Source organism: Emys orbicularis, chromosome 3 (assembly GCF_028017835.1).
Source record: "Emys orbicularis isolate rEmyOrb1 chromosome 3, rEmyOrb1.hap1, whole genome shotgun sequence".
Taxonomy (NCBI): Eukaryota; Metazoa; Chordata; order Testudines; family Emydidae; genus Emys; species Emys orbicularis.
In genome coordinates this window covers 116730066-116868039 of record NC_088685.1, presented here as the reverse complement: position 1 = coordinate 116868039, position 137974 = coordinate 116730066, and the positions used below count along the sequence as shown (strand labels likewise).

Here is a 137974-nt window from a genome sequence, read left to right as displayed (position 1 = left end):
GGCTCCTATTCCCCCCACACCCTGTCCCGATTTTTTGCACTTGCTGTCTGGTGACCCTATTTTAAGTTGACATTGTTCCTTTATCTTAAAGTTTCAGAAAACAGTTTAGTGCCTGTTTCAATGGAACAACAAGCTTAGACTAGGCAACGTCACATTTACCTCTATGTAATATAATATTAATAGCCTATGTTCACCAAAGGTCATATTTGTAATTTGTGTTGTAAACTAAATGTTGCTACCTGCTATAAATAAATGTATAATGTAAGCAAACAACCTCCAAGGCTCAGGTGCATTCAGACAGAAATATTTTGTGTTTGCCTGCCCACCTCTGCATCATGATGTCTGGCTGTCGTGTTAACCCACCACTATCTAGTCAATGGGCCACAGTTTGATAAAGATCAGGATGACACTTTATAGTATTGCATTACTGTAGTTTCAATTGCTAAGGGTCTGTCTTAAGGGGCTAGATATTAAATTAGCCAGTCCCCTCATCTTATTTACAATTTGAAAGGGAGAGGGAAACCAGTTCTGTGTATGGGAGCTTTTACAACGTGAATACACACACACACACACACACGCCTGTCAAAATTCATTATTTTTCTCATTCCATTTCTAAAAATCCTGAGTGTTTATTTTCCTCACTCCCCCCCATCATATCTCTGAATTGTTTCTGTTAAACACACATACATATTTTATGGCTGTATGAAAATCAGTACAATATCTATAAAGTACGACTAACACATACACAGAGTTAATGCCAGAGTAAATACTGGAAAATTTAGTAGGAACGTGCACACAAGTGGGGCCTCATGCAGTCTCTTCTATAGATTTCATTACTGAAACTCAGGGAACAAGTATGCATTAAGCACAGTATTCCTGTTTCCTGACCAGTGCCTGGTCTTAATATCTGAAACATTTCTTTTATTTATATTCATTAGCACCACTCCATCCAAAATTGAGAGTGATTTTACAACATGAAAATTTACAATAGTCCAAGTGCAACGAGCAAGTGTAATAGTAAGATTAATGCTTACCCACCATCAATAATAAAATAACTTTGCCTAATTATAAACTATACCTATACCCTATAACTTGCCCTTACCCCAAATACTCATTTAAAAAAAAAAAGTCACTACAACAACCTAACTAAGGATAAAGATTATGATTAAACCCTCCCTGGTTTAGATAATCATTTAAACAAGGGGTTCTCTCACCTTGTTACTTAATGTGTCCGCTCACATATTAACAAACAGATGGTTTCTTGTGAATACTGCTTCCCTTCCCATTCATGATCACAAACATAGTATCTCTGTGTGAACTACATTAATTGCTTACATGGAAAAGTAATACAAGGAAAATATTGAATGTAGCTTATTATTACTGTCTTCAGTGCAATAAGTATTTTGTCTTTTGAAAACAGCTAGTCACTGTCAACTTTTACTCTTAGTTTCATGTTCCCTTCTATTTCTCTCAGTTAGAAACAAGGACAGTTTGCATGTGAGTTCTCCACAGACCACACTTATATTCACTTTAATTATTTGAACATACTCCAGTCTTCTTTATACCTTCTCCAGCCCTAAAAGCATTCTGTCTCACCAAGGGGTGCTGGAACAATTTGTGTAGTAGGGGTGCTGAGAGCCATTGAACCAAACTAAATCCTGTATATGATGGAAACCACTTCAAGCCAGGCGGTGTGGCGGCACCCCCAGTACCCCTAGTTCCAGCACCTATGGTCTCACTCTTCAGAACAACCAAGAGGCCGAGAACAGATCCCAGAGTCTGCTGATCCACTTTAGTTTAGATGGTACACACCCTCGGACTTGTCCATCAGATGCCTTGCAGTATAGTGAATGACACTGATATGAAAGCTATGGGGCACAAGAGACCTGTATGCAGAAATCGGCTTTAGGCCTAGCAGAGATGTGCCAGGCTTTTCATATTTTAATGAAATTTTAATGGGGTGTTCTGTTTTCCCATAAACAAGCAGGATAATTAAGAGGAACTTGCTCAGCAGGAATATTTTAGAGGGAACCAAGTGTCGTCTAGGGATCTTAGGTGAGGTTTGGCACTGGTACCCAACACTTCCTTTAGAGTATAGCAGCAGGATTTCAGCGGAGATAACAATGTGACCATTGAACATGGGATGTAATGAAAAAACAGGATTTTAGGGGACAAACGGGGACTTAAGATAGGCAGGGAGAGCAATGGAAAGTCATTTATTACCTGTAGAACAGGTCTTTGACACTAGACCCTTTCAGTGTTTCCACAGGCTATTAACACTTTTACATTCACGCCTCACTGTTCTCACAGGGTGCTCTATAACAGTCATTCCTTCTATTCTAGATTGCTGTAATTTTGTCTCCATAAAGTGGTTTGATACTATGAGCATACCTTTTATGAATGTAACAGTAACTTTTAGGCAAGAAAATGGTGAATCATTAATTCTTTCTTGTGCGGGCAGAACTCAGGCTGTAAAGCCAAGGTGGCCTAAATGTACAGAGAGAAGGGCATGATAGCACAAGCCATCCACAAACCGTGTGCTGCTGGAGAGCCTAAAGCCAGCTGGTGCAGCTGAGACAGCATTCAGGCTTGGGCTGACTGGGAGATGCCCTGAATCAGTGTTTCTGTGGAGCCCTAGCTGGAATTTAATGCTGCCTTCCCCTGACAGTAACTATGTGGATGAACCATCATGGTAGCTTTGCCTCCCCTACCCTCTTGAGGACTCCAGAGGAGGGTCAGCACAGTGATCCTGCGCAGCTAATGTAGACTCCTGAAGCCAGCAGGAGTAATTTGAGCCCTTTGTCTGAACATATAAATGCTTTGTATCCTTCTTTCTTCCAAGAACAGGTATTGTGAGTGACTCTAAAACGTCACTATGTAAATCTAGGAACAGAGAGAGGAGGATACTTACCTGTAACTGGAGGTTCTTCAAGATGTGTGGTCCCTATCTGTATGCCACTGTGGGTTACGCATGAGCACCGTGCGCCCGAAGTCGAAGAATTTGAAAGTAGTGTCTGTTGTTCATGGGCTCTGGGTCATCTCGTGCTTCTGAGGTGATAAAGGGTGGGGTGGACCGACTGCCTCTTCAGTTGGTTCTCCGCCATGAATCAGAAAATATCTGAAGCAGAGGGGAAGAAGGGCAAGTAGTGGAATAAAGATAGGGACCACACATCTTGAAGAACCTCCAGTTACAGGTAATTAACCTCCTCTTCTTCTTCAAGAGATGGTCTCTATTGTATTCCACTGTGGGTGATTGACAAGCAGTACCTACGTAGGTGGAGGGTGCGAGGATGAGAATGGTAGGGTCGAGAAGAGAACTGCTGTTCCAAAGGAGGCATCAGTAGCTGAGTCTTGTACCAGGGTGTAATGTCTTGCAAACAGGTGGACAGAAAAGTGGCCACTTTACAGATGTCTGGAAGGGGTATGTCCTGAAGAGACAATACAGTTGTGGCTTGGGCTCTCCTGGAGTGAGCTCATACCCCTGGAGTGGGAGGAGGAGAGGTTTGAGAGCAGACAGAGTAGAATGCAACCAGATATCTGTTTAGAACTTCTCTGGGTGGAGATGGTGTGTCCTCTGACTCTGCTATAGCGACAAACAGCCTCAGGGACTTTCTGAATGGTTTTGTTCTCTGCAGGTAAAAGGCCAAGGCTCATCAAATGTCTAGGGAGCGAAACCTATGTTTTTCAGTAGCTGCGTGCGGTTTCAGGAAGAATACAGGTAAGAATGGATTGATACAGGTGAAATTCCGAAATCACATTAGGGATAAATTTGGGGTGTAGGTGTAAAGAAACTGTATCTTTGTGAAATAGCGTATGGAGGGTCTGCCATCATTGCACCAAGTTCACCAACTCTCCTTGCCAAGGAGATGGCTGCAAGAAAGATGACCTTCATGAAGAAGAGGAACATGGAGCAAGTCCCTAAGGGTCCAAAGAGGGGTGGGCATGTCAGAACCGAAAGAATGAGATTTAAGTCCTATTGGAGTGTTATCTTTCAAGGAGGTGGGAAAGTTCTTATCAGGCCTTTCCACAATTGCGTGGTTAGTGGGTGTGCAAAAATAGAGTAGCCCTCCATAGAGGGATGGAATGCACTGATAGCCACCAAATGGACTGACAGGGAACTGAGGGATAGACCCAATGTTTTCAAAGGGTGGAGGGGGGGAGAGATGCTGAAGCCACCGTTTCAGCTGGTGATAATGATGATGACTGTGTGGTAGTACTCCTACTCCTCTTCTATCGGATCCAAAGGTAAATTTGATCGTTCTCTTGGAGGGATCACAGGTGGTGACTTCCTAGCAGATCAAATAGATTCCAAAGGGGGGTACTTGTGCCAAGGTCCAGAGTATGGCCAGTAGGTGGGGTCTAAAGGTGGTGGCAGTGGTCCCCATGGCATGGGGTACCAGTCACGCTGAGCCAGGTGAGGTGGTGGTTGGTCCCAGGGTCGTGTGGGTCTCTTGGGGAATGGGGAATGGTGGTACAGGAGGAGTGGTTCCAAATCTCCTGAGGAGGAAAGAGTTAACTCAGGTTCCAATGGCAGTATCGTCAGTGCTGATGGAGAGATGGAGATTGTGTGTGTGTGGGGTGGGGGGCGGTGATAAACTCCATCCCACCAGCAGATCTCTCGGAGGCAATATAAACTCTGGAAATGGGGAGTTCTAATGGAGCGGAGGGATTCTGAATTCGGGAGAGCAAAAATGCCCTGTGGTGCAGTCATGGATCTGGAGCTCCCTAGTATAAGAGGGTCTCTTTCTGCCCAGGCCATCGATGCCAGCAATGATGATGGTATCCTGTGGTAGTCGGTCTTCCATTAATGGACTTAGCCTCCATGAATTTATCTAGTTCTCTTTTAAACCCTGTTATAGTCCTAGCCTTCGCAACCTCCTCAGGCAAAGAGTTCCACAGGTTGACTGTGTGCTGTGTGAAGAACTTCCTTTTATTTGTTTTAAACCTGCTGTCCATTAATTTCATTTGGTGGGCCCTAGTTCTTATATTATGGGAACAAGTAAATAACTTTTCCTTATTCACTTTCTCCACACCACTCATGATTTTTATACCTCTATCATATCCCCCCTTAGTCTCTTTTCCAAGCTGAAAAGTCCTAGCCTCTTTAATTTCTCCTCATATGGGACCTGTTCCAAACTCCTAATCATTTTAGTTGCCCTTCTCTGAACCTTTTCTAATGCCAGTATATCTTTTTTGAGATGAGGAGACCACATCTGTATGCAGTATTCAAGATGTGGGCGTACCATGGATTTATATAAGGGCAATAAGATATTCAGATTATTCTCTATCCTTTTTGAATGATTCCTAACATCCTGTTTGCTTTTTTGACTGCCACTGCACACTGCGTGGACGTCTTCAGAGAATTATCCACGATGACTCTAAGATCTCTTTCCTGAGTAGTTGTAGCTAAATTAGTCCCATCATATTATATGTATAGTTGGTTGGTTTTTGTTTTTTTCAATGTGCATTACTTTACATTTATCCACATTAAATTTCATTTGCCATTTTGTTGCCCAATCACTTAGTTTTGTGAGATCTTTTTGAAGTTCTTCACTGTCTGCTTTGGTCTTAACTATCTTGAGCAGTTTAGTATCGTCTGCAAACTTTGCCACCTCACTGTTTACCCCTTTCTCCAGATCATTTATGAATAAGTTGAACAGGATTGGTCAGGGCTGTCCTTAGACATATGCAGCTGCGAAGGGCACCATGAAATTTGGGGCACCAAATTGCCCCACATTTCATGGTGCCCTAGGCAGCTGCGTGCTGCATACACGGCAGCACCAGCCCCGGTGACCAGCCCTATCCCTCGGCCGGCCCCCCCCGCAAGGGGGTGTGGGGCCCCCGACAACTCCCTCTGCCCTGCCTCTTACCCTTCCCCCCTGCTCTGCCCCCGGTCCCCCCCCTTTCCACCTCTTCCCCCAGCAACCCCGCACTCGCAGGCAGCAGCGGAAAGCGGAGCAACCCGGACCCAGTCCCTCTGTTCCGCCAGCTCCCAGCCGCGGCGCTCTGCTTCCCGCCACCGGTGAGTGTCGGGAAAGGATCGCATTCACCGATGGCGGGAAGCAGCCCCAGCCCACTCTGCTTCCCTTGCCCCGGCCCCAGCCATGTTGCTCAGGTTGGGGAAAGGACCACCCCCGGCTCTCACTGGCGGCAGGAAGCGGAGCGCCGCGGCTGGGAGCTGGCGGAGTGGAGTGGGCTGGGGCCGGGCTGCTCCGCTTCCTGCTGCTGCCGGTGAGTGGAGGGGAATCCCTTCCCCCAAGACCCCTTCCCCAAGCGACACGGCTGGGGCCGGGGTGAGGGAAGCGGAGCAGGCTGCTCCTGGCCCCCCGCTAATCCCCCGGGCCACTCAAAAGTGCCCCCCCCACAGCTCCTGCCTCCCAAAGCTTGGGGAGCGGGGCTGGGGCCCCACACAGCAGGGGCCTGCGTAGGGCACCCAAATGGCTAGGGACGGCCCTGGGATTGGTCCTAGGACTGACCCTTGGGAAACACCACTAGTTACCCCTCTCCATTCTGAAAATTTACCATTTATTCCTACCCTTTGTTCCCTATCTTTTAACCAGTTCTCAATCCATGAAAGGATCTTTCCTCTTACCCCATGACAACTTAATTTATGTAAGAGCCTTTGGTGAGGGACCTTGTCAAAGGCTTTCTGGAAATCTAAGTACACCATGTACACTGGATCCCCTTGTCCACATGTTTGTTGACCCCTTCAATGAACTCTAATAAATTAGTAAGACAGGATTTCCCTTTACAGAAGCCATGTTGACTTTTGCCCAACAATTTATGTTCTTCTATGTGTCTGACAATTTTATTCTTTACTATTGTTTCAACTAATTTGCCTGGTACTGACGTTAGACTTACCGGTCTGTAATTGCCTCTAGAGAGCCCTTTTTAAATATTGGCGTTACATTAGCTATCTTCCATTGGGTACAGAAGCTGATTTAAAGGACAGGTTACAAACCATAGTTAGTAGTTCCGCAATTTCACATTTGAGTTTTTTCAGAATTCTTGTGTGAATGCCATCTGGTCCTGGTGACTTGTTACTGTTAAGTTTATCAATTAATTCCAAAACCTCCTCTAATGACACTTCAATCTGTGACAATTCCTCAGATTTGTCAGCTACAAAGGACGGCTCAGGTTTGGGAATCTCCCTAACTTCCTCAGCCGTGAAGACTGAGGCAAAGAATTCATTTAGTTTCTCCGTAATGTCTTTATCGTCTTTACGTGCTCCTTTTGTATCTCGATCGTCCAGGGGCCCCACTGGTTGTTTAGCAGGCTTCCTGCTTCTGATGTACTTAAAAAACATTTTATTATTACCTTTTGAGTTTTTGGCTAGCTGTTCTTCAAATTCCTTTTTGGCTTTTCTCATTACATTTTTACACTTAATTTGGCAGTGTTTATGCTCTTTTCTATTTACCTCACTAGGATTTGACTTCCACTTTTTAAAAGATGCCTGTTTATCTCTCTTTGCTTCTTTTACATGGTTGTTAAGCCATGGTGGCTTTTTTTTAGTTCTTTTACTGTGTTTTTTAATTTGGGGTACACATTTAAGTTGGGCCTCTATTATGATGTCTTTGAAAAGTGTCCATGCAGCTTGCAGGGATTTCACTCTAGTCACGACATTTTAATTTCTGTTTAACTAACCTCCTCATTTTTGCATAGTTCCCCTTTCTGAAATTAAATGCCACAGTGTTGAGCTGCTGAGATGTTCTTCCCACCACAGGAATGTTAAAGGAATCAAAAGTCCCTGGTGTGGAGCCAGTGGAACCCTAAGTTTCTGTACCTTCTTGTTTTGCTTATGGGATTTAGGACATACAATGTCCTCATGGGCCGAGCCAGTGGGTTTGCTGTTAGGCATGTTCGATATCTTCAGAATGGATTTAGAGGAAGTCTTAATTCCATGCTTATGGAAGTGCTTTCTAATCTCCTGATGAGGGCCCACCCTGGGGGCAGTAGCGTAGCTAGTGGGGTGCAGGGGAAGCAGCACGCTTCCCCTCAGCACGTTTTCAAAAAGCGGCGCGCCTGCCAGCCGGCACTGACCCCCTACAAGCAAGGGGGGGCAGCACGGCCGGAGGAGCCATGGGGAGGGGACGGCACGACCGGAGGAGCGAGGGGAGGTGCAGCAGGGTGGCCCGCAGCGCGGCCGGCAGCCAATGGGGGGGCGGCCAGAGAAGGCAGAGCAGGGGGGGGGGGGGCGCAGCATGGTGGTCTGCACAGCGCGGCCAGAGGCGCGAGCTGGGGGCGCGGCAGCTGGGGGAGCAAGGGGGGGGTGCAGCAGGGCGGCCTGCAGCCAATGGGCCGGGGCAGCGGGCGCGGACGGAGGAGGCAGTGCGAGGGGGCGGACGCAGCAAGGTGGCCCACAGCGCGGCCGGCAGCCGTGGCAGGAGGAGCAAGGGGGGGGGGCGCAGCATGGCGGCCGGCAGCCAATGGGGGGGGGGCGCGGCACAGCCGGAGGAGCCAGCCAAGGGGCGGGGCGCCTTTTTTATGTTTGCTCCCCCTGCCTTTAGATCCTGGGTACTCCACTGCCTGGGGCTGGATCTTCCAGCACTGGAGTTGGACTTTGCAGCAGGAGGCACACACCTTGCTGATTTATGCCGATGTACGGGGAGGTTGCCCAGCCTGGGTCCGATTGGGGGCTCATGGCCATCTGTATGAGGTATTTACATAGGTGACGTGTCTGTCCTTCTCAGGTACATCTAGGGAAGGACTGACAAATACTGCACCAAGCCTCAACATGAGCCTCTCCCAGGCAGTAGAGATAGCGTTGCTGGTCATCACTGACTGAGAAGGATCGCAGGGAGGAGGCGCAGAATTTGAAGATCAGAGCTCTGGGCATAGTCTGCTACCTGAATGGGGTACAGGGGTGCGGTGTGGGGGGACTTCCGTAGCCTAATATAATTCTAAAACTATCAACACTTCTAAATCTGTACGTTATTAAAGCTTCTAAAACTATGAACTATTTACAGCTAAAATATTGTTCTTCAGAAGAGCCAAGAACACTTAAGGTTCCAACCCAGACCATGCAGTGATGAGTAGTAACTGAAGAGGCCATTCGTCCGCCCCGCCCTTTATCAATTTATTCCATTACCATTTCCGCTGTGGTGATGGTTGAATGTTTTCAAACATGTTGCCATTTCCTGTTTTTACAATGCCATTTTTCAAATCTCCTTCCATTTTTATTTTATTACTGGTAGCCTTTATGCTGTATTCTAGCTGGTGACATTTGACATTTGTAAAAAAGGAAACATTTGGTGTAATTTTTATAGGATCATCATTATTTTAGGATGTTACTTATATTTATACTGGTATTTATTGTATCCCATTCTCCTTTCTACTTCACTATTTTACTAGTTGGGGGAGGTCAGGTCAAATCAACTGTTTCCTCTACACCAGTGGTTTTCAAACTGTGGGTCGTGACCCAGTACTGGGTCGCGGAATGTAAGGCACTGGGTTGTGATGGTGGCGGCTCTGGTCAGCACCGCCGATCAGGCCGTTAAAAATCCCGCTGGCAGCGCTGCCTGGCTAAGGCAGGCTAGTCCCTACCAGTTCTGACACCGCATTGTGCCCTGGAAGTGGCCAGCAGCAGGTCTGGCTCCTAGGCGGGGGGTGGGGAGGTGGGGGCACAGAGCTCCGCGTGCTGCCCCCACCCCGAGCACCAGCTCCGCACTCCCATTAGCCGGGAACCGGCCAATGGGAGCTGGGGGAAGGGGGTGTCAGCGGGCAAGAGCTGCCTCCGCCTAGGAGCCGGACCTGCTGCTGGCTGCTTCCGGGGCGCAGGGCGGTCCACAGTGCCAGGACAAGCAGGAAGCCTGCCTTAGCGCTCCTGCTGCGCCACTGACCAGGAGCTGCCCAAGGTAAGCTCTGCCCCAATCCCCTGCCCCAGCCCTGAGCACCCACCAACCCAGAGCCCATTCCTGAACCCCAAACCCCTCTTCCCCATCCCCAGCCCAGAGCCCTGACCCCCTCCCACACCCCAACCCTCTGCCCCAGCACAGAGCCCCCTCCCACACCCTGAACCCCTCATTCCTGGCCCTACCCTGCAGCCCTCAGCCCCACACCCCAACCCTCTGCCCCAGCCCTGAGCCCCTCCCACACCCCAAACCCCTCATCCCTAGTTCCGTTGGGTTACGGACATCAAAAATTTTCTTCAACCACTGCTCTTCACAACATTTACCTGAGTTCTCCAATTGCTGGGATGAGCAAACCTTAACAAATCAGATGGGCCAAGGAGAAGATGTTCAGATCACAATTAGGTTTAAAACAGGGTTTGGGTTCTAGTCTAAAGCCAGACCAGTGTAATAAAGTGTCAGCAGTAGAGATAGAGTCCTGGACCTCTGGATCTAAAACCATGAGACACTACTGCCTGAGGCCTTGCCTACACTGGCAGTGGCATGCAGCATGTGTGTAGCTACACCCACTGTAGTGAAAAGCCGGCTGCATCCATATTTCTGTGGAAGGCTCCAGAACAGGTGAAGCAGTGGGGAAAGACTCTGGTAGGGGGGAGCTGCTGGAGTCTTTCCCTGTGGCAGAGAAAGACTCCAGCAGCTTCCTATGTCAAGGAAAAGCTCCAGCAGTGAGGAGCTACTGGAGCCTCTCCTTGCTGCTTTCCCCTGCCAGAACCTCTCTCTACAGTGGGGAGGCAGTAGGAAACTACACTGTTAAAAATAGTGGCATAAACATGAGAGGCATTGCTTGGGCATGTAGAGAGACGTGTACAGTATATATCCTAAGATTCTGGCATGTCATTACTCTACTTGCCTAAGCAGTGTCTCACCATCTACAATGCTATTTATATCCATGGTAGAGGTATGTGCTGTGTATGTACTCTACACGCTGCTGTAAGTATAGATATACTCTGAGTTAAAGGACCCATCTCTCTTTGCCAAAGCTGTAGCAAGTTCATCAACCTCTGTGTGACAGAACACGACATGAAGTACATTTTGTTTTTTGATTCAATTGGTAAAGTCTGATGAACTGTTCTTGCAAGTATTTGGCTGGATTTAAAGTAGAAAATTGGCCCTTTCTGGTTTTGCATCCAAACTGGAATTAGAACTGAGAGGCAGATTTTAGATCCAGGGATTCAAATTCACCCATACTCCCAATATCTGAAGGTGTTATATTCAAGGTTCTAGTTCTGGCCAGTCTCCACAGCATTTTGGGATGGAGGTAATATACTGGCAGAGAAGTCAGTGGTATACATATACTGAAGGATGGAGTCCTGTTACAAGATAGGACAATACTATAAACAGTTCATTTAAACACTGCTGTTTTGCAGACAGCTTGATTTTTGCAAACAAATTTAGCATTTATTGCTTTTTTTTTTCTAAGCAGTACATACTTACATGCTTTTCTTAGTTTTGGCATGCTTTAAAGCACAACAAAATGGTGAAAAGCTTGTCTTAAGAAGTTTCCTACATGTACATATATTTTTACATATTCTTTACAAAACAAGTAATTAAAAAGTGCGATATAAGTTCCATCTCTTATCCACAGAACAAGATATTACATATATATATATGCAGAAATTAAGAACTATACAGTTAAACTTGGAATAAGTAACTTCATTTTTCAACTCTTTGTCTGGTAGCATAGTGCAGGAACTACCAACAAATATAGAGGCTTAAACAATACAGAAACATGAGAGTTTTACCTGCAATATTACAGGATTAAAATAAATTCTCTTTCAAACAAATTTGCTTTAAAAAAGATGGGTTTATTGCCAAAGGGAGGAGGAAACCATCTATGGGACAGCAACAACAGAAAGAGACAAATGCTACAAAACCATCAATTTTTACCACCTGTATTACAGAATTGTTGCTATGTTTATTCCATTCACATTTTTGTTGCTCTGAGGCTGCAGATAATTCACATTCTGACACTCTCACATCAGCTTTGTTCTGTTCAGAAAATGAACTTTTTAACCTTTGCTGTGAGACAACTTGTTCTTCTTAATTCCTCGCCCCTTCTTCTCCCCCCCCCCCATCAAAGAAAGCTCGCACCAAGCTAATTGAGTCTGGTGGAGTGAAGTCTAATACAGTCTGAGAAAATATGCAGAAAAATGTTTTTCTGCAGATATGTACAGTATCTCCAACTCCATGCATTTATCAAATAAGTATTGAATTAAATCAATATGGATTTTTCTTGACATTATTTCCATGTCTTTGTAACATGTTTTTTGGGTGGAAATCACCATAAGAACAATTATACTGCACTTAATCCTAATGGATCGACATTTTGCAGTTGATATTGACTTTCCTTATTCCTGTTACTGGGCATCTTATTTTATTTATTTGTAAACTGTAACAGGAGCTGCCAACACAACTCAAACTTCCTACCAGTAGAGCCTAGGAAATATTTTTCTATCTTTTCAGATCTCATTTATTCATGGAAGAGCTGAAAGCTGTTAATCTTGTTTTACCAACAAAAATGTTTCCAGTGCTTAGCCTTTAGTCAATTTCAGCTGCCTATCTGCCAATAGCAAACTAAAATAATTTAAAGTACCCAAAATTAAAAATCATATGAAATTGATCCCTGGAAACAGTTACACATTGTTATAACTCCCCTCCGTTTTGTTCCATTGACTACATGAGATTTCATTAACTTCTGAAGTTTAAACAGAATTCCTAGTAGTTTAGACAAATCTAGATATGCTATAGTTAACACACAAATGTTAATTTCTATTCATATTTACATTACTTTACAAGCTATATTAAATAAATATCGGCATTACTAAATTTCAGTATCTTAAATATGTACAACATTATTCCTCAACTGTGTTTCACTAAATGCAGGTTCCAAAACCTGTTTGAACATCCACCATAACAAAAATGACTGTGTATAACAAAAGTGGAACTTGTGGTACAATGATCAAATAAACCTCCAAAGTACACATTCCTTAGCAATGCAAAGACTTGTGTAGTAGACAGTTCAACATAATCAACAAGCAACTCCTGAAATCTGCATCTCAGCAAAACAGAAGTCATTGAATATACCCTGGCAACTTCAGATGCATCTCAGAATAACCTATACAGTAATAGTTGACAATTCTAAAATAATTAGGTGGACTACTGTGCTTTGTAATTGAGGGAAGTAATGCATTATTAGTGGAAACAGAACATTAATAAGACCATGCTTAGTACAATACATTTAACTTTGTATCACTTCATCATCTACTTCTGAAAAATTTAAAGCACCACAAAAACAGATTTACAAGATATATCCATGGCTGTAGAGTACACACATTTAGGCTTTCTTTTAAGTACAATGTTTTCAAGTAATGGAATCCAAAGCTGTGCAACAAAGAAAATAAAGGGAGCTAAACAGAAGCCAGTATAATATGTATCATTTGCAAAAGAATGGAATGTATTCTGAATTGAAAAGAAAGCTGTGTTGTTTTTGAACCATTGTTTCTAAACACAATGAGCCAGATTCACCTCTTGCTCGTTCAGGAAGTGCGCCAGCAAGGATCACACTTCTTATATAGGAGATTCACCCCATCAGGAAGGGCAGCTTGAAGTTCAGTCAGAGGCATTAAAGGAGCACCCTACTAGCCAGACCTGCAGCAAGGATGTGTTAATTAACACATCCCCCAGTCGCCCTGGTCAAGCCCCTTTACTCTGCCAGCATCACCTATTTTGGGGCTGAGCAAATGTCCTGCAGGCCCCAGCACATGGGAGTTAGGGTTGCCACCTGGCTGGTTTTTAACAAGCCTTGCCAGTGAAATGATTTAATGGGCTGCTCCCCTACCCCGAGGATAAGGGGGGAGGAAATACTCAGCAGAGACTTCCCATAGGCCTCTCCCTTTAAGACCTGAGCCTGCCTTGGAGGACTTAGCTCCCTTCCCCTTCTTCCTGGCATGCTCTGGGTCAACCAGACTCTCTAGCCTCCATCTAAATAGGAGAAAGGGGACAAGTGGGTTTGTTATTGTGGGGCCACCTTCCCCACCTGCATATGGATTTGACCAGGGCCCAGAGCCACCTTCCTTCCCAGCCAGACAGGATGGGGGCAGGCCACGGGTGGGGTGCAGGGAGGGTACCTGAAAGGTGAAGGGGTGGGGGATCAGGCTGGTGGGGGCAGTGGCCAGTTTTTCTGCATCTCAGAGGTGGCAACTCTAGAGGTTGTAGATGTCTTGCACACTACCACACCTCCATAGCAGCCTTGTCATTGCTGGGGGCTCTGAGCTAATGTCTACACTAACTTTTCCCTGCATAGGCCCCGAAGAGAATCTGATAAAGTAAAGTAGTTTGTGCTTTCCCATCAGGAGCACCTCAAAATTGTGGGCAGATTTTTAAATGTTTGTACTTCCACTTGTATTTTTTTCCTCTCTGGGAAGCTCAATTTGATTCCTAATGGCTAAAGTCAGGCTGGTCTCCTTTTCCAGCTAGTGAGGATTAATACTTTTAAAAGTGCCATCTCCAGGGTTTTCAGGTACGCCAACTGAACAGGAATGGTTCATTAGCATTTTTAGTCGCTTTAAAAATAAAAGCATTGCATGATTTATGTGACCAGAAAGAGGGAAATGGGATAAATCTGCCAAGAACAGAAGAGAGGAGATTAAGAGAGGAAAAAACCTATTTTGTGTGAAGGGAGAAGTGATTGTTCTCTGAAATTGTACAAGATGACATTCATTATCTGTCCTGCTGGCATGGAAGAAAAGCTAGGAATGAATAATGAGATTTGGGAAAATCACACAACACACCATTTTGGAATTAGATCAAACATTGAGAATTATGTTTATAAGAGGTAAAGATGCCATCCTCATCCCCTATTTAATCCCAGATATTCCATTTTGGTCTGTATGACAAATGAACATCACTGTATAGGTCATTTTATTTCTAAAGGTAGTGAAAACCTGGACCAACAAAAGGTATCAGAGAATATTTTTAAGTCAGGTCTCTCTTACTGACTTAAAAGAGAGAGAAAGTGAGAGAGAGAAAGAGATCTTTCTACATATTCTTCCCTGACAGAGAAACTGATACTTTAGTGAAAAGTTTGAAAAACTTTCTCTTTAGGAAAATAATTGCCAATGCATCATGCCCTCTCAATTTTTCTTCCAACTCCTTTTATTTATATGTATGTAACAGGAACTTTGGTCTTACATGACTTATTCTCCTGTTTGTTCACAGATGGCTGCTAACCAAAAAGTAATGTTGTCAAAAATTGAGGATTATGACTTTAATGAGAGTTGAATTAGGCCCTCAAAGTCAATGTCAACTCAACCTTAAGGTATTTCTTGCCTTAAGATGATATGAGCTAACGACTTTTGACATAAACACATTTGCTATTATATTTTGCTTCCTTTAACTTTTCTGATATTCAAGACAGAAATGTTACTACTCATATAAAGAAAAATACACTATTTCAGAGGGTCTTTAAAAAAAGTCTTCTTAGCAGCCATACACTATTGGTAATAATGAAAGTGTATGAAAATGATACCTCATTTCTAATGTAGATAGCACGACCCTTTTTATCTTTTATATTAAATTAGGTTGACAATGGACATTTTGAGAACTACAGTATGTTCAGAACTAAGAGAGGATCAGATTGCAAGAAGCCCCATCATGAGCATTTGGTATTGAATGACAAGACCTATAAATGTAGCCAAAGGAACCCGCCATCTTACAAATACTAGAAAAGCCAAGAGCTTTCACCTACAAATTACATTTATCTGCTACTGATGGTCTTGTTCTTAATAGAAAGGTGTCCATGTTATAAACACCACAATCACAATAGGCACTTGCAGTCTCCACAAGCCCAAACATTGAATTGGCCTAGAAACTGAATTACCCTCTCATTTCCTAAAGCTAATAAGCTCCAGAACAGGACTGAGGCACTATGCCAGGCTGGTACATGGGAAGATGCCGTTGCCTGTGCTTTAGCTGTTATGGAGCTATAGTAAGGATAATGTCTTTAGACACCAGGATTATCAATCTGGCACCATTCACAAGCAAATTTATTTAAAATGTAATAATTCTATTTTCTATAGTAGTCGTATATATTGTGTTTTATGCATTGGTCCCACAGACCTGGAGCCTGATTTTCAAAAGATCATGTGCAAAAATGTATGTGCAACTGCACACCGAGTTTGTTGGTGCAATTCCCCCAAGTGTGCTCAGAAATCTGGTATTTGCATGGTCAGATGGCTAGATGCTCAACTGAGCACTCACATGTGCAATTACAGTAATTGTACATGCATTTTTGGACTCAGCACTGGCTACCTTCCAACAGTCTGAATACTAAGATTTCCACATGGAGAGACAAGAGAAAGAAGGGAGATGTAAAATATATGTAAAGTTAAATGAGACAGATAAGGAGAAATCAGTCTGCATTATAAAGATACAAGTAGATCTTAATCCCAGACAGTGCACACCTGGCCACTTTAACTTTCTGTACTGTAAAAAAGGTACATTGCACATCTACATTTCCTAATATTACTGTGATACAGTGCTCGATGTCTACACATTATTAAAATACAGGATGCCAGTATTGGTTGTACTAATGTATACTTTGACATGTTAAGGCAGTACAATTAGAAATTATTGAAAGTGTCAAGCAAAACTACTTGAGCTAAGACACTGAAACTTCTCCCTTAAAGACTGGACAATATTCTGCTGATTAGGAGATGGAACACTCCACAGGTAGTCATTCAATTTATCTGAATCATTGTATGCAGTCAGGTATGGGGTAAGGGCAAGTTTGCTATTCACTGGTTTTGCGGGAGTACAAGACATACTTTTGCTACAGAGAGTCTCAGAAGAAGCAGAGTCTACATTGTTTATCTTTGGGTCTGATTTCTTTGTTTGGTTCTGGGAAGTCTCTAAGTCAGACCCCTCATCTTCAGACTTTATTTCAACATAGTCATCATCATCCTCTTCTCCTTCTGCAGTATCTTTGAAATTAGAAAAATAGTTCTGCGTAGCTATTTGTGCATTTAGTGGCGAGTTCTTGTTCACTCTCAGAACTTTTTGAGAGTCTTGAAGAATCATCTCTGAACAGTTTTCAGGGAACTGCTTCATCACATCACATACTGTGAATCCTGAAGCAGCATTTGGCACAGACTCCTGGCTGTCAGATCTAAAGTTTCTATTTGAGTACAGCTGTTTCTTGTCCATTTCATTTAGGTAAGTTATTGATTCCTCAGACCGGTTGACCACAATTGAGGAAGAGGACTGTGACCTGCTGTAGGCTTGTGATTTTGTATGATTTGCTTTCTTTCCTAGTGAGTTATAAATGTGATCTTGGTGTAAATTCTCTTTGTTAGGTTGACTAATAATAGCACTCCACCTTTGTGCTGGGACATGCAGATGTGTAGAAATCTGAAGGGAAGGCACTGAGCAAGCTGATGGCAATTGTTTTGGATTGCTTTTTATACCGCTCTCTACAGAGGAGCTCTTTGACTTCAGATCGTGGACTTCGGGCCAGGGAGAGAAATCAGCTAGTTCTCCATTACTGTATGTAGAATGCAAAAGCCAGTCCTCTGCCCTTAAGCGTTCACTAGCTAACTGAGAATGAGAAGGAGATATTGACACGGGGGATGAATACCTTAAGGTTGATGGTTTCTGAGGAGTGGCCCATGTATCCTTTTGCATTTTGGGTGAAGTCTCTCTAAAAACAATCTGGTCATAAAGCTGGGAATATTCAGCAATTCTGGCACCTGGAGAAGAGAAATATTTAACTAGTCAAAATTAACAACAGTGTAAAACACAAGTTATATGAAAATTAAAGTTTCAGACAAACTAACTCTTTTAAATCTTTGTCTTTGACCATTGTAAACATCAACATTTTTCAGCCTTACAGTCCACAAAACAATGCAATTCTAGACTCCAACATTTCAGATCAGTGACATGTACACAGTCATTCATTATACTAAAACATGAAACTGACAAGCGTGAAATGTTTTGTGACAAAACAGTGAACAACCATGCACCATACATTCTGGGAATAAGATACCAGCATCAATATGATCTGTAGTTATGAAAAGATAAATTATGTAACTGTTAAAAGCATTGCTACTGCTAAATATCAAGCCGTTTGGTTCTCTTTTTTAGTTCACCATTTCAAAGTTGCTGGAGAATTTATTTCTTCTTAAAAGAAAACGATTTCACATATATATTTCCTTCGATCTACTGATTTTGATAGTTCAGACATTCTCAGTCTTAAAACCACGCAGTGTGGCAGGGATACCTCCCCTTTCATTTGCAGTCATATGGATCACCTTTCATCCCAGCCCTCTGGCTGCAAGTCCATACATGGAAAGTAACATTAGGAAAGTGATCTATTTTTAGCTGTATTTCAACGTGACTGAGCAGCTGGGGAAAGGAGAGGAAGAGCCAGTACCATGTGTCTAGTCAGCCCTCCGCAGACCACCAGCAAGTGCTCCATGGACCACAGTTTGAGAACTTCTAATAAATAGATTAAATGACTATAACACTAAGGCATACTGGCAGCATCCCCATTTGGGGGTGGAACACTCCCAGTTTTTTGCCCTGTCTTACGTGGCTGGTTGGGAAGAATATTTCACTACAATGCTCACCTTTGGTCACTAAAGTCTCCTCCTCCTATTGTTTCTGGGCAACAAGAGGCTGAGTCTTCTCCTACAATTGTTCATTGCTCCTGTGCTGGCTTTCATAGGCATGGAGGCAGCCTGCAACCCCTCCAACAAAGAGAGCACAGGTGCCAGGTGTGGAGGGGGACGGGGGGGGAGGAGACTCCTGCATTTGTGGAAGAGGGAAGAAGAGGAGGAAATGGAATCCATCAAAGGTGGCAGAGAGAGAAAGAGATGGGAGATGCCCCCAGGGAAGGGCTGGAAATAAAGGAGAGGGGACCATGCTTCAGAAAGATGCCAGAGGGTGCAGGCCTACAGGCTGCCTTCAATTCACACCAGCCAGGGTAACAGACTTTGGGGCTCCCCCCAGAAGTTACCAAGGGAAGGGATAGCTATGGGGCACAGGGTCATGCAGTGTGCCGGGAAACTCAGAGATTTAATTAAACATCTGCATCTTGGGATGTTTATCCCAACTCCGAACTTTGGGGCTCTCCCACTTGCTAGGTTTGCTGTTCTCACATGTTTTTCAACAGTATATCGTTCTGATGAAACATCACCACTGACTGATACCATGTCACACAATGCAACATAATGGGGCACAGAACATACTATTGTATCTGGTGGATATTTTTTGCTGGTAAAAAATCTGATCTTTAGGAGCATCCTGAAAACTGCATCAGATATGATAAATAAGATATTTCTATTTTTTTAAATTCTATAGATACAATGAGATGCACAAACTCTGGTGACTGGGAGTTTGCTGAATCCAAGTCCCCAACTTATTTTAAAATCGTCCATGGAAAAAATTCTCACAGGAAGCTTCTGTTGTTCCACCCTGCTCTGTGCAGTGCAGGTGCTCTAGAAAGGGGTAAAGACCGAGACTTTTTCCTTCCATGACCCTAAACCCATGCTTGCAAGCAACAAACAGGAAGTTTCGATAAAGGAGCTGGACCTGGCTTCTGTGATGGATGGTATTCTATGGCTCAAGGGGGCACAGAGAAGGAGTGACTAGGCCCCCTTCTCAGCTGAAACCTGCAGACCACCCTAAGCAAGAAAACAACTGCTTTTTTTATAAAAGGCCAAAGAGTGCCCAGGATCACACTTCTATTCCCAGGCTATCCTGAACCGACCTGTTCTGTGAAAGCAAGATGGCTGACATTGCTCCATTCTTTCCTCTTCTCTTCTATCAACGAATGGCAAGATTTTGCTCTTAATATAGAATTGCATTTATATCCTTTTTGCACTAACGTTACATAAATAACTCAATTTAATCTCAGTGGTAACACATTAAAGGTAATACTGTCATCATCATCCAACTGGTGGATCAAGAGGTGACCAGGGTTATAGCATTTTAAATCAATACATACATTTCACCAAAAAGTTATTAAAGAAATCTATTGGGGGAGGAGGGGGCGGGGAGAGAGGTTGAGAAGGACAATATTTTTAACATACCAATGGCAGGACCACCTTGTTTCTTCTCCTCCAAAATGGCCGCAAGATCTTTGTGCCTCAGTTTCTGTTGCTGGCTGGATGGCTGTTCCTGCTCTGGACTTTTTACCTTCAAAAGCTGATTGGCCTTCTTAATTTTTTGACTGTATTGCCTTGCCATCATAAAGACTCTGTTTTTTGTTTTATCCACAATATCCATTTCATTGTCAGTGCTCTCTGTATGTGCATTGGATAGAATACTATTGGCAGATTCATAAGGGCTGTCTATAAAAGGCAACTCACTGGAGAAGGAAGATCTGTTAAGACTCAGAAATGAATTATCTTTAGATGATGTTGCTTCATCAAATCTGAGGCTGGCCTCACTTAATCTGGCTACCCTGTGTTTCAAAGTTTTAGGGAAAACAGGCGTTTCTGGCAATGAGAGTGTGGAAAGTGAATATTCCACATCTTTACTCAGTTCAGGAGTACTTCCAACATGGAGTCTTTCCTGCATATCATCTTTACAAACAGGAAAGGCTGCCAGGACGTGGTCTCTTGTCTTTTCTTCATTCTTCTTGATGTAATTCTCCAGGTCATTCCAGATCTCATCTACTTCTTCAGATAGTTTATCGGCTGCAGACTTGTGGGAGAGTGAATCAGAGTTGGAGGAACTATCTACTAAGCTCAAATAGTCATTATCTAAAGGAACATGATGATATGGACTTTCATCTTCACTGAACTGGAGACTCTCTTCAGAAACAAACTGCCTTAGATTATCACAACATGCAAAGTCTGTTTCCAGGCCCAAAAAACTCCTCCTTTTAGAGCATTTAAGACGGTTGCATTTGAAATTCAATAGTGGGGGTTCTGGAAGCACTATGGTGTCATAGATGTTCTCCTCAACAATCCTGAGCTCATGTGAACTTAAAGTTGGTGCCTCTCTTCTGAGTAGGATTTTATCTTTACTAGCAAGAATGGAGGTCCTATTTTGATTTGCCTGCCTTTTTTCAGAGGCTGCTTCCACCAACCTGCTTTTGTTTTGGCTTTTGTAGAGAGAGTCTCTAGCAGATCTTTGGGGACCATGACCAGACTCTTCCCTTCTAGTCAGACCCATCAGTTTTAAATCTTCATAACTTATGTTATCATAGACATGCTCTATATCATCAATGGTCAACTCTTCTGAAGATTCTGGGTAAGGATTGATATTGCCCACATCAGTTGTAGAACTACTTTTCACTTCCCTTCGGGAACTGTGCTGGACAAAGTCATTGCCTCTATGTCTTGCATTATTTGGGCAAGAGTTACTTTCACCAGCACTACTGGCCCGTCTAACAATTCTATGATGACTGGAGCCGGAGATCTCATTTTGATTAATTAATCCCACATGCCAACTGCATGGACGACCTGAAGCGCCCCTCTCTTCACACACAATTGAACTTGAATTGGATGTAGATACCGATGGTACAAACATCTGATAATCATCTTCATCGTCTTCATTCTCCTGAGGTGTCCGTCTACTGGGAAACAAGGCTTGTCTGATCTGATGGTCAGTCCAGATGTTTCTCACAGTGGTAGTTCCCCCCAGGATATCCATGATTAGTGAGTTGTTCTGCGGTGTGCTAAACTGTCTAGATGGCTGCCTAGCAGAACAGGAAAAGGAAAGGTCTGTATTCACCTGGGTAGATTCTTCATCTGAAGGATCTTTGGAGCTCTGTGGAGATTTGAAATACACAGTTTTGTTAGTCTCTCTCTCTGCAGTAATGCAGGAATGTCCTTGATACGGAGGACTATAACCTTGATCCTAATGCTGTGCAGTGTGGAGCCTGGCAGAGGAATGTAGAACGATCTGGCTCCATTGTTTCAGACCCCTTATCACCCTTTGCAAACCGAGGTGGATGTGTAAAACTTTGCCACCACCCCCAATCCTTTCCATTATCTAGCAGTTGAATATAAAAGTACGACTCATCCCCCCTACATATAGGAGGACTACAGTGGGGTGGCAATAAGCAGGTAAGACTGATCCCGTTAGTCATCTTTTCCCCTAAGCAATATGTATTGGGGTCCCCTAAATTCACATCACAGGGCATAGCCTTGAATATATAATATAATAAATATAATATAAGTTAATCACAGTTCACTACAGAAGGCAAACTTTTTTTCCTTGAATACTTTCATCATTTTATGACTCTTCACTGGATTCTTTCCAAAATATCAATGACTTCATTTTTAAGAGGTGGCCAAAACTTTGCAAAGTATTCCAAGGATGTTCTAAAGCTGCATGGGCTTGATCCTGCATGTTACTTAATACCCTGAGAGATGCTGCACACCCTAAGCTCCCACTGACTTTATGCTTGAAGAATATACTTTAGTGCTTTGCTGAATCAGGCCTTTCATGGGAGTTTGATGCTCATTACCTTGCAGGATTGAGTCCTTTAAAAGAAAGTACAGTATTATCTACCAGGTGTTCAGCCTCCCAATATTACATCAAGCTATTTTGTAATAGCATCAGATTAGTGGGTGTATCTAGTAATCAGATAGAAGATTCTGCACTAAAATGTATAGTATTTATTTTTAGACAATATGATTAAAATTTAAATTAAATAACGTAAAACTATAGTGCATACAAAGTAGCACTTTGGAGTGATAGTTTTAATGTAAAGGAACACTAATAAAATTAAGTAAATGTTCATTTGCTTTTAAGATCACATATTGTGAAATACTTGCAGACACAGATGTCTAATTGCAGTTTGTTGGATTCATTTTTTTACAGATTTTACTTCTTACTCTTTTAATGTTTATTTAAGCTTTAGGGAAAGCATTTCTGAGCATAAGACATTACTTAGATATCATGGCAATTTTATTTTTATCTACATATGTCCATTAAGAAAGATACATATAGATGCCTATGACATAGCTATGATATACAGAGATGTAACAAAATAAGAGAATCAGGCCTGACACATTTCGTTTTAAATACCTGCATTTCACATTTGTTGAGATTAACACTTCTTCGTTTTTCAACATTTTCAGCAGCTTGGCTATTAAGTCTTTTTCTACCTCCTTTTGGTTTTTGCTGTGAATTTTGTTGTGTGCCCTGTGATTAAAAAAAAAAATAATGGATATATTATGATCTACAGTTCTTCGAACCGCAGAGTATTTAGTCACAGCCAAATCCGGGAAATGCCGAAGTTCAACATGAAGCAACTAAATCAGAATTTGCAGTGGAAGAGACATTTTCTTGTGCTATCCCTTTTGTGTTGCTAGATATCAGAGACCACATTCATTGCAGGATGTTACTTGCCTCCAGAATTCACAATAAAATTCTCAGAGCAATGCAGTTTACCATGGCATAGCATGCAGCAGGCTCAGGGAGGAGTTTTCAGAGTGGATTCTGTCACGTCCTTACCAGAGCACCCCTTGCAGCACAACCACCACTCAGCATTAGTTTCCTAGCTGCTCTTCCCTGCTCCACCCAGCCCCCAACACCTTTCTGGGTTGTAGAACTTAGCCCTCTAGCTAGGTCGCTTATAGATCTATCCCTGCTGGGCACTCAAAGTCCAAAACAAATACGAAATAAACTCTTCCCTTTCTTCCAGAAGTTCCACCCTAGCCCCTGGCCCTAGCCAGCCTTCTCTCTGAGGCCTGGTCTACACTAGGAGGGGGGATCGATCTAAGTTACGCAACTTCAGCTACGTGAATAATGTAGCTGAAGTCGATGTACTTAGACCTACTCACCACGGTGTCTTCACTGCGGTGAGTCAACTGCTGCCGCTCCTCCGTTGATTCTACCTGCGCCTCTCGTGGCGGTGGAGTACAGGAGTCAACGGGAGAGCGCTTGGGGATCGATTTATCGCAATCCCCGCTGGATCAATCGCTGCCCGCCGATCTGGTGGGTAGTGTAGACATACCCTGACAGTGAGAGCCTTATGTCTGCTCTCTCTCTCTCTCTGCCTGCTCCCTCCAAGCCTCTCCCTGGAAACCTGCCTCCAAGCTCCAGGTGGCTCAGTTTGGGCTAACTGGGCCTTCAGCAGCCCATTAACCCCTTCCTTCCATGCACGGGGGCTTGTGTGCCCCATTGCAAACTGCTTTATGTAATGATGAGTAGCTCAATTTAAAACCGTGAGTGCCTAGACGTATCTCCAAATCACATATCTGGCCACTCAAATTGGTATTTAGGACTATTGGATAGGTATTTATGTTCCCTAGCATAGATTAGAGCAACCAAGTGTGGGATTTGGACACCTTGTTAATATGTCCGTATTTAAAAACTGGGGCCTACAGTCATTCAGAACAGCTGCACATGCATGACGATATCCCGTAGAGTGGAAAGGGTACCATCTGTACAATGAACGTAATGGTAGCCAATCACCTTCTTTAACAGTATAAGTTAAGCTCATACAGTGACAAGTACCAGAGCAATAAGAAGATAGCTCTGTGCAATGAGTAAAAATAGCAACATTTACATCAAAGGCAATCCGGAGGAGTAGAAAAGACTGAGTAAAAACAAATGCTTTCTGTAGGTGTAAGTGCCCTGATCCTCTGCACAGGGGTGAATTTCACCCCCAGAGTGTAGTCCAGAAAGAACTTAGTTCCTTCCTCTCTTGGATTGCAACAAAGGATTGATGATGTCTAGATGCAAATGCTTATTTTGGATGTTGCTGTCATTATGGTTACAGTGTTCCAAAATTGAAACTCCTAAAACTCTACCACCAAAGCTCAATGAATATTTGGGATACATCCCATGGCTTAAGGAACAATACTCAGAAGCAGCAGCAATTATAAGCAATATATCTACACCTTTAAATGGGCATTAGTACAACATTTACTCTGCCACATGATAGTTTTGTGAATAAATTTAAGCCCCTCTCCCTCCACCCCTCCACAGAAAGCAAAGAGATTACCTGTTCACACTCTTCTTCATCATCAGCATCTATCTGTTCTGTAGCACCTGGGTGGAGATTTTCATCTTGATCACTGCTGTAGGCTGGTTCAATGGACCCTTGAAATTCATTCACAAGCCCACTGAGATTCAATGAACCTTTTTTCCTAGAACTGAGCAGGGCTTCACTTGATCCCAGTTTGGCAGCCTGAGAAAGCAGGGCTCCTTCAATACTGCTCCGCTTAAAAAAAAAATTAAAACTAATTTAAGTATCCCCTTTATGTTGTATATTTTAACATGCCATGATCAACATTTATTTATGCTGCAAGATAAAAATCACAAACAAAGCCCCAAAATACAACATAAGTTTTTGCTGCATTCATCTGTACCTAAGTGAAACATCAAAGAAAAGAACTTGAATTGATCACTAAACTTTCCACAAGTGATATATAGGGATCATATGATATACCCTATAAAAGGACTGTGGGAAAATGGCATAATGGCATTTGATGCTACTGTGTCACAGTGATGCCAGATAAAATGTGCTCCATTTGCATGTAAAAACATTCTTTCCCCTAAGTGTCAGCCCTGCTAACTCAGCCTAAGAACTGAAACTCAAGATGAGTCTTTCCTGCTTCAATTAGAATGTCATTAACAATTCTTTATTGCAAATGGACTCTTTTCTGGCTTGTTGAGCTTACTCCTCCATATTGACTCTGCATGGCTAACAGGAGTAATGTGTATTACAAGCTTATTTTTGCCAGAAATGTAACATGTGACTCGAAATGCATACAAGTAGCAGAACTGCCACAAAAAAAAAAAAATGCTATCTTTGCATAGCACTTTAGTTAGGGTGATCAGACAGCAAATGTGAAAAATCAGGACAGGAGGTGGGGGGTAATAGGAGCCTATACAAGAAAAAGACCCCAAAATCGGGACATCTGGTCACCCTAACTTTAGTTATCCTAACTGCATTTTTAAAAGTATTTTTACATTATAGATTTATTGCACTGTATCATAAAATCTAGGCATGCAGACATGTATCAATCAAGTTCTATTTATTAGGTATTGCTGAAATAAAATGTGTACTTCTTTATAATGTTATAGGAGAGTCTCCGAAATGTATTGTTCTTGTATCCTATTTAAAACCAATAAAACACAATACATTCTGAAAGTTTTATAGTTATTAAGTATTCTGGATTCAAACAACCCGATGTACTATTTGAATCTACTGAGATATGGAATACAAAAAGGACTTACCTTGTGCATCTCTGGACTTATTTCTGAAAATATATACAAAAATATGTACAGCATGATAAATCATAGAAGGGTCAGTTTGTGCCACTTTATTAATGTTACATTAATATTTCAAGTCTGAATCCTGTTGTCTAAGATTTAGAATTAATTTGCTTAGTGCTAAAGCCTTACTTTCCCCACAAATAAAATTAAATAAATAATAATTACAGTTAAAAATATTAATTTTATTGTTGCCCCTTATTGACCGGAATGGCAGTCAAAGTTTGGGGCCCTGGGGATGTTCCAGCTGGAAACAGAAACTGATGGAGTCTGGTACGTTCTTTGATGCTATGTACATTCCTTGCAAATAAAGAAAGTCCTGATTCTCCAAATGCAGGAGGAACCAAGAGTAGCTAGATCCCCAAGCATCTTCAGCCAACAACAAACCCAAAGCTCTCTAGCTTTCCCCCTCACAGTCATACACCATGCTCAGAGGCTACTGTTGGCCTTCTTGCTTTTTGCTGCGGCCTCTCCCTCTGTTCTGTGTATTCTCATTTTCTGTGTGTTCTGCCTCCAACCCACCCACCTCTAACACAAATCAACACTCAACAAAATTCCTCTGCCCACTCAGTCCAGAAACTCCTGGGCAGGTTCACAAACCATTATGTCTTAGGGGGTGGGGTGGGGGTGGGGCTTGTGATTAATGTATCCTGACAGTGATGTTTATTGAAGGGCGTATTCACACCCTGTCTCCAAGAGGTTGTGTTATCAGTCTCTCTCAGCATAATATTATGATGGATCCCAATTAAGTTCCTGATCCTGCAAATATATGAATAACTGTATGTATATGGGACTATTTACTTGCTTCAGTGTTTGCAGGATCAGGCATTGCAATTTTCTCAAGGCTAAGGTTGCATACTATGGGCAAGATAGTCAGCTGATATAAATCAGTGCAACTTCATTACCTTTAACTACATCAGTTTACAAAAGCTGAGGGTCCAGCTCTACATGTGCTGCAAACTAAGCACAATGGGAAGAGTCATGAAGAAGATGATAGCACATCTTTGAATTCCATTATGTTGGTTTACCTAATTTATGGTATGTACTGCTTAGCGTGTTGATTTTTTACTGTTAATAGCATATACTATTAGATACAATATAACTTACCGCTTGGCTTCATAACTTTATGGACTCTAGATGAAGGTTCTGAAAAGGATAAACATAGTTAACTACAGTGTTCCAAAGAAAGTTACTGGTATCTTAGCCAACATTTTAAAAAACAGATGCCAAAATTTAAGCTCCTGAGTCCCTACATAGGGACCTTGGATTAGATAATGGGACTTGTGCTCCTAAATCACATAGGTGATTTTGAAAATCCTGTCCCTTAGTAACTAGCTTGGTTTGCATAAGTACTGAGCACACAACTGAAGTCAATGTATGTGTTTGAAATCAGTGGGAGTTGCTTAGCATTTCTGAAAAATCAAGCTACTTGTTTAGGTGCCTAAATTGGTACTTAGGAGCCTAATTTGAGGCCTCCACTTTTGAAAATAGGTCTAAATTGCTGGAGATTTACTGCTCTATTAGAAACAGGTTCCAAGGTATTAATTATTCACCTTTAAAAAAAAAAAAAGCATGTCAGTGCTGCATAAAGTACTTGGCTTTCTTATATATGCATAAATAAATAAATACACACCCACAAACATCCATTGTTTTAAAGTATGCAGTTTGGATTTTATGTTAACGTAATAAAATCAAATGGCACATATACCACAAGACTATCGAAACAACCTGTCAAAAGATGCCTATATTTTTTCTCTACCCAATCCATGAGTGATTTACTATGGCTTTAAAATCTCACTTTGCCATGACACTCAGCAATATGCATCCTAGATGTGGAAATATGCAGCTTCATTTGAAGCCCCCTGTCACCTCACGAAAAAAACTTAGCTGTAAGTAATGTCTCTCTCTCTCTCTCTCTCTCATACACACACACACACACACACACACACAACCCTCAAGAGGGCGGTCTATCACTTTCAAATATACTAGGCACTGAAAAGGCTCAAGTTAAATTTTTTTTTTTTTTTTTTTTAATTTTAGTTTAGTTTAGTTTTCGGCAGGGGCGGCTCCAGGCACCAGCGCACCAAGCGCGTGCCTGGGGCAGCAAGCCGTGGGGGGCGGCCTGCCGGTCGCCGTGAGGGTGGCAGTTGGCAGCCTTCGGCGGCATGCCTGCGGGAGGTCTGCCGGTCCCGCAGCTTTGGCAGCAATTCGGCAGCGGGTACGCCGAAGGCGCGGGACCGGCAGACCTCCCGCAGGCATGCCGCCGAATCTGCGTTACCAGCGGACCTCCCATAGGCGCGCCGCCGAAAGCCGCCTGACTGCCGTGCTTGGGGCGGCAAAATACATAGAGCCGTCCCTGGTTTTCGGCACATTGCTACTTTTCTACTCAGTAGATAGAAATAATATTGTGTCTTTCTATAATACCTTCTAAGAATCTCAAGTTACCTCTCAAACATTAATTAACTTTTACAATATCTGTGTGAAATGAGCAGTATTAAACCCCACTGTATGAACTGTATGAGATTAAGTGACAAGCTTAAGGTTACTATGGTACAGTCAGGAATGGAACCCAGGTCTTGTGTCTTATAAACCACAGAACTTTCTCCTCATCATTCTCCCAAAACATCTTAAACTAGACTAGCAGCTTGTGAGGAAAGACAAAACAAAAAACAAAAACACACACACTTTATTATGTATTTGAGTGTACGTGTATGTGTTTTGAGTTTATGTGTATGTGTTTTGAGTCTGAAAGAGAAAAATTGATAAGTAGAATAAATTGAAAATTTTCCAATGGGCCGTTTTTCTGTCAGAAAATGCCATTTGTACCGTTCAGTGGGAATGTCCAATTACTACAGAAACAAGGCAGGTTTTGCCATGGAAACCTGCCAGCTTGCCTGCTTAGCTCCACAGGAGCCTGGGTTCCCAACTCCTCATCAGCCAGCCAGCCTCCTGTTTCCTCCTCAGTAGCATGCCCCCGCTGTTGTTAGCCCAGGAGTAGCGCTGCTGGACAGGGACCTGGAACAGGTAGCAGCAGCACCGGTATTTTTCCATCATGGAATATTCCCTTTTGCCAGAAATTCTGAGATTTGAGGTTTTGTTCTGATTCAGAATGAAACAAAATCTCCAAAACTCAGAATTTCCGATGGGATGGATGGTGTTTTCTGGCCAGCTCTACTGATCATTTTATTTAAATTGGGAGAATTTTAGATTAGGAGTTATGTACTGATTGCAAACAAACATGACAATCTGTAGGAGGCAATACATTTCAGTTTTAAATCAGCAATCAGTGGAGGGTGTTTTCTTTTCACATAATGCCTCTTACAGTAACTCAATCTTTGCCCCTTCCACGCTATGTATAATTTGAAAAAATTTCAATACATTTTCCTTTAGCTTTCTTTGACAGTACACATTTTAATCACCTGACTTCCTTCTCACCCTCCGTGGGGTAAGACCTTCTTTAGAATTATATGATGCTTTCATTTCTCCCTCCGGAGTATAGTGGAATCCTGGATGATCTATAAAATAATCAGAGGCATCAATAAACATTACGTATTATTTGATGTGTCACATCAGCACTTCTGGGAAGCGTTTACCTTCCTTTTGTGTCTTATATTGTGGAACGTACTTTGTCAGAGCTGGACAACTAATAACTGATAATGGTAATTGTTGTAGTGTTGTCAATTAGCTACTGAAAAAACATTAAATATTTAATACCACTTTACCAATGGATTGCTAACACAGCAATATTGTTGCACAATTACTGTGTCTAACTTAATCTGGATGTGTGTACTACAGTCACAGTCAGTGCCCTCCTGTCCCATTTCCCACCAAAAAAATAGGAGTCTGCTCTGCTCCAAGGCTTATTGGGCATTTAGCTATATTGTGTTTAAATCTATAATTGGAGTGAATTTTGCTAACTTACCAGAGATTTCTAATAACATAGGGGACAGGGAGAGCTGATCTGAACATATCATTAGTAAAAGCAGAAAGTGAGAGAGAGAAAAAAGACAGGGTAAGGTGGGGGTTGGGCTCATCTTAGAATGTTAGGTAATGTTAGCCTTAGATATTGCTAACTCTGGCGTGGGACGGACACACGCATGCACACACACCCCTCAAAAATATTCATGGGAGAGAACTCTGGAGGAAAGGGAAACTCTGCCAGGGTCCCATTATGGGGTTTTCTTGGGGTGGTTCTTTGGGTGCTATTGCCTCCTATGGAATATCCTGCAATTCTACCCTCATATCCTCCTAGATTGCAAGAGGGCAAGCCCATCCATGAGGAAGCCTTTTGCCTCCCTGGTGGCTCTGTCTGGACTCCAGACTTCTATATTACCAGAGAATCCCTAGTTGGCAGCTCCCCCATGATGCCTGCTTTCGTAGGTTTGCCAGCATGCAGAAGAGACAGAGAAGTGTTAAAGCCTCTGTGACATTGTGCAGTCTATATGGTTTTATAAAAACATGATAATAAGTGAATATAATGTAACTGGGATAGTTTTAGAAAAATATGGTAATAAGTGAATATAACGTAACTGGGATATGCTTCATGCAAAAGGTCTCTTGTAAGGTATTATTAACAAAGCTTATAATCTACGGATTTGTATAATTGTACCACTCTTGTATCTAAAACTAGAAATATAAAATATAACTCTGAGCGCCTATTGTAATTATGTAAAGTGTGGGCCATTAATGATGGTTTGGAATCTTGATGACTCCCATTAACCAGGACCATTATCCGCAGATGGCTGTGTTTACCTGTAAGTCTTCCTGTATATGTGTGTGCTGGCAAGTGGGCAATGAAGTCTTGCAGTGACATGTGATCATGTCACCTGAACTGGAATCCATCTTTAACCTGGTGCTTTTCCAGTGAGGGGGGGTGGAAACCCAGAGGGACAAAGGGTTCCCACCTTATGCAAAAGATATATAAAGGGGTGGAACAGAACAAAGGGGGAAGAGGAGCCATCAAGAAGAATCCCCTAGCTATCACCTGAGCTGGAACAAGAGCTGTACCAGGGGAAAGAATTGTGCCCAGGCCTGGAAGGTGTCCAGTCTGAGAAAAACTTACTGAAGCATCTCTGAGGGTGAGATTATCTGTATTTACTTTGATTAGACATAGTTTTGCGCATTTTATTTTATTTTGCTTGGTGACTTACTTTGTTCTGTCTGTTACTGCTTGGAACCACTTAAATCCTATTATCTGTATTTAATAAAATCACTTTTTATTTAGTAATTTACTCAGAGTATGTATTAATACCTGGGGGAGCAAACAACTGTGCATCTCTCTCTATCAGTGTTATAGAGGGCGAACAATTTATGAGTTTGCCCTGCATAAGCTTTACGCAGGGTAAAATGGATTTATTTGGGCTTAGACCCCATTGGGAGTTGGGCATCTGAGTGCTATAGACAAGCACACTTCTGCGAGCTGTTTTCAGGTAAACCTGCAGCTTTGGGACAAGTAATTCAGACCCTGGGTCTGTGTTGGAGCAGACGGGAGTGTCTGGCTCAGCAAGACAGGGTGCTGGAGTCCTGAGCTGGCAGGGAAAACAGAAGCAGGGGTAGTCTTTGCACATCGGGTGGCAGCTCCCAAGGGGGTTTCTGTGATCCAACCCATCACAGCCTCAAACTGCATTTAACTTATTCTCAGCTTTTCAATGGGTCCTGGCCAGGAGGAGATAATATTGCAGAGGCAGCTGACCAACCACACCCTGTCTCTGTTCAGAATAAGAAAGAGCCAGATGGAGCGGTCTATCAGTGGTGTGATCTAACCTTCCCGTTTACTATCAGCCACATCCTGTTTGTTGCTGAGTGGCCTCAACTCCCACTGATCTGCACAGGATCAAGCCTTATTTTAAAGAACATACGCACAGGTTTCTTGTATTTTAGATGAAATCTAGAGAATATGTAGCTAAAGATGAATGGTTGAAAAAATTATATAGTGAAAGAGAAAAACTTACGTATGGCATCCATTTCTAGAATTGCCTGCTTGGCCTGAAAGATATAAATTGTGCAAAACCAGGTCACATAATACAAATATACTAAATATTTGTCACATGACACATACAGGAGCTCAAAAATTAAAATGTATTTCTACCCAATAAACATTATAAGCAATTTTTCTTTGGTCACTTTATATACAGTGTAGATCAGGGGTTCTCAAACTGGGGGTCGTGATCCCTCAGGGAGTCGCAAGTATTACGTGTGTGTGTGGGGGGGGGGGGGGTTGCGAGCTGTCAGCTTTCACTCCCAAACCCCACTTTGCCTCCAGAATTTATAATAGTGTTAAATATAAAAAAAGGTGTTTTTAATTTATAAGGGGGGGTGTGTGTGTCACACTCAGAGGCTTGCTGTGTGAAAGGGATCACCAATGCAAAAGTTTGAGAACCACTGGTATAGATGGTTCCACACACTATGCATTATACTGGACTGGCATTTTACTCTTCCAAGTTTAGTAAAATAAATTTTCCAGGTAGCAAGTAACAACTGCTGCTGTTCACTGTACAGATTCTACCACAATTCCCCTTGCCACCCACCATTCCAGCAGTGCCAAGGGAGCAGTGAATGGCTACATTGTATTAGCTGGGTATCTTTCTAGTATGAGGAAATACCGGCAGGTGTGAAGCTGGCATACCTGACTATACCAGCCCCTCTAGTGGGTATGTTGAGAACATGTAGCACTTTGGCTAGATTTGGCTTGGCAGACAGACCCTTATGGGACTGTTGTCAGCTGGTGGAATTTGGAGCAGCCCAGAAGCTGCTCCAACCTCTGCTGGGACCAGCACAAAACTGGCATCAGGATCAGGGAGTTGTAACTAGTTCTCTAACAGCTCTTCCTACTATCTACCACATCTGCTGTGTTCAAAATCTTAAACATAATTTGGGGATTCTAAATATATGTCCATTTGAATGTGAATACTTTCTGGAATCTTGAGAGTTATCATAACCAAAAAAAAAAAAAAAAATCCAAAAAAGTTAAATTGGAAAACTACTCGTTTGTTAAGAGGAGAAAATTTATTGTGTGCCATGAAAAACAAGTATCAACACTGCTCCCTCTAAGAAATTTCTAACCCGATTTATTTTTTAAATGTATTATTGGACGTCATCTGCCCTCGAGACAAAAAGTGCCACCAAAAATTAATATTTTATTACTGTTTAAATAGCAAAGTCAATATCCCAAGACTTTTTTTGTGTTTATATTTCTAAAGAAAAAAATATGAGCTATCATTGGGCATATGATAACAAGCCAAAAAAATAAAATAAAAAACTTAGTGTTTGAATGTCTAAGGATGCAGTTCAGTTAGCTTCCACTAGGTGTCATGAATTGACTACCACTAATATGTGAAAAGATGCCGGGGGGAGGGGCGGGGGAATCAACACGTGAGTAGACAACACTAGATGTTTATTTTATTTGACTTTTTTTGTTAGCATAAGTGTAAATTATTTCTCAGGGTTGCAAAGGGATAACTAAGATTACTCTTTGTGATTGTATTTGGGCAGGAGACTTGGGTAGAAAATGTTTTTAAAAATCTATTAAGGACTAAAGAGAGGTTAAGATTAATAAGTAGCTTGGTATAAATGTATCTTATAGTGTGTGTCCAGTTTTCTATTATAATGTTCATTATATTACAAATATGGGGCCATATCCTTCCATTAGTTTTTATGCAAAACTGCCATTAAAAAAAGCCCATAGCTTTTTTCTAAGGCCTAGTGATCAGTTGGGTGTAGGCAATTCCAGAAATACATTGCTTTAGCTATACCAAGTAACTGCACCAGTGCAAACCCCCAGAGCAGAAGTACTACACTGGCATAAAAAGTGACTTGCGTCAGTCCAGCTTACCCCAGTTTTAAAACAAGCTAAATTATACTGATGCAAGTCACTTTTTACACTGGTGCAATGTATCTACACTACAGGTTTGCTCTGGTGCAGCTACCCTGGTATAACTATAGGTGCAAAAGGACAAATCCCAGGGTAGACAAAGAGTATGACAAACTGATGAGATTCTAGGATTGTGTGCCAACTCCAGTAGATGTTTTTGCTGGAGCTTTTCCCTTTCAGCTTTATGAATCGTTTGAAGATGTAAAAAATCAACATATTACCTGAATTTCATTTCATTCACAGAGGACTTTCGATATAAAAAGCTGCTTCCAAATTGTCATGTGACTGTCTGCTAATATAAGTGCCTTAAATAATACAAATATTTAGATTAGAGCGTTAGTTTATTTACCTTAGCAGGAATTTTAGCAGGGTGATTTTCTAGAATTAATCTCTTCAAGTGAAGAATCCAAAGGCGTTTATCTTGCTGTGATTTAGCCTGTTGTAAAATCATGAGATAGTCAAATAACTCATTACTGTACCCACTCAGGGATTGGAAATATAGATACAGGGGTGTACACGGAGTACTTAAGGGCAGAATCTGGCCCCCCATTACCACAAATATTAGGGGAGATGGGCTTTAAATACAGAAAATTGGGTGAATGTTTTATTTGGCATCATGTATAACAACATGTAAGGTTATGTTCAGAATAGGGAGGTTTCTGTCATACCTGCACGGTGTGCTGCATCTTGGGGTTTTTGTAGTGGAAGACACTAAAGCTAAGTGGTTCCTTTGGTATTACCTCAACAAGCATGAGATTGCCACACTGTACAGAGAGAAGAGATAGTGAATCATGGAGGGGAGTATAAAGAAAGCTGGAAATTGGTTCAATCAGCGCATTACAATGTGCTCCATGACATACCAATATATGAGCTTTGTATGTAAACATTTCTTCTCTCTTCTTTGTAATAAGCAGCAATTTGTCAAAGAGGAACAAAGTGCGCTCATTTTTGGCTCGTTGAATGCGGAATGTTCCTTCTAAAACCAGCTCCCCATAGCTAGTGAGATCTGGCCCTTTCCAGTTAGTGAGTAAACTTTGTATCTCCTGAAACAGAGAAAACAATGCACATTCTGAATAGTATTTTATTAAATGAGTTTTAAATTCAAAATATGATCTACTGAGGACATTAGGACATGTTCTATTTCAACTAGAGCTGGGTGAAATTTTGACAAAACTTTCTGTGAAAAATGAAAATGTGCTGACACCAAAACAATTAGCAAATTCATTTTGATTTTGCCGAATTATTTTGGTAGAAAACCTAAAAAAAAAAAAAAAAAACCTGAAAATTTTGAAATTTTTATTTTCAAAATGCAACAGAGGGTCCTGTGGCACCTTTAAGACTAACAGAAGTATTGGGAGCATAAGCTTTCGTGGGTAAGAACCTCACTTCTTCAGATGCAAGTAATGGAAATCTCCAGAGGCAGGTATAAATCAGTGTGGAGATAACGAGGTTAGTTCAATCAGGGAGGGTGAGGTGCTCTGCTAGCAGTAGAGGTGTGAACACCAAGGGAGGAGAAACTGCTTCTGTAGTTGGATAGCCATTCACAGTCTTTGTTTAATCCTGATCTGATGGTGTCAAATTTGCAAATGAACTGGAGCTCAGCAGTTTCTCTTTGGAGTCTGGTCCTGAAGTTTTTTTGCTGTAAGATGGCTACCTTAACATCTGCTATTGTGTGGCCAGGGAGGTTAAAGTGTTCTCCTACAGGTTTTTGTATATTGCCATTCCTGATATCTGACTGTGTCCATTTATCCTCTTGCGTAGTGACTGTCCAGTTTGGCCAATGTACATAGCAGAGGGGCATTGCTGGCACATGATGGCATATATAACATTGGTGGACGTGCAGGTGAATGAGCCGGTGATGTTGTAGCTGATCTGGTTAGGTCCTGTGATAGTGCTGCTGGTGTAGATATGTGGGCAGAGTTGGCATCGAGGTTTGTTGCATGGGTTGGTTCCTGAGTTAGAGTTGTTATGGTGCGGTGCGTGGTTGCTGGTGAGAATATGCTTAAGGTTGGCAGGTTGTCTGTGGGCGAGGACAGGCCTGCCTCCCAAGGTCTGTGAAAGTGAGGGGTCATTGTCCAGGATGGGTTGTAGATCACTGATGATGCGTTGGAGAGGTTTAAGCTGAGGGCTGTAGGTGATGGCCAGTGGAGTTCTGTTGGTTTCTTTTTTGGGCCTGTCTTGTAGCAGGAGGCTTCTGGGTACACGTCTGGCTCTGTTGATTTGTTCCTTTATTTCCTTGTGTGGGTATCGTAGTTTTGAGAATGCTTGGTGAAGATCTTGTAGGTGTTGGTCTCTGTCTGAGGGGTTGGAGCAGATGCGGTTGTACCTCAGTGCTTGGCTGTAAACGATGGATCGTGTGGTGTGTCCGGGGTGGAAGCTGGAGGCATGAAGGTAGGCATAGCGGTCGGTGGGTTTTCGGTATAGGGTGGTGTTAACGTGGCCATTGCTTATTTGTACTGTGGTGTCCAGGAAGTGGACCTCCCGTGTAGATTGGTCCAGGCTGAGGTTGATGGTGGGGTGGAAGCTGTTGAAATCATGGTGGAATTCTTCCAGGGTCTCCTTCCCATGGGTCCAGATGATGAAGATGTCATCAATGTAGCGTAGGTAGAGAAGGGGCGTGAGTGGACGAGAGCTGAGGAAGCGTTGTTCCAGGTCAGCCATAAAGATGTTGGCATATTGTGGGGCCATGCGGGTGCCCATAGCGGTGCCACTGGTCTGGAGGTATATATTGTCACCAAATTTGAAATAATTGTGCGTGAGGATAAAGTCGCAGAGCTCGGCAATAAGTTGTGCTGTGTCATCATCAGGGATACTGTTCCTGACAGCTTGTATTCCATCTGTGTGTGGGATGTTTGTGTAGAGAGCCTCTACATCCATGGTGGCTAGGATGGTGTTTTCTGGGAGGTCACCAATGCATTGTAGTTTTCTCAGGAAATCTGTGGTGTCACGGAGATAGCAGGGAGTGCTGGTGGCGTAGGGTCTGAGTAGGGAGTCCACATATCCAGACAGTCCTTCAGTGAGAGTGCCAATGCCCGAGATGATGGGGCGTCCAGGATTTCCAGGTTTGTGGATCTTGGGTAGTAGATAGAATAACCCCGGTCGGGGCTCTAAGGGTATGTTGATTTGTTCCTGTGTTAGTGTAGGGAGTGTCCTGAGTAGATGGTGCAGTTTCTTAGTGTATTCCTCAGTGGGATCTGAGGAAAGTGGCCTGTAGAATTTGGTATTGGAGAGTTGTCTGGCGGCCTCCTTCTGGTAGTCAGACCTGTTCATGATGACAACAGCACCTCCTTTATCAGCCTCTTTGATGATAATGTCAGGGTGGTTTCTGAGGCTGTGGATGGCATTGCGTTCTGCACGACTAGGTTATGAGGCAAGCAATGTTGTTTTTCCACAATTTCTGCCTGTGCACGTCGGCGGAAGCATTCTATGTATAGGTCCAGACTGTCATTTCGACCCTCAGGAGGAGTCCATGTGGAGTTCTTCTTCCTGTGTTGTTGGTGGGAGGGTATCTGTGTATCAGTGCGCTGTTCAGTGTTATCTTGAAAGTATTCTCTGAGTCGGAGGCGGCGAAAGTAGGCTTCCAGATCACCGCAGAACTGTATCATGTTCGTGGGGGTGCTGGGGCAAAAAGAGAGTCCCCGAGATAGGACAGACTCCTCTGCTGGGTTGAGTGTGTAGCTGGATAAATTGACGATATTGCTGGGTGAGTTAGGGGTACCCCTGTTGTGGCCCCATGTGCCAGGTAGGATTATATTTTCAAAATGAATTCTTTAATTTTAATTTAAAAAATCAATCAAAACATTTTTAAATTGTCAAAATTGAAATGAAATGGTTCAGTTTTAACAAAACAATGCATTTTGTTCAATCCAAAAATTTATTTTTATTTATTTTATTTTTCTGTTCACTGAAAATTCATTTTCAGGTCAATCCAAAACAATTTTTGCCCCAGTTTTTCAGAATTACCAGCAAATTGAAAAATCTGTTATTAGCTCAGCTCCATTGACAACCAACGTTCAACAACGTAAAATTCCCATGTGAGGGCTGTTTAAGGGCCTATGTGAAAAGAGTTTGGGGTCTTTATGGTGGATGACAGGTGTCCACATTACAAAAACTACCATCACAATTAGCTGAATGAGCAGTCTTGTTGCCATTCACAGCCGAGATGACAAGGACTGAAAAGCACGGAGACTGAATGTTGGCAATGTTGCTACCTCGCAGCACCATTACCTGTCCTGTGAAGAACTATAAAACTTCAGTTGCTAGGACTGTTAATCTAGCACTTCTCACCAGCACTAAAAAAACCTCTTTTTTAGTTGCCCTATTTTGGTCCAATTTTTCTCAACATTCTTTCTCCACGTGATTCTTGTTACTGGTGATTGGCCTAGCAGGGGTTAGATGTAGGCAACCTGGAGAATAAAAAAAATAATTTACAAATATGGACTCCAACTTGCGCTGCTCCCCCACCCAGTCTGAAATAGTCCAAATTTGGTGACCTTCTGGGAAGGCTGCAAAAGACATCTGTTTGACTGGGCTTGGGGAGAAAGCTGAGGGCATGCTTCCTAGATGATGGAAGGGGAAACGGCTGGCTGAGTTTCTATTGAATTGATCATTTAATGTGGCTGAGATATATTTGTATTGCTAATGGTATGTTCGGGTGACAGCTGAGTTATTATTTAAATCAAAATAAATAATACATAAAAATAAACATAGGTAGTTAGCACAGTGATAGCCTGAAGAAAATGCAGCTCTACGCTATCGCGCTCTCCTTTCTTTGTTTCTTCTAGTTGCTTGTTCTCCAACTCCATTGGCATAACTTCTATAAGCATCACATCTTACATGTCTGGTGCTAGTAACCCATGGTTAGACCATTTAAGGACATTTTCAAAAAATTTCCAACCAAAGCTAGCACTGCTTTAACTCTGGTGGTGATAGCAATGTTGGGGGAAAACGTCCTTATTACAGATATGACCCTACAGAATTACATTTCTGAGATCGCACACAGCTATGCGCTTCTTTCAAATAGCACAGTGATTGCTGTACATCTGACAATACATTAAAGCAACATTTCTGGAATATACACAAGACTGTGATTAAAAAACACAATGAATGGAAAAGTTCCAATTGTATCACTTCTCTCTATAACTTGTACATCCGTTAAGGTGTACCCCAGAGATCAATTTCTCCACTTTGGAAGAGAATTCATGCAGAAATGCAGCCACAGTAGCTGCAGAATTACAGACACTTCATTATATGATAGTACATAGAAGAGACATCACTACCCCTGTAGAACACAGAAATTACTGTTCAAATGACAAACGGAGCCGAAAAATTTCCCCCACCCCACATATTTGCCAGCTCAGACTGTAAATTACGAAACTAAGTTTTCCAAAGCATGTAACCAACTTTACTGCCAAGTATTCCAGATATCAATATCCATATTGATGTCAGTGACTTAGGTAAGGTTACATGGGCTCAGGGAGGACATTTTAAATTTATATTCCCCAATTAACAGACAAATATGGGATTTTGTGAGCACCATCTCTGCTCAGTAATACAAGAAACAAAGAATAACTTCTAGATCACTTGAAGGGGAGATGGCTGCTTCCCCATACTCTTATCCCCATATCCCTGCTGGTTTCCCTAACACAATAGAAAGTGTATGCAACCCTTTGTGAGAAGGTCTGGAGTCAGTGCAACTTTGAAAGGGAATGATGATTCTTCATACAAAGTCTGCACAAGAAAATCTACTACAGACTACAGCAGGGATCGGCAACCTTTCAGAAGTGGTGTGCCGAGTCTTCATTTATTCACTCTGATTTAAGGCTTCGCGTGCCAGTAATACATTTTAATGTTTTTAGAAGGTCTTTTTCTATAAGTCTATAATATATAACTAAACTATTGTTTTATGTAAAGTAAATAAGGTTTTTAAAACATTTAAGAAGCTTCATTTAAAATGAAATTAAAATGCAGAGCCCCCCGGCCCGGTGGCCAGGACCCGGGCAGTGTGAGTGCCACTGAAAATCAGCTCATGTGCCGCCTTCGGCATGCGTGCCATAGGTTGCCTACCCCTGGACTACAGTGACTACCTAGAGTTGCTCCCTTTTCAAAAAATGCTTCATTGCAGAGCAGCTGGATTTTTTTTTTATAAGGCCTATTGCTGTCTCTGACCACTTCTCTGTATATTTTACACAGCAACTCATAGGCAGATACAGCCACACTTCAATAGCTAAGAGGAAGAGACAAAATAAGCAGTAAGATGAGAAATGTCTCAAACAAAACAAAATTAAACAGGACAAAAGTCTGAAATAGGGACCCACAGGAGTTCTCAACAAAATATGCCCTGTGGTTAAATAGTAGTGGTATACAATGGAAGTGTCAGGAAGACAGAAAAAAGTTATCTGTAATTCTGAAAACAAATATTTAACAGGATGCTGCTTGTAAGATAGTTCATTCGGAGGTTCTTCTGTGGCACCTATGACCAAAATTTCTGAGTTCAAACAGACACACTCACAGTATTCAACTAGACTCTAGGATATAGCAAATACAGGCACAAATTAAAACAGAGCAATAGAAAATGCTGATGGCATATGTATTAACAGCAAAAGCAAGTCACTGACACAAGAGAAAAAGTTGCCAGTAGCCCATGAAATATCTTTGTGAACTCACCTGCAGCCTGATAGCATGTTCATGTTTCCTCTTCATGTCATTAATATGCCATGCCACTCTCTGCATTGTATCTATGGCATCCAGCACTACATCATAACCCTCAGTGTCCTTGTCAAGGTGGTTTTCTATTTCCTAATGAAGAAACCAATAAGGAGCCAGTTATTTTCAGCTTAACTTTTCAAATTAGATGCAAGGTTTATGGTCTTGGCATCAAAATCCCTGAAACCAGTATTGCTTCCTCTGATATTAGGGTGTTATTGTCACCAATTTGGGCTAGGCACAATTGGCAAGGCAAACCCTTACAGCCTGTAGTGCCACTACTGATGCAAATGCACACACTAGCAGAATGAGACTTGAGCCACCAACACAGTATGTGTTAATATATACATGTGTATACACACATGGGTGACCATCCACCCCTAATTGGGCAGGACAGTCCCAAAATGTACATTTCAAGTCCCGGTCCTGGGCTGAATGACTCCGGAACAGTATTTGTCCTGGATTCCCTGTAGCACTGCCCAAGATGGGGGGGGGGGGGGGGGGGGGAGGGGGGAGAAGAGAGAGCACCAGTAGCGTTAACACCTTTGAAATGCAAAAAAAAAAAAAAAAATGCTCCCCACCCAGCCACCAAGCAAGCTCACCGGCAACTGGCAACTCCAATCCCCAACCATAAGGCAACTCTGCAGCTGCCCCCCCCCCCCAACAGCCACCTCTAGTATCTAGAGAGCTAACACATATAGATAAGATTGATAACATTGTGATGTGCTTGCATGGGGGCGAGCAGACAGCTGCTGTTATTTTCAGCAGTTCTGATCTGTTATTACTTAAACTATGGAAGTGGGAACTCTGCAGCATCTTTTTAGGTAGATATAGAAACATTTAACATTAGATATCCCAGAGTAATGTGCTAATAACGCAAATCTTTAGACCCACGTAAAAAAAACCTGGCAGATTAAATTATTTTTCTGGCAACTGGCAAATTCATAAAAAAAAAAATCAGCCAGGGTGGTCAAATACTGGGCCAGGTGGTAACCCTAGGTGCCAGCCTCTTCCCGGTTGGGGGAGGGGAGGGGGGAAGAGAAGGGAGCAAGGGAGCTGCGGTGGGCTTAGCTTCCCCCCTCACCATGGGCCCTGCCCCCTACTCCTCCTCTTTCTTCCAAGGCCCCACCCCTGGCCAGGCCAGAAGTCAGAACCAGGCAGTAGTAAGATCTGCCCAGGAAGCCCCAGACCCTCCCCCTGCTCCAGGGAGGGAGAAGGACACGGGACGGGGGCTGCTCCTGGGCACCCCAGACCTCCACTCAGGGCAGGTGGATGGTCTGGGGCTCCCCTAAGCGGCTCTTACGACAGCCTGGCTCTCAGGGCCGGCTCCAGTGTTTTTGCTGCCCCAAGTGGCCCAAATAAATAAATTAATTAAATAAATAAAAAAGCCGCGATCGGTGGCACTTCGGCAGCAGCTCTACCGCCACCACTTCATTCTTCGGCAGCAATTCAGCAATTGAGGGACTTGCCGCTGAATTGCCGCCGAAGAGCCGGACATGCTGCCCCTTTCCATTGGCCGCCCCAAGCACCTGCTTGCTGCGCTGGTGCCTGGAGCCGGCCCTGCTGGCTCTGTCTCCATCTCCTGGCCTAGGCAGAGGCAGAAGCAGCGACAGAGGCAGGGGCCTCAGGCGGGCATAAGCACTGACTTTTGCTACCGCCAGTGGGTGCTCAAACTCCCTCTGCCCCTGGCCCCACCCCGACTCCACCCCTTCCATGAGGCCCCGCCCGTGCCCCGCCCCATTCCAACCCCTTCCCCAAAGTCCCCGCCCCAACTACGCCCCCTCCCTGCCCCTATTCCGACTCCTTCCCCAAATCCCCACCCCGGCCCCACCTCCTCCCCTGAGCGCACCACATTCCCGTTCTCCCCCCACCCCCAGCCCAGCTGTTTGGCAGTGGCAGGAAGTGCTGGGAGGTAGGCGGAGGAGGGAAGGAGAAGAGCTTGGCTGCTGGTGGGTGCAGAGCATTAATTTTTCCCCATGGGTGCTCCAGCCCCGGAGCACCCACGGAGTCGGTGCCTATGCCTCAGGGTGAAGAGGAAGAGCCAGAGGCGACGTCACAAGGAGGGGCAGGCAGTGATGAGCTGCCAAAAAATTAACAACCGGTTCCCTCCTCCTCACCCCAGGAGGGGGTCGTGCCCCCCCCCAGGACTCCTGCCCCATTCAACCCCCCACGTTCCTTGATGCCCCCCCCCAGGACCCCTGCCCCATCCACCTCCGTTCCCTGTCCCCTGACTGCCCCCTGCCGCCCCATCCAACCCCTGCTCCTTCCTGACTGCCCCCCCCGGGACCCTTGCCCCCATTCAATCCCCCTGTTCCCTGCCCTCTGACCGCCCCAACCCCTATCCACACCCCCGAACTCCCCTGCCCTCTTCCAACACCCCCTCCCTGCCCCCTTACCGCGCTGGAGGCTGGGCTGGGGGCGCTGGGCCGGGCCCGGGCTGAAGCTGCTCGGCCAGAGCCGGGGCACTCGGCCGGAGCCGGGCCAAAGTCTCTTGGCCGGAGCCGGGGCACTGGGCCGGAGCCAGGGCGCTGGGCCGGAGCAGGACTGGGCTGGGCCGCGCCACGCCTCCCTGGAGCCCTCCTCGCGCCCCCCACCCCGCCCCAGCTTACCTTGCGAAGCCGCCGCTTGTTTCTGAACCCTCCCAGGCTTCCCGCGCAAACATCTGATTCGCGGGAAGCGGGAGGAGAAGGGGGGGCACAGCGTTCAGGGGAGGAGCCGAGAAAGCAGAGGTGAGCTGGGGCCGGGACTGGGAGCTGGAGCTTTACCAGTTGTTAAATTTAAAAGCCCTTTTAGAACCAGTTGTTCCGCACGGGACAACCGGTTCTAAAAGGGCTTCTAAATTTAACAACCGGTTCCTGCAAACCGGTGCGAACCAGCTCCAGCTCACCACTGGGGGCGGGACTCCTGCACATGTCCCATTTTTGCATTTTGAAAAGGTGGTCCCCTTATTACCCACCCCCACACTGCCCCTTTTTAGGCCAATGCTCATTTGATTTCTGGAAACAAATGGGTGTATGTACCCTGCCTAAAAAATTTGATCACATTCAGCATTAGGCTGAGGTGGGACAGAAGGGATTCACCAGACACTTCAAAATCTTTCTGTCTTTACTTTTAATTACAATGTGATCTTGTAACAGAAAACATATGTGGAAAATGTTAACAAAGCAGGAATTCCTGAGAATGTTCTGAATTCAGTCCAGTGGATACAGAAATGGTTCCTGCTTCCCCAATCATTACTCCTCACAAAAATCGTACAAATAAATGTGTTTGTAAGTATTTATCTTCCCTTCTTACCGCCCCCAGCATTTGGACATGGAGAAAAAACTGTTTTTCATCTGAAAGAAATGTTTGCATGAAATTGCTTACTCCTGACAGCAAGATACTCCCAAGCAAGATTGAAATTACAGACCGGAAAAAAATCTAATTATTTGGATGCATTAACCTATTCAGTGTGTCTAAAACAATTACCATATGCTCCCCACTCAAAATGTATTTATATATTGTCACGAGATTAGAGACAGAAAATGCTTCCACATGTAAAAAACTGATCGACAAAAGAATACACATCTTTATAAAATCTAGAACTGTCCTAACCTCCCAGTGTAGTAATACTGCAGGGAGGTGGAGGCACAGCAGTGCTAGATAGATATGTTTTTGTGTGGGCACTTACATGCAAAAGCAGGTGGTACTTTAAGATTCGTTGGACAGGTTTTAAGAGATATGATCCCAAGGGGAGAGAGTGTTGTAAAGCTTCTTGCCGTTCTCTGAAGAACTTGGCCAGTGTCTTGTTCCTCATGCATTCTGTTAGCACAGCCACTGATCTGAAAACATATAATAAATCTCCTTAAAGATATGCTGTTTCTGTATCTGTGTACCTACAGCAAGGAATTGTTTTTCCTTCCTTCCCCCTACTGGGAATACCGAATTCCTGCCAATCATGAAATTCCTGTATTAGTTTTGAGCCCAATCCTACTTTCCTTTCATATGCAGAATTCTTTGGGGAATTTATATTGCAGAATAAGGTCCTGATTTTATTAGTAGTAGAGGCTAATGGGAATTTATAAAATAATAATAATCCCTTACATAAGTACTTTTCACTTTTTGCATCATCATGAATTGAAAGAAAAAAACAAGCAAGTAAATAACCACCTTTGTGTATATGAATAAATATTTTTGCTTGTATTTTAAGTGTATTCTTTACCTTCTAAAAAGGGACAACGCAGGAAGAAACAGCAAAAAGGGGAACAAAATATTCCTACCTTGGATAATTGGTGCAGTACTGTGTATATATGTGAAAATCTTCACTCTATGTGTAGGGAGGAAAGATTATTAAATAATGAGATTTTATCAAAACTACCTACAAACAGTAGGATCAATGCACATTTTTCATTTGACAATGTAAATTCAACTGTATTGTTGCCACTTATTACACTAATATTATCCCCTCCCTACAAAGTGTTTAAGGTTGTTCCTTGGCTACTCCTTTTGCCCAAATCCTAATTGGATGCCTACTTTCACATCACTCCACATCCTTGGGACAACCTCCTATGAAACATCTGCCAATCTTCCTTTCCCGGTCTTCCAAAAAATTCTAAATTCAACTATTGTACAAGCCTTTCAGTGAAAAGAAACAAACCACACTCTTTTCTCTGGTTACTATTCTTTATTTACTAACTGGCATGTTAAGGGTCCTATCCTGTGAACTGCTGAATTCCTTCTGTAGGCATGTGGACTGTCCTCAACTCCCACTCAAGGCATCCAGCACCTTCCAGGGTCAGATTCAAACTCTTTGGGAATAGGGAACCTTATTGGTTTGCATATTTACATGTCAACAGCCCCACAAACATAACAGTTCTATATAAATAATCTATACAGTATTGTTATAGCTATGTCGGTACCAGGATAATAGAGAGGCAAAATGCGTGAAGTAGTATCTTTTATTGGACCAATATCTGTTGGTGAGAGAGACAAGCTTTCAAGCTTACATAGCGATCTTCTTCAGTCACCTGTTCTGTTCACTCCTTCTACAGCATCTGGCACCAGCCACTGTGAGAAGACAGGATGCTGGACTAGATGGACCATTGGTCTGACCCAGAATGGTCATTCTTATGTTCCTAAGCAATTAACTTTTGAATTTCCTAACTAATGAATCTTTCATCTTGACCGTAACATCTTTGACACTACCTTAAAACTATTTTGCTTTATATTTTTAAAATAAAGAAAAGACAGAAAGGAACAACGTGCATGCATGTATGCACCTGTAGAGTTAAGGACATTTCTACTGGGCATGTTGAGTATGCAGTTTTCAGACTGTCATAAGTAATTTCACATTTGAGCAGAGACTAAGCATGTATGAAAACAGGAAGTTACCATTGAAGCTGTTTTGTAATTAACTTTAGTAGGGTTACCTGGCACTCATTGAAAAATGCAATTTCATAATAGCTTTTTGTATCAATTGGGTTCTAGGCACCAGAACCTGGTTTCCCTTGCATTCCTGCTTGCTCCACAACTTCCCCCCTACTCATCATCATTTTATTTTGCATGGGACCTTAAAAACAACATTCTTTTTTGCATTTTGATGTGATGTCTGACTGTCACCCTAGTCTATCCCATGTTATTGGTGTGCAATTTATGCAGTGTTTTGGTATCCTGAGGATGAAAAAAAAAAAGTGTTGGGTAACTATAAAATATTTTTGAAGCAATCACTTTCTCCATCCTTGTTTACTAGTCCAGGGGTAAGTCCTGTAATAACAAGACACCCAGATTCCACTACAGATATCTTCATAAGTTGCCTGTCTTCCCAGCTACACTTCTTTCAGTTACTTCTCTCTTCCCCGCTCACCTTTTCCAGTCTCTTCACTGTAAGCTAGCTTGTGCCACCTTTACTCCCACTGAATAGTATGTTACTTCACAAGTAGCCCCAATGAATCCATTGGAGCTATTTGCAAATTTAGGTACTACTCAACATGATACAAGGGTGGTGCAATTTGGCCCTATATGTGGAGTCAATTTTGGGGACAGCTCAGTAATTATTTCAGCTTTTATCAGTTGATTTTAATGTCTTTTTAAAAAAATCCTTCTAATTCCAGTCCAAATTTCTCAAGGGGAATATAGTTCTCACAGGACTCATTTGTTCACTAATGTGCTATGATCTGATATTTCCTTCTAAATACTTCCACATCTCCGTTATTGATCATTTTGGTTTGGTCTTGACATAGATAAAGTTCAATAATTTATTTTAGTCTTTCATGCTTGGACTAATTTTGCTGTTACTGCTAGTTTTCATGGTGGTTTACATACACCCTGTATCCACACCCAGAGACAATGAGCTTGTGTCATAACCTATTAACGTACATGCCTGGAACTAACAGCTAAGGGTAAAAACCATCTCAGCTAAAAACTAGGAATTAACCCAACCTCAGCCTGTAGCAGACATTACACTGTATAATTTTCTTAAGCAACCATTATCAATCTAGCTATCACTCTCATTAAGTCAGGAGTGCTATAAAGACAATAAATATGATGAAATTCAGTATCTAAGTAAGACAACTAACTATAGTACAAAAAATATCAAATGCAAGTAGGAAAAGGCAAAATATAACAAGAAATCCTACAATATTACGAGTAAAGTACAGTATATTCCCCTGGCCACTTAATCATAACATACAATTTATAAACATCACCACATGACTTAGGTACAGCACATAACATTTTCTGGGACCAGTAATTCATAATGCTTTTCTTCTGTTCAACGGAGAAGAAGGGCTTTAAAACTAGGACATGAGGGGAGAAGGTTGAGAGAGATTTGTGGAAGCTTCATGCCTCCCTTCAATAAACAGGAGCAGGAAAATCAGCTAAATGAAAATATAGTAAGGGATAATGGAACACCACAAGCTAAAAAAACTGGGTGAAATCTGAGGGAAACAACTGAAATACTTGTGTACGAATGCAAGGAGTCTGGGCAATAAAATGGAGGAACTGGAACTACTGGTGCAGGAGGTCAAACCAGCTATCATAGAGATTACAGAAACATGGTAGAATAGCACACTCATGCCTAGAACACAGATATTGAAGAGTATGTGCTGTTTACTAGACATGGAAATAAAGGTAAAGATGGTGGGGTAGTTTTATACATCAGTGAAGCAATACATTGTAAAGAAATATGAAGTGATAAAATGGACAAAACAGAATCTGTTTGGGTCAAAAACACTTTGGGGAAGGATTGTAAAAGAGGTCCTTTGGGATAGTGTTAGGGGTCTGCTATAGACCCCCTGTGTCAGACTGATATGGGTAGTGATCTCTCTAATATTATTAGAGAGATAAATACTTTTGGGATTTGTGTAATATGAGAGACTAACTTCCCAGATATAGATTAGAGAATAAATACCACTAATGTTGGTAGGGCCCAGTTGTTCTGTGATAGATGACCGTTTTCTTTATCAAATCATCACTGAATCAACAAGAGGTGGATGCAATTTTAGACTAGTAAGTAGTGAGAACTTTATGGAAGAGTTGGTTGTAAGAAATAACCTTGGATCGAGTGATCATGAGTTGATTCAGTTTAAATTAAATGGAAGGATAATCAAAACCAGTGTTATGCCTCTGTGAAAAAGGCAAATGCAATCCTAGGATGTATTAGATGAGGCATTTCCAATAGAGACAGAGGAAGTGTTAATGCGATTGTAAAAATAATTGGTAGGACCTCATGTGGAAAACTGTGTACAGTTCTGGTTACCCATGTTCAAGAAAGATTAATTTAAACTGGAACAGGTGCAGAGAAGGGCTACTAGGATGATCAGGGGAATGGAGGGCCTGTCTTATGGAAGGAGGCTGGAAGAGCTTGGCTTGTTTAGTTTAGCACAAAAAAAAAAACTGAGAGGGGTATGATTGCTTTCTATAAATACATTAGGAGGGTAAATAACAGGGAGTTTGAAGAGCTATTTAAGCTAAAGGATACTGTTGGCACAAGAAGAAATGGATACAAACTGACCATGAACAAATTCATGCTGGAAATTAGAAGGTTTCTTACCACTAGAGGGGTGAGGTTCTGGAACAGCCTCCCATTAGGAGTTGCAGGGGCAAACAACTTAATTACTTTTAAGAGAGAGCTGGACAACTTTATGAATGCAATTGAGTGACGGTGTTGCCTGTGATGGTGGGGGGCAGATCTCAACAGCCCTCAGGCTCACTTCTGGTTTATAAACTCCCTAAAGCTCATGCTGCAGGGTTTCAGCCAGCCACCAGCAGGGCTCAGGAAGGGATTCCATCCTCTCTCCCCACCCAGTGTATTCTAGGAGGATTTTTTTTTAATCTCCTTCCTTTGAAGCATCAGATATGGCCATGACTGGAAATGGGACACTGGGCGGGGTGGGCCAGGGCTCTGAGGGGGAATTCTCTCTCTCAGCTTAGTTGGCTGGTGCTTGCTCATATGCTCACTGTCTAACTGATCGCCCTGTGTGGGGTTGAGAAGGAATTTTCCCCCAGGTCAGATTGGCAGTGACCGTGGAGTTTTTTTGCCTTCCTCTCAAGTGTGTGGGTCCGGCTCACTTGCCAGGATTATCTGGGTAAATCTGATTTAACCATTTCCCTTCCCTTGTAGTAGCCTGGAGCAACAGTGCATCTCAACCTCTCCTATTCTCTGCCTGTGGCACATACTAGCTTAGTCTCTTGGGGGTCTTATTTAGTTTGATCTCATTTCAGTTGTTGGGTTTATTGTGCAGGTGCTGGGTGGCCTGTGATATACAGGAGGTCAGACTCTTCTGACCTTAAACTATGTCTGACTTCATTTGACTGTCCTGCTTTTCAAACTTCATGAAAAAGGATATGTTGTAAACTTTTAAAGGACAACATTTGTTGTTAAATAAAAAACAATATCTCTATCTAGCTTAGAGTTTTACACTGCTGCCCATCACTGTAATATCTGAGGATCTTCCTTGTAAAATCAGTAGCAACAGAGAAGTCTTTTTCATGGAGTCTCTGGCACATCTCCCTTTTCAGGGTAAAATTCTGCTTTGGGCAGATAGGGTTGTCTGTTTTTTAAATAATAATAAATTTTAGTCTAGCTATAAGGAAGGAAAAACCTATACATTTAAAATAAAAATAAATTTTAAATAAATTAATGACAAAATAAAAATGATCTGCTTATCTAGTGAGATAGCACAGAAAATACTTACACATACAACATTTTAAAGTCTTTTTTAAAATAGTGGCATGGACACTGTTGCCCTCTGAATTGGGCCAGATGTATACTTTATACTCAAGGTATCTTTGGATTCACAAATGCATTTTATCACAACTAGGGCAGTATCGTAACTTCATTAGATTTTAATAAGTTAGGTAAGCAGATAGGCCTGTATAGTCAACCATGAACATTTTATCTCCAGTATGGTATAATTTAGACTCATTCAAAGCTATAAATCTATTAGTCAACATCATATACTTTCCTAAATTAGTTGCAGAATTCCTTTTGATGTTAGCAAGAGCTAAGCATATGGATGAAGATCAGCCTATGGGCATAAATCTGCAATTTATGGTATGCAACAATCCTGAATTCTTAGAAATATTAACATCTTGTACTGTTAAAAGCAAATCAACCATACTATGTAAACTTTCCTAGATTTTACTTATCTAGCTTAAGACATGAATGTTCCGTTCAACAAGACTCATGGCACATGTACAAAATGTAGTGAAAAATAAAATCTACCTCGTTTCAGAGTAAAGAAAGAGAACATGACCTACAAATAATCAAATAAAATTCCCCTATATCATGACCTGGTACTCATCCTCCCTCCTGCCCCCTCCACCCCCCCACAAGAAGTCCCAGAGAGATCAGACGGCTTTGCACTGCACTTCTAAAGCCAAAATAATCAAACTCCCTGGACCAGCTAGGGATGAAAGTCGCAGAGTTGAATGTTCCTCCACTGAGACTGCTTGGTTACCTGTCTCTCTACATTTCCAGTATAGACCTATTAGCTCAAATGCCTCAGTTGATATCATCTGCTTTATAACAGATTCTAGGGAGAGGGTTGTGCTACCAGGGTATGTCTTCATTACACAGTTAGTCCGGGTTAGCCTAGCTCAGGTGGAGCATTCCCACTGCAAAGTGCTACTCATACCAGACCCATATAATTGGGATGGATTTCTAGTGCGATATCCCATGGTTCTTAGCAGTGTATTAAACTGGGCTGCTCTAGTCATTTGCCAGGTGCTCAGTCTCTCTAACCTAGCAGGGAGCTGCTGTCCATGCCAGTGACACGAGAACAATACTTTATGTAAATAACTTCCAAGGGAAGTTACTCATTACTAATACAGACTGTTCTGAAGGTGAAAGCAAACAGAATTTGGCAGCAAGAACTTTTAATGAGAATCTCACTAAGGAATTCAGTCTGCAAACCACAAAGTGATTCATAGGGCACCTGAGTGACTTTCCTGCCTCTCTGTTTCTTTTCTGCCCACTAAACAAAAAATGTCATTTGGGATACATTTCCCCAAATGATGGATCTTACTGATAGACAAGGTGAGTGAGGTGATATCTTTTATTAGACTAACTTCTGTTGTGAGAGACAAGCTTTTCAGCTTCCATAGAGCTCCTCTTCAGATCTTACTGGTGTCACTCCACAGCTTTACCAGAAGGCGATGCCAGGTTTTGGACAAGTGGCAGCATGGCAGGGTGATTTCTTGGACAGTATCTATTTGCAAATGTTGCGAAAGTGCAGCAAAAATGGGGTTAAAACATAATACAAATGAAGGGAGCAGCTAGACAAGAAAATACAGCCCATATAGAACTGTGGGATAGGACTAGAGGACTAACTGCACCCAGATTTGATTAGCCTGTGTTCTCGCTGCAAAACAGGTAGGTTGCCAGCCTGGGCTGAAGTGAAACCCAAGTTAAATCATGTACCCTGAGCCATGACTGTTAGCTTGGGCTTAAAGCACCCTCAAGGTCGGGTTAGATGTTCTTCTGTGTGGATGGAAGGGAGGCTGGGGAGGCACTTGGGCTACAGCCCAGGCTAACTTTGCAGTGAAGACATAACCACCTCCCACCTCCCACAACCCAGAGCCCAAACCAGAGAGACTAAAGTTAACACTTTGACTTGCACACAGAAATAGCTAGGAAGCCAGCAAAGTGGTGAAATAATATGTTTCTGTAAATATTTTAAACTCGAGGAATCCCACTATTGGGGAACCTACAGACTGGCTAACTAACTGGACTATATCCCTTAGAGAGTTCTGAAACCCAATTGTATCTTTGTGTGGAAGCTAAGATGAACCCTGGCCTATGCAACAGCAAGAGAAGGTCTGACCAAGCCAAAGTTGTTATATTGACCTCTGCAATCACCAAACTAGATTTCAAGTGTGGTCATCTCTGCTTGGAGTTTGAAATCACCTTGTATGGGCCCATGAAGTTGCCATGAAGTGTGTGTGTTCCCTCACCAACCCAAAAGAGCTCCTTACATGGACTATGAAGCCTCCTTAAGCAACAAGCCTTGGCTACCTCAGTGCCACCTGTAAGAAAAACCTCAGTCAATTCAGCAAGGATTTCAGATGCAACAGGACAACCTGTACACCTCAACTATACCTTGCTTATGCTTAGCTCAATCCAAGAGTAACATGCAAAGTGAATACTGTCAAATCTTATTTGGAACAGGATGTCTCCTACACCTAACATCAGGCAAAAACAACCTCTCCAATCCTCTCTCAACTTTTGCTGCACTGTGGTTTTATATATACATAAAAGGCACTTAAAAAGAAAATAAAGGAAAAAGGTAAAAGATGTGTCAGAGTGCAAGCATTTGTGGTGCTGATATGCTGAAGTCAACTGCCTACTTCTCCTCTTTTGTTAATGATCTTGGAAATTAAAAGCAAGTCTCCCTATCCCCATTAAGTTGCTGGTTGTGTTTCAGAAGCGTATATTCTAAATTTCTGGGTGCTGAGTGAGAAGTGCAGAGTGCCAGAATTAAACACTCCCTTACAACTCCTCACTTAAATGTAAATGTGTGGAATACTGAAGTCAGTCTTCTAATTAACATTGGCATTCTTACAATGAAAATGAGAGAGTGGGAGCTGGCAAGAAAATATATAAACACACTTTTATGTGAATAATTAAGCCATAGTTAAGCTTGCAATGGAAGCCTTTTATCAGCCTCTGATTACCGTTACTAGCAAAAGCCAAAATGTTTCAGAAAACTAATGTACTGAAGCTAACATACTTCTTCTAGATATACAAGCAGAAACCACAGTTGGTGTAATCTGGCATTACGCCACTAGCTTCAGTGGAACTACACCAGTTCATACCAGCTGAGGATCTGCCCACAGTGTAGTAAAATATTGTTAGTCTCCATCCTTCAGGATTTTTTAAATTCTATTTATGACCTATGAACAAATGACCCATTGGCAAACTGTGAGGTAATTAAAAATATATAGAAAATTATCTTTTGTCCCTTGCCAAACCATTGACAGCCTCTAGCAATAAAATACAAGGTGGTATGAACAGGTTTTTATTTAAATAATATTGTAAGTTATTATTAAATATTTATGTAGTATCATAGCTTTGCATGGTTCTTTTGTCAATTAGTGACTTTTACATTATCAGCTGGTTTACTACCCAAGGTGTGTTGAGGCCAACAAACCTAAGCTGCTGTTTTAGTCTGTATTTACTATGGGCAGTCTGTATTTTGTTTACTAAGATAAAGATTCAAATCCACAATCACTAGTCTTTGCTGAAAATGTGCTAACAAGTTCACAATTCTCAGAGAAGTTGTATCAAATCATGGATTTGCACTTATTTTTAAAGGCTGAATGTTTTCTAGGTGAAATTCAAATGATCAAGTACAATGTGACTGTGAGCTTATTTTCCTTTGTATATATGATTATGCAATGAAAGCAAAATTGTTATGTGGCAAATTTTATTTAGCACAGGGTCATATGATGACTTCAAGTTCAAAGGAACTGAGTATGGTCAAATTTGGACCAAAATTATATTTTGCAAAATGAAGCTTATTAAACGCAGACACACATCAGCCCTAACACCATACATAGTTTCCTGAATATAATATTATCAGTCCAATAAGCACAGGATTTTTACAACAAATCTCCTGCATCCTATGCCCTCAAATGCTGTAGCATTACATAGTGTTTGAGAGCCTGAAAGTGAAATTGACTTACTATAACCAAAACTCAGCTAAACTGAATAATAGTCTACTTTCGGTTTCAAAGCTTAATGAAATGCAAAAAGTAAACAAAATATGAAAACAGTGGGAAGTAATTTTTTTAAAAATGTAGGGAGCCAGATCCAGAGCTGGTGTAAATCAGCATAGCTCCATCGAAGACAATGAAACTTTGCCAATTTATACCACCTAAGGATCCAACCCATGATGTTTAATGTGATAAATGTCCCTTTCCATGTTTATTTCAGATCAAGGTTCTTGTTTTGTAGCACATTTGGATCAATAGATCACCAGAGTCCCATATGACCCTATTCAGCATATGCAATTCTTTAATGCGGCAATTTTATCTCCATGATCCTAGGCTTGTAAGATACTAGAGACCCAGAACTGACATAACCAGAGATTACCATACTGAATTCTACCCCAACAAAAACAGAATGGTGGGGTAATTTGGTTTAGAATCATAGAATTATAGGACTGGAAGGGACCTCGATAGGTCTTCTAGTCCAGTCCTCTGCACTCAAGACAGGACCAAGCATTATCTGGACCATCCCTGACAGGTGTCTGTCCAACCTACTCTCACAAATCTCAAATGACGGAGATTCCACAACCTTCCTAGGCAATTTATTCTAGTGCTTAGCTATCCTGACAGTTAGGAAGTTTTTCCTAATGTCCAACCTAAACCGCCCTTGCTGCAATTTAAACCCGTTGCCTCTTATCCTATCCTCAGAGGTTAACGAAAACATTTTTTCCTCCCTCCTCCTTGTAACAACTTATTATGTACTTGAAAACTCATTCTTTTTTCTCCAAACTAAACAAACCCAATTTTTTCAATCTTCCCTCATAGGTCATGTTTTCTAGGCCTTTAATCATTTTTGTTGCTCTTCTCTGGACTTTCTTCAATTTGTCCACATCTTTCCTGAAATGTGGTGCCCAGAACTTGACACAATATTCCAGTTGAGGCCTAATCAGCATGAAGTAGAGCCGAAGAATTACTTCTTGTGTCTTGCTTACAATACTCCTGCTAATACATCCCAGAATGATGTTTGCATTTTTTGGCAACAGTGTTACACTTTTGACTCTCATTAACTTGTGATCCACTATGACGCCCAGATCCCTTTCTGTAGTACTCCTTCCTAGGCAGTCATTTCCCATTTTGTGTGTGTGCAACTGAGCGTTCCTTCAAAGAGGAGTACTTTGCATTTGTCCTTTAATTCTGTTTTTGTTTAGTTCTGTTTTTGCTTTTAATTGTCTGCAATTGTCTGGATGAAGTTAGGACTTCCTGGGATTTTGCTTGCTAAGACTTCACACTCCAAAAGCTTCCGAGGCTGCTTACCCATCTGACCATTACCCAGTGTCTGGCCAATTATACAATCACCCACAGCATTTAAAAAAAGGAAACCCAATGGACAGAAAAGTGATTCTTCTCCTCTGTTTTGTTCTGAAAGGATTATCTTGTTGAAATCACCACCAGAAATCAAGTTTAGGTATTCAGAAGTTAATAGTTTCATCTTAATCTTGCATACAGTGGCAAGATGTTCTTCTGAAGATTCTTGAAGTAAGATTTTATCACTTACCTTTGAAACAAAACATTCTGCAATAGCCACAGGGTCATTTTCACAGTTTTCCAAATCTTGCAAAAGTTCACTAATAAAACAAATAAATAAAAAGGAAGAAAAATTTAACATATTTACAATATTTTTATACACACACACACACACACACACGTATATATGTATGTTTCTTCTTTGTCTCCTCTCAAATCATAACAGCCATTGCTTTTTAAGCATTAATTATAACCACACCAACATTCATACCTACACATTTCTTGTTTCCTTCTGCAAAAACACAACTGTAATTTGCGTTTCTTCTGTGCTATTTGTGTTATCCCCCTTCATTAGGCAAACTTAGTCATACACAATCGTATGAAAATACTGGATTTGTATGCACACCCAATGGATATCTGCTCACATGTCTGCCAATTCCACATGCATAAAATAATCACACACAAATGTATGTCTAGAATTACATGCACCTGATTCAGGGAGTTTCATTTTTGACACTATATTAAATGGTCAAAGAGCAGCACTTATACTACTACCCAAATGAATTCAGATTTCTCTCTCTCAGGATTTTGTACTAGACCCCATCACCATTGCACTGGAGTGTCTTTCACTTTAAATATACTGGCAAAGCAAAGTTGTTAGTGGACTTCATGGGATCCTCTCGTCTTGCCCCTTACCTAATTATGGGAACTCTGGTTGCGATAAGTTTGTTTTTGGAAATGGGCTCTTGGAAATGACATTCCAGCATATATTATTTATAGGGTTACCATACTGCAGTCCTGGAAAAAGAGGACACTCCAAGGGGCCCCGGCCCTGCCCCAACTCCGCCCCTTCCCCAAAGTCCCCGCCCCAACTCCGCCCCCTCCCCTGAACGCTCCGCTCCCCGTGAATCAAATGTTCGCGGGAAGCCTGAAACAGGCAGGCAGCAGGTAAGCTGGGGTGGCGGCGGCGGGGGAGCGCGAGGAGGCGCGGCCCAGTCCAGTCCCACCCCCGGCTGAGCGGCTCCCTCCAGCGGCTGGCCAAGAGGCTCTGGCTCCGGGCCGTTCCTCACTACCTCAGCTGCAGCTCCTGAAGCCCTGGATCGCAGGCTCTCCTCCCATATGCTTCCTATAGTCCAAGCTTTGCCTGCAGAGAAGCTGACTATGGGGGTTGCGGGGGGAGCTATGGTGCCGAGCACCCCCCTCGCTGGGCCCCCCAGGCGGGGGGTGAGGTGACACCCCCACGTGCCCCAGGCCGGGCCGACCCCGGGTCCGTGTCCCTTTAAGAGCGGGGCCGGGCTGAGCCGAGCTGGCGTGGGGTGGCTCCGGTCCCCGTTGCAGGCTGTTGCCGGAGCCTCGGCTGAGAGCCCCGCTCGTCTCCTGCACCAGCTCCGGGCGGGGCTTTGCTGAGGCTCCCCCAGGGCCGGGCTACCCCATGGTAGGGGCGGGTTGCTTGAGGCAGGGCAGGACCCGGTAGCGCCAAGGGCTGAACAGGCCCGGCAGGGCGGTGCGGGGGCTGCTGGAGGGGGAAGCTGGGGAAGGGGTGGCAGGGCCTCAACCCCCTGGGGCTGCCTGCCCCGCGGAGGAGGCAGAGGGGCGCAAGCCGCAACAGGACCCCAAACCCCCAGGGGAGGGGATCTAGGGCTAGCCCGGGGAGGCAGGAGCAGCCCCAGGGGTGCTGGGCGCGTGCAGGGTAGAGCCCCGGGAGAGCCCCAGCCCCGCGGCGGGCAGTGCTGCAGAGGAGCCCGCGCCCCGCGGCGGGCGAGGGGAGCCCCAGGCAGGGGGAGCCAGGCCGCCCGCACCCACCTCTTGCGGCCGCTCCATGCTGCTCCCAGTACCACTTTCCGCCAGCGCAGCTGCCCTGTCAGCCGCTTTTGGGTCTTTAAATAGCCGTCCGGGGGGAAATCCTGGACATTTTTAGCTTTTTACAAATTCCCCCCGGACGGCTATTTAAAGACCCAAAAGCCGGCCATGTCCAGGGAAACCCGGACGTATGGTAACCCTATTATTTATAAATCGCAAGTCACAACACGATCATGGGATACTGATCTTCTAAGAAGAGATGAACAAATTCTGTGACTAGAGTCCCTTCCAACAAACTTGAAATATGCTGGCTGTAGTGATTCTATTCTACTCACACCAAAGGAGTTGGTCAGCAGTTACATTTGAATATCAATAGTGATGTTCATGTACAGTGAAATTTAAAATGCAGTGAAGCAAATGTCCTATAGCAGGGGTCGGCAACCTTTCAGAAGTGGTGTGCCGAGTCTTCATTTATTCACTCTAATTTAAGATTTCGCATGCCAGTAATACATTTTAATGTTTTTAGAAGGTCTCTTTCTATAAGTCTTTAATATATAACTAAACTATTGTTGTATGTAAAGTAAATAAGGTTTTTAAAATGTTTAAGAAGCTTCATTTAAAATTAAATTAAAATGCAGAGCCTCCTCGACCGGTGGCCAGGACCCGGGCAGTGTGAGTGCCACTGAAAATCAGCTCGCGTGCCGCCTTCGGCACGCGTGCCATAGGTTGCCTACCCCTGTCCTATAGTGTAACAATTGCCTCCTGACTTCCATATGTTCTAGTAGGCTAGAAATACCTAGCCTGATAGGAGATTAGGAGAAGTTATCTCAGCTACTCTGAGAATCACAGATGAGAAGCAGGAATGTATTACATATACAGAAAGAATAGTAATAACTTCAGAGTAAAAAAACAAACCCTTATCTACCTTTAAATTACTAGAAGAAAGCAGCTTTTTCTTTGAAAGAAAGATATAAAGATATAAACTGGACCACTGGATGTCTGGAAGAAAATGCAGAAGAAAATAAAACCCCTAGAAGTAATACTTCTGACACTCTAAGTATGAATTCTTTTATAGCGTGAGCAAGGCACTGAGAGAGTATGGTCACTGTTGCACAAGATTCCATTCTTGAGGGCTGAGTCAAGAAATGGTTTGATCATTCTGATTTTGTAGTGTAAAACATAGAAAATGAAGGCGAGAAAATTCAAGCAGAGGAAGAAAACCTCTGAGCTCTCTACAGTCTTCAACTTTGTTGAGCTGCAACGATAGTCACACTTAAGACAAAATTAGGAACAATAATCCTAATTTCCTGTCAAACAAATTACTTATAGGACCTAACTGCCCTTAAGGAGATCCTTCCTTAGGTGATATTTTTGTCCCAGATGAGAGCTGGCTTCTTGCGTGCTGAGAATTCTAAGTTTTCTTCTTCCAGTGGACATCAATTCCCACTTGATAACAAGAAAAGTAGTAACAGAACTAGGAGTCCTGACTTGTATTTTGCCCCTCAAAATTCCAAAAAGATCAGCGTGTCCAGTAGTTGGACCATGAGTCCAAAAAAAAAAAAAAAAAAAAAAGAGTTGGGTTTTCTTCCCAGCTTCGTCACCAACTCACTATGTAATTTTGGGCAAGTAATTTAACCTATATGCCTCAGTTTTCCCATATGCAATATGGGGATAATGCTACCACTTGCTGATACTACATATCTGTAAAGCACTGTGAAATCACAAATTAAAGGTGCAGTAGTAATGCCAAGTTATTATTTTAATGACTGATTCCTTTTTTGCAAATGAGTTTTGGAAATAATGCCAACTGTCCTGAACAGCCCCAAGAAATTCCTGTTGTCCAACAGCAGAAGCTCTCTTGAGCTATTAGAATATGTAAACACTCATGAGTTGTTACATATTGTTAGCTGACCTGAGGAAGAGCTCTGTGTAGCTCAAGAGCTTTTCCTTCCACCAACAGAAGTTGGTCCAGTAAAAGATATTACCTCACCCACCTTGTTTCTAACACTCATCTTATCAGTTCTACTGATATTGGCCTTCTCTAATGCTATATTATTTCTCTCAGAGGTGCCAGTGTCATTACCTATAAGATTCTCTACATTGCTTCAGTTGGTTCTAGGAAATGAACGTCTAGAACATCAGCATTGGTAAGAAGGGCCTGCTTGTGGGGGAGTAGTATAAAATAGAGGAGTACTGCCCAGGGGTTCTAATCTGAATAACTGAATCCCCTGTAATAATCCCCTCGCCTCCCTTGTTGCCAATCAGCAACTCAAGTTTCCATGTGGCAGTAGAGAGAGATGCCATCTTGCAAACTGCACCTGAAAGGGAACTAGAGGGTTTGCAAACTATAAAAAGGGATACTACCCAAGTCCTACCTATCACAGTTACAGCTAGGCACTTGACTTGCTAAGGTGGCCTGGGGGAGTCCAATGGCATGAGAAAGCAGCAGCTCTCTTAGCCTTGTTTGGCATGTATGTTACAGTTTTCACAAACAGAAAAAAACAGTCCTCAGTATTTGTGACACTCTTATGCTCACTGGCCACAGTCATAATGAGTGTACAGAATGAGTACTTTGAAGCAGCTAATATTGTTCTACCTAAATTACTGAAAGGAATCAAAATGGTGTGTGCTGAGAGTTATAATCCAGTTTGGTTGACAAACCGGGAAGTACAGCAAGTGTTGCAATGGGCTGGATGGGCAATGATAACAAACAAGTACACCTCTACCCCGATATAACGCGACCCGATATAACCCGAATTCAGATATAACGCAGTAAAGCAGTGCTCCGGGGGGAGGGGCTGCGCACTCCAGTGAATCAAAGCAAGTTCGATATAACGCGGTTTCACCTATAACGCGGTAAGATCTTTTGGCTCCCGAGGACAGCGTTATATCGGGGTAGAGGTGTACTAAAATGCAGTGATTGAGAGGGAGAGAGAAACAGAATTCACAGATACGTTTTCAATACAATATTTTCCTTTTAGCTGGTCAGCTTTTTCACCATAACCCCTTGAGGGTTCATTGATTCATTGGACTGAGTATTGGTTTCAAGGCAAAATACCATGAGTGGCCTAGCTTAGCGGAAGATTTTCAAAGACACAAAGTGTAGTTAGACACCCAACTCCTATTGGAAAGTCAGTGGGATTAAACTCCCATTTGTGTCTTTGAAAATACCTTGCATGCTGCATCTCTTTTGATTGTACATGAAGTTAGGCATGCTTTCGTTATGTTCATCATCTGTAATCAACATACTGCTTTAACAAAGAAAAAAAGAAGCAGCTGAGGACAAGGCTTTTTTCCCCTTTCTGACCTGAGATGGAGCGGAACTGGGAGGGGAATGATGAGTGTATGTGGGGGAGCATTTTTAGTCTCCAGCCCAGTGCAGAAAGTGCAGGCAAGTAATTAGTACTTTAATAGTGATTTTTCATTTTTCATGTGTTTTGACAGGTTTATGCTGAAAACTTCAGGCTACCGGTAAAAAGGAAAAATCAAGGGAGAAATACAACACCAACATAACCACATGTAGCCCAATAAAGTTCCTGCGGCCAAAATTACTTAGCAGACACATACTTCTCTTATGTTTCTTCTATTTTAAGATAGTTATTTTTTCCCCTAAGTGTAGCACCTAGAGTTATTTCTAAAAAATGCTTCTCTTGATAACAAACCAAATGATGTCAGCATGAAGATTACAGAGCAGGAATCATCTAACATGAGATATTTATAGACCGTGCTCCTGCCCCAGTATCTGTGTAATTGAATAGGAGGGTAATGGCAGGTCCAGGCCAGCAGAGTGATAGATACAGGATAATGCAGGAGCCAGGTCAGCAGCTTTCCCTTAATTCCAGCACAGATTCGGCACATGCTGGCCCCCTTCCACCGTGCTTAGGAAAGGTTAGCTGCAGTACTCAAGAACACTTCAATGCAGAACTTCATTTCAAGTTGTAGGTACAGTACCTGATTGGGGTGGGGAGTTTGTCTGAGATTATCTTTTACACTGAAAAGCATTTGTAAGGACTCCTCTGGGAAGGTGGGTCAGAGAAGCAAGGCAGCAGAAGCTGGTTAGGAGAGGATTTTTCTTCCCTATGTATGGAGTGAAACAACATAAGCCACATCGGAGAAAGAGAGTGGGGGTCTTCCTCCAAGATATGAAGCAAGACAGAAGGAACATATTCAGGTGCTCTCCCCTGAGAAATGGCAAGGGGAGCTTTCAAAGTAGAGGAGGCCATGACGCAAGCTCTGGAACTAGCAGTCTAAAACTTAACAGTGGTTCATCTACAAGAAGCAACTTGAACTAGATCACAGTCTACCAGGTCTAAGTAAAGGCCACAAAATCCCAGTATTACAAACCCTTATAAAATCACCATAGATAAATCCTACCATGTGTGTACAATAACCACCTTTTAAAATTAAGTGACCGATCTTTATTTCTCTGAATACCCATAGGCATCAAAACCCACATTCCAGATGAACGGCCAAAGACAAGTTTGGAAAAACAAACTCACTTTGAAGCTATAAAACCACACACACGCACATATTTGAAACTGCTAACTCATAACTGCCAAATGCAACTTTTTTCAAATATAAAAATAAATAAAGCAAGCAAGCAGACTCTAGAGTGCATTTAAGACCCGGATGCTACATGCCAAGTTTCAGACAGGAGTAAATTTTTAAGAGAGAAGTAAATCCCTGAATCTATATTGGGATCTATAATGAAAATGGTCAATCTTCAAAACTACAATTTCCACATGGAACTTTAAATTGGGGGCCTTGGAAGTCATTAAAGATAAAATTCTTCCAAAGTTCTAGTAAAACTAAGTGTAAAGCACATGATGGTTCTCTAAAGTTGTAGCACAACTATATCTCCTCAAAAGTGATTTGAAAAGTTTTTTTTAAACTTCTTAAGCTCTTTGTTTGCAATACTGCTATTCCCCTGCAACAGTCGACATACTGCTAAATAGCACATATACTAAACAGTATTGCCAGAAAAACTGCATCTACACTAGGGGCTATTGCCAGTACAGTTCTGTTGGTCACAAATCACACCTCATCCCATCCCTGACTTATGTAGCTATGCCAGCAGAAGTTTGTAAAGTAAACCTTGCCCCACACAGAGTAGGTGGTGATGACTGACTTCCTCACCAACTTGAGAATTCAAGCACTTTACCCAGTTTCAGGCTGAGACTGGGACATGGACGGAGGCAAGCTGTCTGGAGGTCACGCCAAATAAGTCAAATGTGATGTTGGTAGATTGCAGAAAGGAACCTGAACATAGTGTGAGGATTATATGGGTCCCTTAAATTGACAGTATTTGTCTGCTGTTTCTTACTCAAATTGGGAAGTTGGGGTTCTTGCTGTTGGAGGATTAGGTGACAGCAATGGCCAAGATTATTTTTCCCTATGTCTATCCAAGAAGTTATCATCTCAATACCATGATTTTATGACTCCATCATCTTATGTTTAGGCTACTTCCATATGCTTTCCATAAAGTTACACCTTAAATCCATTCAGAAGCTGAAGATGGTGCAAGATGCAGCAGCCCACTTAATGTGCAGGGTACCATCCTGTGAGCACATTGCACCAGTTTTCCATGATCTGCAGTAGCTGCTTTGGGTTTCTGGGAGGAGTTCTAGGCATTGGTTTTGTCCAATAAAGCCCCAATGGACCTTCCTGAGAATCCACCTCTCTTTCCATCTGATACTGCTCCAGTTATAATCAGCAGAAGCATTTTAGTCTGGCAATCCATAGGGATGCGGTCTATTGACAAGGATATTCTCTGTGATGAACCCTCAACTTCAGAATTCACTCCCCCATTTTGGTTTGAGAGAGTCTGAATCTGATGACCTGCAGGGCATAAGGAAAAACCAACTATTTTGGGCTTTCTGGAGAAATAAGCAATGGGCAAGGGAGTTGAGGGAGTGGAGGACACCAATATGATCAATAAAGTTTGCTTGCTTGTTTGTTTTTGTTTTGGGGGGCGGACTGTTTTTGGCGGTTGACCTTGAGTATGTAGGCGAAATTATGCTGGTAGATTCAATAGTGTTTTCAAATGTTCGTGAATAATACCTGGAGCATGGGATAGAGGTTTTTTAAACTTTTTATTATATAAACCAAAATTAGCTTGAGGTGGGGGACTTTGCAGATAGTTCTAAGCAATAAAGGAAGAACTAATTCTTAAACATTGATATTTTAAAATATAATTTATTTTTATGCATTGTTTTGCAATTTGAAATAAACTTTAGTACTTTGCAAAATGCTATCTTTATAGCACCAAATTTTGTTCCTTTGTGGGAAGAAACTGCATATGGGACAGGAAATTCAGAAGCAAGTTTCAGTTTGCAGCATTTCCTTCTAAATGTTCAGTCAGAACTGGCAGGGTTGTGGTTCTGTGCCTGCAGATGTTGCAAGACCTGCACAATCTGACAACGCCTGTCGAGACTAGAGAAGATTTCCTCCCCTCCAAAGGCAGAACGGAAAATACACCAAAAAATGAAGGGAAATAATTACTTATACAATCAGCAGCTAAAATTATCAGGATGGGCATAGATGACCTAACAAGAAACAAATCTTGTTGAGTATCAAAGAAATATCAATTTCTTATTTTATATTCATTGGCTGTACAAATCCAGGGAAAAGTATTTGTTTGGTTCCCCCCCCTCCCCCCAATACAGTCTCCTCCCTTGTTTTCACTTTGTCAAATATTAACTTACCTGTTGAAATGGTAGATATCTTGTATGTTTCCAAACAGGGCTGATTGTTCTTCTGTCCCCAGTGAGAGCTTGGATTGGTCAGTGATACAATCAAGGTAGTCCTGTGAAATAAATGAGAAGGAGGCCTTAAACACTCCGGTTCTTTTCTAGATCAGTAAATGGAGCTATCTTTAATTGTGCAAGAGATGAGTCCCTTCCTATCAGTTTCACATTATTATTACAGTAACCCCTCAGTAGCTCTTCCGTGAACAGTCATTCTATTATGAAAGATAACAATACTTATCTGTTCACTCAAACCAAGAAAATTACTAAAGACTGAATGCTACACTATATTGCTTACATTGGACAGTGTATATTTTTTATAGCGACAGACATACACATTTCACCCATGATAGTTGAATTGTCTCCGTTAATTACTCAATAAAGTCAATGATGTTCTTCCACATTCATTTTCTTTTTAAATCAGTGGTTTTTAGGATTTTTTAAAGTGAGTTATATTGGTAAGACACCTGGATTTAATAGTGATTCCATGATTAGAGGCTAGGAAAATGAAACCGTTTCAAAGCTATAAAGAGGATTTGTTTTTAATCCTAAAAGGAAGAAAATGCACTCACCACCAGTTTGTACAGGATAGAACTCCTATATTTTTATCCATAAGCACACAACTGATTCATGTGGACTGCTAAACTGAATGTTACATTGACATATACTCTAGCAAAGATTTATTTTCATGTCTAGAAATATGGTTTATTTAATGGCATATAAAATAGATAACTTAAAACAGTCAGGACAGTATTATTCTTGCAGGGTAATAGCTGCCAAACTCTTCCTCTGGTTCTGATAAGGGCTCTAGTCCCCAATGTGTCACCTTTCATTATTGTGCAGCTATAGTATTAAGGCTCCTCGGATAAGGGCAACCAAATCCACAGAGCTGTTTAGCAGAGCATAAGTCATAAAGCCAGGAACCCAGCGTGTCACTACAACATTTATAAAGAAACGCTGCAGGAGGAAGGAAAACAATAAAGGAAAAGTGAAAACAGCTGAAAATATGAAATGAAAATAAATAAAGGTCCCCTTACCCTGGGGCTAGACAATGTGGTGTGGCACCCTACCAAAAGCAACACAACATTCCACAGCACTAAAAGGAAGGAACCCTGTGAGATGTCTGCTAGACCATGAAAATCTTTACAGTATAATGACATTCCAAAGACAAAGGGGGGGGGGGGGAGAAAGACAACACACATACAGGACCAGATTCATCCTCAGTGTAAATCCAGTCAAGACAAATGATTTACATCAGGTATGAATTTGACCTTTGGCATTTAGATGCACTCACAAGGAGGGTTTTGAAATACAGAACCTGAGTCTCCATTCACTGATGCCTGTTTCCCACTAGTGGAACTGCACTGGCTTCTGCACAATCACAGGTGTAAGAAAAATCAATCATTCCTGCTCCTTTTTGTTATACCATTCAGTCATCTGCATTCCCTCCTTCACTTACCTCACACATTCTAACCCCAACATTCTTCCTAATTAAATGGATCATTCACCAGCACTATCTAAAAATAGCATCTGGTTTCTAATTGGTACAGTTGGAAAATGATACTACTCAAAGACAGCTTCATATGTGGCAGGCAGCAAGTAAGCAGCATAGCCTTTATTCTTCAAAAAGCCATAGTGTCACCTCTGCAAGGCACAGCCCTACCCCACCACCACATCTAGCAGCCTGTGACCTCGTAGTCCAAGTCTGTTCTTGAAGTATGTTTGCATAATAAGTCCTCGGAACAAAGTCCCTGGGGCTTTCTAAACCCTATAACTGACCTTCTGTTTTTTACTCAGGAGCTGCCTAAGAGTAGGCAATTTAAGAAGTTTGGTGGGGCAGCTTAGATTGCTGCATACAGCACTGTAGGTCAAAGAGCCAGAAGCAAATGCAAAATAGAGCTGGGATGGACTCTTCCAGCTGTAATTTTAACTTGTGGTTCTTTTCAACAAAATGTAAAGAATGAATGAATGTAATAAATTAACCTTCCCTGCACTACCAGTAAACCCAACCATATAAAAATGAATAATATGGAAATCTCAGGCATAATTCCCATCCTTTAAAAATGTTTAATGTTATTTTTAGCACCGCAGATTGCAACAGAATCCTGGTGTTACATGACAGAACATGTTTAAGAAAACACACACACACACACACACACACGTTTTTACTGAATAAAGGAAAAGTTTCTTCTGCACATTAGTGCTATCTTACCTGGTGGTCCATTTTCCCCAAAGAGGAATATTCCACAAATACTTTTACTTTTTAAATTTTCTTGTAGCCAGTGTACAGATAATGACCTCAGTTTTGTGACTTTTTTCACATCTCATCTAGTTATACTCCACATACTTCTCACAGACCCACACACTCTTGTGTCCATCACCAATTCTTAGTAAGGAATAAAAAAAACAGGGCTTTGCAAAAAAGAAAAAAAAGAAACTGCTCTACATGAGTTGGTTGGTGATTTGGCTGCTGTCCATTGTTTGACTAGCCTATGTTTTGATACAGTGAAACTACAGATTCAGAAACTGCTTTTCTCTTTTGAGAAATTTTCCTTATAGCTACATTTCATCCTCTCCCTTCCCCCAAATTACTTTAAAGAGAAGTTAGGTACTGATTGTTCTATTTTTGCTTTTTGCAGATTAATGTGAACACAGTGCCCCCATTAAAGAAGATGACAGAGTTAATGAAGGGTATACTCCTCACTTTCAGGGAACTACTGAGACCCTTGGGACTGCTTTTCATAATCCTAATGTCTTTTGCTGGTACTGCACTCACAGGCACAAGTTCTGCAACTATGAAAGTGATGTTCAACAAAGCAGAAGAGGAAAGCGGAGAGAGAAATCCTGTCCAAAAAGTGTCTCCCTCAGATCATCCAGATTTTTTTAAACTAGGGGGATGAAATTTATTTTTCCCAATTAAAAAAAATACACTTATTTTCTTTTTTCCATTTGGCTGAAAGAAACTTGAGAGAAGAAAGGAAAGAAAATTCTCAAACTTTTTTTTTTTTTTTTTAAGCCAGACACGCATATGTTATAGGTCAGAACAGGACATCTGGGGAAAGCTTGCTGGCTTTATTAACAGCAACATTTATATTTCAGTAGTACCCAGGGGCCAGCCAAGTCAGTGCTGTACAAACATATAGCAGTAGGTAGTCCCTGCCCGAAAGAGCTGTCAGTCTAAACAGGACAAGTTATAACAGGTGGATGAAGCAAATAGGCAGGCCAGGGTGAGGGTGGGGGATAAGGGTAAAAGGGCAACAAAAATAGGATGTATGTAATTCTTAGCCAATCAGGAGCAGTTGTCACAACTCAACCCCTGCCTAGCCCTTTTTCTGGCAGCTTTCTTTATGCCTAATGGAAGAGATGAATTTTGAGCAATCTTCACAAAGTGGCTTTGACAAAGGCCGGGCACAAAGTACAGAACAGCACTTGCATTAGTAGATGGAGTGCACCTTAAGCAAATATTATCTCCCTAGTTTATATCAGCTTTATAATATCATACGTGCTATCTTTAAGGCTTTATGAACTCATTCAGAAAATAGACGTGGTATTAGGATGCAAACCTTCAGTGCGTCAATGATGCAAGCAGATCAAAGCTTTACAGACATGATTTCTTCCCTAATTTTAATGACCTCTTTAGAATATGATACTTTAACCCCAAGTCAGTTACTGAAATCTACTGCAGCATACTGCGTATCAACAGCTGTAATCATCTGAAGTCATAATGAAAGGCTTGAAGCTCTCTGATAACAGGCCAAGCTGCCGACATAATGATACGGTGCAGAAACCAACAAAATTTATTGGGACTGAGCACAAGGCTTAATAATTGTATTTGTTTCTTGTCAGCACTCATGGCCCCCCCACTGCCTGCACTGAGCGATTTGTTTGTAACCTTTGCCTTTATTGCTGTTTTATTGCCTCCCAGAAGGTACAGCAAAACATATACTTCACTTTATGAAAAAAAGAAGCCTCCTCAAATTGATTTATGGAGCAAGGATTGCTTTAATGACATCACACAATTTTCTAGTCCTATTTCTTCAAACCTTCCCACAACTAGAAGAGTCATGCCAGATTCCCTCTAAGGATTGCTCTGCGTTCCTTGCTGGGTTTGACATTTCCTCCATTCATCTTTCATCACCCTTCAAATCTATTGAGAAGAAAATCTCCTAAAAGCTCTTATCTCACACTTCCGTCTCCTCCTCCATAATCATGTGAGAATGACCTGCAGGGCTATGAAAAGGAGATGGAAACTAACTTCAGGTTATCCAGTAAATGATCTGCAATTAGGAAATGGAATAAACTGTCAATTTGTAAGAAAAGAGCTTTGTGCAGATTCACTTGTTGAGTAAACCAAGTTTTTGAAGTCCAAACCTCAGGGAACTAAGCGCCAATTAACTGGTGGCACTTTTACCAAACTAATCACCTATGCATTTCTTGCATGTGGAGCTATTCCATTTAAAAAGTTAGCCTTAGAATAGACTGCTCAGATTGCAGACTTAAAATATGGGAATACCTATTGCATAGAGTAGTGGTTTTCAATCAGTGGTCTGTGGACACGTTGGAGTCTGCAGACTATGTCTAAGATTTCCAAAAGGGGTCCACACCACCATTTGAAATTTTTTAGTGTTCCGCAAATGAAAAACAGTTGAAAACCACTAGCATAGAGGGTAGGAACTAGATTACCAAAACACACTGCATAGAAAAGATATGGTTTCATGCCTTTGTTTTGTAAGATATATTCAATTTTTATTCAGCTCTGCAAGAAATTTCATGAAAGTTAGGCCTGGTCTACACTAGGCGTTTATGTCGAATTTAGCGCCGTTACATCGAATTAACCCTGCACCCGTCCACACCACGAGGCTATTTAGTTCGACATAGAGGTCTCTTAAATTCGACTTCTGTACTCCTCCCCAACGAGGGGAGTAGCGCTAAATTCGACATGGCCATATCGAATTAGGCTTGGTGTGGATGGAAATCGACGGTAATAGCTCCGGGAGCTATCCCACAGTGCACCACTCTGTTGACGCTCTGGACAGCAGTCCGAGCTTGGATGCTCTGACCAGCCACAAAGGAAAAGCCCCGGGAAAATTTGAATTCCTTTTCCTGTCTGGGCAGTTTGAATCTCATTTCCTGTTTGGACATCGTGGCGAGCTCAGCAGCACTGGCAACGATGCAGAGCTCTCCAGCAGAGATGGCCGTGCAATCCCAGAATAGAAAGAGGGCCCCAGCATGGACTGATCGGGAAGTCTTGGATCTGATCTCTGTGTGGGGCGATGAGTCCGTGCTTTCCGAGCTGCGCTCCAAAAGACGGAACGCAAAGATCTATGAGAAGATCTCTAAAGCCATGGCAGAGAGAGGATACAGCCGGGATGCAACGCAGTGCCGCGTGAAAATCAAGGAGCTGAGACAAGGCTACCAGAAGACCAAAGAGGCAAACGGACGATCCGGATCCCAGCCCCACACATCCCGTTTCTACGAGGCACTGCATTCCATCCTAGGTGCGGCCGCCACCACTACCCCACCACTGACCGTGGACTCTGAGGATGGGATATTGTCCACGGCCGCTTCCTCGGACATGTTAGCGGACGGGGAAGATGAGGAAGGAGATGAGGAGGACGAGGCAGTCGACAGCGCTTACCAAGCTGATTTCCCCGACAGCCAGGAGCTCTTCATCACCCTTACAGAGATCCCCTACCAACCCTCCCCAGCATTTAACCCGGACACAGATTCAGGGGAAGGATCAAGCAGTAAGTGTTTTAAACATCTAAACATTTATTTTTAACAAAACTGGAATATTAAGAATAAGAACAATGTGTTCTTCATGATTTCTTTACCCTGGGCGCTTAAGTATTCAGTTCCAACTATTTAAAAAAAATCTAACAGTGTCCGGTTGTGCATGATTCTGCTGCCCAAGCTGCTCCACTCTTTAGTCCCTGCCACTGCAGCTATATTAAAATGCGGTCTATATGACCGGGGATAGAGCTGAAATCCTCCACGGACATCTCGAGGAAGCTCTCCTGGAGGTAATGGGAAAGCCTGTTCATCAGGTTCCTGGGGAGAGCGGCCTTATTGGGTCCTCCGAAGTAGGAGACGTTCCCGCGCCAGGAGATCCTCAAGTACTCCAGGATCATTGCCTTGTACAGCATGGCGGCATAGGGCCCTGGTCTTTGCAGGCTTTCCCGAAGCATCCTTTCCTTATCGCTGTCCGAGATCCTCATTATTGTTATGTCGCTCATGATGACCTGCTTTGAATTAGGTAGGGGACTGTTAGTATTGGGACTGCTTGCAAGTTCCTTTACAGAACTGTAACCGCTGGTTTACAGCCAGGCGGTGGAGGCGGGAGAGGGGCAGCATACAGGGATCTTTCCCTGGGACATCCGCGAGGGGGTGGGACAGGGCCAGAGTTCATGCTTGGCCGATTGCTGGCAGCAGAGACTGGCATTACTTTCAATGTGAATGGAGGCCAGTGGTACTACTAAAGTTTTAAGCAGCCACAAGTCTACGGCTTACCATGTCTGCCTGCTACAGAAATTCCGGTGTCTTGCCCCGCTTCCCAGATCGGCAGTGCAAGACCCCAGGCACTGAAGGCGAGGTCCGAAAATTCAACCTTGTCCTGAGTGCGCATGTGATAGGTGCGGTGCATGGTCTTGTTCACAGAGAAAGACTATGTTCTTTGTTCACAACTACATGTATGTTTCGGAGGAATTCACTACCTTTTTCTCATTCCCACAGCCACATCTGCGACTGTCTCCCAACCCAGCCTGGCATCACACTCCCAGAGGCTAGCGCACATTAGGCGGAGGAAGAAGAAGACGCGAAAGGACATGTTCTCAGAACTAATGGGCTGCTCCCGAGCCCAGGCAGCACAGCAGAACCATTGGAGGCAGAATTTGTCCCAAATGCACCGGACACACATGGAACGTGAGGAGAGGTGGCGGCAGGAAGACCAGCAGGCGACTCAAACGCTGCTTGGACTTCTGAGGGAGCAAACGAACACGCTCTGGCGCCTTGTTGATGTTCTGCAGGAACGGAGGCAGGAGGACAGAGCCCCGCTGCAGTCTATCAGTAACCGCACTCCCCCGCCACCAAGTCCCATACCCCCCTCGCCCAAAGTCCAATGAAGGAGGGGCGGCAGAGTCCGTGAAAACTCTCACTCGACCCCTGCAGACTGCTCAAGCACCAGAAGGCTGTCATTCCCCAAAATTTGAAAAGTCCTTTCCTGCCCGCCTCACCCAAGCCCCCGTCCAAGTTTCACCCCCCAGTTTCATGTGTGGTTGTTAATAAAAAATACGTTTCTGTTCATTACTGTTTCAATCATGTTCTTTTGTGGGAGAGTCTGTCTGAAGGGGGGGGAAGGGTAATTGGACAGGACAGTCACCTTTAGCAGGGTACAGAGGCGGGGGCAGGTCCAGCAGCAGGGCACATACACAGTGCAGTGACTAGTTACCCTGGTCAGTCTGGGAGGTGGTTTTCATGTTCTGTGCGTGGGGGGGGGGGGGGGGTTGCTCTGTGACTTTGTGGCGGGGGAGGGCAGTTACAGATCTTATGCAGTGGTCCTTGTCCTGGATCACAGAGCCACGCAGCAGGGGATCTGTAACCCTCCTCCCCCTGCCATAAAGTCACATAGCCCCCACATACACGCAGTCCCGCTCAGGAGGGCTGGCAGGCTCCGTTGAAACAACCAGTCCGCCACTGCGAATCCTGTCATTCCTGGAGTTTAGAAGGATCATTTGCATCAGTACACTACACCCGCTCCCCACCACAGTCTGCGTCCCAGGTTTCAAACATTCCCGCGAAAACAGTAATAAAGACAACGGTGTTCATTAACAAAATAAAACTGGTTTTATTTTTTTGGAAGGGGGTGGAGGGGGTCTGTAACTGGAGAGGATAGTCAACATTAACTGGGTAAAGAAACGGGGGCAGGTTCAGCTTCTCTGTACAGAACCTTAAAAGTCACTGGTTACCCTGCTCACTGTGGAACCTAGCTTTCAAAGCCTCCCGGATGCACAGCGCGTCCCGCTGGGCTCTTCTAATCGCCCGGCTGTCTGGCTGGGCGTAATCAGATGCCAGGCTATTTGCCTCAACCTCCCACCCCGCCATAAAGGTCTCCCCCTTGCTCTCACACAGATTGTGGAGCACACAGCAAGCTGCTATAACAATGGGGATATTGGTTTCGCTGAGATCACAGCGAGTCAGTAAGCTTCTCCATCTCCCCTTGAGACGGCCAAAAGCACACTCCACCACCATTCTGCACTTGCTCAGACGGTAGTTGAACAGTTCTTTTTCAGTGTCCAGGGCGCCAGTATAGGGCTTCATGAGCCAGGGCATTAGCGGGTAGGCTGGGTCCCCAAGGATCACTGTAGGCATCTCCACATCCCCAAGACTTATTTTGTGGTCCGGGAAGTAAATACCTTCCTGCAGCCGTCTAAACAGACCAGAGTTCCTGAACACGCGAGCGTCATGAACCTTGCCGGGCCATCCGACGTTGATGTTTGTAAAACGTCCCCGATGGTCCACCAGTGCTTGCAGCACCATTGAAAAGTAGCCCTTTCTGTTAATGTACTGGCTGGCCTGGTGCTCCGGTCCCAGGATAAGGATGTGAGTTCCATCTATAGCCCCACCGCAGTTTGGGAATCCCATCGCGGCGAAGCCATCTATGATGACCTCCACGTTTCCCAGGGTCACTACCTTTGAGAGCAGTACCTTAACGATTGCGTTGGCTACTTGCATCACAACAACCCCCACAGTAGATTTGCCCACGCCAAAGTGGTTCGCGACAGACCGGTAGCTGTCTGGCGTTGCAAGCTTCCAGAGGGCTATGGCCACTCACTTCTGGACAGTCAGGGCTGCTCGCATCCGGGTGTCCTTGCGCTTCAGGGCAGGGGACAGCAACTCACGAAGTTCAAGGAAAGTCCCCTTCCGCATGCGAAAGTTTCGCAGCCACTGGGATTCGTCCCAGACCTGCAGCACTATGCGGTCCCACCAGTCCATGCTTGTTTCCCGTGCCCAGAATCGCCGTTCCACAACATCCACATGACCCATTGCCACCGTGATGTCCTCGGCGCTGGGTCCCGTGCTTTCTGACAGGTCTGTGCTACTCTCAGACTTCAGGTCTCACCGCGGTGCCGTAGCCTCCTTGCCTGATTTATCTGCATCTGCCTCTGGGAAAGGTGGATGATAAGCTGCGAGGCGTTGACAACGGCCACAACTGCAGCGATGGTCGCAGCGGGCTCCATGCTCGCAGTGCTGTGGCGTTCGCGCTGTCACTGACCAGAAAATTGCGCGAACTGATTTCCCACCGGCGCTTTCAGGGAGGGAGGGAGGGCGGTAGTGACGGACGGATGACGACAATTACCCAAAAGCAACCTCGACCCTTTTTTTTTTACCCAGAAGGCATTGGCGGCTCGACCCAGAATTCCAATGGGCAGCGGGGACTGCGGGAACTGTGGGATAGCTGCCCACAGTGCACCGCTTCCAATGTCGATGCTTTCCCCGTTAGTGTGGACTCACAAAGTCGAATTACTGTCCTTAGTGTGGACACACACGTTCGACTTTGCAATATCGATTCTACATTTTCGATTTAAGAGAAATCTAACTACCCTCGTAGGGTAGACATACCCTTAGAGACGCTCCCAGTTATTCATTTACAGGATGGGACTGAACATCTTTAAAGAAGAAGATACAAAAGACACAGGTCAATGGGTAAAACTGCTTCAAACAAACTAACAATGTAGACATTCTCCTTTGTAAAAAGGCAAGCACATAAAACATACATGACAAGTGTTGATCAATGTCAATATTAAAATGATTCTTACCCACAAAATAAAACCAGATATCAAATTCACAGTCATCCTCTTCAGACAAAGGCCTGAGGTGGGGAAAAAGCAGATTGACCAGACATTTTGCCTTCAATGTCTTAGTGTCTCATTCAACAATTGAGGGCCCTTCACTGCAAACACTCTCCTCTCCAGCCCCCAACATGCTCATATCTAGGGATTTAGCAAGAATGCCTCAGCTGACTTCAAGTGTTGTAGCAGCAAGTAGGAAGATAGGTGGTAGTGAGCAGCCAAGACTTAAACCATATGTGTCAATATCTTTAATTGCAGCTAAAAGCAAGTTTCAGAGTAGCAGCCGTGTTAGTCTGTATCCGCAAAAAGAACAGGAGTACTTGTGGCACCTTAGAGACTAACAAATTTATTAGAGCATAAGCTTTCGTGGGCTACAACCCACTTCTTCGGATGCATAGAGAGTGAAACATATATTGAGGAGATATATATACACACATACAGAGAGCATGAACAGGTGGGAGTTGTCTTACCAACTCTGAGAGGCCAATTAAGTAAGAGAAAAAAAAAACTTTTGAAGTGATAATCAAGATAGCTCAGTACAGACAGTTTGATAAGAAGCAAGTGTGAGAATACTTACAAGGGGAGATAGATTCAATGTTTGTAATGGCTCAGCCATTCCCAGTCCTTATTTAATCCTGAGTTAATTGTGTCTAGTTTGCGTATCAATTCCAGCTCGGCAGTCTCTCGTTGGAGTCTGTTTTTGAAGTTTTTCTGTTTTAAGATAGCCACCCGCAGGTCTGTCATAGAATGGCCAGACAGGTTAAAGTGTTCTCCCACTGGTTTTTGAGTATTATGATTCCTGATGTCAGATTTGTGTCCATTAATTCTTTTGCATAGAGACTGTCCGGTTTGGCCAGCAATGCCCCTCTGCCATGTAAATTGGCCAAACCAGACAGTCTCTATGCAAAAGAATTAATGGACACAAATCTGACATCAGGAATCATAATACTCAAAAACCAGTGGGAGAACACTTTAACCTGTCTGGCCATTCTATGACAGACCTGCGGGTGGCTATCTTAAAACAGAAAAACTTCAAAAACAGACTCCAACGAGAGACTGCCGAGCTGGAATTGATACGCAAACTAGACACAATCAACTCAGGATTAAATAAGGACTGGGAATGGCTGAGCCATTACAAACATTGAATCTATCTCCCCTTGTAAGTATTCTCACACTTGCTTCTTATCAAACGGTCTGTACTGAGCTACCTTGATTATCACTTCAAAAGTTTTTTTTTTCTCTTACTTAATTGGCCTCTCAGAGTTGGTAAGATAACTCCCACCTGTTCATGCTCTCTGTATGTGTGTATATATATCTCCTCAATATATGTTTCACTCTCTATGCATCCGAAGAAGTGGGTTGTAGCCCACGAAAGCTTATGCTCTAATAAATGTGTTAGTCTCTAAGGTGCCACAAGTACTCCTGTTCTTTTAGCTAAAAGCAAGTGGAAAGCCAGTGCAGCCTTTGGAGAATTGTCATAACATGCTTCCTGTGACTAATACTGCCAAGCAAGTGGGCAACTGCCATCTGCACCAGCTGCTTATTTTGTGTATATATTTTATCTACAGATTTATCTGGCACCCAATGCCACAGCTTCTGGATACCATACAAAGATTAAAAACAATATTGACAAATATGTTGGTCACATCAAGCAGGCAGAATAAGACAGCTGAATGCTGGATTCATATGAAAGCAGCTCCTTACAATTAATATAAAGTACAGTGAAAATGCAGTTGTAAGTAATTCACAGGTTTGCTCCTTGTTACTATATCCTATTTGCTTGACTAGAGGGATCAGTCTAAGGGTTAATTTTATAAATTGTTTAAATCAATCCACTCCTTTAAAAAAACCAAAACTATTTAGTTAGGACTTCTCATAAACAAAGGGAATTCTCTCTGTAATATACTCACTTACACTGGCAGAAGACAGGTCACTATTTTAAAACAGCTCTCGCTTACTCTGTAGTTGCTAATGAATACACCTGCTACATAAGAACAGTCATACTAAGTCAGATCAATGGTCCATCTAGTCCAGGATCCTGTCTTCCAAAAGTGGCCAGTGCATGTGCTTCAGAGGGAACAAACAGAACAGGTAATCATCAAATGATCCATCCCCTGTCGCCCATTCCCAGCATTTGACAAATAGAGGCTGGGATACTTCAGAGCATGGTTTTGCATCCCTGCCCATCCTGACTAATAGCCATTGATGGACTTATTCTCCATGAACTTATCTAGTTCTTTTTTGAACCCTATTATAGTCTTGGCCTTCACAACATCCTCTGGCAAATAGTTCCACAGGTTCACTGTGCGTTGTGTAAAGAAATACTTCCTTTTGTTTGTTTTAAACTCACTGCCTATTAATTTCATTTGGTGACCCCTAGTTCTTGTGTCACGAGGAGGAGTAAATAAAACTTCTTTATTTACTTGCTCCACACTAGTTATGATTTTATAGACCTCTATCACATCCCCCCTTAGACGTCTGTTTTCCAAGCTGAAAAGTCCCAGTCTTATTAGTCTCTCCTCATATGGAAGCTGTTCCATATCCCTAATAATTTTTGTTGCCCTTATCTGTACCTTTTCCAATTCCAATATATCTTTTTAGATATATCCAGATCTGCACGCAGTATTCAAGATGTGGGAGTACCATGGCAATATGATATTTTCTGTCTTATTATGTATCCCTTTCCTAAGGATTCCCAACATTGATAGCTTTTTTGACTGCTGCTGCACATTGAGTGGATGTTTTCAGAGAACTATCCACAATGATTCCAAGATTTCTTTCTTGAGTGGTAACAGCTAATTTAAAACTCATCATTCTGTATGTATAGTTGGGATTATGTTTTCCAATCTGCATTACTTTGCATTTATCAACATTGAATTTCATCTGCCATTTTGTTGCCCCATCACCCAGTTTTGAGAGATCCCTTTGTAACTCTTTACAGTCTGCTTTGGACTTAACTATCTTGAATAGTTTTGCATCATATGCACATTTTGCTACGTCACTATTCACCCGTTTTTCCAGATCATTTATGAATATGTTGAATAGGACTGGGCCCAGTACAGAACCCTGGGGTACACCACTATTGACCTCTCTCCATTCTGAAAACTGACCATTTATTCCTACCCTTTGTTTCCTATCTTTTAACCATCTTTACTGATTCATGAGAGGACCTTCCCTCTTATCCCATGACAAATTACAGTAACTCTTCACTTAACGTTGTAGTTATGTTCCTGAAAAATGCTACTTTAAGTGAAACAATGTTAAGTGAATCCAATTTCCTCATAAGAATTAATGTCAAGGGGGAGAGGGGGGGCTAGGTTCCAGGGAAATTTTTTTTGCCAGACAAAAGAAAAAAAAAAAAAATATATATATATACACACACACACACACACACACTATGAGTTTTAAACAAACAATTTAATACTGTACACAGCAATGATGATTGTGAAGCTTGGTTGAGGTAGTGAAGTCAGAGGGTGGAAGAGGGTGGGATATTTCCCAGGAAATGCCTTACTGCTAAATGATGAACTGGCTAAGCCCTCAAGGGTTAACACATTGTTGTTAATGTAGCCTCACACTCTACAAGGCAGCATGAATGGAGGAAGGGGAGACAGCATGGCAGAGAGAGACAGACACACACCGTGTGTGAGAGAGAGAGAGAGAGAGAGATGCATTGCCCCTTTAAGTACACTGACCCCACTCTAAGTACACTGCCTTTTTAAGTAGATCAGCAAGTTGAGACAGCAGCTGCTGCCAGCAAGCTCTCTCCATCCTGAGCCCTGTCGTGTTCCCCCACTACTCTGTGGAGATGGGGGGGGGCAGGAGCAGGGCAGAGGGGAACACCCTGACATTAGCACCCTTCTACCCCCTCTCTCCCCCCCGAACAGCAAGCAGGAGGCTCCCGGGAGCAGCTCCAAGGCAGAGGGCAGGAGCAGCACATGGCAGTGGGGGGAGGGACAGCTGAACTGCTTGGCAATTTATAGCCTGCTGGGCGGCTACACAGGGAACTTTGGGGAGCGGGGAGCTGATGGGGGGCTGCCGGGCCATCCTGGTTCCAAGCCCCCACCAGCTAGCTCCAATGGGCTGCTCTTCCTGCAAGCAGTGGACAAAGCAGGCGGCTGCCAACCGACGTTATAAGGGAGCATTGCGCAACTTTAAACAAGCATGTTCCCTAATTGATCAGCAACGAAACAACGTTAACCGGGATGACTTTAAGTGAGGAGTTACTGTATTTTGCTTAAGAGCCTTTGGTGAGGGACCTTGTCAAAAGCTTTCTGAAAATCTAAGTACACTATATCCACTAGATCACTCTTGTCCACATGCTTGTTGAACCCCCTCAAAGAATTCTAGTAGATCAGTAAGGCATGATTTCCCTTTACAAAAACCATGTTAACTTTTCCCCAACAAATCATGTTCATCTATGTGTCTGATAATTGTGTTCTTTACTATAGTTTCAACCAGTTTGCCAGGTACTGAAATCAGGCTTATTGACCTGTAATTGCTGAGATTTTTTTAAAATTGGCGTCACATTAGCTATCCTCCAGTCATTCAGTACAGAAGCGGATTTAAATGATAGGTTACAGACTACAGTTAGTAGTTCTGCAATTTTACATTTGTGTTCCTTCAAAACTATTGGGTGAATATCATCTGGTCCTGGTGACTTACTAGTGTTTAATTTATAAATTTGTTCCAAAACCTCCTGTACTGACACCTCAATCTGGGACAGTTCCTCAGATTTGTCACCTAAAAAGAATGGCTCAGGTTTGGGAAACTCCTGCACATCCTCGGCTGTGAAGACCGCTGCAAAGAATTCATTCAGTTTCTCCGCAATAGCCTTACCTTCCTTGAGTGCTCCTTTAATATCTTGATCATCCAGGGACCCCACTGGTTGTTTAGCAGGCTTTCTGCTTCTGATGTACTTAATATAAAATTTTTGCTGTTACTTTTTGAGTCCTTTGCTAACTGTCCTTCAAATTCTTTTTTGGCCTTCCTAATTATATTTTTACACTTCACTTGCCAGAGTTTATGCTCCTTTCTATTTTCCTCAATAAGGTTTAAACTTCCACTTTTTAAAGGATGCCCTTTTGCCTCTAACTGCTTCTTATACTTTGTTGTTTAGCCACAGTGGCACTTTTCTGGTCTTCTATGTTTATTTGGGATATCCATTTAAATTGCTGGAAAATTTCCTATGACCATACTTAGCAGATTATTCTTATTGCTTCCACCCTTTAATATTCACCCCTTCCCCAGCGCAAGCATTCACTAGTGACAGCAAAACTACAAATACCATTACAGCCTCACCTTGACTGAGATGATCATTCCTATCACTCCTCCAGTGGCGCACACGCTTGCTCAAGTTATTTTAAATCTCACAGCTTTCTGCCACTGCAATTTTAAATCTTCACCAGACACGCTGACCTGTCCTCACAGGGAAGGCTGCAATCCATAAATGTCAAGATAATTAGCTACCTTAACCAGCCACATCTAAAACTCATCTGTGTTAGCTGCAGCAACTGTACTTCAATATATTATTTGAATTGGCTCTTTCAGTAAAATATTCATAGAGAATTTTTTTAAATGCTCTGCAGAGAAAGGACATCTTTCATCCACATGAAAATGTTACTGTTAGACAGATGGTGAAGGGATGCTATCTAATGGAAAATATTTCTAGCTCCACACAATATCTATGCTGTCCATGTGCATACAATACCCATGACTAAGGCGGCAAGTCAATTTGAAATTAGTCAGAAATTGACTTGAAATGTTGGTTCATTGTATGGCTTTAAGTAGATTAAAAAATTAATTGCAATGAATCACAAGATTAAAAAATTAATCGCGATTAATCAAAAAGATAAAGACGAAGCATGAAGGGGCATATGAATGCAATGCTGGCTACAACAAAGCCATGCAAATGCCTGTTCTCACTTTCAAGTGACATTGTAAATAAGAAGCAGGCAGCATTATCTCCCATAAATGTAAACAAACTCGTTTGTCTGAGCAATTGGCTGAACAAAAAATAGGACTAAGTGGACATGTATGCTCTAAAGCAGGGGTGGGCAAACTTTTTGGCCTGAGGGCCACATCTGGGTATGTAAATTGTATGACGGGCCATGAATGCTCATGAAATTGGGGGTAGGGCTGCGGAAGAGGTCTCCAGGTTCCAGGGATGAGGAATTTGGGGTGCAGGAGGGTGCTCTGGGCTGGGACCAATGGGTTCAGAGGGTGGAAGGGGGATCAGGGATGGGGCATGCTGCTGGGGCACGGGGGGGAGGGCGGGTTCTGCTGGGGGTGCAGGCTCTGGGGTACAAGAGGGGCTCTGGGCTGGGATTGAGGGGTTCAGAGGGCAGGAGGGGGATTGGGGCTGGGGCAGGGGATTGGGGTGCAGAGGACTCAGGGGTGCAGGCTCCAGGCGGCGCTTACCACAAGCAGCTCCCAGAAGCAGCTCCCTCGCTCCAGCTCTGAGGCGTGGCCAGGCAGCTCTGCGCGCTGCCCCATCCGCAGGTGCCACCCCTGCACATCACATTGGCTGGGAACCGCGGATGGGGCAGCGCGCAGAGCTGCGGGGACAGCGCCTGCGGATGGGGCAGCGTGCAGAGCCACCTGGCCATGCCTCTGCGTACTACATAGGAGCTGGAGGGGGGTCATGCCAGCTGCTTCCTGGGATCCGCATGGCGCAGGGCAAGCGCCCTACCCCGCTCCCCGGCTGGAGCGCCGGAGCGGGCCAAACCCCCGGCGGGAACTGAGGGCCAGATTAAATGGTCCGAACGTGGCCCGCGGGATGTAGTTTGCTCACCCCTGCTCTAAAGATTTACATTGTTTTGTTTTTGAGTGCAGTTATATACAAAAAATAATTCTACATTTGTAACCTGCACTTTGTAACTCTTTATCTTTCATGATAAAGAGATTGCACTACAGTATTTGTATGAGGTGAATTGAAAAATACTATTTCTTTTCTTTTTTACAGTGCAAATATTTGCTTTCAAAAATAATAATATGAAGTGAGCACTGTACACTTTGTATTCTGTGCTGTAATTAAAATCAATATATTTGAAAAGATTAAAAATAATCCAAAAATATTTATAATAAATTTAAATTGGTATTCTATTATTTTTTTATTTGAGTTAATTAGTTTTAATTTTTAGTTATAATTAGTTATAATTAGTTTTAATTAATTAGTTTTTAGTTAATCCCGTGAGTTAACTGCGATTAATTGACAGCCCTACTTTTAAGACCAGCAATTCAATAGACAAGAACATCAAAGTTAATTTCATATATTCTTTATGGACCAAATTTTTCACATCAATAGTTATCCCAAAGGAGATATTTCATCCTAACCCTTTGTCTCAATAAAGAAGCAGTAAAAAGGACTAATGTAATGCAATTTTTTTCACATAGAATATATGAAATTAAGCTGAAAATTTTTGTTCTACTGAAGGGCTGGAGTCAAAACATACATTGTGTTAAACTTTAAATGCATCTTTGTGTTATCTGAATCAAACAATGCACAACTTATAGGCACACACAAAGCACACTTGCACAATGTCACATATGAAAGCTATTGAGTCTTCCAACTCAGTCTCTCATTGTAATAATGACTCCAAGCATTCAGAAAAGATGACCAGGCTAAAAACGGCATTACTACACCATCTACACCTATACACAACCTCTCCACATGCACAATTTACAGCTATTTGCTACTAAATTCAGTTCCCCAAATAAATACTTCTTAGGATAGCTTCTCTTTTATATTAGCATTTTATATTGCTAGTGATCCAGTTGCTGAACTATTGTGATTCCCAATTAATGTTTTTCCTTCAATTTTATAATAGCTTTACTTCAGAAAGCCCTCATCTCACCACCAAATTTTTTTTAAAAAAGTCAGAACCATCCATAAAATTTGTTGGCAGTTTTGTTTGCTACAATTTATTTTGATTAAGCAATTTAATCATCTCATATGTTTTTACTAATATTTCACGACCTACCCAAATTAATTGTGAACTATATATATTCTGACAGTACATAGTAAAGTATTAAATATTTACATTTTACCGATATGTAAACATATGTATATTTACATATGTACAGTCTGATTGCCATAGATGTCTGATCCATATATTTCTTCTATTACATACAATGTATGTTTATTTAACACAAGATACTAATAAACCAAATGTCTGAAAATTCTTAGCACTTTTTGCCATCAAAAAAGAAAGATGGTATCTTTATTCACAAGATCGGGACGGGGGGGGGGGAGTGGGGAAGGAATTCAAAGCAAATGATTTTCAGTGATACATGATTTCTCTAAAATTAAACAGTGAGGCTGGAAGCATATTTTCCGGGCAATACTAAACAGACTCAGTACAAACCTGTCACTCATTTGCCAGATAATTAAATCCTTAGGTTGCTCATTTCACATAAAACCGCAAAAAAAGATTTTATGTGACCCCACCCTTTTCTGATGCATTTTTAAAGCAGTAACTCAAAAATCATGTCATTAAAGAATTATTTAAAATTCATACTCAAAGAATGGTTAAATGATTTTGATGTGGCCCTGAAACATACAATTTTACAAAAGAGAAAAAGTTCTGGGTCTACAGAACATGCACTTTTCATAAGCCACTTAACTGAAGTGAAATCTTTTCCTCATCCTGTATCTATCCTTGTTCATACACTCATGTCTTGTTTATCCTGTTTTTCTTGAAGACTATGGACAACCACAGAACTTGTACAGATATACCAAACAAATAAAACCTGATCAAGAGGGGATGGTGCAACTTTCCCAGTCTTTGCACACAAACTGACGGTGTAAGGAACCCACTGGGAACCTTCCCTCCAACTCCAGCTGATTTGGAAGGATGGGATCTAGACAGGGCATTGGGCTGCTTAGTATGATATGAAACCAGAAGAGGGTTCCATAATCCCACAGTACACAGGACTAGGAAGCAATATCCTGAGGTCAGAGGGCAATAGGCTTGAGAGTGCTCCAGAACCAGCATTAGAGCAGGAGCCCCAGCCAGAGGCAACAACATGAGAGAGGGCTGCTGAGAGAAGTCAATTTGGGCACTGGGACAGGAAGGCTGAGAGCCAGGCAGAGTCACATCCTGTTGTTGGCAGGGGATTAGCAGTAGCTGCAGCAGGAGGCTAGAGGAGGATGGTGTAGAGAAGTTACAATTATGCCATTAACCTTATACTCCTTGGGGTCTGAGTTAGGAACTGATCTTCACTGGTACTATAACAAAGCAATTGTGCCCAGGATATCTGCACATTTTAGTTTCCAGTAGCCCTCGTACAGGAATGATCTGTTACTCAAAACATGAGAATGCGTATGGGAACCTTCTAGGGCTAGAGCCTATAGAGCCTCTGTGCTTGGGAACGCCTACAGTGCTTGCCTCCAAGCTCATGGTACACAGAGCACACTATCAGACAGCTAGAAGGACTGCGGTACCACAACACTTTCAGCAATACCCTGTGGTGGGGTCGGCAACAATCTTCCAAATACCGCATATAAATATTTTCTTTCACTTCGTTTGTAATCAGCAAGTTTTACCTGTGATTTAGGTGCAGAATACTGCAGTTCTCGGATTCCAAAGGATGTAGAAAATGGTTCCATAGGTTCCTTTTTTCTTTACTTACTACTGCATCACTTGGGTTTGTGGCGAGAATAAATACCAGCTGACAGGCAATCTCACTTGGTCTATGGCTAATTTCCGCAGTTTGTGCTGGACTGATTAGCTTACATATTAAGCATAGATAATTCTTCATAGATAGCTGAGCAATACAAGTGGGTATCATGATACAGTAAAAGGATCCTCTATTTACTTGCTGTATGTAGAAAGAGCAAAGATTGATGGTGAAGGCATTTGATGAGAATATGATAGGAAGAAAGGCTAGAAATAGAGAAGGGTCTTTTTTTTTTTTTTTTTTTTAAGTTCAGCATATCAGAGTAAAGAGGTCATGACAGATTTCCCCATACACTGTCCATAATTAGGGGCTTGCAGAACAAGCTGAATTTTTATCCTTACCAAAGAAACTGAGAAAGATATCCCCATATCTAACTGAATGAAAAATTCCTCCATAACCAAGGTGACTTCCTCACAACACTCATTTGAGAGAGAACTAATACTGTCCCCATTTTAGAGAGGGAAATAGACAGATAAGGACCAAAAGTGCTGAGATCTGGAAACGGCCATTGACTTAATCTGCACTTATATAAGGCCATAGAGGAATTTAGTATCCTAGCCAAGATTAGCAGTCAGGAATTCCTATCCCCCAGCCCTGTGCTTAGACCACTAAGACATGCCTTTCTTCACTTCTTAGATATATGGACAAAATAGTGCCAGTCTTTGAAAGCTGACTTATATGCAGTAAGTAGCTTGTAGTTACTTATTGTTTAGAAATCTTTCATGGTGTACAACGGCAACAGCATGGCTTAATCAGAAGACCTGGTTGTACGATACCAAGTTTTCAGAGTAAAGTCTGTCCAAAGAGTTCTAATTTGATCATTTTTGTGGTAAAACTTGTCCATATAGCTCTACGGAAAAAACAGTGAGGAACAAAGACTGGACTTTTCAAATATGTTTAAAACATGCCAGAAATTAATCAGGATTAGCCCCCTCTCCTTTTATCCATGCCTTTTACTCCAAAATATCTGACTACCTTTGAACCTACACATTAAATATATCAATCACAGCAGCCCACTATACTCAAAGGTGGTGCTAATTTTGCCTTTAATGGTAACTGCACAACTAAAAACTAGGATTTTCAAAAACAACAACTCTTTTTAAAAGATTTTGAGAAGAACATGCTAAAAAAAACCCCACAAAGATAGACTTGTCATTGGTCACAAATTGAAGTTTGCACTGCCAAGAAAGATAGCTTTAAAGTTTGATGGCCAGACTAGTCAGCATAAAGAAGCTGTAGATCACTTCATACAGACAAGTGAATCTGTACTACAAACCGCTATACAGACATTTTTTCAAACGGCATGAATACCAATGTCAAATAGGGTCACCAGATAGCAAATGTGAAGAAAAGGACTTTTTTTTTTTTTTTTTTTTTAAGGGGAAGGGGTATAGTTACGTATATAAAACAAAGCCCCTAATATTGGGACAATCCCATTATTATCGGGACGTCTAGTCACCCCTAATGTCAAATAGCCTAGTACTAAATGTGAAAAGATGCAGTAGTCTCCATTTAAAATTAACCCTTTCGGTGCCTTAAGAAAGTCCTTGTGATATTTAGAGATGCTCATATGTGGCTCTATAGATGCAAGCTGTAGCGTCTACTGCAATGTTATCAGATCATCAAAATTCTGAAGTTTTGCATTAGTAGGTGAAAGGTATCACAGGACTGACAGAATATCATTCAACAGAAACATTTACAAAACTCTGACAATATTGTCCACCCTAGCACAAAATTAAACACTGCAGTGCTGAACTGGTCATACCATTTGTTAGTCAAACCTGTGCCAAGCCAGTTATGGGCCATCTTAGCAATGACAGGGCTAGCCAAATGGACCCTAGACAAAAACCTGTCTAATTCTTGGGACACCTAGTTCATCACTATGATTTTCTTTCTGCCTGTTCCAGGTTATTACATGGATCAGCGTTCATGTCGCAATCCTCGTCAGTACTGGCCCAAGCCGGGGAAGCTAATGATCTAGCCAGCAGACCAAACTCGGTGATTAATTCTGGTCACATGCCACCTGAGGCACGTTGCACATATGCTAAGAAGACTATCAAGTCATGGCTGCAGCCACAGACTGGTCTTTGGTATCTTTACTCATAGGAGAGTGGGTAGCAGTTAAATTTGGAGATTAGGAATGGAAATCTTGGGGAAAAAACCCACACCTTTAAGCAGTTTACTGACATTCCACTGACAGGCTTTGTGAGGTCACCATCCATCAAACTTTTCAGGGACTCATAAGAGAAAAGTACACAAGACAAAAGAAGCCATTTGTTCAGTAATTATGACACTAAATGGAAACATTAAACAGTAAGGCACAGCAATTAGTGTGTCAAATATTCTCTGGTCACTGAACAGATATAATAATCTCTCCCAAAGTTCCTAAAGCTAAAGCTGGGTAGTATCAATAGAAACTACCCACACTGGGTATTATCAATAGAAACTATAATCATCACCCTATAGCCTAGAATTTAAATAAATAAATAAATAAATAAAAACCTAACAGATGCATTTAGAAGTATAACAACTGACTTACACATTGTGCTTATGCTATATTCTATTACACTTTTCTGCATGCAAATAAAGCTATTGCACAGATACTTGTTTTTACAAAGCACCTTTCATCTAAAAATCTCAAAGTTGTGAACACATCTTATAGATTAATCATCACAATGGGAATTGGTAGGTACTGATTATAACCTTTTTATAGACAGATAAAGCAAGGCACAGAGAAGTTAAGGTACTTGATGAAGTCACACAATGAAAAAGTGGCATGGCCAGTCAGAGAACCCAAAAGTCCCAAATCCTAGACCCCTACTCTGTTCAAAGAGCCTTCCTTTTATGACTAATTTATGGCATGGCTGAGCATTAAAAATCTTTAAAGGCATTCTAAAACACCTTCTGAATCAGTTTACATTCTAGAAGAAAAATTACATTTATTTTAAAATATAGACAGACAGGAAGTCTGGTGAGTCTGTTTTCCAAGGAAAAAAAAAAAAAAAAAAAAAAAAAAAAACTTAAAACCAAGTATAATGAAAACAAATACATATGCTTTCTTCACTAGCCACATGGCCAAAAATTTAGGAGTGGATTTAATTACTACCATTTCAGGGTGAGTGATAAGTTACAATGCTAGAAGCAGGACATGCCAGTGGATGGTTTGTTACTGAAAAGGTTTCTTTTGTTTGCAAAGGGTTTTCTTGTGAAACCACAAAGATGGCAACTCTTCCCACCTCCCCCAAACAAACCCAAAAAATAAACTGCAAGACAGCACTCTTTCTCAACTCAAAGACATACACTGTCATGGGTTTGTTTTTTTTTTGCTTTATCATCTATTCAGGTGTAAAGGTCAGAGGTATTCCCTAGCTAACAAAGATAACAGTTATGACAGAATTTATATATAATAATAATAATTCAAATTTAAAGATCAATAGTCAATTATTTATATACTCCAGAGAACACAGTCATGATAGCTTACTCATTATAAAAAACAAAAAAGTCTCAGAAGCTATGACCTGATTGGGAACTCACTTTGCTTTTCTTTTTAACTGGTTACATAACCAAAATTACCTTTTGGGTGATTTTATTGGTTTGGGGGTTTTTTTGTTTTTGTTTTGTTTTTGGGGTGGAGGAGGGAAGGAAAGGAAATTACAATCATTTTGCTCGGATCTGTCGTCATGTTCAAAAGCTATTGCAAACCTTAAAATTATCACTGAAAACTTCTAAGCACAAATCTACCAGTCAGTTCTTCTGTCTACCTACTGTTAACTTACCTTCCCAGCATTGCTGGGCTTCATAGAAATGTACATAACACCAAGAGCTACCCATGTGCGACCCGGGAGTAAATCAGAGCCAGAGGGCAGGGGTTAGCAGATGTATTGTCTATGGCTTTCTAAATGACAAAGAGGTTCTATGGGTCTCACTACATGGTAACACAACCCCATGGTCCAACCTCACTTTAGTTACAGAGACAACATTTCACCCTCAGAATCTCTTGAGGATGACAAGAACTCCTAAATGGTGCATTCCACATATAACTATACTTTTTCCCCCTCCCCTCAAAAGAAAAGAATCAAAGCTTTCCAGAACAGAAGTAGATTAACTCTCACCCTTTTATCTACTTTGATTTGCATTTAGAACAGCATTTACTAAGCTGTAAACAGACAGCATGGTTGAGTGATTTATCCATTGCTCCAAATAAAGTGAGCACAATAGCAGTAAGTCTTTTCAGCAATTCGATAGTTCATTGGAGCAGCAGTAGCAGCTATCTTGGCCACTTATCCTCCACTGAAAGCTTTACAAAGATTAACAGTGGATTTGTAGAAGGCTTATTTATTACTGTAGCATAATTTACCATTTCATACTGATCAAAAAACAGTGGGTTTTTAAAGTCAGCTTTAAGTTGTTAATTATTATTATTTATTTGTATTGTGGTACAGCATAGGGTCCAAGTCATGTTTGGGTAGGCACCGGGCAAACACAAAGAGATGGTCCCTGCCCCAACAAGTTTACATTCTAAAATGAGAGACAACAGGTAGATACAACAAACAGATAGGGAAAAGCCCAAGGGGATTATTATTTTTTACATCAGAGTTTTCCAGCTACTAGAGACATATTGAGCAAGAGATAGGAACAGCTTTTACTGTGAGAAATGAGATAAGGCAATTATAATGTCTATTAGAAATGAAAGTATGAGACAATCACATTTAGTCAAGGCTTTATGTATCTCGTATGAGGTTAGCCTAGAACCAATCCTAATACGTGCCTTAATTTGCACATAGTATCTCCGTTTTAAGCTCTGCTCTATTGGATTAGAAAGATATCCTTTGTTTACAATATACTTTATTCATACTGTAATAAGCCCCTTCTCTGGGCAAAAATGACTATAGCAAGAAAGAACCTTTTGACCAGGGTGCAGGCTGTAGGAGTCATAAAAGTGTACATAGTTGGCATAAGGTTTTAATTTTCTAGGGTAACTTGGAGTATATAGAATCATAGAATATCAGGGTTGGAAGGGACCTCAGGAGGTCATCTAGTCCAACCCCCTGCTCAAAGCAGGACCAATCCCCAACTAAATCCCCAAATGGCCCCCGCAAGGATTGAACTCACAACCCTGGATTTAACAGGCCAATTGTCAAACCACTAGGCTATCCCCCTCCCCAGTATAGGAAACTTTTAAATCTGAAATAATATAAGACAAACATATAGTAAAGAACAGTATATGCACACCCACTCACTCACTCTGGCTTTAGGATATTTAATATGGCCTATGTCCAAAAAGCAAAAATACCATGTGCAAAACTGAAAGGGCCCATTAAAACAATAAGATTTTGCCTCAGGAGGCAAAGGTTTGAGTTACATTAGCCGATTCTTGCAGGAAGCAAGAACAACTGTTTACACATGTAACAAGACCAGGTATATTTCTGAACTAGACATCTCACCCTCCAATAATCTTAAATATGGATTACAATAATATACTTTTAAAAACACCAAAAATAGAAAATAGAAAAACACTGATGATATAAACATTTAAAATATATTCATTTCTAGAAAGAAACAGCAAGCTCCTTACTGGTTATTTTACAGAAACCATTTCCCACAGCAAGGAACACAGATTAGGTTAATATATCAGAATTCTGTTCTAATTTACATTGGTATAAATCCAAAGAAACTCCATTGACTTCAGGAAGTTACTCTGAATTTACATTGGGGTAACAGAGACAAATTTAACCTCCGCTTTCACATATGAATACAATTAGTCAAAATTCTCCCTGCCTTTGCAGCCATTTATCCTCAGGGAAGTCAGTGAGACTGCACAGGTATGAATGAAAACAAAATCTGACAATTTTTCCTTCATGTCTCAGTGTGCCAGCAATGAGAAAGTTCACCAGAATAAAAGACCTGTGTATCTAACACCATCCACAATTAGAAAAATCTCATCAGTATAATTATTTTTAATAGCCATGAACAAATTGTATTTGCAGGTAATTTAAATTGCTCATCCAAATCTTTTAAAGACCTACAGAGCTATTTCTGGTTAGCACGAAAGGAGAGTGAGCTAATGGAAAACTAATCTGCTTATAACTGCTTTTTAAAGTCTTACCTTTACTTGGAATTTTATCTTACTAAAAGGGGAAAGTGGCACTAAGAACCAAGATATCTCAGTATGAATTTTATTATTCTACTTTAAATCTAAACTGAATGGCTTTTCTCTCAGTAGGGGGGGCAGGCAATGTAAAAGTTTTTAGCTGGCCTCCCAAAGGGGGAAAAGCCTGTTTCTAAAGTGTCACACTGTTCATGGAGAAAATTAAAGTGAACTGCTTGAACACCACACACCTATCACCTGCATTCTCTCTTTTGTGCAGGAGATTTAAAATAAATAAACGAACCCTGTCAGCAATCTTTCTGAGGCTCATATTCCCTTGCCAAACAGTAATGCCTATCCCTGAAGCTGTGGTATTGCCCTGCAGCTTTACAGGCATCATTATGTTAGTGCATACCTAGCCTTTTGGGTTTAATGTGTTCAAGAAAATACAGATTGTGAGATTGGATGTCAGGTTCACAATAGCAGCCCCTCCCATATCGGGTGATCTCAAAACACTAAGAAGAACGTTATCGGTTATAATTATTACTATTTGCTGATTACAGCACTGTCACAAAGCGCAATGGATTTATGCCTGTCTTCAGGGGGCCTAGTAAAGACTTTTTGCATCTCAGCTATCTTTTCAACTATGTTCAAGTAACTTTCCACTGAGCAGCCTCTGGAATGTTCTTGTCTAGGAAGCATTGCTTAGAGAAGGGCATTTGCTATAAGACAACCTATTTCTTTTTTGATGGGTACCAGAGTCTGTATTCTTAAATGGAAAAAACTACCAGTTATTCCTGTTTTTAACATAATTTCCACATACAATTACATATAGGAAACATCAGGCACCATACTTAGGAGTGAAAATGGTAGTTGGAGAGGGAAAGACAATGGGAACAGAAGAAGCCTATGTCTTTAAATTTGCATAAATGTGGCAACACATATTCTATTAAGAGTAATGTAGTTTTCATACTCTAGACATGCAGAGCTTCCATTTATTATAGACCGGGCTAGTAGCACTGGTATTGTTAAGGTTACCTGAAACTTCCCATTATGAAGTTTTCATAAAGTATACCTGTTTTCAATTGCTCATAAAATTTTGCCAAAGTTTAATAATTTGGGCTGAAATGTTAAATCCTAGGCATCTGCCTCAGGCTGAATTGTTCTGGACGTTTTCAGCCAAAACAGTTTAGCCATATATGAGAAAAGTTCTAGTGAAAAATACATTGTTTTGCCCACGTTAAATTCTGGCAAACTTTTCTTTCAAAAGCTCTAGTGCTCCCTTGCTTTGGAGCAGGGACTTGAAATTTGGCAGGTCCCTTTGCATTGGGGACGTGCCTTTTCCCATCCCTGTGAAAATCTGACCAAATCTGACCAAGTTAAAAGCCTTTGAGAAATTGCAGTTGCATGTACTCAGTAGAAATGTCTTAGATTTTACCAGCGAAAGGGTGATTGAGTCAGGGAGTCTAGAAGGGTGAGACTAGGACTTGGTGGTACTTGGATTAGAATCCTGAGGAGTGGAGACTGGCGAGGTAAGAAATGTAGGACTGGAAGAGACCTCAATAGGTCATTTAGTCCAGTCCCCTGCACTGAGGCAGGACTAAGTATTATCTAGACAATCCCTGACAGGTGTTTGTCTAATCTGTTCCTAAAAACCTCCAGTGATGGAGATTCCACAACTTCCCTAGGCAATTTGTTCCAGTGCTTATCTTACACTTAGGAAATTTTTCCTAATGTCTAGCCTAAACCTTTCTTGCTGCAATTTAAAGGCCATTCCTTCTTGTCCTGTCCTCATTGGTTAAAGAGAACAATTTATCAGCCTTCTCTTTGTAACAATCTTTTATGTACTTGAAAACTATCATCATGTCCCTCCTCAGTCTTCTCCAGATTAAACAAACCCAGTTTTTTCAATCCTCCGTCATAGGTCATGTTTTCTAAACCTTTAATCATTTTTGTTGCTCTCCTCTGGACTTTCTCCAGTTTGTCCACATCTTTCCCTGAAGTGTGGTGCCCAGAATTGAACACAATACTCCAGATGAGGACTTATCAGTGCTGAGTAGAATGAAAGAATTACTTCTTGTGTCTTATAATTCCTGCTAATACATCCCAGAAATACATTTGCTTTTCTTGCAGCAATATTACATTGTTGACTGATGTTTAATTTGTGATCCACAATAACCCAGATCCTTTTCTGCAGTACTTCTTCCTAGGCAGTCATTGCACATTTTGTATTTGTACAATTGATTGTTCCTTCCTAAGTGTAATACTTTGCATTTGTCGTTATTCAATTTCATCCTATTTATTTCAGGCCATTTCTCCGTTTTGTCAAGATCATTTTGAATTCTAATCCTGTCCTCCAAAGCGCTTGCAACCCCGCCCAGCGTGGTATCATCCACAAACTTTACAAGTATACTCTCTATGCCATTATCTAAATCATTTATGAAGACACTGAACAGACCCGGACCCAGAGCAAATCCTTATGGGACCCCACTCGATATGCCCTGCCAGCTTTACTGTGAAACCTTGATAACTACTCTCTGAGTACACTTTTGCACCATTTGTGCACCCACCTCATAGTAGGTTCATGTAGGCTATATATTTCTCTAGTTTATTTATAAGAAGGTCACGTGACAGTATCAAAAGCCTTACTGAAGTCAAGATGCATCACATCTACCATTTCCTCCCTATCCACAAGGCTTGTTACTAGGGCTGTCAATTAATCACAGTTATCTCACGCAATTAACTCACAAAAATTTATCGTGATTAAAAAAGTTAATTTGTGAAATTATCACCATCTGTGAAACCCACTGAAGAAGTGTCATGTCCCCCTTTAGAGCTGATCCATGTAGAGGATGGTAATCTACTATTGCTACCAGTTACTCTGTTAGCTCAAGCAGCACAGGTCCATGCTGTGGATCTAAAGTTCCAACCCTGCTGATGACTCATGTTGATGGCAATATGATGCCACACGATGGAATTTCTGGTTTTTTAGTTTACTAGAAAATTGGCCACAAAAAATGTTTAAAGGTTATTAATATTGCAAAGTCAGATTGTCAAATGCTAGGAAATGCCAGAATTAAGGTGGTCTGTGCAACCTTAATTTGTCCCTCTTGCGCCTATGCATTACAATACAGTATTTAATTACATACAGTATATAATACTATTTTTTCCACTGGACCCTTGTCTTATTCAGTGCACAGAATGGATCTGCTGGGGATTAATTAGGATTGTGTAGTGAAGGAGACAGTTGCATGTAGAATCCTTGCTTCAGTTGCAGAAGCTGGAGGAGGTGTAGCAATTACTGTATCATAATGCATATGCACAAGGGCATCAACTTTAGGCTGCACTTTAATTCTGCAACTTTAATTCTGCCATTTGCTAACTCTTTAGTGCTTGAGTTTGCAACCTTAATAATGGTTCTTTTAACATAGTTTTGTGTGTGTGTAATAAGAAGGTCATACTGCACCTAGCACGATGGGGTTCTGACTTCTGCTACTATCACAATATAAATGTTTATCAATAATAGTCATTAGTAGCCACTTGTAGAGTAACAACAAAACCATCAAATTTTTCAGTTTTCCAAAGATTTTTATAGCATTAGTTAACCATTATGAGTGAATTTTTATTTGTCTTACGTATTTTTTTAATTGAATCAAGTTTTGAGAAATTACTTTTAAGAGGAGAAAACATTCTTGCCTTTCTGCTTCCCTGTGTTGTAGGGACTCACTGGAGACCTATGTTGCAGACACTGAATCCTTGCCATGGACCAGTGTGCCTGCTATCAAAGTGAGGCAAGCAGAAAGCCCAGCTATCTGGTTTGGTATCACTAATTTCCCAAAGTAGGCATCAAGCTGAACTAACTCAAAATTATAATGACCCCATAAGTGTCACCTGATTAAACATACCTAACAGCAGAAAAAAGCTTGTTCTAACCCAATTGCTATGTCTGTCCTCTGTATATCCCATGCCTAAGAATCACAAAGTCATTCCTCAAAACAGTAATAATTAAACTACATTTCTAGATAACATACAAAATGGTTTCCCTGAGTAGACTTTGTTTTTAAAAGTGTCCCCGCCTAGGGCAAGAGGATCATGTAGTGAAAACCCTATGCTAACTCCTGTCATTCATTTTTTAACTGTCTAAATACTTCTGCATAAAAATGTACAAGAAAACTGGGGAATCTCAGCAGGCCTCCAATATCAGTTAAAAATCACAACAGCCATTTGCTACGAAAGACCTTTTTGCCTCTGTCCAACAGTTTGGTGCTGTTAGCATCGAGACCACCCTACTTTTTGAAGACTAAAGCAATGCTGACAAAATTTCACATTTAAATAATTGACAACCTCCCCTCCCCAAGTGAAATTTTACTTTTCTCACCCACCCCATCATCTCTCAACTTGAGCATGCTAACTGCAACTTTCTTAAATGCTCTAAAAAACAACAGGGGCAGAGAGGGATACTGCTTGAGATATTACACTGGTCAGTCTTATCCCATGTCTAGCCATCACCATGTTCTTACATGGAACTTCACCCAGCCAGTGTTAATGAACCATTTTTATAGCTCTAAGCTGGTCTTATTTTTCATTTTAGTTTGCAGCCCAGAGTCAATCTTTTGAGAAGTAACCCACCAATATTTTATGTATTTCTTTGCAGGAACAGAATCACAGCTACATTACGGATGGTTACCTATTAGAAAGATCCTCAGAAACATATTTCACTGGCAAAGCATACATAGTTTCACATTACAGATTCATACAGTGCAGTCCCACCCAATTCAGTGTACTTTCTACCTGTCCACATAACCTCCACCCCCACCCCTTTTTACTCTCCTTGCTTCCCCGTTAACCTGTGCTCCAGTTTCTCCTTTATTTCTTACTCTGTTCCTTCTATATTTTCTTTCATTTCCTTCTCAATTTTTGTCTCCTGTGATTTGCGCTCTTATTTCCCTTCAACTTTGCACTGGTTAGTTTGTTCCCCTTTCCTCACACCTTCCTTCCTCCAGTTATATCTTCATAACCCACACTTCACACTCTCTGGTTGTCATCCTTTGCCGCTTCCTTCGCTTTTCTTTTCTCCTTCTCTCCCTGTTTCCTGACAAAGGACCAAATCCCGACCCATATTTATGTGGTAGTGTGCATTAGCTGCTTCTCATTTAAATTTGGCTCCCCAACAAGTCAACTGGCTCCAAACCTGTATGGACCACTTATAGAAGGCTGGGGCTAAGAGACTCATTGCTTCAATGTGTGGCCAGGAGCCACTGAACTCAGAGTTTGGAATGATCATACAAATAAGCAGATCTCCATGGATTCTGCCCTTTTTTCCTCTTTGTGATGCTTGGGCTATTAGGCAAATTCATATGGTATCACTGAGGTCCTGTGGATGGGGGGAGGGGGGGGGGAAGGGGATCAGAGACAGGGTCATGTGCAATGGGTTAAAAAACCCAAACACCACATGAACACTGAGGGAGATGGGGTCCCACTCTTGTCCAATTATCCTTATTACTTGGGAACAGATTTCTTTGCTATGATGGGACCCTATCCTTTACAGCTAAACTAAAAATCCCCTTGCCTAGTATTTTGACTTTCAATTAATCTGCCAAAACCTCACAAAGCTGTGAAGACTTCTTTTAATTAGACATTCTAAATGCTTTAACAGTTTCACAAATGCTCTCCTGAAGAGCAAGTTACAGCACTTTCATAATTGCAAGATGATTTGTCTCATTTACTCAGCATTTGGTGATGCTTAAGCTGTTTCTAGCAGGGATTTATTGGCCATTCTAAATTTAATTGGGTAACTTATTTCAAGATTATCTTTATTTTAGATTCCAGTAGTGTGGTATAATTTATTGTATGTATCTGTATAACATGTGCAGAGAGGAATGGGGGATAAAAGGTAAAAGCAGGCCATGTTTACTGGATTAATCCTGTGTGTACTGAATAATGACGGTACATAGGATGACTTGTTTTAACATTGTAATACAATCTTGCTTTAAACCCTTACAAAAATGAAATCTGAACAACTGATTTTAGCGTAATCCCATCAGTCATAGAAAATACTGTAATTCTGCAGGAAAAGACTTGTGTGAGCTTTTTTTTTTTTTTTTTTTTTTTTTAAAAGACATGCATTGGTATTATCAAAGCCCCAGTAATCATTTCCCCCCTTCACTCTTCTAAATCATTTTGCTTTTTGTCAGTAACAGACCACCTTTTCTTTTCCAGATTAGTGATGCATTTAACACATATAGCTGCCTAAAGCTACATACTATAAAGTTACCAGACTAGACATTCACCTCCTGTGAAATCATCTTGTTGTTGTAGTAAAGCTATACACACAGGGCAGGAGGTCAAAGAGACATAGGAGTCATTTTAATAAGCAGGTAAGGTGCGCAGGTACAGTGGTGATGGGCATGGTATAAGAACCTAAACAGAATTACATACAGAGCCCTAAAAGGCAGGCCACTGTGATCCTTTCCCTGTAGCTGGAAAGTGACAGTGGAGCTTTTTTTTTTTTTTTTTTTTGCTGGGGGCCTGGAGAAATCTCTTTGAAGTTGGCAGGTGTAACATTCACCCTGAAGCTCCTTTATAGAATAGATAGCTGAAACAATAAGGGTCCCTGCCCAAAATACAGGGAGATGGGGTCCCACTCTTGTCCAATTATCCTTATTACGTGGGAAGAGATTTCTTTGCTATGATGGGACCCTATCTTTTACAGGCTGGAGGAGAAGCTGAGCCATATGGGCCAAGGGGCTTCCAAGGGATCTGATACAAAAATGCAGGGGTGGGGGATTGATTGAACAGCAGTTGCACATTTGTGTGCGCGCACACAAAATGGAAAAGCCACAGAAACAGACAGGGAAGGCAGCAAAAAGCCAAGGACAGCTAGAGACAGATTTGTAACGTGAACCTGAGAAAAAGCTGAGAGAGCTTTTGTGTAAAGTGTTGGCTGGAAAGAGGCTTGGAACTGTGCAAAGATGCTGCCTCCTGTTGTCTGATTCTTACTGTGCTCAGGGAAACAGGACTTTGTGTACATTCTTTGTAAATAAACAGGGTAGCATCAAAGAACTACAGGACTCCACCACCAATTTTTCTTCCTAATGAAAACAATGCACAAGACCCTGAACATATTGGCTAATCACTTGGGTTACAAGGGGTAAAAATATTAAATACAAAGGTTATTTTGTTGTTTTTATTACTAGTTAATTAAAACGAGCATTAATTTATGTTAACCTACCAAAGAAGCAGGGCCGGCTCTGGCTTTTTGGCCGCCCCAAGCAAAAAACAAAAACAAAACGGGGTGGCCAGAACGGCAAAGCAAAAAAAAAAAAAAAAAAAACACCTGCGGCACGGCCGGAGCGCGGGTGCAGGGGGACCGGCTGGGGGAGGGGGAGGGAGCGGGTGGGAGAGAAAGAGAAGGGGGCGGCCAGGGCTACAGCAGGGGCGCTGCCACACGGCCCCTCCCGCTGCGCTGCCTCCTGCCGCGAGGGCTCCACTCCGGTCGGCGGGGAGGGAAGGAAGAGGACTGCCCTGCAGGGCGCTCTGGTTCTCCGCGCCGCCGCCCCCTACAGGGCGGCCGGTGCGGGGGGGGGAAAAAAAAAAAAAGCGGCCATGCCGCCCTAGGATTGGGCAGAATGCCGCCTCGAACAATCTGCCGCCCCAAGCACCAGCTTGCTCAGCTGGTGCCTGGAGCCGGCCCTGCAAAGAAGCTACAAATGCTAGCAGTAATTATGGTGTTTTAGGTGTTCATTTATAAAGAAGAAGAGCTCTGTACAAGCTCAAAAACTTGTTTCTCTCACCAACATAAGCTGGTCCAATAAAAGATATTACCTTGCCACCACCCCTCATTCCCTGTTGTGTCTCTAATACCTTGGGACCAACACAGCTACAACAACATTGCATACATTTATAAAAAACATTGTAGTAAGTTTATATGTGGCTCCTGGCAAGTTGTCAGAGCTGCCTGCACTACTGCAAAGTTTAAGTGCCCTGGTTATAAGATCACATATTTTATGGATCCTTTTCTTGTGCATCTCCCCTGTAGAACACTCATGTGATACAATTTACCAAATTAGGCAGTTCTAACCAAGCCTCCTACCTTTACAATGCTCTTTAAATCCTGCACGTACGTCCTCTCGGTCTCCAGAATTTCTTGGACAACTCTGTCAACGTACAGGAGCTTTGGACTTGTGGGCTCTGTGACCAAGGACATAGCACAGTTTTTGTTCGTTCCCTTAGATTCAGCTTTCCTTGGCATATTTGGCCTTTTTTCAAGGCTTTCCTTGGTATTCTGTTGCTCTGTGGGGTTACATCTTTGTAGCTCGTTGCTGCAAAATCGCCTGGCTGGAATCAGCTCTAGTTTTATGGCCCCTGCTTCCTTATCCTGGTTAAACAAACCCAAATGGCTGTTTGAAACTAAGGTCATTCTGCTGCCAAAGGAACTGTGGCTATCCCTGGAGGAGACAGAGGAGGATGTGGAACTAAAGCTGACAGGACGGTCGCTGTCTGACAGTTCCATGGTATTTATTCCACAGTAGCGGAAAGGTCTGTTCCCCCTGCACAAGTCTTCCTTTGTTGTCCTGGGGCCAGGACCCTCTGTCACAGCCGGTAAGACATCAAGAGGCAAATGGTAGTCATCTGAAAAATAAGTAAATGTTTTCACTGTTACAATATCTCATAATACAAATTAGCCAACAGTCATCTAAAACCACATACACACAAAACAAATGCAAATCTGTTGTTCCACAGACAACTGAAACAAAAGGCTTTGGAAGGCTCAATGGTGGTCACTGTGATACAATCTAATACCTTTCACCACTAGGTCAATGTGGCTAATCATTATAGCTATCCAACAGTGGTTTGGTGGCCTGTGAGAAAACAATTTGGTGGTCAAATTAGGCAAGAAAATGCAGTTTCCACAAAATCAAAATTTCCCACAGGAAAAATCTTGATCTTGGTGAAAATTGAATTTTCCATTAGGAAAATTTAAATGAAATATTTCAGTTTGGGTCAGTTGGACTCAAATCAGAATATTTTGTTTTGTTGATCTGCCCCCAATCTTTTAATTTGTAATCAGTTCAATAAAACATTAAACTGCTTTTGCCTATCAGTGCATTGGGAGTTGTAGTTCAGGCCTCCATTCTTTCCTATGGGCTGAGTTCCCTGGAGGACTACATCACTGATAATGCAATACAAATTTCCCTCTGGCCTAGCTCTGTGTGGTGCATCATGTGAGAGAGTCAAACTGGCTAGGGAGCCTCGCCCACAGGAGAGAATGGGGGCATCGGGGTCTCAAACTACAAATTCCCATGAGGAAATGCACTGAGAAGAAAATGCAGTGTAACATAGAAGTGGCTCAAAAATAAGTGTTTCATGTCATTTCAACAAATCAAAACAAATTTTTGGAATGTTTAATTTTGGGGGGGGGGAATGTTTAATTGTTTTGTTCAAAAATGTTGAAACAATTTCTGAATCAATTTTTTTTAGTATTTCCATTTCAGGAAAGTTTTTGCAACTTCACATTTTCATTCCAGTTTCGAATGAAAACAAATGCGGAAATGAGACTTAACTCAATGGACAGCTGTCCACAGTTGATAAACCAAGCTTCTGTCTCAGTAGAGAAGCCAAGAAGTGAATGAGCTTGTGAACTGAACCTTCCTACTCTTGTAACTGGCCCCTCCAGGTCAGAATTGAGGCACACTGGAGGTATGGGAAACTTGCACTGCCACGACTTATGCTGCACCTGGTCTGTGGATAGCCAGAACCTCATTCTCCAGAGAATGCCAAACTGGCAACTTTTGCAAACAAGCACCAAACTCTTTTAAAAATACTTACATAAAAGTGGGTTGCTCTGACTTGTCTACAATGTATTCTGCCCTCTGATGCATATGTGTACATCAACATTGAGGGGTACTGCCAAGTATATATCAGAGGACACAATTTGGCCATTAGAGACTTAAAGGCTTGATTATCCTCTCATTAACACTGGCTTAACACCATGCCCTGTTTTATGCTTGTAAGGAAGAGAAGGACCAGATCTTAAGACTATGCTACCTTCCACCTTTCCCTGTCTTCCTCTTGCATGTAACATTTTCTTGAATAAGCTCTGATAGCAAGTGCAAACTCCAAAAGGAACAATATAAAGGAAATATATTTTTGCAGCAAAATATTTAAACTGAAGTTTATTTTATTGATTTTGATAAGAAAAAAAGTATGTATTTTTGTTATCAGTGTGAAATCATCTTACAAGTTAAATTAGAAATTAGAGGCTAGCAGTGCAGAGTTAGAGGCTCTTGAAAACTGCAAAGGATAAATAAGGTAACGGGGATACCCTTACACTAACTTATCATAAAATAGATTACTAAAGTACACGACAAAGAACACATGATTAGTTGCATTTGGTTGGAACATAAAAGGTTCCTGTTTCATTAAATTACTTCATACTCTGTCTTCCTGTTTCGCTGATATGTTGTCTGGTTTTCAGATAACATGAAGGTATTACTAAGTAATGTTTGCTCCACAAATATTTGTGCCATTCATTAATTTAAAAAAACCCAACAATTTGGGTCAGTAAAATTGAAGTTGTAAGAAATGTTAATAGAAGTTTTTCAAATAAATATATTTACAGACACAAGGTATAAGTAAAATTTAACATGGCCTTTTCAACCCTTCCATAATGTTCTCTTTGATTGCTTTACAACAATTTAATGGCCTATAAAACAACAAGGATTAGTTGCAGTAGTTAAAATGCACTTCCTCTTAAAAGCCTACAGAAGTGTGACCTTGGCAAACACAACAGAGTTCAGGGCACCTGAAAGCAGAGTTACCTGTACATAGAACACATTTGACCAAGGATCATCCGTTTTCATAAAAGTCATTAAAGGTAAACATGCAGCACCATGTAAAAGTATGCAACTGAATGGTACACAGAGTACACCAGGCAAACCATTTACCCCCTTAAAGATCTTGTTCTGTTTTATCCTTCTTTCTGCTCCCCTGAAAGTATTTTTTTTCTTTAATTAAAATTCTTAGTACTTTTACAGCCATGTGTAACTCTGCAGTTTGGCTTCACAGCGATTTATGAGAAACTTTTTTTTTTTTTTTTTTTAAATCAATAGGTAAGTGATTCTATAGATTCACTTCTCAAAACTTCATGCTGAACCCATAAAAACCTCAACTGTTCTGCATGATCTCAGTGCAAGAACTACAAGTCACCCCAGGTTGTTTAAAATGGGTTCAGGTTCTACAAAAAGTTTGTGAATCTCAGCAAAATTGTATGACATGCTTGACTGGAGTTCTGAGCTTAAAACAAAACCAGAAAGCAGATTTGTCTCCAGTGTTTTTGTGTTATATTACAAACATTTTGCACAGCTGCAACTGCTTTTAAGTTTTGCTTAGTATAAGCCTAGAGACTAACCCTAATAAAAACTGGATCTGAATGCCACTGAACTTCTGTTCTACCTATAGGTTCTTCTAACAGCCCCCATCACCATCATATCTGAGTTTTTCCCGAGTTATCCCCACAAAACTCTTGTGAGGTGGGAAAGTATTATCCCCATTTTACAGATGGGGGAAATAAGGAACAGATAGATTAACGTATTTGTCCAAGGGCACATGAACAATCTGTTGGAAAAATCCAAGAACTGAATGCACTCCAGAAGCCTAACTACCAGCCCATTCTTCCTCCCTTGGTGAAGTTCAGATTTCTGCTTTTGTTGTTTGGGCCCATCTCCATTGCAAATACCTCTTCAGTAGATTGCCCAAATTGTCTACCGCCTGACTGGCAAAATAATCTCAAAGGTGTTAACAATGGAAAAAATCACCACCCCTAATAAAGATTTGTCTAATATTATGATCCCAATGATTTAACTTCTTTTACTGTGTACACCTCAAAGAACACTGAAACCTCCCTCAAAATCCTGTTTCTCCCATAAACTTCTCTTCATAATGAGCAAATTCATTTTTCAAACACACTGAGGGGCTGGCTTAGAGAGTTGCTGAGTACCCACAGTTCCCAATGACATCATCTGGCCATTGTGTAGGTGCGCCGTACTTCTGGAGCAAAAAAGAGTCTAATCTTTTGCTTACATAAGTATTGTTCATGCAAGGTCTTCTGAGAAGTATATACTTACATAAATGTTGTACTCTTTGACCTACATTTGACCCAATGCATTACCTGTTACTCTGTTATGTGTTTTGTTGTTTACTGAAACTTTTGCAACAACAAGTAAAAAACAACAGATCTTTTGGAAGGGTTGAATAATGGTATTTAACTTGTGTTCTGAAAAGCTGAAATCTGCATACTTTAATTAAGGAATAACAATAATTACTTGTTAGTTCAGCACAGAGATGAGGATAATTACATGTTTGTCCACACTCATGAGGAAATGTGCTTCAGGACCAAGATCTTTCTTGTTCCTGGCTTTCCATTAATCTAGGCCTTGTCTGCACTGCCAATTTACAGCGCTGCAACTTTCTCACTCAGGGGTGTGAAACCCCCCACCCTGCCTCGAGCGCTGCAAGTTTCAGCGCTGTAAAGAGGCAGTGTAGACAGTGCCCCAGCGCTGGTAGCTATGCCCCTCGTGGGGGTGGTTTTTTTACAGCGCTGGTGCCACGACTACACAGCCACGTTAAAGCACTGCCGCGGCAGCACTTTAACATTGCTAGTGAAGACATACCCTTAGTTAGGCTTCCCAATCAGTCTGGCTGACTCCCAATGAAACAACATGCAACCCACTTGCACCTCCCCAACAGGAGAATTTTAACTAATAAAAACAATGTTGTGCATATTCTATAGCAGTGCAAGGTGAAAAATACATTCATTCCACACCAACAGGCAACTGGGATGCTCGTTATAATGCTTAGTAAGACTACAGATAAAACCTTTATATACACACACACATATATATATATATATACACACACACACACACACACACACATATACAATAGTATAATGCAATTTGAGATAGAAACAAAAAGTAAGCCTTTGAGTATTCATTTTTATTTCTCCGTGTTTAGTACATGTAATTTTACAGATATATTACACACACCTCACCAGCAACTTAAATTTTACTATTCAGAATTTGCATTACCTTTCTTCTCGTATGAAAATTAAGTTTAAGTTATAATCTACACAATCACTGTTTGCAGAAATCAGTCTTTACTTCAGATGCTCTGAAAGTTCAGCTGAATAAAAATAAAACTATAGTATGCCTTTCAATCCTTAGTTATAGTTTGTTTAAAGCTTGTAATAATAAAAAGGCATTGGTCCATGCTGTATATGTATTTAGTAGAAGTTTTACTAAACCAATCTGCTAAATATATTAAATTTGAAATTAAAGGATAGCCTTATCTGAAATTAAACCGAAAGAGAAAGAGAGAGAGAGAGAGAGAGAGAGAGGAGTTTCCCTTTTGAAAAAGGAATAAAAGTTACATTAAAATGCATACACTGCAATGATGCCACTACATTACTATTTACATAAATACATTCCTCTGATGAAGACATTCTCTACTATGACTATTAGTAAAGTGAAGAACAGTCCTTTGTAAAAAATAAAATAAAAAAAAAAACCATACAACTGACCTTCCTATAAAGTATTCAAGTTTGGAAAACTCAACTTTCAGCTTTTACTTTATTACTGAACCCCTAATATAAATGTACATGAACATAGTATCATCTGCAACTTAACACTCCCTGCGTGAACAAAATCACATTGGAAAGACAGTACTTGCAGCATTAGAACACATAATATTGTGGAGTCACTCATAACCCTCATGTACAACAGCTATCCAAGTACTTTAAGTGAACTTTGAGCAACAGAAATCCCATTTATTAGAGATCACAAGAAAAGGGGAGGAACGAAATCCATCAACTAGCTTGCCTCCATAAATTAATCTCCCCACTGTTCCATATTTAAAGTAGAATAGCCTTCTGTCATATCAGACCACACTAATGTCCCAGAACATTGTTGTGAGGGAAAATCCTCTGCGACAGTATCTCACCACTGTGGAATGTCTCTGGCTCCTTATACAGTGAATGAACAAGTTCCTCTCTGTATCTCAAATGCTCTGTGAACAACTCACAACCTACCTGTGTGTAAGAGAATAAATGCATCCTCTGCCTTCAGCGGCTCCAGAATTACCTCACTGAGCACTTAGGTAAAATGAGAAGCTCTTACTAGTCCGTACAACTCCTTCGGTAGAAATATTGCATGAGTCAGCTTTTTTGTATAAAAACCCTATACACAAAGGCTGCACAGAAACCTGATTCACAACTTTCTCACTGCCTTTTTCCCAGTGTACCCACCACAGTCTTCAGCATCACTAAGAGCCTTTAATGAAACATGACATCATTCAATTCAGGGACAGGACAATAGACACCACTGTGGGTAACTTTAAAATGCACACTTCACTGAGCAACACCCTGGAACTTCTATTCTTTCAGGCACAAGGCTGTAAAAACATCAAATACAACCCACACTTCCACAGCATATTTTACGCTTCACCCTTTGATTCACTAGACGATATTGATAAGCATGCAAAGTAAATAAATCAACTTAATGGTACTGTGAAATCCCTCAGTGCTAGAAATTCCATGTGAATTTGTGCTGCTAATTAAATAGGATCATTTTGGACCTTATGCTGGCTCTACAGCAGGTCCAGAAAAACTTTTCCAGTAAGTTTGTAAAATCTTAATATTTTTAGAGTTAAAAAATAAGAGATTTTTAGAAAACAATATTAAACCCACACATTGATCAATCAGCACTGGAATGTGGTGATGCAGGGCAGGACAGAAAGGAGCCTGGTTAGGGGACAGGGAAACAGACAGGAAAAAGCATGGAGAAGGGGGGGGGGGGGGGAGGGAAGAGAGAGAAAGAATGAAGAAAGTAAGGACAAGAAAAGGTAAAAGAATAGAAAATATAAAAACAAAACAAGAACAAAAACACACTTAGGAGGAGGAGGAGAAGCAGAGTTACAAGTGGAGAAGAACAAGAAATGAGATGTGACTCAGAGCAGGGGAATATTTTTTGGCCATACAAATTAACAGAGGGTACAAAACACAGTGAGTTGGGAGAGGGAGACAGCATTCGAGGGAGCACTGCTGGATACATCCTATTATCCCTGCTGTTGCCCTTTACTGTGTCATATCTAGATTTTAATCTGAAATGGGAGAGGGAAGAAGGGGTTGGTGTTGCCTTGCTGAGAAGAGGAAAAATGTGGGCACTGCTTTTCTCTTCCTCCAGTGCATACCTTCCTGTGGCCAGAATGGTCTCCTGCCTTAGTCCCACCCTGACGGGGTCCCAGATTTTCCATATTACAAGTCTGGGCACCCTATTCCTGGCTCTTCACCTTTGCAGGATTTTGTGTTCTCAGTGCAGGGTCAATGGAGGCTTTCACCTGTTCTCAAATTGCCTGTGAGTTCTTCAGTGCCACTCTCTCTTTAGTTCTGCCTGCACTGGATAACTAGCACTAGAAAGAGCATTTAAACACCGTAATAGTAGATTAACTTTGCCTTGGCCTAGCAGGGAGAGTGAAGAAAAGTTGCAAAACTGAATAGCCAGGAAGGGGATTTTTTCTCCCATCTCCTATGAGAGGAGGAGATAGTATTTCATGTCACACTCGAGGCCCAGCAGAAATCAGCTGGGTTTCCAGGCAATGGAGAATATATCTATGGCAGCAGGCCCAACTCTGGCCTGCATAGGATGTAGCTTTTACACCATCTTTGAAGCCATTCCTTATGCTCAGAATTCCCTCCCTCTCCTTGTGCATCAAATGACCTCTGTCTCCATTTAAATTTGTACTCTAAGGCCATGAATAATTTTCACCTGCACCTACTGCTCTGCCAGGGTGAGGGTCCCTTTTGTAATGGGGTAGATCAGCTGCTTATGAGCCATGAGGATACCAGCTAGGCCAGTGGTTCTCAAACTTTTGTACTGGTGACCCCTTTCACATAGCAAGCCTCTGAGTGCGACCCCCCCTTATACATTAAAAACACTTTTTAATATATTTAACACCATTATAAATGCTGGAGGCAAAGCAGGGTTTGGGGTGGAGGCTGACAGCTCGTGACTCCCCATGTAATAACCTCGCAACCCCCTGAGGGGTCCTGACCTCCAGTTTGAGAACCCCTGAGCTAGGCTCTATCAGTACAAAGATACGTGAACTCAAATGCTCAAAAATCAGAAGACGGATAAAGAGAACCCCACATTTTTAAAAATCTCATTATTTATACGACAATCTCATGATTTTTTGGATGCTTGGATCTAGCTGTCCCCCACCCCTACCCCTTTCCCTATCTTATCTATTTGGGTTGTAAACACTTTGGGGCACGGATTATCTCTTGCTGTGCTTGTATACTGCCTAGCACAACGAGGCCATCAGTTGGTGCCATTAGGAGCGATGGTAATACAAATTAACAACAATAATATACTCAAAGTGAAAAGGCTGCTAAGTTCTTTAACTTTTACCCACAAAAATCTTACGGCTTGATTTGTGAACAGTGGGGGTTGACAGGGTGCCAATAGAAGCTCCTTGATTCCCAGTAATTTGGCTCAGACATAAATTAAATCTGCCCCCTTTAATTTATGCTTCTGGCATAAGGTCCATCTGGTACCCAACACCAGCAAAGAACTGGGTGCAGCAGATCCCGGTTGTGTCATACCTCTTGTACCTCCTGCACACATCCATTTACCTTGCTGCTCCTGAAACACTCACTGCCTGGCATAAGGGAAAGTAGGGGAGATTCAGCCTACACAGGGGATTCTCCAATAGGAATCTTTGGACACTTTAAATTCATTTTGCACTACATAAATAAACTTGAAGAACTGCAGAATCCAGCCCTGAGTTCACACCATGTTATTAAAATATTTATGACACTAATGAAGTTCATAGAAGTGGTAGAGAAAAAGGGTAGCTGGGATAATGGGGTAGGAAGTAATTTTTATACTAGTCCATGTTCCATTTCATTTGGTTTTTGGCTGTTGTTTTTCTGAGGGTTACAGGGCTTTTTCTATGAAGTATTCAGAAGTCTTTGGGTTTGACTACCATAAAAACTGTGTTAATAAATCATGATCAAGTGTTGTAAAAATATTAATTTTTTTCATTTAAAAACAAAGCCTTGTCTTTCTAAATTTAATTAGCAAACTGAGTTTATAGAGGCTGGGGTGATGTCATTCTATAATTCATCATGATTAGTTAAGAACTTACTGAAAAAAAATAGGTTCCCTTCAGCAACATTAAAAAAACCCATAATTCAACAGTAAGAGTACACTCAGGCTCAAGTTCTTCTGTAGGACACGCTGACATCCTCATTGAAAGTGCAGTGTAATGTATTAATAACTCTCTGCAATGCAGTAGCTATTTAATCTGTATACAGCACTGCAGAGATTTCTAACAAAAGACACGTATCGTGCTGCTGATGCATTGCAACACAAGTAAAATGTATGCACCTAACAGTCCATTTACAGGCATTTCAAAAATATGGCTCATTCTCATTGTGAATTTATTTTGGAAAAATAAAAACTGTCACATTATTGTTAGTACCTCTGCAGCCTAGTTTAAACTAAACCATTTTCATACAGGTACATACATAGGAGTAAATACACTGTTCTCTCTAAATGAGATTACAGTACAGTTAGCAAAGCTTTTATATTCCTTTCTTCCCCAAGTCAATGCAGAAGGTTAATGGTAAAATGTTTGACAGGATGCTGCTTGAATTCTTAACAAGTATGTACATTTCAAAACTTTTATCCCATTACATTAAAGGTAATTCTTCTTTACTCACAGTCCCTTTCCTGTGCCCACCACTACAGAGGGAAATGCACAGTTGCTATGATGTTAGAAGACACACCTTCCTCATCTACATTACATCTTTGTAACCATGGCTGGACACAACTTCATTCTTTCATTTGCCCCTCCCTTGTTCAGTCTACTGCTCTGAATCTGCATATTCAGCCTCATTTCAACCAGGCTAAAATGTTGCTGAAGTTCACCACCTTTCAAGTTCAACTATAGTAGCATTAGGGCACAGGAATTCTTGCTGGTCTCTCCATGCATGAACACAACACACTTGGTTCCTTTATTCTGCCCATTGTTTTCTGAGATTAAATTAATTCTTGGCTATAAATAGGCATTCAGAATTGTAGATATCAAATAACAAATGCACTCTAAAAAGGCATCACCTTTTCAATAACTGCACTGTGCAGCTTTAACAAATAATTCTTAAGCAGAATAGTTATACTTAGTAAGATAATCTAATTATGCCACCAAGAAAATGGCCTCTCTCTAGAACTCATCTCTTACACTGTAACTTTGGGGAATTCACAACTCAAAACATTCAACATAACAGATATTACTACCATTAAAAAGAGCATTTTAAAAATGTCAACTTTTAAGCTCTTCCACTAAAAAAAAACAACAACAATTACTAAACAAATGCATTTTGCAAAAGTCAGTTCTTTGAAATAGCTGCCTTTCTTCAAAACTAGATTTGGGGCAGGGATGAGCTTCAGTGGTATTAAAACAAAACAAAACGAGGACTCCTCATTGTTTTTGCTGATACAGACTAACACGGCTACCACTCTGAAACCTGTCACCATGCAAAGTGGAATTAAAGTTGGTCTTACCTTCCACTTCCAGCTAAATTATTTCACTAATTTGTTTTGAATTGGAAGCACTTTTTAGATCAGGGGTGGGCAAACTTTTTGGCCTGAGGGCCACATCTGGGTATGGAAATTTTATGGCGTGCCATGAATGCTCACGAAATTGGGGGCTGGGGTGTGGGAGGGGGTGAGGGCTCCGGCTGGGGATGCAGGCTCTGGGGTGGGGCCAGAAATGAGGAGTTCAGGGTGTGGAAGAGGGCTCTGGGTTGGGGCATGTGTGTATGTGTGTGTGTGTGTGTGTGTGCGTGCGCGTGCGCTCCGACTGGGGATGCAAGCTCTGGGGGGGGGGGAGGGGGAAGGAGAGCTAGGGATGAGGGGTTGTGGGAGGGGGATCTGGGCTTCCAATGCTCTGGGCTGGGACTGAGGGATTTGGAGGGTGGGAGGGGGATCAGGGCTGGGGCAGGGGGTTGGGGCACGGGAGGGAGTCAGGGGTGCAAACTCCAGGCAGCGCTTACCTCAAGCAGCTCCCAGAAGCAGCGGCATGTCCCCCCTCTGGCTCCAATACGGAGGCGCGGCCAGGAGGCTCTGCACGCTGCCCCATCTGCAGGCGCCGCCCCTGCAGCTCCTATTGGCTGCGGTTCCCAGCCAATGGGAGCTGCAGGGGCCGCGCTTGGGGCGGGGGCAGCATGCAGAACGGAGCCCCCTGGTTGCCCCTACATGTAGGAGCCAGAGAGGGGACATGCTGCTGCTTCCGGGAGCCGTATGGAGCCACCGCATGCATGGAGTGGGGCAAACCCCCAACACCGCTCCCCGGCTGAAGCGGAAGCTCGAGGGCTGAATTAAATTGTCTGAAGGGGCGGATGCGGCCCCTGGGCTGTAGTTTGCCCACCCCTGTTCTAGAAGCCTCTGCATCTCAGAATGCTTGGTGATTGAAATACTGAAGTAATAAAACTGAGTCAGTAGTAACAGTAAAAATTCTTGCCTTTGAACTTCCTGTCTAAGTGTAACTTGAACAAGAAAACAAAAACAGCTTGCACTTTTATTTGTTAGGGAGGAAGGATGGCCCTATTCTTAAGTCTCAGGAGTGGGAGTCAGGAAATATGGGCTCTGTTTCCTTCCCTCTCAATCACAGACTCACTCTGTTACCTTAGGTAAATCACTTAACTTCTCTAAGCCTAATCTACTGGAAGGGGATAATGTTTTCTTAGCTTGCAGGGCTTAATTAGGGCCTGTTCCAAAACCCATTGAAGTCAGATGGAGTTTTTCCAATGACTGATAAATAAGCCAGGCCTCTAGTAAAAGTTTCCAAATGAGCATGAGATTTTTAGAAGGGAAGGTGATATAAAAGTTCAAAGTATTATTATGAATTATTATAGCAAAGAATAAAAAATTATCAGGTTTTGCCAATAAGAAATACTGCAAGTAAGATAAAAGTGCAGTTTTCCCAATTAATTGCTGTGTAATTTTAACTGGAAGAAATCTCTGGGCAAGTATTCTGCAAACCATTTTTTAAAAAAGAAAACTTTGTAGGAACAGTTTCTAAGCAGCACAGTGCCCCTCTATTCCTCCTCTTCCACAATGCATGTGTGGGTACTTTATACAAACTTTGTAAAAGTCTAACAACTGAATTGCAGCAAAGTAGTTGGCCATACCAGAAGGTCAATCTGCTCTTAGTACTAGCACACAAGAGAGCTGCAGCTAGTTAATCATCTGTATTTTTCAGTCGGAAGCCAACCCTCACTTCCACTTTGTTGTTGATCCTAGAAAGTCCATCTAACACCCTGACCTTCCCCTTAAATCCTTGGTAGTCTTCCACTGTGTTGTTACTGAGCTTAACATGTCCCCGTGAAATCTGTTTCATGAAAAAAAAAAAAAAAAAAATAGATCAGCATCATGGAGATGTGTTCAAAGAGGTAAGACAGTTTGAGGGAGTTGCTTTGAAAACTTCTATAATGTTTAATACAGCAGGCTTGGTATTACTTTTTACCACTATTATTATTTCTTGCAGGCAAACCATTGTAAACAACGATTCTCAGGACATAAACAATAATTTCCTCACAGCTTTGGACTCATCTGTTGTAACTAATAAACAAGAGCAAGAAAGATGAGCTTAGAAGATCAGTGCCACACATCCATGTGCAGATTACACTAATAACATAAGAACGGCCGTACCGGGTCAGACCAAAGGTCCATCTAGCCCAGTATCCTGTCTACCGACAGTGACCAATGCCAGGTGCCCCAGAGGGAGTGGACCAACAGGCAATGATCAAGTGATCTCTCTCCTGCCATCCATCTCCATCCTCTGACAAACAGAGGCTAGGGACACCATTCCTTACCCATCCTGGCTAATAGCCATTAATGGACTTAACCACCATGAATTTATCCAGTTCTCTTTTAAACGTTGTTATAGTCCTAGCCTTCATAACCTCCTCAGGTAAGGAGTTCCACAAGTTGACTGTGCGCTGCATGAAGAAGAACTTCCTTGTATTTGTTTTAAACCTGCTGCCTATTAATTTCATTTGGTGACCCCTAGTTCTTGTATTATGGGAATAAGTAAATAACTTTTCCTTATCCACTTTCTCCACATCACTCATGATTTTATATACCTCTATCATATCCCCTCTTAGTCTCCTCTACCTTGATATAACGCGACCCGATACAACACGAATTCAGATATAATGCAGTAAAGCAGTGCTCCTGGGGGGGGGGGGGGGCATTGCGCACTCCGGTGGATCAAAGCAAGTTCAATATAACGCGGTTTCACCTATAACGCGGTAAGATTTTTTGGCTCCCGAGGACAGCGTTATATCGATGTAGAGGTGTACTCACAGTAACCCATGCGCCTTTCAATATCTAAGATTAACAACTCCAGGATTCACACTTCAAAGTAAAATATTACAGGGCAGCAAGTAAACAGATTTGATGTAAAACTCAGGAACTACTTAGTTGATTCCTTCTGCCAAGAGTGTTCCTCTGAACTTTCTTCTTACAAAAACAATGAGCTTTCTGGCTAAGATCAAGCAAATCAACTTAATATCAAATACACCTTCTATGCAGGAACTGCATTCCTCCTTTGCAGACAGCTACATGCAATTATTTTATGGGTCTTAAAAGATTTCATTCTCTAACTTCCATGATCCTATGAAAAAGGTCACACATTTTAATAGAACCTTATATTAAATGCACACCACACACTTTTTCCTCACTGTGCTATATGGAAACTTAGCAAAGAGGTATCTTAAAAGTTCTAGTAGCAATCTGATTTTTTTTAATAATATTTTTCAATCAGGAAAACCAACCGAACAAAAAATCCGAAATTAGAAAGGAACAAGGAAAACTTTGAAATTATCTTGTTCATAAAAATGTACTGCCCCAAGTTATGGGACAGTATCAGGTAAGGGAAAATCCAATTAAAATGTTGAGGAAATGTGTCACATGACAAGTGCATTAAACTGTCTTCTCTCTGCTTCATTTACTCCAATGCTAATTACAGTCTACACCATGCTACTTTTGTGTCACATTTCCCAAACATAATACAAATATTTATTTTAAATTAGAGGGTATATACTGGTCCAGATAGCCCAAGCATTCGAGTGTATGTGGACAATATTCAAGTTGGCCCAAACAGTGTGAATAACTGAATTTATAGATAACAGTATTCAGTAAGCAAGCTGTCAAAAAGCATACAAGCATTCAATTTCTTAGCGTGCTGAGCAACTTCAGTTTAAGTTCTTATTGAAATCCCTCTTGTTAACAAGTACCTCAATGTGGATTTATTTTCTGGGATCTTCTCTTTCACATGAGGCATTTTTCTCTGCCTGTTCAAAAAAGTGAGGTTTAACCCTATGGGGGGCAGGGTGGTATGGTTAGGGAGAAGGGGAGGGGTTTTTTTCCTTTTTTTTTTTTTTTTTTTTTTTTTTTTTTTTTGTGGTAAGGGGGTTTGTAAATCATCCAATCTTTAAATTAGAGATGGGAACCAAACTAAAAGCCCAGATCCAGCAACCCACTCCCCTACGCCAAACTCTGGGGAAGTTCAGCTCTGGATGCAAACCTTACGGTACAGGCTAATCTTTGTTAACTATGGACAGAGATTTTAAACCTTTACTGTAGTAATTTTAGGAATTGCTAAACTAACTGAAAGTTGGAGGACATCTTTTGTTTCAGGTAAGTTTTTAAATAATTAATTAAAAAGTCATCCAACTCTCCATCCTACATAAATATGAATTCCTAGTAAATTCAATGTATGGCATGCCATTTAAGAGGCACTCTTGCCACTTACCTGTAGGCATTGTTCCTTAAAAGGAAGACCAATAAAGTAACATCTATTTTTTTCTAGATCCTGTGATCAAAATAAGAACTTTAAGCTGCAAATCCTCAATGAAGCTTCTCCTGTCTTTTTCATGCCTTTCCTTCATTTCAAATGGAGTTTCCTAACTTCTCCTGAGACAAGCTTCCACTTAATATCCCACCATGGATCTCATGAACTGGAAAGAAAATAAAGAAATCCTTCCACATTCTTTTTTCTTCTGCAATAGGTAAAGGGCTGAGCTGAAAAACTTCCCTAGGGGTTACACCACCTACCACTGAGAGAGTGGCAAGGCAACCTGACTCAGATGGTATAGCATGAACAGAAAAATCCTCCTCCCTCCCCCCTACTTTCTACCCCACACTTCCTCAAAGCCAAGTTATAAGGAGGCTACAAGTTTAAAATCAGTTTCTCTTGCTCTGTCCAGACATACTTATAGCTATCAGATTTTTCATTGCTGAACAATGCTGCACATTCACTATTGAGCTCTGAAGCACAGTGAATCTCTAGGAGGCCACTATATTGGTATTATTTCACAGAGTACAGCCTGTTACCACAGCTATTAGCTGGCATGCTCACTTTTCAAATCCCAATCTCTCTGGAAACCCTGACTACTATTATTTTATTACAAAGAGCCACATGTTAAAAGGAGTGGCTAAGGTTTCCCCTATTCTTCTTCTTTTGCTTTAAAAATATATTAAGGTTCTCCTTAAAAAGGTCTCTCTTTTACAGTAAATGTACAGAAATAAATTTATCCATTTTAAGAAATATATACATTTAAAAAGTCTTAGCAAAAGCTCTAACATTTAAGTCAGTAACAAAGAAGAAAGATTATCAACTATGACTATTTTTACCAGACATTTAAATACATTAACTGATTTGGAATTAGCAGTTCTAAATAACCTCTTAATTAAACTTATTACAATTTTTAAAAGTGTTATCCTATTTGATAGAACCTGCTTTTTTAAAATAAAAAAAAATAGTTTTTTCCCTGGTTGTCTTCTCTCTTTCCACTACATTTTACATGAAGCCATAGATGTGACTAATATTTAATAATGGTATTTGTGCAATCAGACTCCATTAATCACCTAATAAAATAAATTATAGCCTTATGGCCATATTTTCTCTTAAACACAAATAGTCCAAAGAAAGAACAATTGGTTCATTTTGCTTGTGTATTTGGCCAATATAATCTGATATTGCATTTACAGTTACTGTAGTTTCAACTGTGAGCTCTTTCAGCTGTCTAAAAAAAAAACACCCCAATTTACTAATCCAAAATACAGGACTCAAAACATTTTAAGTATGAATTGAACATGCCAATTATAAATTAATTGCAGGATATTTTCAAGACTAAAATGTTTTTGGGTAGCTTTCATTTCCTGTAACTAGAGCAGAATTATTTTAAATCATCATCAACAGCAACGGCTTCCAAGCACAAATAGCTTGGACATCCAACAACAGGGAAAGCCAAGTTGACCATGGTCATATTGTTGCTATTACTATGGCAATTGTTGCTCTGCTCTGAAAAAGCGTAAGTGCTGCATGGACAAATTGTAACATTTGTGTTTTACATTAAAGAATAAAATCGACTACCAGACACAGTAGAGTTATTACTGTAAGACTAAAGTCATTATTATAGTGACATTACAAATATTACCAGAGGGGCAAATCCCACCCATAACTCCACAGTTGTGGAGGGCTTCTATGGAGCAGAACTGGTGCAACAGGGCAATGGAAGACTTGGGAAGCTGCACAAGATGTCCCTATGCCCTTCACCACCTGGCTCTGATGGGGCTGCCTGTACAACAATGCACAGGAGCGGTCTCCGAGCAGGATAAGCCACTGATCTATGGATTCTTCTAGGAGAGGGCTGCACTAGGGGCAGGGAGGGCATTTCAACCTCTACTGAAGGGCTCTGTTGCCTTAGTGGGAGGATCCCCATCCCCAAATCTCTCCAACTGAGAAACTGAGATTGGGTGCTGGAACTGGATTTGTCCCTACAAGTATAAAGAATATGTTCTACATTATTGCTCATATTTACCTGAATAACTGTATCAGCCCCACCAGATTAACTCCTAAAATGTATTTATCTAGCTAAAGAAAAGTGAGTAAATAAACTGTGTCCCTGACATATCTGTCTTGCTCACCAAAAACAAGTATAAACTCTACTCTAAATTTAATCACTACCGTAAATGCGTATTGACTTTTTTACTTATATTGTTTTATTTTAAAACAATTACTGGTGTCTATCAAGAACAAAGTTTTCAACATTAACAAAACACAGAAGAGAAATTCTTGACATAAGGGATATTCTGTTGCTAGTGTTTTTCGATCTGCCAACAGTTCAGTTTGGGAAGAACACTGCATAGGTAGAAATGTGTCAAGTTAAAAGGACTTGAAAGAATTATGGAGGTTAGCAAATAAACTGGCCTATCCAAATCATTACTATTATGTTAGTCTTCAGGATTTTGAGTTCTGATTTTCTATATGTAGGATTCTTTTAGCAGTCACTTACTAGCGTAATAGCCATCCAGGAATTGAAGCAAGATCAGAAACTGATTTTTTAGAACTCTTAATGGAGTGACTATTGGTTATTTGTTATCATGTCTCTGTACCTTGAGTAGGGCACTTGGGGACTTTGGGTATTCCAGTGCAAACCTTATTTTATCATGGCAGGATGTATTTTAAAAATAAAGCTCAATATGAAACTCAGACAAACGATCATGGTGTATGCTCCAATCCTATTACATTAGGGGCCAGCATTCCCCGCCCCCCCCCCACCACCACACACACACTTCAACCCTATATCTATCTATATTTTTTATAAGAGGTATGTGACTCAACAACAGTGCATCATGCATCACTGGACCTCATGTCTGAGAGCACTGATAGTCTGATTTGAAACTATAATATTCCTCTAAACTACCCATTTAGTGGTGCAACTAGCCATCCCTTCACACCCCAGAACAGAGGTGGGCAAACTATGGCCCGCGGGCCACATCTTCCTTCCCGGCCCCTGAACTCCTGGCCTGGGAGGCTAGCCCCCAGCCCCTCCCCTGCTGTTCCCCCTCCCCCGCAGCCTCAGCTCACTGCGCCGCCGCCGGTGCAATGCACTGGGCGGCAGGGCTGTGATCTCCTGGGGCAGCGCAGCTGCAGAGCCCGGGCTGACCCAGTGCTCTGTGCTGCGCGGTGTGTGGCTGGATCCAGCCGGGCGACACGGCTGCCTGTCCTGGTGCAGCCGCGCTGCCAGCCACTGGTGCCCCGGGAAGCATGGTAAGGGGGCAGGGAGCGGGAGGGTTGGATAGAGGGCAGGGAGTTCACGGTGGTGGTGGTCAGGGGGCGGAGGGGTGGATAGGGGGCGGGGCGGTCAGAGGGCAGGGAACAGGGGGGTTGAATGGAGGGCAGAGGTTCCGGGGGGTAGTCTGGAGGAAGAGGGGGGTTGGATGGGGTGGGGGGGGCAGTCAGGGGCGGGGGTTCCAGGGGCGGTCAGGGGACTGGAAGCAGGAGCGATGGATGGGGCAGGAGTCCCGGGGGGGGCAGTCAAGGAACGTGGGGGTTGGATGGGGCAGGAGTCCCGTGGGGGCTGTCAAGGGGCGAGAAGCAGGGGGGTCGGATAGGGGGCCGGTCCACGTATGGCTGTTTGGGGAGGCACAGCCTCCCCTAACCAGCCCTCCATACAATTTCGGAAACCCAGTGTGGCTCCCAAGTCAAAAAGTTTGCCCGCCCCTACCCCAGGTGACAGCAGAATCTTCTATTCTCACAATTTTCATTCACTGACAGTATGATGATGAGTTCCACAGAAATGTAAATAAAATAAATAGAATAAACATACGACAGTTTAAGAATATCCTGAAAGTCAAGTCTCCCACAGAATGACAGGCCACAGTTGAAATCATCTCCCTCTCCCCCCCCTTATTATAAAGACAACAGTGGGTGAAATAAGGCGTTAGCTTTATTCAAAACTAGCAAGTAATAAAAATAATTTACTAGATAATTTCACACTCTCATATGAGAGGATTTTGCTTAAAAACGCTTTCAGATTTGCCAAAAATATCCACAGAAACTAGATTGGAAAAATGTCCATATTTCTACTATGTCTAGTCATCAGACTTTTCCATGACTAGGCTTAATGAAGTATTTATAACATATTTAACCATGAACTGGAAATAATTTTAAAAAAGTTTCTCATTATGGTTACAAGTTCAAGAGTATCTTTTGTATTCACTTAGTGGCAAACTCTGTTTTGCTGCTGGGATTTTACAGTATTACTAATGATGTGTTCGGGCCTTGGATAGGCATCTTTTTAATTATTTAAAACTAGATAAATAAAAAACAAATCCTCTAAGGGGACTATATTCTACCCTGCCATAAAAATGAACTTGATTTGATTATTTTTTCAACGTATAACTAGTAAAACCTTATTGCTTACTATTTCTTTCTTCTCCACTGTAAGACATTTAAATCAGATTAAAAATGAGATTTGAAACTCTACTGCAACTAATATTTTGGCGTTTATCCCATGAACACGATTAGTTGAGAGATTGTAAAAGAAAGACTGAAAGAAAAAATAAACGTGATAATTTTTTCCTCCATAAGTTGGCACACAAGATCACAGATGATTCAGGATCACAATGTAATTCTGTGTACCGTAGACATGGAAACATATTGACTAGTAGCAGCCACATAGATTTTCTGGTTAAATACCACTTTAAAAGGGAAGCCATTTAATATAAACAATGTTAGGAATAAAACAGGACACTGAAGGCAAAAGTTTAGGTTCAAGATTTCAGTTCAGCCTCCTGGTTTCTTTTCCCTGCTCTAACACAGACTTCCTGTATGACCTTGGTCAAAATATTAGACACACATTTTCACATTTTGATTTGGGTGCCCGACTTGGGACACCTGCTAGTCAACAGTGTTGGGCACTCACAACTATAGTTGCAGTCCAGACGAGCTGCAAGTTCTCAGCACCTCTGAAAAATTAGGCCCCGGGGGCAGATCTTCAGCTAGTACAAATTTTCATAAGGTCATACCTATGACAATTTACTCTAAGGTTTCAGAGTAGCAGCCGTGTTAGTCTGTATCCGCAAAAATAACAGGAGTACTTGTGGCACCTTAGAGACTAACAAATTTATTAGAGCATAAGCTTTCGTGGGCTACAACCCACAAGTATCTCAAGTTGGGCACCCAGAAAGAATCCTTATCCTCTGTGATGCTACAGCTTCTCTTCCTGCGGCAGTAGGAATTTATAAACCCGGTGTAAGGCTAAACTAATATTGGTAAATACTTTGAAAGACGTTTCTATACGAGGAGACAGTTGTGTTTTAATGAATATAAGCGTGGGGGAAGTAGTAAACTGTTACTATCTTCCAATATCTTTTTACATGTTTACCCCTGCTGGTCCTAAATACTAACACTACAGGTTGTTACAACCTGATAGTATCTTGCTTTGTAGTTAAAGGCTGCTGGATGAAAAATTAATCTGTCATCATACCCAGCTGTTACAAAACTGCCATTTATAATGGGAGATGTTGAAAAGGTTAAGTAGTGTTGCTATAATGTTGTACTTTCAAGGTTAAAGGGCTCCAGGTGTGATAAAAGTAGGATTGGTGTTAAATTGCAGAAGCCTACAAAAAGATCTAATTGCTTTGATGAATAGAAAACCCTATGACAGAGAGGACTGATGAAGCTACTTTTTTTATTTTAGCAACAAAGAGAACTACATGCACCAGTGATTTGGGAATCCATTTAACAGCTTGGCTTTAAAGTATAGAGTTTGGGGCAAAAGACACCATGCCATTAAAATACAAGTAGTATACAGTTTCAGTAATTGATTCCTTCGTGAATGTCTGAACTTTTGAATTAAACTGCTTATTACAATGTTAAAGGTGTTTCAGTGTCTCCCTATGAAAGTCAGTTGCTTTGATTTTTCTTGATGACTATCCCCCTCAAAGCGTCCCACAAAACCAGAAAATAATCGTTTGACAGCTTAGAGTTTTCATTGTAAAATATGGGGGGAAAGTAAATGGTTTAATTGTGATTAATTAATTTATAAGGCATCTCAAGAAATCTGTGCAGGATGCACTTTGTTATTGTGGCAAATCACTATTCAACTGGATGGGAGGGAAGAGTTGTCTCATAAGCAGATTTTTGTAAGTGTACCATATCGTGTTATGTTATGCTAGATTTACACTCTGATCATTCACAAAAGATGTTCCTTTCTGTAGTCCTTACTGTGTACTTACATCCGCCATCAGGAACACCGAGGTCAAGAAGAGAAGAGAGAGATTCCCTCCAGCTGTGCAAGAGCAGTAGACATAATTTCAACTCCCCAATTCAAAGGAGATAAACACAATAAAACCAAATGTTTTGTGTTGCTTTAAATGGGAGGAGGGGACAATTAAAATCAGCCTAAAAATAAACATGGAAATAGTTAAACAAATGGTCTGGGTTTGAGAAAACTGGATGATATCCCTTCAATTTGGAAAGAAAAAGCATCTAAAAATATATACCCACTCGAAGTGTCTCTCTCCTATATGTATAAAAGAAAAACATTTTAAATAGTAGTTATTTGACACCATAATAATACAGTACATTAAAAATAAATCATGGGTCAGAGTTAAGGTTGTTCTGTTATAAAATTTCCAATTTTTGTAACATTTATTATGTGGGCAGAGTCAGATTTATGAGGCCCTTAACTATTCAGTTATTTGTTTCAAGCACTTGTATTTTGGAAATGATGTGAGAGTTACATTTGTCACTCAGCACCTTAACTTTTTCTTCTTTTTAGAGATGAGATGGAGGGTCACCAGCTCATAAAATTAAAAGAATGAGCAGAGCTTGCCAAGATAATGACTGGAGAATCAACATCTGTATTCCTCTAGCAACCTTGAAATTGTTGTTCAAATGCCCTGTCTACAGTGAAATGCATTATCAGAAGCTAATGCATCACCCACGTATGTTTGTAAGGGTCGTGGAAAGCACTTGACTGAATGAGCACACTGTATACAAGTAACAGATCATCCCTGTATCTTTGCTTTTGTAATTCAAAGAATTAACCAACAACAAGGGCAGTCATAGTATACATTCTCCATCGGCTTCTGTTCTTTGTCAGCTTCAAAGGATCCAGAATCATATTTTTTTTTAAAATAGCAAATTCTTAAACATTTTACTATGCCTATCCTGGAAAACTTCCTTTTCAATGAGCCAATGGCAACATCCATCTATCTAGCATTATAAAGTGCTCGCCATAGTAGTTGTATATGGATTAAAAAACAGCTATAAGCCTTGTCCTAGATAGTGAGCAAAATATACTTCTATTTGTAAATTTTGTGGTATAACAATTTCACTGGGAAGGTAGAGGAAATAAAGGTATGACATTTTAGGGAAAAAATTAAAAAGGACCCATTTTAAAGTTGTTTACTCTCAAAACAAGTTTACTCATTTTATTTAAAAAATGAATGACTTTTTACTAAGACTTATATATAAAAACTTACAAGAATGAGGAGTTTTTTTTAAATCTGGAGTTATAAAATGGATCAACTACACTAACAAACCAGACTTGAGACTAGAGCCCTGGCCTCACAGCTCCAAAAATTGTATCTAACATTACAACTACAGGAACAGCTACCCACCACCAATGGATGCTTATGTTCTTTGGCCTGGTCTACACTACGACTTTAATTCGGATTTAGCTGCCTTAATTCGAATTAACGCTTGACCCGTCCACACAACGAAGCCATTTAATTCGAATTAAAGGGCCCTTTAATTCGATTTCTGTACTCCACCCCGACGAGCGGAGTAGCGCCAAAATCGAATTTGTCAATTCGAATTAGTGTTAGTGTGGCCGCAATTCGATGTTATTGGCCTCCAGGAGCTATCCCACAGTGCACCATTGTGACCGCTCTGGCCAGCAATCTGAACTCGCATGCACTGGCCAGGTGGACAGGAAAAGCCCCGGGAACATTTGAATTTCATTTCCTGTTTGCACAGCGTGGAGAGCACAGGTGACCACAGAGAGCTCATCAGCACAGGTAACCATGCAGGCTGATAATCGAAAAAGAGCACCAGCATGGACCGTACAGGAGGTACTGGATTTGATCTCTATATGGGGAGAGGATTCAGTGCTAGCTGAACTGCGTTCGAAAAGACGAAATGCCAAAACTTATGAAAAAATTTCCAAGGGCATGATGGAGAGAGGCCACAATAGGGACACAGATCAGTGCCGCGTGAAAGTCAAGGAGCTCAGACAAGCCTATCAAAAAGCAAAGGAGGCAAACGGTCGCTCCGGGTCAGAGCCGCGGACATGCCGCTTCTACGCTGAGCTAAATGCATTTCTAGGGGGGGCCGCCACCACTACCCCACCTCTGACTGTGGATTCCGAGCTGGGGATAATCTCATCAGGTACACCTGATGATTCCGCGGAAGGGGAAGAGGAGGAGGAGGAGGACGAGCTGGCAGAGAGCACCCAGCTCTCCGTTCTCCCCAACAGCCAGGAACTGTTTCTCACCCTGACTGAAGTACCCTCCCAAGCCTCCCAAGCCAGCACCCAAGACCATGACCCCATGGAAGGGACCTCAGGTGAGTTTACCTTTTAAAATATAAAACATGGTTTAAAAGCAAGCATTTTTAATGATTAATTTGCCCTGAGCACTTGGGATGCATTCGCAGCCAGTACAGCTACTGGAAAAGTCTGTTAACATGTCTGGGGATGGAGCGGAAATCCTCCAGGGACATCTCCATGAAGCTCTCCTGGAGGTACTCCAAAAGCCTTGCCACAAGGTTTCTGGGCAGTGCAGCCTTATTCCGTCCTCCATGGTAGGACACTTGACCACGCCATGCTAGTAGCAAGTAATCTGGTATCATTGCCTGACAGAGCCTGGCAGCGTATGGTCCCGGTGTTTGCTGGCATTCAAGCAACATCCGTTCTTTATCTTGCTGTGTAATCCTCAGGAGAGTGATATCGCTTAGGGTAACCTGGTTGAAATAAGGGAATTTAATTAAGGGGACTGAGGTGGCCGTTCCTACTGGGCTGTTTGCCTGTGGCTGAAAAGAAATCCTTCCCTGCATTTAGCCAAGTGCAAGGGGGGGGGGAGGATTGGCCCAGAGCTTTTCGCGTTTTGCTAGCAGGGATCTTCCCTGATACCAGCCAGGCGGTGGGGGGAGGGATAAAGCACTCATCCCAGAGAATTCATGGCGGGTGGGGGGGGGGGGGGTGTTAGTTTGGTTCCTGCAGGGATCTTCCCTGATACCAGCCACGCGGTGGGGGGAGGGATAAAGCACTCATCCCAGAGAATTCATGGCGGGTGGGGGGGGGGTGTTAGTTTGGTTCCTGCAGGGATCTTCCCTGATACCAGCCACGCGGTGGGGGGAGGGATAAAGCACTCATCCCAGAGAATTCATGGCGGGTGGGGGGGGGGGTGTTAGTTTGGTTCCTGCAGGGATCTTCCCTGATACCAGCCACGCGGTGGGGGGAGGGATAAAGCACTCATCCCAGAGAATTCATGGCGGGTGGGGGGGGGGGGTGTTAACCTTCAGCAGCAGAAAACAAGCTAACAGGAAAACTGCAGCACAACGGGCTTTGCTTGGTATGTGGGAAAGCAGGGCGCAGAAGCCTAAAGACAGTGGCTTACCATGGCAGCATGCAAGGTGAATTCTGTTGCCCCGACCTGCGTCTGTGATCTCTAGCAGCAAAGCCACAGGCACTCAATATTAAGAGGCAAAATGCGACCTTGCACAGAAATCACATGTGCTATGTAATGTGAATAGTATACACCGTGAAAGAGTATAAGCATTGTTCTGAAAAATGTATCTTTTAAAAAAATTCTCTCCTTTTTTCACTCCCTCCAGCAGGTGCAAATGTTTCAAGCCTCCCTCCTCCTTCCCGAAGGCTATCCCAGATAAGGCGTCGTAAAAAAAAAACGAGAGAAGAGATGTTTTCCGAAATCATGCAATCCACCAGGAATGAAAGAGCTCATCTGAATGAGTGGAAGGAGACGGTTTGCAAGTATAGGAAAGAAGCCAGTGACCGTGAGGACAGGAGGGACCAACGTGAGGACATGAGGGACCAACGTGAGGACAGAAGGGACCAACGTGAGGAGAGGAGAGACGCTCGAGATGAGAGGTGGCGGCAGGAAGATCAGAGGAGTCGGGAAGCAACGCTGGGGCTGCTGCGTGAGCAAACAGACATGCTCCGGCGTCTGGTGGAGCTTCAGGAACGGCTGCTGGAGAACCGAGTGCCGCTACAGCCCCTGTATAACCCCCCTACCTCCTCACCATGTTCCATAGCCTCCACACCCAGACGTGTAAGAACACGGGGGGGGAGGCTCCGTACACCCTCCCATTCCACCCCAGTGGACAGCCCAAGCAAAAGGCTGCCATTTTTTTAACCTTTTTTTACTGGGCTTTTCCTTCCCGCAGATCCTCCTCCCAAACCCCACTCAGGTTCTGTGCCGCTACAGCCCCTGTATAACCCCCCTACCTCCTCACCATTTTCCATAGCCTCCACACCCAGACGTGTAAGAACACGGGGGGGGAGGCTCCGTACACCCTCCCATTCCACCCCAGTGGACAGCCCAAGCAAAAGGCTGCCATTTTTTTAACCTTTTTTTACTGGGCTTTTCCTTCCCGCAGATCCTCCTCCCAAACCCCACTCAGGTTCTGTGCCGCTACAGCCCCTGTATAACCCCCCTACCTCCTCACCATTTTCCATAGCCTCCACACCCAGATGTGTAAGAACACGGGGGGGGAGGCTCCGTACACCCTCCCATTCCACCCCAGTGGACAGCCCAAGCAAAAGGCTGCCATTTTCTTAACCTTTTTTTACTGGGCTTTTCCTTCCCGCTGATCCTCCTCCCAAACCCCACTCAGGTTCTCTCCCTCTTTTTATAATCAATTAATAAAGAATAAATGATTTTTAAACAATGGTGACTTTATTTCCTTTGAAAGCAAGCTGGGGGAAGGGGGAGGGTGGGTTCCTTACAGAGAATGAGTCAATAAAGGGGGCGGGTTTTCAGGAAGGATAAACAAACAAATTTCACACTGTAGCCTGGCCAGTCATGAAACTGGTTTTCAAAGCTTCCCTAATGCGCAGCGCTTCATCGTGTGCTCTTCTAATCGCCCTGGTGTCTGGCTGCGAGTAATCAGCAGCCAGGCGATTTGCCTCAGCCTCCCACCCTGCCATAAAGGTCTCCCCCTTGCTCTCACAGAGATTGTGAAGCACACAGCAAGCAGTAATAACAATGGGGATATTGGTTTGGCTGAGGTCTGAGCGAGTCAATAAGGATCGCCAGCGACCTTTTAAACGGCCAAATGCACATTCTACCACCATTCTGCACTTGCTCAGCCTGTAGTTGAACAACTCCTGACTCCTGTCCAGGCTGCCTGTGTATGGCTTCATGAGCCATGGCATTAAGGGGTAGGCTGGGTCCCCAAGAATAACAATTGGCATTTCAACATCCCCCACGGTTATTTTCTGGTCCGGAAAGTAAGTCCCTTGCTGCAGCCGTTTAAACAGATTGGTGTTCCTGAAGACGCGAGCGTCATGAACCCTTCCCGGCCAGCCCACATGGATGTTGGTGAAACGTCCCTTGTGATCCACAAGTGCTTGCAGCACCATTGAGAAGTACCCCTTGCGGTTTATGTACTGGGTACCCTGGTGCTCCGGTGCCAAGATAGGAATATGGGTTCCATCTATTGCCCCACCACAGTTAGGGAATCCCATTGCAGCAAAGCCATCCACTATGACCTGCACATTTCCCAGAGTCACTACCTTTCGTAGCAGCACCTCCGTGATTGCTTTGGCTACTTGCATCACAGCAGCCCCCACAGTAGATTTGCCCACTCCAAATTGATTCCCGACTGACCGGTAGCTGTCTGGCGTTGCAAGCTTCCACAGGGCTATCGCCACTCGCTTCTCAACTGTGAGGGCTGCTCTCATCTTGGTATTCTGGCGCTTCAGGGCAGGGGAAAGCAAGTCACAAAGTTCCATGAAAGTGCCCTTACGCATGCGAAAGTTTCTCAGCCACTGGGAATCGTCCCACACCTGCAACACTATGCGGTCCCACCAGTCTGTGCTTGTTTCCCGGGCCCAGAATCGGCGTTCAAAGCCTATAACCTGGCCCATTAACATCATAATCTCCAAAGCACCGGGGCCCGCGGTCTCAGAGAATTCTGTGTCCGTGTCCATGTCCTCATCACGCTGGTCGCTGCGCTGCAATCGCCGCCTCCTCCTCCTCCTCGCCTCTTTTTTCTGGTCCTGTGTAAGCATAAACTCCACGAGAAAGCGCGAGGTGTTTATAATGTTCAAGACTGCGTTCTGGAGCACAACGGGATCCATGCTTGATGCAGAATGGAGTCTGCAGAGTTCACTCAGGAAAAAAGGCGCGAAATGGTTGTCTGCCGTTGCTTTCAGGGAGGGAGGGGGAGGCTGTACCCAGAACTACCTGCGACAATGTTTTTTGCCCCATCATGCACTGGGGTCTCAACCCAGAATTCCAAGGGGGGTGGAGACTGCGGGAACTATGGGAGAGCTATGTAAAAGCTACCCACAATGCAACGCTCTGGAAATCGATGCTACTATGGTAGCTTGGACGCAAACCACCGAATTAATGGTGCCTAGTGTGGCCGAATACATTCGAATTTACAAAATCGGTTTCCTAAATTCGAATTATATAAATTCGAATTAATCCTGTAGTGTAGACATACCCTTTGTAAGCTATTACCAGCCATTAGAAAGATACATGCACGCACACACACACACACACACACACACACACACACACACACCAATCCAGTAAAGCATTTAATTACATGCATAACTAACCATGAGTAGTCCAATTGATTTCACTGGAATAACTTATTTACTTAAAGATATGGATGTGTTTAGTGGTTGCTGACTTAGGGCCAAAGCACATCCCTACATACATCCACTGAAGTCAGTACGAGTTAACTCTCACTGAAATTAATGATAGTAGGACTGTCTCTAAAAGCACCCGCAACAAAAAAAAAAATCACGAATAACTTTGCTTAATTACAAGCTATTTTCTCTTAATATATCAAATGCACATTTTTTTCCAAGGAGTAGTAGCTATATGGAACGTTTAAAGTATACAAACAAGCTATTTTTAAGTTAGAGGGAAACAAAGAAATGCTAGACAAAAACCATTTTCAGGACACTTTTTTTTTTTTTTAAATGACTTGTAATTCTGAAACGGTTGGCAGAAACATTCTCCCTTTGCATTACTAGAAACTTTGTCTGCGGAGTAAATTTGGCAACATTCAGGCCAAATGTATTTTCCAAAAGTTTTAGGTGAACTAAAATAATACTTTATAACAGATGCTGATTCTGACTAACTATGAAGGGTTTACTACCTATCTGATCTGTATCTATCCACGCACATGCACACACAAACAACATTTATTTATTTATTTTATTTTTATTTATTTTTTATTTATTTTATTTATTTATTTTTTTATTTTTTTATTTAAAACATTTGTTACACTGATGCAGAATGATAAAAAATGTACTTCACTTCCAGGGCTTCATATGCCATCTGTTTTATTCTGTCAAAATTATAAACACTTAGCTTTTGAGAAAACCTTCAGGTACAAGTCACTGAACTATTCAGGCTAAAGCAGTACTTGAAGTATTTGAAAATAGTGGTATGACTCTCCCTCTCAGCCATCCCCTTCTTCCTAAATCCCCCTAATTTCTAGAGAAGTGATGTACAGCATACCCACCAATATGCTCATCCCTTCAGTGCAAGCACTGAGATGCAAAATTGTTTTGTGTAAGCTGTGTACACAATGTAGTTAATATAATAATCAACATCACATCACATTTAATATTCTCAACTCAGGTTGTAAATTGAAGAAATCATGACAAACGATTGATATCTTAGCAGTGTACAGCAGTGTCATATATTTGGTATCTAAATGAGCATGGTGCAATGAACTCCTTGGAGCATGATAATTCCATATTTTAGAATGCTACAATGCTGATTTTAGGGTAGTAAATACTCCTCTTCAAACTTTTGGCAGCAAAATACAAAATACTGCTTTGGCTATTTTCTCTTAATATTCAGTTCTGCAATATTTAGAAATTAAAATGAAAGGTATAGTACATTCCCTATTTATTTTAAATGGCTCTGAAGTTTTTTTTTAATTATTTTTATATTTATTTATATATTTATGTTTAATAAACGTCATTTAAATTAATGGTGTACGATACAGAAACCAAAACCACTTAAAATGTAATAAGATTAAGACTATGTTAATAATAAACTGACAAATATCAATACATTATACATTTTTAACAAAGCATTTAAAGATGTTCCATTACAGGATTTTATAAAACTGAAACTTAGTAGTTTAGATTCAAAGAGTAAGTGGGTAGGGGAGGCAGTCGAAAATAAGAGAGGAGAAAAAAAAAAAGAAAAAGAAATACGTACCCTAAAAAGGCTCCTTCTACTGCAAAACACACATTCATTTTTCACAGGCTGGACGCATAAACCTATAAACTACAGTTACTCCAATAAATCAATTATTCATTTTCCAAATAGCAATTGGCTTAAGGCTGCTTTCAAGCATTTTACATATAGAAATGCATCATGCTGTTGCCAGAAATACATCTGCAAAGTGAGCTAAGTGTGCACAGTTCAGAGAGTGCACTCCTGTGATTATTAATTCATTCCCCAAGAAGCAGTATAACTGGTTACTGTCTCAGAGGTGTTTAACACAGTATTAACAAGTGACTAAGAGCCATCCTCTGATTCCCATTTTAAAACTGCAGTTTTGATACCATACCTGGCAACCTGCCATCACTGCAGGCCTCAAAGTGGTAAAGGGCTTAAAAAGGGAAGAATTTTCCCAAAAGAATTTCTTTCAAGTCTGCTGCTCCACAGCATCTTCAATATTCTCAAGGTATGCATGTTTATTCCAATGCCAGTTTCACATTCCCCCATGCCAGAAAGCTTTAGAAATCTAAAGCCACATATTCATTTTTTTTTTTTTTTTTAAATTTAAGAATCCTTGTGCCTTTCTTTTTATGAGCTTTCTGTCAAGGAACTGCCAACTGTCAAATTATTTGCCTGAGGTATTAACTTGAATTGACTGTATAAACTGCAGAAAGGACAGAGGAAGATGACTTCTTAAAATACTGACGCAGGAATGAACGACAATCTCATTTCTTCAGATATTTTGTATACTGACATCACTAGTTTATATTGAAATTAGAAGTACGGCAAAATGGGGGGAGGGAGGAGAGAGAAAAGCTGAAGCACAATCTTATTTTCTCCTATCAGGAAATGAAAGAACTAATTAAATATTTTATGACCATATGTAATAATATGAGGATTTAAAAACAATAAAGTCAAACTTTCTGTGAGTATTCATGTATCCTCTTCCTTTTTCCTTTTCTTTTAAGATTAGGAAAATTAAAAATTAAGCAGAATAATGTCAGACTTTGACATCGATTCATATAACATAAGCCACCAAATGCTTATTTGTATGTCTCGCTCAAGTGCCCAACATTGCAGTCTCTAGGCCTCAGAGGGAAAGGATGGCCTCATGGTTAGGAGGTAGCCTGGGACTTGAGACACCTGAGTTCAACTCCCTGCTCTACTACAGATTTCCTGTGGGATCTTGGGCATATAACTTGGGGCTTGTCTACACGGTCAGTTAGGGTGCTGCAAGCCGAGGTATAAACATAAGCGCATTGCAGGCTATGGCACTGATCTGGCTGTGCAAACCCTGCAATTATGGACTAAACGTTCCACAGTGCACTTTTACACGCTGCTGTTCAAGTACACTACAGAACTTTAATGTGCAGTAGCACGGTTTGCCAGTGTTGCCAACTCATGATTTTTTCACAAGTGATGGGATTTCAGATGGTTCTGGAGCTTGTGCTGGAGAAGCTCCAGCCCCCTTGGAGGAAGTTTAGTCCCGCTGGAAGCCAGCGGAATCTCTCCCCTGCCGAGAGGAGGAGGGAGCAAAGAGCCCAGCAGTTTAGTGCAATCCTGCTATCTCAGCCCCCTCCTGTCAGAAAGAGAGACAGGATAGTACATCTGCTCAGCAGCGGCTCCAGGCAGCAACGCTCCAAGCGCGTGCCTGGGGCAGCAAGCCGCGGGGGGCGCCCTGCTGGTCCCTGCGAGGGTGGCAGTCAGACAGCCTTCGGGGGCATGCCTGCGGGAGAGGTCCGCCGGTCTCGTGGATTTGGGGGCAATTCGGCCGCGGGTACCTCCCGCAGGCAAGTCGCCGAATCCGCGGGACTGGGGACCTCCCGCAGGCAGGCTGCCCAAGGCAGCCTGCCTGCCGTACTTGGGGCGGCAAAAAAGCTAGAGCTGCCCCTGCATCTGCTCCTCTCTCTCCCTCCTAGCATCTCTGGCCCGGGAAGGAGGGCCAGAGGGGAGTTAAGATCCTCTGGAGCTGCCTCCCCAAGCCTAGGAAGGGGGAGAGGGATAGTTTCCCCTCCCTCATCCCCCGCCTGGGAGAGAAGAACCCCCAGAGATGCAGAAGTGAGCCTGGGGGACAGGATTAATGAAGGGCAGATGTGGGGGGTGAGAGCTTCCACAGCTGGGGCCAAAATCACCTTCTCCAATATATTTGGGAGAGTGGGCAACACTAATTGTCACATAAGATGGGTAGGGGAAGTTCAAAAATCAAAGGAGACCAAAAAACACCACTATAATTATTTTTAATCTTATGATTATTTTAGCCAATCTCATGATTTGGAGGGCAGGGTCAGACTCATTAGGATGGCAATACTGCACATAGTGACTTGGTGGGCGGAAGGCTAGGACACTGCAGATTTACATGCTGGCTTGCTGCCAAGTCTCCATCCGGACAAGCTCTTAGGCCTGGTCTACACTAGGAGCTTATATCGAATTTAGCGCCGTTACATCGAATTAACCCTGCACCCGTCCACACCAGGAAGCTACTTAGTTCGAAATAGAGCTCTTTTAAATTCGACTTCTGTAATCCTCGAAAACGAGAGGAGTAGCGCTAAATTCGAAATGGCAATATCGAATTAGGCTAGGTGTGGATGGAAATCGACGGTAATAGCTCCGGGAGCTATCCCACAGTGCACCACTCTGTTGACGCTCTGGACAGCAGTCTGAGCTCGGATGCTCTGACCAGCCACACAGGAAAAGCCCTGGGAAAATTTGAATTCCTTTTCCTGTCTGGCCACTTTGAATCTCATTTTCTGTTTGGACAGCGTGGAGAGCTCAGCAGCACTAGCAACGATGCAGAGCTCTCCAGCAGAGTTGGCCGTGCAATCTAATAGAAAGAGGGCCCCAGCATGGACTGATCGGGAGGTCTTGGATCTCATCGCTGTGTGGGGCGATGAGTCCGTGCTTTCAGAGCTGCGCTCCAAAAGAAGGAATGCAAAGATCTATGAGAAGATCTCTAAAGCCATGGCAGAGAGAGGATACAGCCGGGATGCAACGCAGTGCCGCGTGAAAATCAAGGAGCTGAGACAAGGCTACCAAAAAACCAAAGAGGCAAACCGACGCTCCGGATCCCAGCCCCACACATCACGTTTCTACGAGGCACTGCATTCCATCCTAGGTGCGGCCGCCACCACTACCCCACCAGTGACCGTGGACTCCGAGGATGGGATATTGTCCACGGCCGGTTCCTCCTCGGAAATGTTAGGTGACGGGGAAGATGAGGAAGGAGATGAGGAGGACGAGGCAGTCGACAGCGCTTGCACCGCTGATTTCAACGACAGCCAGGAGCTCTTCATCACCCTTACCGAGATCCCCTACCAACCGTCCACAGCCCTTACCCCAGACACCGAATCAGGGGAAGGATCAAGCAGTGAGTGCTTTAAACATCTAAACATTTCATTTTAACATAAGTGGAATATTTATATTGTTAAGAATGGGCTTTTCAGTCACTCAGTTAAACATAGAAACTTTTATTTATAACAAAACAGGAATAATAACTATATCAGTAATTTGTTGTTCATGATTTATTTGGCTTAGTAAACTTTTTTCTACTAACTATGTATAGAAAATCAAGTACTGTCCGGATATTCATGATTAGTCCACAACACGGCCCCTCCACTCTGTAGTCCGTTATGCTCAACTTAAAGGAAAAGGCGGTCAATGTGCCCGGGAATGGACAGACAGTCCTCCTGTGATAGCTCCGCATAGCTCTCCTGGAGGTACCGCTCCAGCATGCGCACGAGGTTCAACGGCAGGGCAATCTTGTTTGGTCCCCCGTGGTAGCACACGTTCCCATGCCATGAGTCCATGAGGTAGTCGGGGATCAGTGCGCGGCACAGCATGGCGGCATATGGCCCAGGCCTCTGCATGCATTCACGCAGCATCCTTCCCCTCTCGGTCTCCGAGATCCTCATGAGGGTTATGTCACACATGACGCCCTGCTTTAAATTAGGGAGGGGAATGTTAGTATTTGGACTGCTTTACAGCCACGCGGTGGAGGCGGCAGAGGGGCAGCATACAGGGATCTTTCCCGGGGACAGCCGCGAGGTGGTGGGACAGGGGCAGAGCTCATGCTTCCCTGATTGCTGCCAGCAGAGAGTGGCCTTGCATTCAGTGCGAAAGGAGCCCAGTGCTACTATTACATGTTTAAGCTGCCACAAGTCTACGGCTTACCATGTTTTCCCGCAGCAGAAGTAGAGGTGTCCTGCAACGCTTCTCTGATCGCAACTGCAGGACCCCAGACACATAAGGCGAGGGCCGAAAATTCGACCTTGTCCTGAGTGCGCATGTGAAAGGTGCAGTGCATGGTGTTGTTCACAGAGAAAGACTATGCTCTTTGTTAGCAACTTCATTTATCTGTCTCAGGAATTTACTCCCTTTTTCCCATTCCAACAGACACATCTGCGACTGTCTCCCAACCCAGCCTGGCATCACACTCCCAGAGGCTAGCGCAGATTAGAAGAAGGAAGAGAAAAACTCGTGAAGACATGTTTTATGAACTTATGGAGTGCTCACGAGAGCAGGCAGCCCAGACGACACAGTGGAGGGAGAACTTGTCACAAATGCACAGAGCAGTCATGGAACGGGAGGAGAGGTGGCGCCAGGAGGACCAGCAGGCTACTCAAACCCTGCTTGGACTAATGAGGGAGCAAACGGAGACGCTCCGGCGCCTAGTGGATGTTCTGCAAGACCGGAGGCAGGAGGACAGAGCACTGCTGCTGTCTATCTCTAACCGCCCTCCCCCGCCACCAAGTCCCACACCCCCCTCACCAAAAGTACAAAGAAGGAGGGGCGGCAAGGGCCGTTAAAACTGTCAGTCGGCCACTGCACACTGCTGCAGCAATGGAAGGCTCTCGTTCCAAAGTTTGAAAAGTCCTTTCCTACCCATCTCACACTAGCCCATGTCCAAGTTTCCTTCCCCCCCCCCCTTTTCATGTGCGGTTCGTAATAAAACATCGGTTTCTGTTAAGTACTGTTTCCGAGAGTGTCTTTTGGAGGGGATTCTGTCTGAAGGGGGGGAAGGGGTTTGTTACTTGGACAGGACAGTCACCTGTAGCAGGCTACAGAGGCGGGGGCAGGTCCAGCATCAGGACACATACACAGCACAGTCACCAGTTACCCTGGTCAGTCTGGGAGGCGGTTTTCTTGTTCTGGGGTGCGAGGGGGTTGATCTGTGACTTTGTGTCGGGGGAGGGCAGTTAGAGATCCTATGCCGCGGTCCTTATCCTGGATCACAGAGCCACGCAGCAGGGGATCTGTTACCCTCCGCCCCCTGCCAGAAAGTCACTTGGCCGACACATACATCCAGTCCCGCCCAGGACTGCTGGCAGGCTGCGTTGAAACAACCAATGCAGCACTGCGGAGCCTGTCATTCCCGGACTTTAGAAGCATCATTTGCATCAAAACAGTAAGCCCGCCCCCCGCCACAGTCTGCGTCCCCGGTTTAAAACATTCCCGCGAAAACAGTAAAAAAGAGAACCTTGTTCATTAACAGAACAGAACAGATTTTATTTGTTGGGAAGGTGGGGAAGGGGGTATGTAACTTGGAAGGATAGTCAACAGTAACTGGGTAAAGAAACGGGGGCAGGTTCAGCATCTGTGTCCACAAAGTAAAAAGTCACTGGAGACCCTGTTCAGTCAGGAACCTGGCTTTCAAAGCCTCCCTGATGCACAGTGCGTCCCGCTGTGATCTTCTAATCGCCCTGCTGTCTGGCTGGACGTAATCAGAAGCCAGGCTATTTGCCTCAACCTCCCACCCCGACATATAGGTCTCCCCCTTGCTCTCACACAAATTGTGGAGCACACAGCAAGCAGCTATCACAATGGGGATATTGGTCTCGCTGAGATCACAGCGAGTGAGTAGGCTTCTCCATCTGCCCTTGAGACGGCCAAAAGCACACTCCACCACCATTCTGCACTTGCTGAGCCGGTAGTTGAATAGTTCTTTCCCTGAGTCCAGTGCGCCAGTGTAGGGCTTCATGAGCCAGGGCATTAGCGGGTATGCAGGGTCCCCGAGGATGACTGTAGGCATCTCCACATCCCCAACAGTTACTTTGTGGTCCGGGAAGTAAATACCTTCCTGCAGCCGTCTACACAGACCAGAGTTCCTGAACACCCTAGCGTCATGAACCTTGCCAGGCCATCCAACGTAGATATTGGTAAAACGTCCCCGATGGTCCACCAGTGCTTGCAGCACCATGGAAAAGTAGCCCTTCCGGTTGATGTACTGGCTAGCCTGGTGCTCCGGTGCCAGGATAGGGATGTGAGTCCCATCTATAGCCCCACCGCAGTTTGGGAATCCCATCTCGGCAAAGCCATCTCTGATGAGCTCCACGTTTCCCAGGGTCACTACCTTAGATAGCAGTAGCTTGACGATTGCCCTGGCTACTTGCATAACAGCAACCCCCACGGTAGACTTGCCCACGCCAAACTGGTTAGCGACGGACCGGTAGCTGTCTGGCGTTGCGAGCTTCCAGAGGGCTATGGCCACTCGCTTCTGGACAGTCAGGGCTGCCCGCATCCGGGTGTCCTTTCGCTTCAGGGCAGGGGACAGCAACTCACACAGTTCGAGGAAAGTCCCCTTCCGCATGCGAAAGTTGCGCAGCCACTGGGATTCATCCCAGACCTGCAGCACTATGCGGTCCCACCATTCCGTGCTGGTTTCACGGGCCCAGAATCGCCGTTCAACAGTATCAACAAGACCCAGTGACAGCGAGATGTCCTGGGCGCTGGGTCTCATGTTCTCAGAGAGGTCGGAGCTAGTGTCCGACTTCATGCCGTCACGGTAGTGCCGTAGCCTCCTCTCATGATTGATCTGCAGCTGCCTCTGGTACAGGTGGAGGAGAAGCTGCGAGGCGTTGAGAACTGCCACAACTGCAGCGATGGTCGCAGCGGGATCCATGCTCGCACTGCTGTGGCGTCCGCGCTGTCAGTAATCAGAAAAGCGCGCGAAATTATTTCCCGCCGGCGCTTTCAGGGAGGGAGGGAGGGAGGGAGGGAGGGCTTGAGTGACGGACGGATGACGACAGGCGCCCAAAAGCACCCTCGACACATTTTTTTACCCAGAAGGCATTTGGGGCTTGACCCAGAATTCCAAAGGGCAGGGGGGACTGCGGGAACTGTGGGATAGCTGCCCACAGTGCACCGCTTCCAATGTCGACGCTTGCCCCGTTAGTGTGGACTCACAAAGTCTCACAAAGTCGAATTACTGTCCTTAGTGTGGACACACACGTTCGACTTAGTAATATCGATTCCACATAGTCGAATTAACTAAAATCGAAGTACTCTCGTAGTGTAGACAAGGCCTTAGTCTCTCCATGTCTCAGTTCCACAGTAGTGCCTACCAAAATAATAGCACTGCCCTACCTCACAGGGGTGTTGTGAGGATAAATCCCTTAAGATTATCATATGCTTGAATACCCCAGTAATGGGGGCCATATAAAATCACCTAAAATAGAAAAATACCTACAGATAAATAGACTGATAAGTTTTCCCCACCCTAACTAGTTATTACAGTACTTATGGGAAATCCCCCAGGATCAGATATAGGGACCCTTACTTTTACTGAGTAGCACCTTACTGCATAAGTGCCCCCATTGATTCTGTAGTAGCTCACATAGCAAGTATATTTCTACCAGAATCTGTCTAGTTTCGAGTCAGTAGGAGTTTAGGGGCTAGGAACCTCACACAGGATCAAGCCCTTAACATACATACAGAATACACAAGTTTTATAACTAATTTTTATTTATTTATATATCTACACACACACACACACACACACACACACACACACACCCAAATGAATAATATATATTTAAATAAAACATTTTTGTAAGTGAGCCATTTTCAAAACTGAAGAGAAGAAATCCAAAATTTGTAAACATAAAGAAAACACACTGCTGTAGTATAGCTATACAGACCCAAAGCAACTAGGCAGATTGGCTTTTTGTTTTTTAAAGGAGAAAGTTTGTACAAAGGTGTTCTTTTGAACTGAAGCTGCGTATGCTGCTGCGCCTCAGTCAGGAACTAAGAGAGTTATAAACCTCTGTAAAGAAAATGAGGTTTTAAATGGAAATGACAACAGTATCTCATCTAAACTATAGCACAGCCAGCAGATGTTGCTTTCATATAGATTTTTCTGCGTGGCTAAAACCTAACTGTTGCTGTAATAATATATACTGGTGCCTGGGGGCCAATGCACACATTACAACTAAAGGAAGTGTGAAGATATTGTTAGGCGTTAGCAGCCTAGAGGTGACAGATTTGTATGCAAACATGATTCAGGATTTTCACAAGAAAGATGAGAGGTGAGCTTCTCCATGTGTGGGCTCCAAGAGAAGAGCTGGTTTAATGTTTGAGGCAGTCATTTATCTAGCTACAACGTGAGGCAACTACTCACTTTACACTTTTGGTGGAAGCTGGTAGGGAGGGTTGGGCAGAAAGAAGCTAGGCATTTTATCAAATTGTTCCATTTAAGAGAGTTAATATTTTCACAGACTTCCAGGGAGCGCTGCGTCCTGTCCGTGGGAGTGGAGCACGGTTTAGGATGGAAGACCCGGAGATGGATGGAGTGGTTGAGATGAAACTCAGAGATGACCTTTGGGAGGAACTTAGGGTGAAGGCACAGGGAGACCTTGTCTTTATGGAAAACTGTATATGACAGGGGTTCTCAACCTTTTTCTTTCTGAAGCCCCTCCCCCCCGACACGCTATAAAAACTCCACAGCCCACCTGTGCCACAACTGTTTTTCTGCATATAAAAGCCAGGGTCGGCATTAGGTGGCAGCAAGCAGAGCAATTGCCCAGGGCCCTACACCACAGAGGGCCCAGCAAAGCTAAGTTGCTCAGACTTTGGCTTCAGCCTCTGGTGGTGGGGCCCCTGGCTTCAGCCCTGCATGGCAGGGCTTTGGCTTTCTTCCCTGGGCCCCAGTGAGTCTCATGTTGGTGATGCTTGGCAGCCCCCCTAAAACCTGCTCGCAGCCCCCCAGGAGGCCCCGGACCCCTGGTTGAGAACTACTGGTATATGAAGAGGTCATCCACCATGGCCGCCAATTCACTGACCCGCTGGGCACTAGTGATGGCCACCAGAAAGAGGACCTGCATGGATAGGTGGGCAAGGAAGCATGTGGCCAGTGATTTGAATGGAGACCAGATAAGGGCAGACAGCATGAGGCTGATGTCCCAGCGGGGGGGGGGGCAGGAATAGGGGTAAGGACCAGCAAGAAGCAGTTCATCAGGCCCCTCAGAAACCAGGTAGTTGTAGGGTAGGTAAACACCAACCGTCCATGTGACAGAGGAAGGTGCTGAGTACCACGAGGTGGACGCACATCAAGTTGAGTGTGAGGCCCAAGTTCTTGAGCTCCAGGAGGTAGTCTAGCACAAAGGCATGGAGACAGCATGGAGGGTTGTGCCCAGGAGGTGAAGGGCTTTCATTTTGTGGTGTAGCATGCCCACTGTGTGTAAGGATACAGAGGACAGGTGATGAACAGGTGTTGTCTATGTGCGAGCCCCATCCAAAAACTAGGCCATCACTGTGTTGGGGTACCAAACCCTGCCATTCTTCTGGGTGAGAAGGTCCGGTGGGGTGGGGAGGCCGATCAGTGAGTGGGCTGACAATCTGAATAGATCAGGAAATGAAAACTGTCGGGGCTAGCCCGATGACCCTGGCTCGGTCTCAATGTATCTTGCAGAAGACCTGGGGAAGGAAAGGAACAGCACACTGAAGGTTGTTGCACCATGGAAGAAGGAGGCTGTCACCCTTGGAGTCCTGACACCTGGCTCCCCGCAGTCGTAGAGAGGGAACTTGCAGTTTTCATGGGTGGCAAAAGAGGTCCCAAAGGGAGGTGCCCCAGGCCCAGCAGATAAAATGGAGCGTGGGGTTGTGGAGTTGCCACTCGTAGTTGAGGTACCAGGTCCTGCTGAGTGCGTCCATCAGGGAGTTCCGTACCCCCAACAGGTATGCCACATGGGGCACAATGTTGCGGCAGAAACACCAGTTCCAGAGGTGGATGGTCTGTGTGCAGAATGACCATAACCTGGTGCTGCCCTGTCTGTGTATGTACATCACAGTAGTGATATTGTCCAAGAGGATCTGGATATGCTGGTCGCAGAACAGAGGCAGGAACATGTGGCAGGCCCAGCAGACCGCATGCAACTCCAGTGTGTCGATGTGCATGCATGCCTCCCTGCGAGTCCACTTCCCGTGGACAGCGCGGCTGACCAAGTGTGTGCGCCACACCCCACCAGGGAGGCGTCTATGGTGAGGGTGGCTGTGGGGACAGGGGATGACTAATGGGATGCCTCAAAGCACTTTGGTAGGATTCATCCACTAAGTAAGGAAGGAGCAGACCCAGCTGGGGACAGTCAAGGACGAGTCCAGGTGGGCAATGTGGGACCTGCAGACCAAGAACAACCACAGTGCATATGGAGGTGCGTGTTCAGCGTCATATCTGTGCAGGACACCATGGAGTCAAAGAGGTAAAGACAACAGTGCACTGTCGCCACCTCAGCGAAGGATGGAGCCATCAGCAGTCAATCATCCAGGTAGGGGAATACAAAGTGCCCCTGACAGTGGAGGTGGGATGCTACAACTGCAAAGACCTTGGTGAAGCCAAATGGAAGGCCCTGAATTGATAGTGGTTGTCACCTACACAGAAGCAGAGGGATTTGCAGTGGGTCAGGTGGATGTCAATATGGAAGTATGCATCTTTCATGTCAAGGGAGGGAATGATGGATGCAACTCAGCGTCACCATACGGAACTTGGTCTTTATGATGAAAGTATTGAGTAAGCGGCAATCAAAGAAAGGGTGGAGGCCCCTGTACTTCTTCAGGATGAGAAAGTACAGGAAGTAGAAGCCCCTGCCAATGAAGGGGATGGGCATGGGTTCCATAGCACCCTTCCTGAGGGTTGAAGGAGGGTGTCGAGGGCAGGGCTCTCCAGAGAGAACCGGGAAGCGGGGGGTGCCTGGTGAGATGGGAAAGTGAGGAATTCTATAGAGTAGCCATGTAATATGATTTCCAATA

General features: G+C 42.7%; 1 protein-coding gene across 1 annotated transcript; it reads right to left on the bottom strand.

Moving 5' to 3' along the window:
• Nucleotides 1–16547: 16547 nt before the first annotated feature.
• PLEKHG1 (pleckstrin homology and RhoGEF domain containing G1) lies at nt 16548–98223 on the bottom strand. Its single transcript, XM_065401806.1, has 17 exons — nt 97690–98223; nt 63939–64039; nt 55466–55535; nt 44982–45028; nt 44393–44543; nt 40684–40815; nt 34878–35060; nt 34686–34781; nt 34367–34453; nt 32099–32132; nt 29567–29662; nt 27255–27293; nt 26112–26134; nt 24874–25092; nt 22950–23066; nt 19997–21683; nt 16548–17653 (listed from the first exon to the last, which is right to left on the bottom strand). The coding sequence occupies exons 1-17, from the start codon at nt 98107–98109 to the stop codon at nt 16548–16550; spliced, it is 4608 nt and encodes a 1535-aa protein (XP_065257878.1). The 5' UTR covers nt 98110–98223.
• Nucleotides 98224–137974: the final 39751 nt, after the last annotated feature.

What these genes read in the sequence shown, in the direction of transcription:
- PLEKHG1 (XM_065401806.1), bottom strand. Translation starts at nt 98,109, where the DNA reads ATGGAACTGTCAGACAGCGACCGTCCTGTCAGCTTTAGTTCCACATCC. An exon ending in CAGAATGTTTTGTTTCAAAG is followed by an intron (nt 45,029 to 55,465) that starts GTAAGTGATAAA and finishes CCCTACACATAG; the next exon opens with AGTGAAGATTTTCACATATA. An exon ending in TAAGTCCAGAGATGCACAAG is followed by an intron (nt 25,093 to 26,111) that starts GTAAGTCCTTTT and finishes TTTTTTTTTAAG; the next exon opens with CGGAGCAGTATTGAAGGAGC.